This window comes from Salvelinus namaycush, chromosome 35 (assembly GCF_016432855.1).
Source record: "Salvelinus namaycush isolate Seneca chromosome 35, SaNama_1.0, whole genome shotgun sequence".
NCBI lineage: Eukaryota > Metazoa > Chordata > Actinopteri > Salmoniformes > Salmonidae > Salvelinus > Salvelinus namaycush.
The window spans coordinates 34,323,727-34,467,905 of record NC_052341.1 but is presented as its reverse complement, the minus strand read 5'-3'; the positions used below and the strand labels follow the sequence as shown (position 1 = coordinate 34,467,905).

General features: G+C 41.1%; 2 protein-coding genes across 4 annotated transcripts in view; both read right to left on the bottom strand.

The window, feature by feature from the left end:
* LOC120029513 (ATP-citrate synthase-like) overlaps window positions 1-64,051 on the bottom strand; it is a 111,002-nt gene extending 46,951 nt beyond the window's left edge. Inside the window, exons 1-17 of one of the 2 annotated variants that reach the window (XM_038974768.1) lie at window positions 63,904-64,051; window positions 59,856-60,035; window positions 51,145-51,267; window positions 48,579-48,641; window positions 47,023-47,213; window positions 44,987-45,066; window positions 42,734-42,864; window positions 41,032-41,150; window positions 34,647-34,783; window positions 34,058-34,119; window positions 31,954-32,071; window positions 24,073-24,227; window positions 22,258-22,351; window positions 12,582-12,723; window positions 2,876-3,044; window positions 2,307-2,411; window positions 1,939-2,135 (exon numbers count right to left, since the gene is read on the bottom strand). In XM_038974768.1, coding sequence (XP_038830696.1) covers window positions 1,939-2,135; window positions 2,307-2,411; window positions 2,876-3,044; window positions 12,582-12,723; window positions 22,258-22,351; window positions 24,073-24,227; window positions 31,954-32,071; window positions 34,058-34,119; window positions 34,647-34,783; window positions 41,032-41,150; window positions 42,734-42,864; window positions 44,987-45,066; window positions 47,023-47,213; window positions 48,579-48,641; window positions 51,145-51,267; window positions 59,856-60,014 — 2,045 coding nt within the window. In that variant the 5' untranslated portion in view covers window positions 60,015-60,035; window positions 63,904-64,051. Of the gene's footprint in view, window positions 1-1,938; window positions 2,136-2,306; window positions 2,412-2,875; window positions 3,045-12,581; window positions 12,724-22,257; window positions 22,352-24,072; window positions 24,228-31,953; window positions 32,072-34,057; window positions 34,120-34,646; window positions 34,784-41,031; window positions 41,151-42,733; window positions 42,865-44,986; window positions 45,067-47,022; window positions 47,214-48,578; window positions 48,642-51,144; window positions 51,268-59,855; window positions 60,036-63,569; window positions 63,785-63,903 lie in introns of those variants that run through there. The other variant, XM_038974769.1, reaches the window with a different exon arrangement.
* A 5,993-nt stretch (window positions 64,052-70,044) lies between these two features.
* Window positions 70,045-131,360, bottom strand: LOC120029311 (dnaJ homolog subfamily C member 7-like). 2 transcript variants are annotated; one of them, XM_038974531.1, is made up of 14 exons: window positions 131,257-131,360; window positions 117,135-117,223; window positions 116,716-116,840; window positions 113,961-114,074; window positions 95,702-95,776; window positions 95,474-95,592; window positions 93,540-93,693; window positions 92,132-92,296; window positions 87,718-87,809; window positions 87,255-87,328; window positions 86,870-87,016; window positions 81,555-81,707; window positions 75,915-75,989; window positions 70,045-70,982 (listed from the first exon to the last, which is right to left on the bottom strand). In XM_038974531.1, exons 1-14 carry the CDS (start codon window positions 131,325-131,327, stop codon window positions 70,945-70,947), a joined length of 1,491 nt encoding a protein of 496 aa, XP_038830459.1. In that variant the 5' UTR covers window positions 131,328-131,360; the 3' UTR covers window positions 70,045-70,944. The 2 variants fall into 2 exon arrangements, with proteins under 2 accessions (XP_038830459.1, XP_038830460.1); XM_038974532.1 differs by lacking the exon at window positions 81,555-81,707.
* Between the last annotated feature and the right edge of the window lie 12,819 nt (window positions 131,361-144,179).

Sequence of the window (144,179 nt, the reverse complement as noted above, 5' to 3'; positions counted from 1 at the left end):
GCCCAGACGGCATCCCCAGCCGCGTCCTCAGAGCATGCGCAGACCAGCTGGCTGGTGTGTTTACGGACATATTCAATCATTCCTTATCCCAATCTGCTGTTCCCAAATGCTTCAAGAGGGCCACCATTGTTTCTGTTCCCAAGAAAGCTAAGGTAACTGAGCTAAACAACTTCCGTCCCGTAGCACTCACTTCCGTCATCATGAAGCGCTTTGAGAGACTAGTCAAGGACCATATCACCTCCACCCTACCTAACACCCTAGACCCACTCCAATTTGCTTACCGCTCCAATAGGTCCACAGACGATGCAATCGCAACCACACAGCCCTAACCCATCTGGACAAGAGGAATACCTATGTGAGAATGCTGTTCATCGACTACAGCTCAGCATTTAACACCATAGTACCCTCCAAACTCGTCATCAAGCTCGAGACCCTGGGTCTCGACCCCGCCCTGTGCAACTGGGTACTGGACTTCCTGACGGGCCGCCCCCAGGTGGTGAGGGTAGGTAACAACATGGGTGCGTTCTGAGCCCTCTCCTGTACTCCCTGTTCACCCACGACTGCGTGGCCATGCACGCCTCCAACTCAATCATCAAGTTTGCAGACGACACTACAGTGGTAGGCTTGATTACCAACAACGACGAGACGGCCTACAGGGAGGAGGTGAGGGCCCTCGGAGTGTGGTGTCAGGAAAATAACCTCACACTCAATGACAACAAAACAAAGGAGATGATTGTGGACTTCAGGAAACAGCAGAGGGAGTACCCCCCTATCCACATCGACGGGACAGTAGTTTAGAGGGTAGTAAGTTTTAAGTTCCTCGGCGTACACATCACGGACAAACTGAATTGGTCCACCCACACAGACAGCGTTGTGAAGAAGGAGCAGCAGCGCCTCTTCAACCTCAGGAGGCTGAAGAAATTCGGCTTGTCACCAAAAGCACTCAAGCTTCTGCAGATGCACAATCAAGAGCATCCTGTCGGGCTGTATCACCGCCTGGTACGGCAACTGCTCCGCCCACAACCGTTAGGCTCTTCTGATGGTAGTGAGGTCTGCACAACGCATCACCGGGGACAAACTACCCGCCCTCCAGGACACGTACACCACCCGATGTCACAGGAAGGCCATAAAGATCATCAAGGACAACAACCACCTGAGCCACTGCCTGTTCACCCCGCTATCATCCAGAAGGCGAGGTCAGTACAGGTGCAGTACAGGGACCGAGAGACTGAAAAACAGCTTCTATCTCAAGGCCATCGGACTGTTAAACAGCCACCACTAACATTGAGTGGCTGCTGCCAACATACTGACTCAACTCTAGCCACTTTAATAATGTAAAACATGTATCACTAGCCACTTTAAACAATGCCACTTAATATAATGTTTACATACCCTACATTACTCATCTCATATGTGTATACTGTACTCGATACCATCTACTGCATCTTGCCTATGCCGTTCTGTACCATCACTCATTCATATATTTTTATGTACATATTCTTCATTCCTTTATACTTGTGTGTATAAGGTAGCTGTTGTGAAATTGTTAGGTTAGAATACTCGTTGGTTATTACTGCATTGTCAGAACTAGAAGCACAAGCATTTCACTACACTCGCATTAACATCTGCTAATCATGTGTATGTGACAAATACAATTTGATTACATAACCACCTTACTATTATAGTAAAAACTTTGGCTTCTATTGACAAAGCTTCTCAGAGTAGGAGTGCTGATCTAGGATCAGGTCCCACCTAAATCATTATCATTTTAAAGGCAAAACCTATCGTAGATCAGTACTCCTGCTCTGAGATGCTTTGAGAATACATGCCCTGAATGATAGCTCCAGTGAAATAAAGTGGATCCCTTCATCCCTATTGGACTGGATTCTCTAGTTCGCCATTTGCCCTCTGACCTCTCCTCTTCCTAATCTTCCTCACCGGTCACCTCCGATGGCCACGCCCTCGTAGACGCCATCTGTAGTGTGGGAGACGATGTTGTTGAGCTCGTTGGACATGCCTCCTGAGCGAGACACGTAGGCCACGCTGCCTGGCCGGTACAGATTGGAGGCCAAGATGTTGTCCAGCATTCCGCCCGTGTTCCCGATCTTGAAGCAGCCGGGTTTGATGCCTCCCACCTGGTTAGAACACATAGAGGAGTGATGAGGTTAGGCATGGGTTGTTATGCTCTCTTCAGGGACCAGCGATGTCAGTGAGACACAATGACAAACACACATGTTAATGCTCACAAACAGTAAAATGCAGCCATATTCTGTTTCAATATCGCATGTTATTAGTGAAGTGCTTACCGTGGCTGGGCCGATGATTGTGACGCCGTTCTCATCTGCCCTCTTGATCAGCTTCCTTGTCTGGGCTTCAGGGATGCCCTCAGCTATGATGGCAATGGTGTGGATCTGGAGTAACAAAAGTAAATTCATTATTAAGATCATTCGAACAAGTAAGGTCAACATGTCCTTGAATGATAAGGGACATAACTGCTTGGTCTAAGACATTGGCCATAAACAGCTTTCTATTTTGCTAATAGTATTTATGCACCTTTTACGTCAAATTAGTGTTGTTAATATTAACCTTACTCACCACCAGCAAATCTACGTTAACAGTCAGTACCAATAAACTAGAAAACCTCAGCTATTATGGTTGAAGATTGACAGTTACTTCCTGTGTCAGAGTAGGTGATATAACTCTGCAAGGCTACGTTAGCTTCTACAAGAACCATCGATACACATGTATATCCTTGGATGTGGAGTTTGACTATATTTTTCATTATAAGGCTACCCCCCAGCCTATCGCCGACAAGGGAAGCCATAACTTGAGAAAAAGCTTAATAAATAGAAACATTGAACAAAATAAGCCGTACCTGTGAGTACTGCATGGTTTCCATGGTGCTGTCAAAGGCGGAGCGTAGCGAGGCAAAGCTTATAAGCACGTCCACTTCGGGGTGCTTTTTCATGGCGTCGGCCATGTTCTTATAAACAGGAATCAGGATCTCCTTGTGGCCCCAGTAGAACTTCTGCTTGTGATCCCCGCTGAGAACAGTCACACATAGCTACATTAATAAACACACCAATTATTACCAGTCTGATCACAAACATTATTATTCAAATTACTTCAACTGGATTAACAATTAGTATTCTAAGGATATATTCTTTCAGTTCATTAGAGTCCATTTTGGATTTGGAAACAAAGATGGATTACCAAGTGCATTAGTAATTAGTCTGGTTGATGCGGGAGATGTGACAAGAATACACGTAGGAACTCCTTCAAAACGGTTGGAAAAGCATTCCAGCTGAAGCTGTTTGAGAGAACGCCAAGCTGTCATAAAAGGCAAAGGGTGACTACATTTTTACATTTACATTTTTAGTCATTTAGCAGATGCTCTTATCCAGAGCGACTTACAGTAGAGTGCATACATTTTATTACATTTTTTACATACTGAGACAAGGATATCCCTACCGGCCAATCCCTCCCTAACCCCTAACCCAGACGACGCTATGCCAATTGTGCGTCGCCCCACGGACCTCCCGGTTGCGGCCGGCTGCGACAGAGACTGGGCGTGAACCCAGAGACTCTGGTGGCGCAGATAGCACTGCGATGCAGTGCCCTAGACCACTGCGCCACCCGGGAGACTACTTTGATGAATCTCAAATATATTTTGATTTAACACTTTTTTGGTTACTACATGATTCCATGTGTGTTATTCCATAGTTTATGTCTTCACTATTATTCTACAATGTAGAAAATAGAAATAAAGAAAAACCCTGCAATGAGTAGGTGTGTGTCAACTTTTGACTGGTACTATGTATTAACGTATCATGATAAAAAATTGTATTAAAGCCACGAGACGTGAATGGCCAACATTTCACTCAAACATAGGATTAGATTCTCTCTTGCTTCAGCTCAAAAATAGCGGCCATACTTTGGAATAGCATGACCATTATCTCCACTCTGATTGGAGGATTCCTACAAATTGCACACTAGGTGGCGCTGCCGATCAAGTTTCCCCAGATAATAAAGGCCATGACAATTTTTGGGGGGTGATATTGCCACACAATGTTGCCAGCCCAGCAGTGGTTACTGCAACTATTTGATATTGAAAATGAGCAGCTTTTTATTATCTGGGGAATCCCGATCGGCAGTGCCACCTAGTGGGCAATTTTTAGGAATCCTCCAATCAGAGCGCAGAAACATGCCGACCGTTTTTGAGCTAATTGAGAGAAAATCAACACCTATGTTGGAGTGAAATGTTGCCCATCTCATATGTGGCTTCACTATAATATTTTATCATTATATGTTACACACACACATACACACATACCTACCATTACATACAGTGTTCAGTTTGTAATGTTCAACTGCCGAAAATATCCACAGTGGTGCGCATGCTAATCGATTAGCTTGCTACCTGAAAGCCATGCTAAGTCAATGGGACAAACAGGCTAATTCACAAGCTAGCTATATCCCTTTTGTGTTTTAGTTCGTTTTTTTGTACGTTTAACTAGCTGGCTAGCTTGATGAATACCGTTTGCTAAATCTATTCATCCTTGGCTCTAATTTGTATAAACCTTGCTGTCTCTCTGACATTTGCAACATTGTTTCAATAGGGCTTGGGAGTCGGAACCAGACAGGCAGGCAGCGTTTCTCAGCCGGTCAAAATCTGGCATAATTTGTATGGATATATACAAAGAAAAGTCAAACGAATTCAACTGCAGCTAGATTGCATACTTTTTCCCCCTTTTATCTTTGACCATCATTCTCTCTCTGACACAGCAACTCCACTCCCACTTGTCTCCAATTCCACATACCAACCCTCAGCCCATCCCATCCATCTCTGCTGGCCACCCACTTCGGATTTCTACGCAACTTTCTATCTTTCAACTATGCGACGTACAATTTCTAATCTAATCGAATAGAATCCACAGATTGCGAGTTGAAGATAAATACTTTTAATAAGAGTATTAGTAATTGACTGACCTGGTCTCTCCAGATCTCCTAACAGTACTATTTCTATGGTCAATTTTAGATCAATGCTATACATTTTCAGCCATTCCTGAACCTGAGACCAGAAACAGGCTACCTGAGGGCAATACCAAAATAAATGGTCTATTGATTCTGTATCCTCACAACAAAATCTGCAGAGCTTCGATGATTTCATGCCTCAAATATTCAAAATTTTGTTGGTTGCAAGAAATCTATATAACAATTTTAGCTGAGAAGCACGAAATCTTGGTGCACGATATCTAAGGAAGTCTCAAGGTTTTGGTAGCCTGAGGTAGAGTATCTCATGATAAGCTGAAGACCACACTATTTACGAAGAGAGTTTCCATCTATATTCTTCGAAGCTGTCTATTTACCACCACAAACCGATGCTGGCACTAAGACCGCACTCAATGAGCTACATTCCGCCATAAGCAAACAGGAAAACGCTCATCCAGAGGCGGCTCTCGTAGAGGCCGGGGACTTTAATGTACGGAAACTTAAATCCGTTTCACCAAATTTCTACCAGCATGTTAAATGTGCAACCAGAGGGGGGAGGAGAAAAAAATAATAAAAAAAATAAAAAAAACTCTAGACCACCTTTACTCCACACACACAGACGCATACAAAGCTTTCCCTCGCCCTCCATTTGGCAAATCTGACCACAATTCTCTCCTCCTGATTCCTGCTTACAATCAAAAACTAAATCAAGAAATCACCAGTGACTCAGTCAATAAAACAGTGGTTAGATGAAGCAGATACTAAGCTACAGGACTGTTTTGTAAGCACAGACTGGAATATATTCAGTGATTCTTCCGATGGCATTGAGGAGTACACCACATCGGTCACTGGCTTCATCAATAAGTGCATCGATGACGTCATCCACACAGTGACTGTACGTACATACCCCAACCAGAAGCCATGGATTACAGGCAACATCAGCACAAAGCTAAAGGGTAGAGCTGCCTCTCTTTCAAGGAGCGGGACTCATAAGAAATCCCGCTATGCCCTCCGACGAACCATCAAACAGACAAAGTGTCAATACAGGACGAAATCATACTACACTGGCTCCGACACTCGTCGGATGTGGCAGGGCTTGCAAACTATTACAGACTACAATGGGAAGCACAGTCACGAGCTGCCCAGTGACACGAGCCAACCAGACAAGCTAAATTACTTCTATGCTTGCTTCGAGGCAAGTAACACTGAAACATGCATGAGAGCATCAGCTGTTCCGGATGACTGTGTGAACACGCTCTCCGTAACCGATGTGAGTAAGACCTTTAAACAGGTCAACATTCACAAGGCCGCAGGGCCAGATAGATTACCAGGACGCGTACTCCGAGCATGCGCTGAGCAACATTTTCAACCTCTCCCTGTCGGAGTCTGTAATACCAACATGTTTCAAGCAGACCACCATTGTCCCTGTGCCCAAGAACACGAAGGTAACATGTCTAAATGACTACCGACCCGTATCACTCACGTCTGTAGCCATGAAGTGCTTTGAAAGGCTGGTCATAGCCCACATAAACACCATCAACCCAGAAACCCAAGACCCACTCCAATTTGCATACCACCACAACAGCTCCACCGATGATGTAATCTCTATTGCACTCCACACTGCCCTTTCCTACCTGGACAAAAGGAACACATATATGCTATTCATTGACAACATAGTGCCCTCAAAGCTCATCACTAAGCTAAGGACCGTGGGACTAAACACCTCTGCAACTGGATCCTGGACGTCCTGACGGGCAGCCCCCAGGTGGTAAAGGTAGGTAACGCCACATCCGCCCCTCTGATCCTCAACATGGGGGCCCCTCAGGGGTGCGTGCTCAGTACCCTCCTGTACTGAGCAGGCACGACTCCCCCAACATCATTAAGTTTGCTGATGACAACAGTGGTACAAGCATTTCGCTACACCCACAATAACATCTGCTGAACACGTACGTGTAAGTGACCAATAAATGTTGATTTGATAGGCCTGATCACCGACAACGATGAGACAGCCTATAGGGAGGAGGTCAGAGACCTGGCCGTGTGGTGCCAGGACAACAACCTCTCCCTCAACATGATCAAGACAAAGGAGATGATTGTGGACTACAGGAAAAGGAGGATAGAGCACATCCCCATTCTCATCGGCGAATGGGGGCGAATGAGAGTGGAATGAGTCAGAGGTCTGCCAGCAGCCACAAGCTGCCCATGCTCTGACCATGTGCGTTCACATGAGAGTTTGCTCCCGTTCCATTTGGTTTTCTGAAGACAAAGGAGTTATCCGGTTGGAACATTATTGAAGAATTATGTCAAAAACATCCTAAAGATTGATTCAATACTTCGTTTGTCATGTTTTTACGGACTGTAATATAACTTTTTAAACTTTTCGTCCGTACTTTGATGGACTTGCCCGCGCGTCGTGAGTTTGGAAAGTGTACTGAATGCTAGAACAACAAGGAGGAATTTAGACATAAATGATGGACATTATCGAACAAAACAAACATTTCTTGTGGAACTGGGATTCCTGGAAGTGCATTCTGATGAAGATCATCAAAGGTAAGTGAATGTTTATAATGATATTTCTGACTTCTGTTGACTGAAAAATATGGCGGATATATTTGTGTCTTGATTGGGCTCTGAGCGCCGACTCAGATTATTGCATGGTTTGCTTTTTCCGTAAAGCTTTTTTGAAATCTGACACAGCGGTTGCATTAACCTCTCTTGGGTACGTGAGACGTTAGCGTCCCACCTCTTCAACAGCCAGTGAAACTGCTGGGCACCAAATTCAAATACAGAAATACTCATTATAAAAATTCAGAAAACAAAACATATTTTACATAGGTTTAAAGATGAACTTCTTGTGAATCCAACCACGGTGTCAGATTTAAAAAATGCTTTACGGCGAAAGCATACCTTACGATTATTTGAGAACATAGCCCAGAGGACATATCAATACAAACAGTAACCAGCCAAGTAGAACAGTTACACAAGTCAGAAATAGAGATAAAATTAATCCCTTACCTTTGATGATCTTCATATGGTTGCACTCAGCAGACATTCATTTACTCAATAAATGTTCCTTTTGTTCGATAAAGTCTCTTTATATCCAAAAACCTCCATTTTTTTGCGCGTTTTCTTCAGTAATCCACAGGCTCAAACGCAGTCAAAGCAGGCAGACAAAAAAATCCTAATTGTATCCGCAAAGTTCATAGAAACATGTTTAACGATGTTTATATTCAATCCTCCGGTTGTTTTTAGCCTAAATAATCGATAATATTTCAACCGGACAATAACGTTGTCAATATAAAATGTAAACAAGAAAGGCACTCTCTCGGTCTCGCGCATGAAAAAGCTCTGTGACACTTTAGGGTCCACTCATTCAGACTGCTCTTACTTCCTAATTTTTCATAATACAAGCCTGAAGCAATTTCTAAAGACTGTTGACATCTAGTGGAAGGCATAGGAACTGCAAGTTGAGTCCTAAGTCAATGGATACTGTAATGGCATTGAATAGAAAACTACAAAACCACAAACAAAAACTACTTTCCGAATTGATTTTTCTCAAATCAGTTCTGTTATACTCACAGACACTATTTTAACAGTTTTGGAAACTTTAGAGTGTTTTCTATCCAAATCTACCAGTTATATGCATAACATGCACATCTTCTGGGCCCGAGAAGCAGGCAGTTTAATTTGGGCGTGCTTTTCATCCAAAATTCCAAATGCTACCCCCTACCCTAGAGAAGTTGATAACTTCTTGTCAATAGGGGGAGCACTGTTAGCACTATTTTTTTCTTGGTGTTCCCAAATTAAACTGCCTCGTACTCAATTCTTGCTCGTACAATATGCATATTATTATTAGTATTGGATAGAAAACACTCTAGTTTCTAAAACTGTTTGAATTATGTCTGTAAGTGAAACAGAACTGGACTTAGAGCAATTTCCCTATGTGGAGTTGAGAATGCAGATTTTTCCAAACCTGTTCTCAGACCTGTGTATAACTTTGCCTGTCTTCTATTGGTTGAGATGCACTGCATACGCCTTCCCCTGGGTGTCAGCGAATAGAGGGCCTTGAAATGGAGTCTCTACGCAGTTCAGAAAGTCTATAAATTGATTGGAATCGATGTGTCCTTCCTTTTGATTCTCTGCGCTGACGCACCGAGGACCTTGGAATGTCGTTTTAGAAGCTCCCGTTTTAGCTTCTAGTTATATCCGGCTCTGTTTTTATTCGATATAGGCTTTAAAGACATCATAATCTTGTTATTTTAAACCGATTTATATCAGTTTATGTCAGTATATTGCGATTTTCGGGGCATTTCATTTTCTGCCGTTGTAGGAAGTTGGGTCTCTCTCTCTCGCATGCCATTGTGTACTGCTAATTGCAACGTGGAAGAAAACATTCTCCAACCCAGCAACGATTCTTTTGGACAAAGGACACCTATACCAAGATTCTGTTGGGAGTTCATCAAAAAGTAGGAACTATTTATGCTGATAATTCGTTGTTCTGTTGAAAAAAGTAAAATGCATAAGACACCATTATTTGCAGTGTAGCCTTGCGTTATCGCACCCTGTATTGCACCCTGTATTGCACAGTAACGTTAATTTTAAAAATGTAATTCAGCGATTGCATTAAGAACTAATTTGTCTTTCAATTGCTGTCCAACCTGTATTTTTTTAGTCAAGTTTATGAATAGTTTTCGATAAGAATAGGTGGCTTTCCAAGATGGCGCCGGACAGATTGCTTGAGCTTTTGGCTACTTTTCTCATTGTATAACCACGAATTGTGCCGCTAAATATGCACATTTTCGAACAAACTCTATATGCATTGTGTAATATGATGTTACAGGACTGTCATCTGAAGAATTCTGAGAAGGTTAGTGAAAAAATGTATATATTTTGGTGGTTTACACGTTATCGCTCTTTTTGCCTTGAATCAATGCTGGGGTGATGTTTGCACATGTGGTAAACTAATATAACGCTATATTGTGTTTTCGCTGTAAGACACTTAGAAAATCTGAAATATTGTCTGGATTCACACGATCTGTGTCTTTCATCTGCTGTACGCTGTGTATTTTTAAGAAATGTTTTATGATGAGTAATTAGCTAATACACGATGGTCTCTGTAGTTATTTGGTGAGAGTTGTGATGGGGGCTGCAATAGTAAACTCTGATTTATACCTGAAATATGCACATTTTTCTAACAAAACCTATGCTATACAATAAATATGTTATCAGACTGTCATCTGATGAGGTTGTTTCTTGGTTAGTGGCTATTTATATCTTTATTTGGTCGAATTTGTGATAGCTGCTGATGGAGTATAGAAGTGGTGTCTTTTGCTAACGTGGTTAGCTAATAGATTTACATATTGTGTCTTCCCTGTAAAACATTTTAAAAATCAGAAATGATGGCTTGATTACCAAGATGTGTATCTTTCATCTGGTGTCTTGGACTTGTGATTTAATGATATTTAGATGCTACTATTTACTTGTGACGCTATGCTAGCCTATGCTAGTCAGCTTTTTTACTGGTGGGGGTGCTCCCGGACCCGGGTTTCTGAGGAAGTAGAGGTTAAGGAGAAGAGCATCTAAAATTCCATGCATAACAGTTGTATCTTTTAGCAATGTTTATTATGAGTATTCCTGTAAATTGATGTGGCTCTCTGCAAAATCAAAGGATGTTTTGGAACTTCTGAACGTAAGGCGCCAATGTAAACTCAGATTTTTGGATATAAATATGAACTTTACCGAACAAAACATACATGTATTGTGTAACATGAAGTCCTATGAGTGTCATCTGATGAAGATCAAAGGTTAGTGATTCATTTTATTTCTATTTCTGCTTTTTGTGACTCCTCTCTTTTGCTGGAAAAATGGCTGTCTTTCTGTGACTTGGCTCTGACCTAACATAATCGTTTGGTGTGCTTTCGTGTGGTGACGCTAGCGTCCCACAAACCCTAGAGAAGTTAAAATAAAGTGGTGATCCTAACTGACCTAAGACGGGGGGATTTTTACTAGGATTAAACATCAGGAATTGTGAAAAACCGAGTTTAAATGTATTTGGCCTAGGTGTACGTAAACTTCTGACTTCAACTGTACATGCCCTCTGATTTCTTTATATTTACATTAGTAAATGTTGCATCAGATAGACTTGATAAAATATGATTAATCTCTTTTTTGGTTTTATTGACCATATTTGCTGTAGTCTGATCTTTTTGGGCCACACTATCATCTATTAACCTTTAGGGTACTTCATGTTCATGGATTGCCAGAATTAGGGGGCAGGGAAGAAACTCACCAGAACTCTGCCTAGAAGGCCAGCATCCAGGAGTCACCTCTTCACCGTTGACGTTTTTGCGGGTACTATTTAATGAAGCTGCCAGTGGAGGCGTCTGTTTCTCAAACTAGACACTAATGTACTTGACCTCTTGCTCAGTTGTGCACCGGGGCCTCCCAATCTTTCTATTCTGGTTAGAGACAGTTTGTGCTGTTCTGTGAAGGGAGTAGTACACAGCGTTGTACGAGATCTTCAGTTTCAAGGCAAATTTCTCGCATGGAATAGCCTTCATTTCTCAGAATAAGAATAGACTGACGAGTTTTTAAAGTGCTTTGTTTCTGTCCATTTTGAGCCTGTAAACGAACCCACAAATACTGATGCTCCAGATACTCAGCGAGTATAAAGAAGACCCGTTTTTTTGCTTCTTTAATCAGAACAAGTTTTCAGCTGTGCTAACATAATTGCAAAAGGGTTTTCTAATGATCAATCAGCCTTTTAAAATTTATAAACTTGGATTAGCTAACGCAACGTGCCATTGGAACACAGGAGTGATGGTTGCTGATAATGGGCCTCTGTACGCCTATGTAGACATTCCATTAAAAAAATAGATATACCGTTTCCAGCTACAATAGTCATTTACAACATTAGCAATGTCGACACTGTATTTCTGATCAATTTGATGTTATTTTAAATGGACAAAAAAAAAAGCTTTTCTTTCAAAAACAAGGACATTTCTAAGTGAACTTTTGAATGGTAGTGTGTGTGTAAATATGTGTGTGTATATATATATATATATACACACATATACATGCACACAATTATACTTCATTTTAACATGCTAATTTTATATAACCCCTGAAAATGTCATGTTAATAAAACATTTCTATCTTATATTTTAGTTTCGGTTTTTAAATCGGAGTCCAAACGTGTCATTTTGGTGCCATTTTCGGAAAAGGCCATGGGTGGACTCCGATGTGTGCATTCTCAGGCCACTTTTGACCCAGAATTTGGACACAAAAATGTATATACACATCTCAGCAATGGTGAGACCTACAGACGAAGTGCAGTGTGCTTCTGATAATGTGTTGTATCATTTGGTAAGCTCAGTTTGGCTCTAAAATAAATGTTTATTCCACCCCTCTAAATTTAAAACTTTTTTGTGAATAAGTTCTGTGCCTTTCTCAAATGGTTACTCTGTATTTTTATGGCCATCTACAACAATCAATTATTTTAAAGTCCTTGAGGGGCAGTGAACAAGTGCACACTGAGGAAAGATTTGGAGGAGAATGGAAATTGGGCTCAAGAGTCTTGAGGGACCTACGTGAAGGGATAGACCATGGCCGCCACAGAGGGCTCGTCCCGCGAGCACACGTAGTCAAAGTCGAGCATGCCTTGCACCGCCCGCGTCTGCATGCCCCAGATGATGGCTTTGGTGTTTCTGCTAAACAGCATGGTGGCCTTGGCTGCAGGGAGATGAGAAAAGGAGGGAGGGGATAAGAGGAGTGGAGGAAGAGAAGAGACAGCACACACAGGAGGGGTTATGTAGAGTACAGCAAGGCACTAAGAACAGAGACAAGGGGAGGGGAGCACATGCAAATATCAGAGAGACATGATAGGCTGTTAATTCTGTGAGGATATGTCACAAATGTTACACGGGAAATGTATCAGAGAGAGGGTTCTCTGTTTTTTCTGAAAGCAGACAACACCAGGGGAGGCAAATGGACAAGTGGGATGAAGGAACAATTCATTTTAAACAAGAGGGGGTCATTGTATTTCTTCTCAAACATTTGTTAATGGAAACCTGAGGCAATCTAAGAAATGTTATGAGAACTTCAAAAAATGAGGATGTGTGAATGTTTTTATTTGATACATATATCATTGTGTGCATTCCTCGATTACAGAGAGAAAAAAACTAAGAATCCTTGATTGGGGGAAATTGTTGAAAATAATCTTTCCCATTGCTCACGACTTAGACGAAAAAAGACATACAAGTGAAACGTAAAAATATTTATCTGAAGGTATCGAATGAAGTCAAAGAGTGACTAGTTCATTATTAGTTATATTTGTCAGTAGGACATACATTTCCCTTCCTTGGAGCTAAGGGGTCTCTTTCCTAAGGGGCTCAGACGATATATAACAATGTTTTGGTTTTTCATTGTACTGAAAAGTGTTACTGAAACACCTCCCCCAGAAAATGGAAGAATTAGTAATGAATTATTCCAAAGCAACAACTCTAATGTACCTCACCAAGGTAATAAACATGTTATATTGCTTTGTTATTAAGGGAACACAGGTTCAACAAAAACACACAAGCGCAACACGATTGATTCCAAGACAAGATTGTGTTCAAGATTGCCTACGAGCTGAAACTGTTTTTCTTCTGTTGAAACATGCCATTTTAAGAGGTTGGATAAGTACTGTATAGGCTAACCAATTATTTATTTTACCTTTATTTAACTAGGCAAGTCAGTTAAGAACAAATTCTTATTTTCAATGATGGCCTAGGAACAGTGGGTTAACTGCCTTGTTCAGGGGCAGAACGACAGATTTTGACCTTGTCAGCTCAGGGAATCGATCTTGCAACTTTCCGGTTACTAGTCCAACGCTCTAACCACTAGGCTATCTGCCACCCCATTACGGAAAACATTCCACCTAGCCAACCAAAGGGTAAGGTGCAGCTATTACAACAATTATTTCAGACGTACATGAATTGCCTCTGTCTGCAACCATTTTAAAACAATTCTTGAACACAACCCAAGTGAAAACAGAAAAGGTCAAAGGGCAGAGCAGTTTGGTAGTTCAGGTTCCAGTGGCATGCATTGAAAAACGTGGCATTCTCGTGGCTTTTTTGAGCAAAACTATGAATTAACTGACTTAATTACAAATAATTGTCAGCATTTACCATCACATTAACGTTTGGGACGTTCACTGTATTACAATGAACAATAGCAAGTCTATTTCGCTCCAGCAGCTGGCATATTCTGTCCATTCACAATTCACCTGTGGGAACATGGCTGCTCTCAACACCTGACAACAGAAAGCGTTGGCCACTATCCGAGAGATTGTTTGTAAGGACATTACCTCTGCCCTCAACTTCTCTTGAGTCTTTTGCACGGCTCAGTTTTAAAGTGGATACCTACTCAACTAAAGTTTAAAGACAGTGGCCAATGTGCATGACCTGGAAACAGCACAAACTAAGCTTGAAGAGGAAATCAATCTACAAAAAATTAAACAATCAATTGAAAATCTTTCCCGTAAATTAAACTTAATTTACCATCCATTGAGTAAGACTCAACCATTACTTCCATGGTAATCGACCCAGCACTGGACAACAAGCTACGCAGTAATGATCAATTAGCTGATTTAGCAACTATTAAATCTAAAACTGGAATTACTAAATCAGAACCCAAATTGATCTAGTTACTCCTGCTTCTATAAAGAACTGTACATCTCCGATTGTAAACCCACACCAAGCCAGACTAAGTCCTTTCTAAAAGAAGAAACCTCAAATTATTACAGTCGTTCACAAAGGTTACTTTAGGAGAGATGTGAACATAGCACTAATTGCACTTTTATAAAAACAAAGTTAAGGATGTCACCCAGTGTTCTCACTATCACCCCCCCCCCCCCCCCCCATCATTGATAAACACAGATATTAAACTGTTTTCCAAAATGTTGTCATCCAGTCTCGAGACTTACCCAAATTGGGCCACATGGACCAAAGCCTGTTTGTTACAAGGTGTTTATCCTGGGCCTCCCGAATGGCGCAGTGGTCTAAGGCACTGCATTGCAGTGCTAGCTGTGCCACTAGAGATCCTGGTTCGAGTCCAGGCTCTGTCGCGACCGGGGCAGCGCACAATTGGTCCAAAATCGTCCGGGTTAGGGGAGCGTTTGGTCGGCCGGAATGTCCTTGTCCCATCGCGCTCTAGCGACTCTTGTGGCGGGCCAGGCGCATGCACGTTGACACGGTTGCCAGGTGTACTGTGTTTTCTCCGACACATTGGTGCGGCTGGCTTCCGGGTTAAACATCCATTGTGTCAAGAAGTTTTGGTCGTGTTTTAGAGGACGCACGGCTCTCGACAAATCGCCTCTCCCGAGTCAGTACAGGAGCTGCTGCGATGGGACAAGACTAACTACCAATTGGATACCATGACATTTGGAAGAAAGGGGTAAAAAAATGTAATACATGTTTATCCTTGGATAACCTCTCAACTATTGCATAGGCTTATGAGCCCAAGCCCCAAAAAATAAAATGATAATGTATTTAAATTATGATTATGCATGGCAGACAAACATAAAACAAAATTGATTTAAGACGTCTTTGGTAAATAATTGGTCTAGCCTATACTACAAAATTAAACAAATTAGAGTAAAATTTCTAACTAAGAGATTGGGAGAGCCCTAAGCGATGTTGTTGGTTCATTGATTGTAAAGGGCAGCTTAAAGTTAGCCTACAATTATAGTGAATTTGTATTTTAATTAACCTACTAATAGGGCATGTTTCATATTTTCATAATGAATTGGGTGACATTACCTTTAGCTATACAGAATCTCCCCACCATGCATTACCATCTCCTTTATTCCGTACTCAAGCTCGCAAAGGGGCTGTCAACAATTACCGAACAGATTTCACTTGGTTTCTCAAATTAAGCACTGGGTAGCTGTAGGAACAGGGTTGGAGAGTCCATGGCATACAGAGATTGGGCGGAATATCAACGAGAATATCAAATATCGCACAGCGAGAGCACACGCCTCAAACAGTGTTTAATGCTTGGAGTGAAATAAGTGTTCTTACACTTCTATATATAGAAGTAGATTAGCCGGCATCATTTAAAAACAGACCGGAAAGCGTGCGGCCTTATTTGCTATTCGAGTGCATACAGATTTATTTTTTCCCCTGCCCATTTGATAATGGGCCGTTCTAAATCTAAACTCATTTTAAATACATAGTAAAGACTAGATTAAATTGAGAATAGCCTGATGGGTGAAAATATGATCATTTCATGAGAGAAGAGCAAGTTTTTTTGCGACTTTCTCAAATCATCAATAGCCTATAGTCGCATCATGCAGCCCTTATATGTTGATTTTCTAAGACATTCTAAGGTTTGGATCATTCCCAAATAAAGTTGCCAGGACCTGTTTCAAACGATCACTTTTATGCTCAACATAGCCACTTAATATGCGCACCCACTCCGGAATGGGAAAAACATCCTTTCTATTTTTTTCAGCTAAGTAAAATAATTCTTCTAGATTTGACTTTTTTTCAAATGTAGATATTCCAAAGGAGCGCATTTCAGCAGCTTCTATGCAGCTTGTACGCGTGGAGGCCTGGAGATATATGTTAATCAATGGTAAATTACCGTGAAACCGGTCGTCTTTTGCATGAAAATAGCCGGTTGACAAAATGTCATGACCGCCAGCCACAGCCCTACCTGACCGCCAGCCACAGCCCTACCTGTGGTATGGTAGTAGGTGCCTGGCACCTACTACCATACCCCTTTCAAAGGCACTTAAATATTTTGTCTTGCCCATTCACTCTGAATGGCACATATACACAATCCATGAATAAAGGCATAAAAATATATGTTTTACCCGTCTCCTCCCGTTCATGCACACTGATTGAAGTGGATTAAACAAGTGACATCAACAAGGGATCACAGCTTTCACCTGAATCCACCTGGTCAGTCTATGTCATGGAAAGAGCAGGTGTTGTTCATTTTTATATTCAGTGAATGGCAAAATAAACAATTCAAAATAGAATTAACAAATTTACAAAGAGGGGAAAGACATAGGACTATCCATACCAAACTTTAAATTGTATATCCAGGCACTAGCATTTCACCACATCCTTAATTGGTTTAGACATGACTCTTCTGCCCCCTGGCTGAGTACAGTGAGAAATATGGTGTCTATCACCCTGGAAAAGGTATTCACTGATATATCCATTCAACAATATAAACTACGCTTTGGTCAGATTTTTACTCACACAATTTCCATGTGGCGCAAAATTGAAAAACAATGTGGCATTCCCATTTCCCAATAATGCCTTGTTGCAACCCTTAATATCATGGACAGTAATGGTTTTGTTAAAATTCTAAGATATTAAAGATATATACACAGCAAAAGGAAACACATTTTTCTATACTAACAACATAGATCAGCTATGCTGGCCTATGGAGTCACTTGGGAAACTGAACTACCGAACCATTCAACGATGGGATTTAAGAATAGATGATCTGTGCTCACGAAAGGACTGCTCTCTATAATATATAAACAACTTTTGGAACGCTCATATTCTAAGCTAGCCATAAAAAAAAAAAGCATGGTCCGCAGATCTAATTAAATCGGAACAACCCTTTAACTGGAACAGAATATGGAAAAATATGACCTGGGTTGCAGTCATCTTCGTATGCATTTCTTTGTTTTTGTACCTGTAATCCCCCCTCTGAAAAAAATGTATCTAAATAAAAAGCATATGTTCGCTACTGTCTTACCAGGGCCTCGTTTCATTCCAGATCTTAGTTTCCATCTATGCTTGCCATCTGCTCTGTCATGACTAGAAGGTGGAGTCAATACCTCAGAACCTAGATGACTAAAGGAGCTATTAAATAATAGGCTACACCTATCCAGATCTAATCAGACACAAAAGGGGAGGGAGTGCAAGCGGCTGGTGTAACAGCCTAAGCAACATATGCCCTTTTGAGGCCAGTCTCTGCCCCTACGATCTGTCCCCCTTTACATTTCCCACTGTACTGTCAGAAATAATACAACCCCCCCCCAAAAGTACAATTTTGTTACGTTACAGCCTTATTCTGAAATTGATTTTTCAGAAACAGCAATGGGGTCAAACTACAGACCGCTGTTCCTACATTTGATCATAAAAATTGTTTTATCAAACAAAGCCATGCTACATTTTCTCTCTGGGACCCTCAGGACGACAAATCAGAGCAAGATTACTGAATGTAAGAACTTTATTTACCTTCAGAGGTGAATGTATCAAACCAGTTGCCGTGATATGTTGTGGTGCACTCTCCTCAAACAATAAAATTGTATTTTTACTGTAAATTGGACACTGCAGTTAGATTAACAATTTAAGCTTTGTCCATATGAAGATAATGTCTATGTTCCGGAAAGTTGGCTGTTGTATACTTCATTCTTGTCACATTAGCAACAACCGTCCCCACAGAGATAAAAAAATAACCTGATTTACTAAGTATTCAGACCCTTGCTATGAGACTTGAAATTGAGCTCAGGTGCATCCTGTTTCCATTGAAGTTTCTACAACTTGATTGGAGTCCACCTGTGGTAAATTAAATTGGACATGATTTGGAAAGACACAGACCTGTCTATATAAGATTCCCCAGTTGACAGTGCATGTCAGCTCAAAAACCAAGCCATAAGGTAGAAGGAATTGTCTGTTGAGTTCAGACACAGGATTGTGTCGAGGCACAGATCTGGGGAAGGGTACCACAACATGTCTGCTGCATTGAGGGTCCCCAAGAACACAATGGCCTCAATCATTCTTAAATGGAAGAAGTTTGGAACCACCAGGACTGGCCAAACTGAAAAATCAGGGGAGAAGGGCCTTGGTCAGGGAGGTGACCCAAGATGGTCACTCTGACAGAGCTCTTGAGTGATGGTTGTCCTTCTGGAAGGTTCTCCCATCTCCTAAGCACTCCACCAATCAGGCCTATATGGTAGAGCAGCAAGACAGAAGCCATTTCTCATTTAAAAAAGCATGTGAAAGCACCCAGAATGACACAGTGGTCCAAGGCACTGCATAGCAGTGTTGAGGAGTCACTACAGCCTGGGGTTCGATTAATATTAAGGTAAAAGCACATTACAGCTCACTAGGAGTTTGCCAAAAGGCACCTAAAGGACTCTCAGACCATGAGAAACAAGATTCCCTGGTCTGATGAAACCAAGACAGAACTCCTTGGCCAAAATGCCAAGCTTCACGTCTGGAGGAAACCTGTCACCATCCCTACGGTGAAGCACGATGTGTGGGAATTCTGTGGAAATGTTATCAACGGCAAGGACTGGGAGACGAGTCAGGATCGAGGGAAAGATGAACGGAGCAAAGTACAGAGAGATCCTTGACAAAAACCTGCTCCAGAGTGCTCAAGACCTCAGACCGGGGCAAAGGTCAACAACCCTAAGCACACAGCCAAGACAAAGGAGTGGTCTTAGGATAAGTCACCGAATGTTCTTGAGTGGCTCAGCCAGAGCCCGGACTTGTACCCGATCTAACATCTCTGGAGAGACCTGAAAAAAGCTGTGCAGCGAAGCTCCCCATCCAACCTGACAGAGCTTGAGACGCTCTGCAGAGAAGAATGGAAAAACTCCCCAAATACAGATGAGCCATACATACAGCGTCATACCCACTTGAGTGGATAACAAGCAGTATGCCTGGTGGCATTGTCATGCTGGAGGGTCATGTCAGGATGAGCCTGCAGGAAGGGTATCACATGAGGGAAGAGGATGTCTTCCCTGTAACGCACAGCGTTGATTGCCTGCAATGACAACAAGCTCAGTCTGATGATGCTGTGACACACCGCCCCAGACCATGACGGACCCTCCACCTCCAAATCGATCCCGCTCCAGAGTACAGGCCTCGGTGTAACGCTTATTCCTGTAACGCTCAAACGTAAATCCGACCATCACCCCTGGTGAGACAAGACCGTGAAGAGCACTTTTTGGCAGTCCTGTCTGGTCCAGCGATGGTGGGTTTGTGCCCGTAGGCAACGTTGTTGCCGGTGATGTCTGGTGAGGACCTGCCTTACAACAGGCCTACAAGCCCTCGGCCCAGCCTCTCTCAGCCTATTGCGGACAGTCTGAGCACTGATGGAGGGATTGTGCGTTCCTGGTGTAACTCGGGCAGTTGTTGTTGCAGGTGTTGTTACACGTGGTCTGCCACTGCTAGGACGATCAGCTGTCCGTCCTGTCTCCCTGTAGCGCAGTCTTAGGCGTCTCACAGTACGGACATTGCAATTTATTGCCCTGGCCACATCTGCAGTCCTCATGCTCCCTTGCAGCATGCCTAAAGCACATTCACGCAGATGAGCAGGGACCCTGGGAATAGTTATTTTGGTGTTTTTCAGAGTCAGTGGAAAGGCCTCTTTAGTGTCCTAAGTTTTCATAACTGTGACCTTAATTGCCTACCGTCTGTAAGTTGTTAGTGTCTTAACGACCGTTCCACAGGTGCATGTTCACTAATTGTTTATGGTTAATTGAGCAAGCATGGCAAATAGTGTTTAAACCCTTTACAATGAAGAGCTGTCAAGTTATTTCGATTTTTTAAATTATCTTTGAAAGACAGGGTCCTGAAAAAGGGACGTTTCTTTTTTTGCTGAGTTTGTTTGTGTGTATATATATATATATATATACAAACAAACTCAGCAAAAAAATAAATATATATATATATATATATTTTTTTTTTTAAAGGGGAGCGAGGAAAGAGGAAGTGAGCAACTTTCTGGAATGAAACGCAGTCCGGGACAGCTGCAGACCCATTTGACAAGGTTTGCATCTGATTCTACACCCTCCTCCCAAAGTGTACACTTACACCCGTGCATGGATTTAACAAATGGTGGAAACTCACTCCAGCCAATGCATACATCAATAATATGCTCCAGCCAATGCTTACATCAATAATATGCTTTAAAATCCATGCCGGGAAGCATGCAAGTCAACATTTCAGGAAAAGAGTAGAGAATTGGGACAGTCACCATGAGAAACACCTAACTGGATGGAGGCTGAACAAAGGCATTTCCCACACGCACTACTTAAGAGAAACAGGGATAGAGGTAGGGGAAAGAAGGAGGAAGAGAAAGAGAGGAGAGCCTGGAGGAGGACTGAGTGTCTATCACTCGTCTCTACCTCCACTCCAACCTGACGAAGCCTGTGCTTCTGTGACCAACTGCGCAACACCACAAAGCAGTGACGACAAAATAAGCGACAACGGAAAAAGGTACAAAACAGTTTGAATAAAAGCCCTACTATGTAACCTCATCAATCAACGAATGCATTGGGTGTGTTGTATGGTTGCATGTATGGCTGCATGCCTTGGCCTTCACACTTCATTGCATGGATACCCAATAAGAGAAAGGACCGATATAGAGCTCAATTAACTAAACATCTACTTAAAAAATGGATTAAACACAAACAATACGAAACCCAAGGAACTTACCCATGTAGACCATTCCCTAGGCCTACTCCGTGGGAGTTCTAGAATGCCAATTCAGAACATAGGCGTGAAAGCAACACACACACACACACACACCTCTAAATTGGGGAAGTGTGGGGGGAGGAGAGGGGAGAGGGGGGAGCAGGATGGGCGAGCTAGTCGTGTAGGCTTACACCTGCACTTACCGTAGCAGTCTCCTGTGAATTCCTCCTTCACAGGCCACAGCCATGGACAATGAGGATCGGCTTATAAGATTTGAGCATGAAAAGACAGGCTGATTACACATCGAAATGAGGGGCAAAAGGGAAAAAAACTGAAAACATTTAAAATGTCAAACTGTGCTGGGGAGAGAAAAGGGAAAGTGGGATGGCAGAGGTGAAGAAGCAGACAAAGACAGAGGGTGGTGTGTGTGATAACAGGGTCATTCATATTCATTAGTGCACAATGCACACTGTAGCAAAACATTTTGCAATGTCATTTGTTTACTCCAGGTGCTCTACTACGTGATTTAAATGGTTTTTGTTGCAAAACATCTTGCTACATTTAGCTACAATGTGTCTTAATGAATATGAGGTGTAGGGAGTCTAAACTGTCCCCAAGTTGTCCCTTTTCTTACTGAACCTCTGAGGAGCTAAACATGACATGTTTGTTTTGTTGTAAACTAGCACTTTAAGGATAGGTTTCCCCTGACACAGATTAAGCCTAGTCCTGCACTTAAAAGCATCCTCAATGGAGACTGGGTTTAATCTGTGCCAGGGAAACCAGTGAAAATTGGTAAGGAGGGCAGGGTGGCATGGTTAGCACTCGTTACCTGCTGGTATGCCCGCTTTGGGCTTCTTAGCTGACGTGGCATCGTTGGCTGCTCTGGGCTCAGAGAAGGAGGCTGTCCTGGTAGATGCTGGGGTCTAAAAGAAGAGACAGTGATGAGAGGTAGATGTTGGCTTCCTGAAATCAAATCAAATGTATTTATATAGCCCTTCTTACATCAGCTGATATATCAAAGTGCTGTACAGAAACCCAGCCTAAAACCCCAAACAGCAAGCAATGCAGGTGTAGAAGCACGGTGGCTAGGAAAAACTCCCTAGAAAGGCCAAAACCTAGGAAGAAACCTAGAGAGGAACCAGGCTATGAGGGGTGGTCAGTCCTCTTCTGGCTGTGCCGGGTGGAGATTATAACAGAACATGGCCAAGATGTTCAAATGTTCATAAATGACCAGCATGGTCAAATAATAATAATCACAGTAGTTGTCGAGGGTGCAACAAGTCAGCACCTCAGGAGTAAATGTCAGTTGGCTTTTCATAGCCGATCATTGAGAGTATCTACCGCTCCTGCTGTCTCTAGAGAGTTGAAAACAGCAGGTCTGGGACAGGTAGCATATCCGGTGAACAGGTTAGGGTTCCATAGGCAGAACAGTTGAAACTGGAGCAGCAGCACGGCCAGGTGGACTGGGGACAGCAAGGATTCATCATGCCAGGTAGTCCTGAGGCATGGTCCTAGTACTCATGTCCTCCGAGAGAAATAAATAAAATAAATAATTCTAAATAAATCACAGTGTCACCAGAAAAGCACCCCGACACCACCACCTCACCTACTTCACGGTGGGAACCACATATGCGGAGATCATCCATTCACCTACTCTGCATCTCAAAGACACGGCGGTTGGAACCAAAAATCTCAAATTTGGACATCAGACCAAAGGACAGATTTCCACCGGTCTAATGTCCATTGCTCGTGTTTCTTGGCCCAAGCAAGTCTCTTCTTATTGGTGTCCTTTAGTAGTGGTTTCTTTGCAGCAATTTGACCATGAAGGCCTGATTCACACAGTCTCCTCTGAACAGTTGATGTTGAGATATGTCTGTTACTTGAACTCTGTGAAGCATTTATTTGGGCTGTTATTTCTAAGGCTGGTAACTCCAATGAACTTATCCTCTGCAGCAGAGGTAACTCTGGGTCTTCCTTACCTGTGGCAGACCTCATGAGAGCCAGTTTCATCATAGCGCTTGATGGTTTTTGCAACTTCACTTGAAGAAACTTTCATAGTTCTTAAAATGTTCCAGATTGACTGACCATGTCTTAATTGATTATTTTAGCTACTCTTGCCATAATATGGACTTATATGGCTCTTCTGTATACCACCCCTACCTTGTCACAACAACTGATTAGCTCAAACACAATGAGGAAATAAATTCCACAAATTAACTTTTAGCAAGGCACACCTGTTAATTTAAATGGATTTCAGGTGACTACCCCATGAAAGCTGGTTGCGAGAATGCCAAGAATGTGCAAAGCTGTCTTCAAGGCAAAGTGTGGCTACTTTGAAGAATGTATTTGTTTAACACGTCTTTGGTTACTACATGATTCCATATGCGTTATTTCATAGTGTTGATGTCTTCAGTATTATTCCACAAAGTAGAAAATAGTCAAAATAAAGAAAAACCCTTGATTGATTGTGTGTCCAAACTTTTGATTGGCTGGCTGGTATACATACATACGTGCGTGCATGCATGCATGCATACACTCCACTGCTTGACCCCAAAAAATAATCTTGGTAGACCGAAAAGCTATCGACCAAACAATCGTCCTGTCGACTAATTGGGGTCAGCTCTACATTGAACACAAAACGTACAGCGGCGTTGGTGCTGGAGTTGAGCAGGAAGTTGGCTGTGTGGGCGGCTACTGGAGGCTGGTTGGGGATTGGCTGGTGGCCCAGCGCCATGCCGACAATGGCCGTCATGTGGGTCTCTGTGCCGAAAACATAGATGGGGATACCGGTGGTCTTCCCTGTGGGAAAAGAAAAGTGGACATGGTTAACAAATATTTTGATTATCCTGAACAACTGTACAATAAAAAAGGAAACCTATTGATCAAATCTCCTGGTGTGAATTTCCCAAAAACATAAAAATCATTTTCATTGTCTACCAATGGACTCAAAATTATCTTAGTGCCAAAGATGGTCTTTATATTTTAGTACACCCAGCAAACCTGGAACATTAGGCAAGATTCACATACGTTTTTATTTATTTTTACTATTTTCTACATTGTAGAATAATAGTGAAGACATCAACACTATGAAATAACACATATGGAATCATGTAGTAACCAAAAAAGTGTTAAAACAAATACATTCTTCAAAGTAGCCACCCTTTGCCTTGAAGACAGCTTTGCACACTCTTGGCATTCTTTCAACCAGATTCATGAGCTAGTCACCTGGAATGCATTTCAATTAACAGGTGGGCCTTGTTAAAAGTTCATATTTGGAATTGCTTTCCTTCTTAACCTCTCTGGGGTAGGGGGCAGTATTTTGAAGTTTGGATGACAAACGTGCCCAAAGTAAACTGCCTGTTACTCAGGCCCAGAAGCTAGGATATGCATTTGCGTGGTAGTATTGGATAGAAAACACAAACGTTTCTAAAACTGTTAAAATAATGTCTGTGAGTATAACAGAACTGATATGGCAGGCAAAACCCCGAGGACAGACCATCCCAAAAAATTTAAAAAAAGACAAATTCAGCCTACCACTGTTTCCAATGGCTGTCATGTTTATTATGAGGCGAAATCCTCCCAGATTGCAGTTCCTAGGGCTTCCACTAGATGTCAAAACTCTTCAGAATGAGTTTCAGGCTTGTTTTTTGAAAAAATTGCTAGAATTTGTAGTTTTTCTAAGTGGCTCCCATTTTGTCTGTAGTGTTTTCATGCGCGTGGATGAGAGTGCATTCTTTGTTGTTTATCTCCGGTAAAGACAATAACGATTCTCCATCTTAAATGTTATAGTTTATTTTAGTATTAGGGTAGCTGAGGTTTGATTATAAACGTTGTTTGACTTGTTTGGAGAAGTTTATTGGTAACGTTTGGGATTCATTTTGTATGCATTTTGAAGGAGGGAAACCAGTGGATTATTGACTGAAGCGTGCCAGCTAAACTGAGTTTCTGGGGATATAAAGAAGAACATTATCGAACAAAAAGGACCATTTGTGATGTAGCTGGGACCTTTGAGTGCCAACAGAAGATCTTCAAAGGTAAGGCATTTATTATAACTCTATTTCTGACTTTTGTGGCGCACCTGCCTGGTTGAAATGTGTTTTTCATGCTTTTGTATGCGGGGCGCTGTCCTCAGATAATCGCATGGTGCTTTCGCCATAAAGCCTTTTTGAAATCTGACACAGCGGCTGGATTAACAAGAGGGTAAGCTTTAATTTGATGTATGACACTTGTATTTTCATGAATGTTAAATATTTATATTTCTGTCATTTGAATTTCGCGCTCTGCAATTTCACCGGATGTTGGCCAGGTGGGACGCTACGAGCAATGGACCGGTGGAAATCTGTCCTTTGGTCTCATGTCCAAATGTGAGATTTTTGGTTCCAACCGCCAGGTCTTTGTGAGACGCAGAGTAGGTGAACAGATGATCTCTACATGTGTGGTTCCCACCATGAAGCATGGAGGTGGTGGTGTGACGATGCTTTTCTGGTGACACTGATTTATTTAGAATTCAAGGCACACTTAACCAGTATTGCTACCACAGCATTCTGCAGCAATATGCCATTACATTTACATTTAAGTCATTTAGCAGACGCTCTTATCCAGAGCGACTTACAAGTACATACATTCATACTTTTTTTTTGTACTGTTTTTTTTTTTTGGGATGCCATGCCATTTGGTTTGCACTTAGTCCCACTATCATTTGTTTTTCAACAGGACAATGACCCAACACACCTCCAGGCTGTGTAAGGGCTATTTGACCAAGGAGGATCGTGATGAGTGCTGCATCAGATGACCTGGCGTCCACAATCCCCCGACCTCAACCCAATGAGATGGTTTGGGATGAGTTGGACCGCAGAGTGAAGGAAAAGCAGCCAACGTTTGCTCAGCATATGTGGGAACTTCTTCAGGACTGTTGGAAAAGCATTCCAGGTCATACCTCATGAAGCTGGTTGAGAGAATGCCAAGAGCGTGCAAAGCTGTCATCAAGGCAAAGGGTGGCTACTTTGAAGTATATTTTGATTTGTTTAACACTTTTGGTTACTACATGATTCCATGTGTAATTTCATAGTTCTGATGTCTTCACTATTATTCTACAATGTAGAAAATAGTAAAATTAAAGAAAAACCCTTGAGTGAGTAGGTGTATCCAAACTTTTGACTGGTAATGTTAGCATTCATACATATGACTGTCCTGTGAGGATCAGCATGTGTCAGATCAGCGGTGGATGACAGTAGCCAGGACCTTTCTCACCCACAGAGGGGGGGGGGGGGGGCTGGGTGGATGACAGTTCACACCCTGTTGTAAATTACAGGAGAAGAGGACGCTGTTTTCCCCTCAAGTATTAAAAACCTCTGCAGGATTGGTGCCCCCCCTAACGTAGGCTAATGTGATTGGCATGAGGTTTTAAGTAACATGAACATATCCCAGAACATAGACAGATCTGATATTGGCAGAAAGCTTAAATTCTTCTTCATCTAAGTGTACTGTCCAATTTACAGTAACTATTACAGTGAAAGAATACCATGCTATTGTTTGAGGAGAGTGCACAGTTATGAACTTGAAAAGTTATGAATTAACCAATTAGGCACATTTTGGCAGTCTTGATAGAATATTTTTAACAAATACGCAATGGTTCATTCAAAAACAGTCAAAAACTTCGCACATACACTGCTGCCATCTAGTGGGCAAAATCTAAATTGTACCTGGGCTGGAATAATACATTATGGACTTTCTCTTGCATTTCAAAGATGGTACAAAAAAAAATTGTATTATCTTTTACCAGATCTATTGTCTTATATTCTCCTACATTTATTTCACAAATTTCTAAGTGTTTCCTTTAAAATTGTATCAAGAATATGCATATCCTTGCTTCAGGTCCTGAGCTACAGGCAGTTAGATTTGGGTATGTCATTTTAGGCGAAAATTAAAAAAAAAAAAAAGGGTCAGATCCTTAAGAGGTTTAACCAAAGGAATGTCTTCGTTAACAGACTGTCTTCCCGCCGAAACTAACAGTTTCTAAATTGAATACTGGAACAATATTTCTAAAATAAGAACGTGGGGAATGGTCAAAGATGATGTATGGAAAACTAATGTCATATTGGTTTTTATTTTGTGATGTCATTAAAAAGATTGTAAAGTAAATAGTGTAACTTGGAAAGTATATCCCCTTTATCTGTTAAGTCTCCATCCTTAATGTTGTATATGAGATATGAAAAAGGATTAAAGTATTTTTGTTAACATAGATTATTTTATGGCTCCTAAAAATCACATTCCTATCTCTTATAAATTGTGCATAGTAAGTAGCCAAGCCCCTAGTGAGGTCAGAGAGCGTGTCAGAATTACAGACCCGCCCATTTCGAGAGAGTGTATAAAAGGATTGGTAAAGAATTAACATCAGCCCAGAAAAGTGTGGAGCGTTGCTACACGTTTGAAATGGTTGGAACTTTGAACCTCAACATGAGGTGAAGAAAATAAACTCACTTCCCAGAGTAGATCAGAACATCGCCAGGCTGCAGCGTTGCGTGTAAAGTGGTTCAAACTCTGACTTCCAACACGAGGTGAAGAGAGGAGAAAACTCCCCTCTTGGACAATCACTGGAACGGCTGATTAGCGGTCCTCAGTCAAATGTCTAGAAAATCTCATTTAAGATTGAACAGAAGCACTCACTCCAGTTAAAAAGGGTGCGTTATCAGGGATAGGAGTGTTGAGAAATGATGCACAGCAACGATATCTACCACAAAACCACGATACCAATAACCACCGTGGTCAAAATAACTATGAAGTACGTCGCCAGCGAAACGCCTACTGCAACAATCAATCTGATCGCTACGTTCCTGCACCCAAACCACACAAAGTGCCAGGGCACAAGGGTAACAAAGGGTTCAATGACGATATAATTGTAGACTGATGCTCTATAGAAGCTTTGCTAAGAGAAGTACAAAAGCGCAAAACATTTGAGAAGGAGGAAAAAGATGAGTCACCATGACTAGCTGTGGAATTGCCGGACAACAGGTCCGCCAAATTTAATTCCATTAGAGAGGACGCAAACAATCCAATTACCCCCGCTCTCACTCGAGACCCTGTCCAGGGCCCGCTCGATCAAGAAACAAGCCCACAGGCTTTGACTATAGACTCCGATACAAATGTTGCAACGCACAAGGCAAACATCGCAATGGCCAATTCCACTCAAACTCAGATAAGTCAATATTTTGTAACCATGAACAAAGTGGGACCATCCTACTACTCTTCTCAAATCACCGTAGTACACTATTCTCATCATCCAGTGGGAGCCATCGACACAGCTGGCTTGCCTAGCTATCCAAGGAGAATCTTCCAGAGTGAACAGTAGAAGACAGGAAAGGGGAGACCCCTTTCAGACAATCAGAGCCTTACAAGAATGCCGCTGAAAAGGCCATCCCACATCCTTCCTAAGAAGGCTGGATCCGACAGAGATAAACAGCATTCACACGTAAAAACATTCATGATTTCTTACTCCAAACGGGCGGCGGCTCGTGTGCAAAGTATATAAATAGTTCTTAATTTCTGTGTAACAAGCCGCCATATGCTTTCAGTCCGCTAGGGACCTTATTCTCATGTATTAAGTGTGTAATGTTTGTGATATTATTTAGTTAGTAAATAAATAAACCACTTTGTGTAGTACTGAATCATAAGGTTGGGGTTTTTGCAGATCCAAGAAGGTTATGACTGTTCAGAATGATAAGAAGTAATCATTAATACGTTGACTGTGATATTGATGTGATAGGTAAAGACCTTTAGAGTTTAATCCGGGAGATGGTAACTCTGAACAACCGCTCTCAATCATTGTTACATGATTAATTTAAAAGCGTGTAACAATTAAAACAAAGTTAGTTGATTCTAGTTGACACTTACCACGCTGCGTTTTGGTCCATGCATTACGACAAGAGCCGTGACAACTGTAAGAATTGCTATTCATGTGTCATGCACGCACATACCCTGAAAAATACACATTTTTTTGTTTCTACTCGTCAGTATTATTTACAAAAACTGTTACACTAAGGTTTTTATTCTAATAGAAATGACAATGTTCAATTATATTCCATGATATTCTTAAGATATAAGTGTTGAGTGAATATAAGCAAGTGATGTCTGCTAAATAATCAAGTTAATGGCGCAGTCATATAGCCTCGGCACCTACATAAAGCTGAGTGACTCACTCATTCTTGGCTTTGGATCAAAAATAAATAAGTACCAACATTCTTTCTGATAGTCTTTAAATTCAGACAGAGCCAATAATACAATTCATAATATACAAGGACAATTATCAATGGATCCTGTAGAAATAAACCAAACTTTTGCTTCCTACTCTACCACACTTTCCAACTCTGAATCTTCTGAGAACTTAACTAATCAGACATCATTTTTGGCCGGACACCCGTCAACTAGTGGAATTAAAGCATCAGATTTTGAACATCGAGTGGCCCTGTATGCCAATGATAGCCTCTTATTCCTAACAGATCGAAAGAATTCTATATCTTCCCTCTCCAATTTAATGTATAACTTTGTCCAGGGTTTAAAGTTAATAAAACCAAATCGTCCATCCTTTTCTTCAACAAGCAAGAGAGACAGAATCCAGTTGTATAGCATCCATTTGTGAATACAAAACAAGGTTTCACATATCTTGGTATTAAAATCACAACAGAAATGAACTCCTTGAGTTCAACAAATTATGAACCCATGGCAATCAATATAACATAATCCATCAACAGATGGGTCTATTATTGGTAGAATAAATGTTTTGGTTCTCCAAGAAACCATACTTAATAAAGAAATCATGTGACTAAACTAAATAAAAAGAAAAATAAACTACACTATGAAACAAAGATAAATTACATAAATAATGATAGTAAAAAGCTTTGGGGCACCTTAAATGATATTTTGGGAAAGAAAGCCAACTCGGCTGCTTCATTCATTGAATCAGATGGCTCATTCATCACAAAGCCCACTGATATTGCAAACTACTTTTATGACTTTTTCATTGGCAATATAAGCAAACTTAGGGATGACATGCCAGCAGCAAACACTGACACTACACATCCAAGTATATTGGACGAAATGATGAAAGACAAGAATTGTACTTTTGAATTCCATGAAGTCCGTGTGGAAGAGGTAAAAAAATTATTGTTGTCTATCAACCCGGGGTCTGACAATCTGGATGGAAAATGACTGAGGATAATAACAGATGATTTTGCCACTCCTATTTGCCGCATCTTCAATTTAAGCCTACTAGAGTGTGTGCCCTCAGACCTGGAGGGAAGCTAAAGCAATTCCGCTACCCAAGAACAGTAAAAAAAACTTTACTGGCTCAAATAGCCGGCCAATCAGCCTGCTACCAACCCTTAGTAAATTTCTGGAAAAAATTATTTTTGACCAGATACAATACTATTTTACAGTAAACAAATTGACAAAATAATTTCAGCATGCTTATAGGGAAGGACACTCAACAAGCACAGCACTTACACAAATGATTGATGATTGGCTGAGAGAAATTGATGATAAAATGATCCGTCTTGTTAGACTTTTGAGCAAGTTGAGATGACTAAACTGCTTGGAGTAACCCTAGATTGTAAACTGGTATGGTCAAAACATATTGATGCAGTAGTTGCTAGGATGGGGAGAAGTCTGTCTATAATAAAGCGATGCTCTGCCTTCTTAACAACACTATCAACAAGGCAGGTCCTACAGGCCCTAGTTTTGTCGCACCTTGACTACTGTTCAGTCGTGTGGTCAGGTGCCACAAAAAAGGACAGGAAAATTGCAATTGGTTCAGAACAGGGTAGCACGGCTGGCCCTTGGATGTACACAGAGAGCTAATATTAATAATATGCATGTCAATCTCTCCTGGCTGAAAGTGAAGGAGAGATTGACTTCATCACTACTTTTATTTATGAGAGGTATTGACATGTCGAATGGACCGAGCTGTCTGTCTAAACTACTGGCACACAGCTCTGACACCCATGCATACCCCACAAGACATGACACAAGAGGTCTCTTCACAAGAGGTCTCTTCACACAAGACATGCCACAAGAGGTCTCCAGAACAGAATATGGGAGGCACACAGTACTACATAGAGGCATGACTACATGGAACTCTATTCCATATCAAGTAACTGACGCAAGCAGTAAAATCAGATTTAAAAAACACCTTATGGAACAGCGGGGACTGTGAAGAAAGACAAACATTGGCGCACACACACACAAGATAACATATGCACTATACATACACATGGATTTAGTACTGTAGATATGTGGTAGTGGTGGAGTAGGGCCTGAGGGCACACAGTGTGCACTCGTTCACTCCACATTATGCATTTCAAAGCATTGGATTGATACAAGAATGGCTGGAGGGAGCTACCACCATATTCATTATACCAGTCCATTCCTTTTAAATCCATGAGGGGGAGTGTACAAGTGCACACTTCGGGAAGTAGGGTAGAGAATTGGAATGTAGCCAACTAGTTGAAGTGAATGTGCAGCCTGGACTCACCTACTTCTCCCATCACTCTCAGGCCCTCCTGGTAGTTGGGGCCACCGCGACGCACAAAGATGGTGACTCGGTTATCCTTCAGGGGTCCCTGGTAGTCTTTGATAGCCCTGACGATGCCCTAGTGGTGGACAAAGTAGAGCACAGCATGGTAAAATGTATGGATAGACATGCCTTGTTCAAAGCATGGGATTAACAGCAAGCACAATGGCTAAGGCTGGACAAAATCTGCAGGATGGCTTTTCTAAATCTGTCCTTATTGAATTTATATAATTATATACATAATTTTCATATATGAAACTGCAGCATGTTATATCATGTTTAGTGGCATTATTTGGTTTGATTGAATAGATTCTAAATGTTAGAATTTTGCCAGGAAGACTAGGCATCAGCTCATATGTATCCAAATAGAGAACCACTGTGTCCGAAAATTGATCTTGCCTACAAATTTTTTAAACGTACTGTGTACTAATCATACTATATATGTACTGTTTAGTATAAAAGTATGCATTCAGCAACAAATAAACATACTAGGCTCACCCATACTAAGAAAGCGTCATCTAATGCTCAAACGTGTTGTTTCCCGCCATTCGTTAATTTTGCAACAGCCCATCCTCTTATCACAAATGGGTCTGAAAAGATGCACCTCTTCCTCAATAGAGTATGCAGCAAATACTAGATGAAGTCTAAATGAGTACACTACATGACCAAAAGTACGTGGACACCTGCTCGTCAAACATCTCATTCCAAAATCATGGGCATTAATATGGAGTTGGTCCCCCCTTTGCTGCTAAAACAGCCTCCACTCTTCTGGGAAGGTTTTCTACTGTAAGATGTTCGAACATTGCTGCGTAGACTTGCTTCCATTCAGCCACAAGAGCATTAGTGAGGTCAGGCACTGATGTTGGGCAATTATGCTTGGCTCGCAATCGGTGTTACAATTCATCCCAAAGGTGTTCGATGGGGATGAGTTCAGGGCTCTGTGCAGGCCAATCAAATTCTTCCACACCGATCTCAAAAAAACATTTCTGTATGGACCTCGCTTAGTGCACGGGGGCATTGTCATGCTGAAACAGGAAAGCACCTTCCCCAAACTGTAACCACAAAGTTGGAAACACATAATAGTCTAGAATGTCATTGTATGCTGTACCGTTAAGATTTCCCTTCACTGGAATTAAGGGGCCTAGCCTGAACCATGAAAAACAGCCCCAGACCATTATTCTTCCTCCACCAAACTTTACAGTTGGCACTGTGCATTCGCAGGCAGGTAGCGTTCTTCTGGCATCCGCCAAACCCAGTCTGTCGGACTGCCAGATGGTGAAGCGCGATTCATCAGTCCAGAGAACACGTTTCCACTGCTCCAGAGCCCAATGGTGGCGAGCTTTACACTACTCCAGCCGATGCTTGGTAATCTTAGGCTTGTGTGTGGCTGCTCGGCCATGGAAACCTATTTCATGAAGCTCCCGACGAACAGTTCTTGTGCTGACGTTTCTTCTAGAGGCAATTTGGAACTCAGTAGTGAGTGTTGCAACCGAGGACAGGCAATTTTCAGCACTCGGCGGTTCCGTTCTGTGAGCTGTTCTGTGACCTACCGCTTCGCTGCTGAGCAGTTGTTGCTCCTAGACATTCCCACTTCACAATAACAGCACTTAATTGACCGGGGAAGCTGTAGCAGGGCAGAAATTTGATGACCTGACTTGTTGGAAAGGTGGCATCCTATGATGCCACGTTGAAAGTCACTGAGGTCTTCAGTAAGGCCATTCTACTGCCAATGTTTGTTTATGGAGATTGCATGACTGTGCGCTTTATTTTATACACCTGTCAGCAACAGGTGTGGCTGAAATAGCATAATCCACGAATTTGAAGGGGCGTCCACATACTTTAGTATATATAGAGTATGACATCCTGGCATTTAAAGCACTCTCAATGTTAGACATTTTACAAATTATACTATCTAGAACATGAGTAGAGGTATTTAGACAAGGCTAATGAATATATTTTCCATTACATATTACATTCAAGGGACTCATGCACATTCTGCACTCAGATTATGTCTGGCCCTATCAATGACACAGCAGTAGGGGAAGACCGTGTTTGGGCGCCTTACTTTGAACGTGGCCGCCACGTTTGTGAAGTTAGCGATGCTTCCTCCGATGATCAGCACTTTCCCTGACGAGGCAAAGATAGAAATGTGTTGTTAGTATTAATGCTGAGACTATCTAGTTTGACAATGCGGTAACACACAAAGAATTGAGCATGTGATAGAACTTAGTGCACCACTGAGTTAAATAGTCCTAACCAATGGAATTCGTCTGTGTCCAAAAGTTATTTAAGTGTAACTAGTAAAAAAACATCAACACATATTGCTCCACATTTATTGATGAAAATTAATAAATGAATTAAGAAGATCCAACTCGGATCAAAAAGTTGGAATAGAGGCAGTGTACAGGAGCAATACAGTCTGTGGGACTTTTTGCTTCTACATGCATTGTTTTTTATGATATAGCCCAAATGTAATATGAGCTGACTATGCCAACGTTGATTTCAAAACTATAAGAGGTGCAAGTGGGCAACCTTGGCGAGTTCCCAGGTGTAGGGTGAAGTTGCCACTAGACGTTGATCTTGAGTCAGTTCTGCATTTTCCTACTAATGGTTAAGGTTATAATTGGGGTAGGGGATGCTGAGCAAGTGCCCACCTTCGTGGTGCTTCTCTCTGGTCATAAGTGAGAGGATGGTCTTGGCGTAGTCATAGGTCTGTTGCTCGCTGGGCGCTCCAGAATATTCCCCGTAGTTGGCCAGCTCATCCACTCCACCCAGGTCACAGATGGTGTCACTACGTTCGAGGGGACAGGGGTCAGAGTCAAGGACAAGTGGTTGCCTCACAAATGGCTCCCTATTGCCTTTACAGTACACTAACTTTGACCAGGGCCCATAGAGTAGTGCACTAGACAGGGAAAAGCGTGACATTTGGGACATGGTCAAAGTCATGCCCTGAGCTGCACGGGTTAGAAATGCAATTAGAAAGTCTCTTCAGTGACAAAACCTCCAATGCAGCGCAACTGTTGTATTCAGTAACACTGGGATCGATTCAAACTGAAAACTAAGTGTAGCTGGGATCATAGAATTATAAATAACATTGCACTACAGTAACAAGTCATTTTAATCTTTTCCAAATCCCAGTTGGAGGATTCCCTAAATCAGGAGCGAACAAGCAGGGTGGGAATCCTCCAACCGGCATTTCTGGGAAAAAAACATCTGGATGACAGTATGTTTCTGCTCTCTTGACAACTAAACTCAGCAAAAAAAGAAATGTCCTCTCACTGTCGACTGCGTTTATTTTCAGCAAACTTAACATGTGTAAATATTTGTATGAACATAAGATTCAACAACAGACAAACTGAACAAGTTCCACAGACATCATCAACGGGATTGAGATCCGGGTTCTTCGCTGGCCATGACAGGAAATCACGCACAGAACGAGCAGTATGGTTGGGGCCATTGTCATGCTGGAGGGTCATGTCAGGATGAGCCTGCAGGAAGGGTACCACATGGAGGGAGGAGGATATCTTCCCTGTAACGCACAGCGTTGAGATTGCCTGCAATGACAAGCTCAGTCCGATGACGCTGTGACACATCACCGCAGACCATGACGGACCCTCCACGTCGATCCTGCTCCAGAGTACAGGCCTCGGTGTAACGCTCATTCTTTCGACAATAAACGCAAATCCGACCATCACCCCTGGTGAGACAAAACCGCGACTCGTCAGTGAAGAGCACTTTTTGCCAGTCCTGTCTGGTCCAGCGACGGTGGGTTTGTGCCCATAGGGGACGTTGTTGCTGGTGATGTCTGGTGAGGACCTGCCTTACAACAGGCCTACAAGCCCTCAGTCCAGCCTCTCTCAGCCTATTCCGGACAGTCTGAGCACTGATGGAAGGATTGTGCGTACCTGGTGTAACTCGGGCAGTTGTTGTTACACGTGGTCTGCCACTGCTAGGACGATCAGCTGTCCGTCCTGTCTCCCTGTAGCGCTGTCTTAGGCCTCTCAGTACGGACAGTGCAATATATTGCCCTGGCCACATCTGCAGTCCTCATGCCTCCTTGCAGCATGCCTAAAGCATGTTCACGCAGATGAGCAGGGACCCTGGGCATAGTTCTTTTGGTATTTTTCAAAGTCAGTAGAAAGGCCTCTTTAGTGTCCTAAGTTTTCATAACTGTGACCTTAATTGCCTACCATCTGTAAGCTGTTAGTGTCTTAACGACCGTTCCACAGGTGCATGTTCATTAATTGTTTGTGGTTAATTGAACAAGCATGGGAAACAGTGTTTAAACCCTTTACAATGAAGAGCTGAAGTTATTTGGAGTTTAACAAATTATCTTTGAAAGACAGGGTCCTGAAAAAGGGACTTTTTTTTTTGCTGAGTGTATTTATGGGACAGTTTAGCTCGACAATTAGGTAGTGGGCCGAAGCCGAAAAATGTGAAGTTGAATGAGCTGATTGTTTGTATACATGACAGTGAAAAATTCTTATGATGACTATAAAAGTTTGAGACACCAATTCTTGCACTCATAAAAAGTAGATTTCAATAGTGTCTGCCCAGGTAAATGCGGAACTGCTAAACTTGGAACCAACCAGAACTTCCGTACATACTCCTCATGATGAAGGAAGCAAATGTCCTCCTATCAACGCAAGCTGCTGTCTGATGAAGAGGATCAGATATAGCCAGCTATAAGTAAATATCTGTTTGAGTGCACTTTAGGAGGTAACCATTTAGCCAATATATTGAAAGCTAGCCAATGTTACAGTTTGCCTAGCCAACTACTGTAAATGTCAATTTGTGTTTCATTAGCAATCTGTCAGTGAATAAAAAATGTTAATCATGTTTTGGCATCTCATTTCAAGTAACTAGCAGCAGGCTTGAAAACATTCAATCATATACTTTTCTTATAAACACAAATAAAAGTGTGTGTGTGTCATGGAAGCTAGAATAGTTAAAACAGCTGCATAGGAATACTAGCCACTATATATGGCATAGCCTACATATAAGGCATAATTTGTAATACATATAGATGAGTTCTCAAATAGCAGCTGCCCAATACCATGGTAGGCATGCATAATGTTGGATGCATTGGAATTTAAGATATGGAGAATGTTAGAGTGTGTAGGACTGTAGAAAAAGCAGTTGGGAAAATGTTTGTTCAGTGAATGTGAGTATATTTAGGTGGTTTGAATGATTAGCTTTCCTATTAACCTTCTAAAAGCTGATGTGCCAGAATCTGGCCAATCCATTCATTGTTCTACTAACTATGACACAGTGTGGGGCATGTTTTCCACAATATACGTTTCATGCATATACATTCGAACAAAGTACACCATCACTAATAGTTTACCAGTTATTGAGTACAGAGATAAATAGCAAAGGTGTCTCAGGCAGTTTAAGTATCTAAATACTGTGCATTCAGAAAGTATTCAGACCATTTGACTTCTTCCACATCACAACCTTGCTCTAAAAATGGATGAAACCCCCCCCCCCCCAATACCCCATAATGACAAATCAAAAATATTTATATTTTTTTAAATGCTGAAATATTACATTTAGATAAGTATTTAGACCAATTACTCAGTATTTTATTGAAGCACCTTTGACAGCGATTACAACCGTGTCTTCTTTGGTATGACGCTAAAAGCCTCGCACACCTGTAGTTGAGGAGTTTCTCCTATTCTTCACTGCAGATCCTCTCAAGCTCCATTAGTCTCTCCAGAGATGTTTAATCGGGTTAAAGTGCGGGCTCTGGCAGGGCCACTCAAGGACATTCCGACATGTCCCGAAGCCACTACTGCGTTGTCTTGGCTGCGTGCTTAGGGTCGCTGTCCAGTTGGAAGGTGAACCTTATCCTTGATGAAAACTGGGTCTCTCTTTACTTTATTCCGTTCATCTTTCTCTCGATCTTGACTAGTCTCCTGGTCTCTGCTGCTGAAAAACATCCCCACAGCATGATGTTGCCACTACCATGCTTCACCGTAGGGATGGTGTCAGGTTTCCTCCAAACGTGACACTTGGCATTCAGGCCAAAGAGTTCAATCTTGGTTTTATCAGACCAGAGAATCTTGTTTCCCATGGTCTAAGAGCCCTTTAGGTGCCTTTTGACAAACTTCAAGCGGGCTGTCATGTTCCTTTTACTGAGGAGTGGCATCCGTTTGGCCACTACCATAAAGGCTTCACTGGGGGAGTGCTGCAGAGATGGTTGTCCTTCTGGAAGGTTCTCCTATCTGAACAGCAGAACTCTAGAACTATGTCAGAGTGACCATCGGTTCTTGGTCACCTCCCTGACCAAGGCACTTCTCCCCCGATTGCTCAGTTTGGCAGGGCAGCCAGCTCTAGGAAGAGTCTGGGTGGTTCCAATCTTCTTCCATTAAAGAATGATGGAGGCTACTGTGTTCTTGGGGACCTTCAATGTTGCAGACATTTTTTGGTACCCTCTCCAGATTTGTGCAGCGACATAATCTTGTCTGAGCTCTACGGACAACTCCTTTGACCGCATGGCTTGGTTTTTGTTCTGACATGCAATGTCAACTGTGGTACCTTATGTAGAAGTGAGTGCATTTCCAAATCATGTCCAATCAATTGAAATCACCACAGGTGGACTCCAATCAAGAAACATCAAGGATGATCAACGCAAACAGGATGCACTGGAGCTCAATTTTGAGTCTCATAGCAAAGGTCTGAATACTTATGTAAATAAAGGTATGTTTTTATTTTATTTATACATTTTGCAAAAATGTCTAAAAACCTGTTTTTGCTTTATCATTATGGGGTACTGTGTGTAGATGGATGAGAAAAAAACTATTTTAGAAAAAGCCTGTAACTTAACAAAATGTGGAAAAAGGGAACGGTCTGAATACTTTCTGAATGCCCTATATAGTATAACCTATCAAATGCCGGGGAGGGCACAATCTTACAATGGTGCAGTCCAGAAATGAGAGCTTTAACATCTATGCCCGAAAGCCTGGGCCTCTGATGGAGACTGTAGAACTGTCATCAACGCATGTTTCAGTATTCTCCCTTCTCTCAAGGAGCATGTGTGCCCAGGCCCCATATGCGTTTCGAAAGGATTTGGATAAGAGGGTCTGCTAAATGACTAAAATGTCAAATGAAAGGATCCCACCCAGGTCACCAATGTAGCGGACCGATGTAGACAGACAAGTGCCTCAGCAGAATGCAATCTAAAGCTTGCGTGATTCAGAGATGAGAACTCTACCATCTATGGCAAAAGACTGGGCTCCTGACGGGGACAATACAATTACGGGAATCCTCCAACAGTATGTTACAAATGTAAAATAATATGTTTGTCCCCTGTATGGTAGGAAAATTACAAGATTATGTTTTAATACTGTTAATGCATCGAATAGCTTTGATGGGTACTCTCTCATCTGTGTCAGTGGGACCGAGTTGGGCCTCTGCGCTAGCAATTTATTTATAATGGCTTGGTGATAAAACCTATAGCCTGCATTCCATAGAATGAGTTGGTATTTGTATACTGTGAGGTACCAGGGACAAGATGTCTCTGGTGTGGACGGCTGATTGGAGGAACCTTGTCTTAGGGGCCAAACCCTGATTTCTAAACAAATGGAACAGTCTTCTATCTGCTATCTGGCTGGGGGATACACCTTTCTCACATACAAATCCTAACCTTTTGACCTATTCCACAGACATCTGTTGTTTGTCACGTATTCGGGAGGATGTCTTAACTATAAAATACTGTGGCTCAATTCTGCTCGTTGAGCTCTCGGCATCACACTTCAGAGTGTGGGATCGACCAGCTTAATTATTGAAAAAAAAAATCAATATTAAATAAAGATGATTGTTTGAAATTAAAAAGTCTATCTCCTTTGAATCAGAAATAATACACGACACCTGTTAAACTGATTCTACATTGAATTTAGTCTTCAAAGTGCTCAAAGAAGCACATGTATTTGCAGTTGTTCAACAAAGAAAAGACAGGCAAACGCATATGTGGTCTCAATGTCTAAATAGTGACGCAGGCCTAGCTCAAACAGCAGTAGGATGGTTCTCCTCACAGCCCATGCTTGGTGAATAGCACTTGGTTGATCTCTGAAAGAGACACAGGAGAGCTGAATAGATCATGTGAGACAAACGTGAGAGACGAGAATTAATAAAATAAAATCACTGCAGAGGAAAGTAAGGGCTTGTAAGTAAGCATTTCATAGTAAGGTTGTATTTGGCACACTTGACAAATAAAATTCGATTTGTAGTTTGTGAGCTAGAAAATAAACATCCTGACAGTCTGAGTCAGGGTGCTCTGCCACCAACTATTGACAGGGATAATGAGACATTTCTTATTTGTCAGTATGAATGAAATTAGTGGGTCCTGCCTTGACTGTATTAGATTTACACTACTTGTCCTACAGATTTTTGTCTTAAATTATTACTTGGAATAAACAGAGCTAAAACGGTCCTTGTCCCAGAATGATATGCTAGTGATATTTTCTCCTGCTAGCTAGCAACGGATCTACTTGTTGTAACTCGCTAGGAAACTACCAAGCTAGCTCCAATACTAAGGTTGCTGTGTTTTAAGTTGGGAGTAATTTTACAGCTTGCATTGATTATATCACATTTATATAACTAAATAGTTAGGTTACAAAAAAATAAATAAAATACTTCACCTGATAGCAGTTGGTCAGACGGAGATCTCTTAAGATGTCACCAGCTGTCTACAACCTTAGATATGTTTAACGTGATTTGTAGACGTGATCAGCAGAGATCGTACCATGGATAGTACACAAGTTTTGATCGATTTACAGTTTGGTACTCGGCGGTGTTTGCCTGTCCAGCTAACGAACAAAACTATTTTGAAAAATGTGCACAAATTGAGATGGCCAACAAATGGAAATGAACTCATCCAGCTCATCCCTCAACAGAGATCGATCATTTCGAAAACTAAAGCAGATAGCTTGCTATGGCCCACCACCTAAATGACAGGCAAGGTGTTGGCAGGAACACAAACAGATCTGGGACTAGGCTAGGAACTTCAGGAAAGTTTCTGGAATTTTGCAAGCCTACCTGTAGACTACGGAGGCTCCTCCACCTGCCACCATTGTCCAGATCCTTCCCAGGGGGTTCAGGATGGTGAGCTTCAGACTGGCCCCGCTCTTCGCATCCAAATCCGCGATGTAAGCCTCCTAGAATAGGTAGACAAGGATGTGTCACTAGGGCATATACTCTGTATCTGAGGGTAGCAGAAACATCTTAGTCACAGCTTAATTACCCCACCAATATCTATGCAAGTTGTTAGTTCCATGGATTGCAAGTTCTCATGAAAAGAAAAGGATAAAACTTATTTCAATTGAATGCTGGAGAACCCGAGCCATCGGCCTGGGGAAACAAGCAAAACCATTATCTTAGAGAACTGTCAGTTATTTCTGGTGCCATATGTACAATATCAAGCTTCTCATAGTAGGGGTGGAAATCTAGGATCAGGTCCTCACTGTCCATGTAATCTTATTCATTGTGGTTCAAAAGGCAAAACTGATCCTAAAATCATCACTCCTACCCTGAGACTCTTGATATATACACTAAAGTATGTGGACACCCCTTCAAATTAGTGGAATCGGCTATTTCAGCACTGGGTGTTGTTGAAAGGTGTATAAAATCGAATACACAGCCATGCAATCTCCATAGACAAAGATTGGCAGTAGAATGGCCTTAATGAAGAGCTCAGTGACTTTCAACATGACACTGTCATAGGATGCCACCTTTCCAACAAGTCAGTTCGTCAGATTTCTGCCCTCCTAGAGTTGCCCCAGTCAACTGTAAGTGCTTTTATCATGGCGTAAAAATGTCTGAGCAACAATGGCTCAGCCGCAAAGTGGTAGGCCACACAAGCGCACAGAATGGGACCGCCGAGCACTGAAGCGTGTAACAATTGTCTGTCCTCGGTTGCAACACTCACTACTAAGTTGCAAACTGCCTCTGGAAGCATCGAAAGCACAATAACTGTTCATCGGGAGCTTCATGAAATGGGTTTCCATGGCCGAGCAGCTGCATGGAAAACCACACAAGCCCAAGATCACCATGCGCAAGCGTCGGCTGGAGAAGTGTAAAGCGCGCCGCTATTGGACTCTGGAGCAGTGGCAAAGCTTTCTCTTTAGTGATGAATCATTCTTCACCATCTGGCAGTCCGAGGGACGAATCTAGATTTGGCGGATGCCAGGAGAATGCTACCTGCCCCAATGCGTAGTGCCAACTGTAAAGTTCAGTGGAGGTAGAATAATAATGCTCTGGGGCTGTTCTTCATGGTTCGGGCTTAGCTCTAGTGAAGGGAAATCTTAACACTACAGCATACAATGACATTCTAGACGATTCTGTGATTCCAAATTTGTGGCAACAGTTTGGGGAAGGCCCTTTCCTGAATGACAAAAAAGCGAGGTCCATACAGAAATGGTTTGTCAAGATAGATGGGGTCAAGTTCTACCACACCAAACACCTTTGGGCTGAACTGGAACGCCGACTGCGAGCCAGGCTTACTGCCCAACATCAGTGCCCGACCACACTATTGCTTGTTGCTGAATTGAAGCAAGTCCACGCAGCAATGTTCCAACATCTAGTGGAAAGCCTTCCCGGAAGAGTGGAGGCTGTTATAGCAGCAAAGGGGGGACCAACTCGATATGAACACCCATGATTTTGGAATGAGATGTTCGACGAGTAGGTGTCCATGTACTTTTGGCCATGTAGTGTACATTTGTAGACCCTCGGTCCAACTCACCTCGGGGTAGGCTTCTCTCCCAAAGGGTGGGGGGAACTCCACGTCACCCCACTTCGCCTTGCAGATGTAGTCAGCTGTGGCATCAATTTTGGCTGCCATGTCGAGGACAAACACGCCATCTTGGTTGACCACTGGAGAGAAAAATTAATGCCATGATATATCAATGGAGAGTTAAAGACGACAGCTGATTTACATTGAGGAATTCAAAGTGAGAGGTACTGCTGAGCCATTGCTGTGGGAGCTTGGTTGTAAAAGCCTGGCTTTAAGGCATTTTCACATATTTCAAGCAGGTCCAGATCTCATTTGCATTTCATATACTTTTTAACGCAGAACGGGATACTACAGTAAAAAAATATATATATAGTTACATATCGGGATATTATATGCCAATATATTGTATCGACAATATTGTGTGCTAATTTGCTGTACTTGCACCAAAGCTCCTGTATTTTTCCTAAATACAGTGCCTTCAAAGTATTCATACCCCTTGACGTTCTCCACATTTCGTTGTGTGAATCCATTTTAAATTAAGACTAAATTGAGATTTGTCATCACTGGCCTACACACAATAGCCCATAAGGTCAAAGTGGAATTATGTTTATCAAATTTTTACAAATGAAAAGCTGAAATGTCTTTAGTCAGTAAGTATTCAACCCTTTTGTTATGGAAAGCCAAAGTTAAGGACGAAAATGTGCTTACGGTACTTTATTAGTTGCATGGACAATAGTGTTTAACACGATTTTTTTAATGACTACCTCATCTCTGCACACCACACATACAATTAGCTGTTAAAAAAAAAAAAGACATTGAATATCCCTTTGAGCATGGTGAAGCAATTACACTTTGGATGGTGTATTAATAAACCCAGTCACTACAGCTGTTAAAAAAAAAAAGACATTGAATATCCCTTTGAGCATGGTGAAGCAATTACACTTTGGATGGTGTATTAATAAACCCAGTCACTACAAAGATACAGGCGTCCTTCCTAACTCAAATTGCCAGAGAGGAAGGAAACCGCTCAGGGATTTTACCATGAGGCCAATGGGGACTTAAAAACGGTTGAAGTTTAATGGCTATGAAAAAATGTTGTTGATCCATCCTCAGTTTAAGTACTCCGCAATACCAACGTAATTGACAAGACTGAAAAGAAGGAAGCCTGTACAGAATAAAAGTATTCCAAAACATTCATTCTGTTTTCAACAAGCACTAAAGTAATACTGCAAAAAAAGTTGGCAAAGAAATTAACTATTTGTCCTGAATACAAAGTGCTATTGGATTTGCCCACAACATACAACACATTACTGGGTACCACTCTCCATATTTTCAAGCATAGTGGTGGCTGCATCATGTAATCGTTATGGACTGGGGAGTTGTTCAGAATAAAAAAAATAAACGGAATGGAGCTAAGCACAGGCATAATCCTAGAGGAAAACCTGGTTCAGTCTGCTTTCCACCAGACAGTGGGAGATTAATTCACCTTTCAGCAGGAAAATAACATAAAACAAGGCCAAATATACACTGGAGCTGCTTACCAAGAAGATCATAAATGTTCCTGAGTGGCCGAGCTACAATTGACAAATCTGCTTAAATATTTTGCAAGACCTGAAAATGGTTGTCTAGCAATGATAAACAACCAAATTTGACAGAGCTTGCAGCATTTTGAAAATAATAAAAATGGGCAAATGTTGCACAATCCAGGTGTGGAAAGCTGTTAGAGACGTACCTAGAAAGTGTTTCTACAAAGTATTTACTTATGTAAATGAGATATGTTGGCATTTATTTTTCAACAAATTTGCTTACATTTCTAAAAACATGTTTTCACCGTCATTATTGGGTGAGAGAAATTATTTTTAATCCATTTTGAATTCACACTAACAACAAAATATGGAATAAGTCATGGGGTATGAATACTTTTTGAAGGCACTGTAGCTTGTTCTCCATCTCTTTTTAAATAAGGAGCAACTTTGTTTTCAGCAATTTTATTTCCATGACTGATCAAAACTAATTCTCATGGCTCTCGCTTGTCCTGCTGCAGCAGGCATATGGTGAGCAGTATGTTTGAAACATCGAATTGCAATACATAACTTATGGGCACCTATGCGATAATATTGCGATAATATCGTATCGTGAGGTCTCTGGCAACTCCCAGCCCTAGTACCAAAAGATCCAGGATCCGAACCATACAGGGATATATGATCGCATCCTTAGTTAAACGTCCAAGTAAAATAGCCTTAGTAAAACAAGTTGACTTACCCAGTGGGTTGATCTCCAGGTAAGTGAAGTAAAGGTCCTCATACAGGTTAAAGAGACCCACAACAAAACTGACCAGGACCCTGCATACAACAAACATCAACAGTTTAGATCAGAGGAGAGCCATCTTGGGAAACTGCATATAAGACCACATGGAAAACTGTAGACAAGATGTCTCTTTAAATTGGAGTTTTAAAAAGGGTTTAATAATAAACTAAAATGTTAGTAGGAAATAAAAATGACTCCCCATTACTATGTAATGGTTAGAATGTCTGTGTCCCAAATGGCAGTCTAATCCCTATAAAATCAGGGGTCTTCAAGTCTTACCATACGAGGTCCGGAGCCTGCCGGTTCTATCCTACCTGATAATTAATTGCACCCACCTGGTGTTCCAGGTCTACAGTAAATCAATGCCTGATTAGAGCGGAAAAGTGCACTATATATGGAATATTGTGCCATTTGGTATGCACACAATGAGTTTACAGAATACTAGACAGTCATCACTTAAACTTCGGGAACCCCTCAGGGTGAAACATTGAGCTAGTCCACACATCGAGAAAACAAGCATCTCAAATGGCACCCTATTCCCTACATAGTGCACAACTTTTGACCTGGGCCCCTAGGTCAAAAGTAGTGCACTATATTGTGGACACAGAGCAATAACCTTGGATGAGTCATAAATGGCACTCAATACCCTATATATAGTGCACTACTTAGGGAATAGCGGTGCAGATTGGGACGTATCAAAGTTAATTTCACTGTGTCCACTGTCCAGCCTAATGTGGAGTGCATTGCCTATAAACACTATAAATAACTGAGGTATGTAATTGAGTCAGACTCTTCTTGTCATGGGTGGGAAAGTGGATTAAGAGACCACAGACACAGCAGGAAATGTTAAGTATGGGCTCCCGAGTGGCGCAACGGTCTAAGTCACTGCATCTCAGTGCTTGAGGCGTCACTACAGACACCCTGGTTCGATTCCAAGCTGTATCACAGCCGGCCGTGATTGGGAGTCCCATAGGGCAGCGCACAATTGGCCCAGCGTCGTCCGGGTTTGGCCGGCGTAGGCTGTAATTGTAGATAATAATAATTTCTTCTTAACTGACTTGCCTAGTTAAATAAAGGTTAAATAAAAATAAAAAGTACTCCCACTAGTTCACCACAGAATGTTGAGGGGGACACCATAATACCACAAATCACTAAACCTCAAGTCAGTCAAATCCCAAAGTACCTAGCATTAAGTGAAAAGCAAACGTTAGTGGCATAAAAAAGTCCAGTGCGGGTTTCAAAGAAAAAGCCTTTCATATGTGGGCTAATTAGTAAGTCATTATTAAAATAAACCAATGCGTATCGGTTAACGCTTTCATCAGGGCCTCTCAATACCTAGAATTGTAGTCTGAGTCCTTCATATTCAAGTCCGAGTAGAGTCGCGAGTCCCTTGGTATTGCTAAAAGATGCGGTCCAACAAACTTTGAAACTACATTTCCTAACACAGAAAGTGAAATGGCTTGGTGATGAGCATTGCAGGTTCATCGTTCTACTGAAACATTTTAAAGGGTTTGTGACTAAGGAGGTTTCAGTGTATATATGCCTGCAGCTGAAAGCAAGGGCTGGGCAAAGGACAGACTTTCTCAATGCAAAAATGCAAAATCAACCTCCCTCATTTTTTGTGGCATTGGCAGTTGAGCGTCAGGTATCTGTGAGCGTTAGTGATTGGATATTTCACACCATAAATATTTTGAAGCTTAAAAAATGTGAGCTAAAAAAAAAATAGGACTCAACTCTGTAACCCCTGTATAGCTTTTGCTTTAAAGCAGGGGTGTCAAACTCAAATCCTTGAGGGCTGAGTGTCTGCGGGTTTTCACACCGCACATGTATGTGATTGATCATTTAAGGTAATTGATTTGTTAGAAACTACCCTCACCTGGTTGTCTAGGTTTGAACTGGGCATGAACTAAAAGGAAATAACAAAAACCATCAGACACTGCCCTCCAGTGATTGAGTTTGACACCCCTGAACCGCGGCTCTCGGTCACTTACTCTTTCTTGTCGTCTGGGACATGCATGAAGAGCTGCTCCTTGACAGAGTCCTCGCTCAGCTTGTCGTCCACTCCCACCAGCAGCCTCTGGGCCTTGGCGTCTACGTCCCCCACATCAACGCCTCCCTCGTGGTGGAAGAGCACGTGGTCGCCCTCTCGGGCGGCGTAGATGCATATGTAGAACTCCTCCTCCTGCGGAGCACAAAGGGAGCAGGGGGGTAGTAAGGGAGGGAGTAAAAGTTAGAGGGAGCAGAGGTAGATTGTTTTGACAGTTATATTACAGTGCATTCAGAAACTATTCAGACCCCTTTACTTTTTCCAAATGTTCTTATGTTACAGCCTTATTCTAAAATGGATTAAATAGATTTTTCCCCTCAATCTACACACAATACCCCATAACGAAAAACTAAAACAAATGTATAAACCAAAAAAACTGAAATCTCACATTTACATAAATATTCAGACCCTTTACTCAATACTATGTTGAAGCACCATTGAGGCATGGTTTTTGCTCTATCAGAGTGACCATGGGGTTCTTTGTCAACTCCCTGACCAAGGCCCTTGTCCCCCGATTGCTCAGTTTGGCCAGTTAGCCAGCTCTAGGAAGAGTCTTGGTTGTTCCAAACTTCATCCATTTAAGAATGAAGGCCACTGTTCTTGGGAACCATCAATGCTGAAGAAATGTTTTGGTACCCTTCCCTAGATCTGTGCCTCGACACAATCCTGGCTCGGAGCTCTATGGAGAGTTCCTTCGACCTCATGGCTTGGTTTTTGCTCTGACATGCACTGTCAACTGTGGGATATAAACAGGTGTGTGCCTTTCCAAATCATGTCCAATCAATTGAATTTAACACAGGTGGAAAAAGGGAAGGGGTCTGAATGCTTTCCAAATGCACTTTAAGATTAGGTTACTTTACAGCCTTATTCTAAAATGGATTAAATAAAACATTTTCCTCATCAATATACACACAATACCCCATGATGACAAAGCAAAAAACAGCTTAAGAAATGTTTGCATATTTATTACAAATAAAAACAGAAATACCTTATTCACATAAGTATTCAGACCCTTTGCTTTAAGATTCGAATTTAGCTCAGGTGCATCCTGTTTCAATTGATCATCCTTGAGATGTTTCTAAAACTTGATTGGAGTCCACCTGTGTTAAATTCAATTGATTGGACATGATTCAGAACCCTCAACCTTTTCCTAATTTTGTTACGTTAAAGCCTTATTCTAAAATGGAAGCAAAGGGTCTGAATAAATAATGCATGTTTGTTTTTTATTTTGAATAAACTTTCAAATGTTTCTAAAAACCTGTTTTCGTTTGTCATTATGGGGTATTGAGTGTAGATTTGAGGATTTTTTTATTTATTTCATCCATTTTAGAATAAGGCTGTAAAGTAACAAAATCTGGAAAAAGTCAAGGGGTCTGAAAACTTTGTATATGGATATGGGCATGTGAACGCACACACACAACTGTTAGCATGGTTACTTGCCTACTATACACCTACCTCACCTCATAGGTAGGATATTTAAGACAACCTCACACAAATTACCTGTGTATGTGCAACAAACGGTTCAATGAGAAAGTTCTTCAGGATGCCTTTCGCTTTTGCCACCTGGTGAGAAACAGTAAAATAGATTAATTCACCATTTAGTTTAGTACTATTATGTGGCAAAGGGATATAAAGATGTCTGAGGAAATGGTATTTTCACATTATGGAGCACTGTGGAAAAGCAACATAATCAATGGTGGAAAATAATGATTATGCAAAAATGCTCCATTCTGCTGAAAAGCTGGCCCTAGAAAAAAGAAGTGCAGTAAAATGGAAAAGAGCATTGTACCTGTGATAGAAAAATGACATACTTACCTGATTTGTTTGATATTAATAGTAAACGATTATATATTTAATTAAGAGTAAGACTGGCCTGCTAAGGCTGAGTTTTTATGGTGACCACTCTAGCTTCCTGCAGCTAGTCTGGGTGTCAAGGAAATGGGTTTTACTAGAGGGTGATAAAACGTGACAGCCACATTCCATTCTATGATCAGCGGTCCACTGAGGGAGATGTATTCCATGGACAGGATGTGGGGTGTGTGTAACCCGAGAGAGAGACAGCCTGGAAGAGTTTAGAACAATGCCTCATTGTCTCATCTTTCTGGGAAACTTAGCTTGGAGGAGTAAAATAACACCCCATGCACCCCATGCAGATAAACGACTGGATGAACCCAGGGTGGGTTATGGTGCCCAATCTGCATGTTTGCCAGCCATGGTTGAAGCATTTTTAGGTTTGGTATATAAAGACTCGGTATTCTCTGTATGATTCAAGCACTCGGTCCGACAGTCAAGACAGTTGGATTGACGGCGTCATTACTGCAGAAATGACCAAGTCTCTCTCAGTACTGAATTTCCACGACAGACCTAATAAGGTTGTTTTGGCCGTACTAGCCTCCTGACATTGGCATTACATACCCTCTGACTCCTTGCATCAGGGGTTCTAAACATAACTCGGAGCCCTCCGGTCCTGGCAGTGGAGACAGATGGCAACCTAAGCTCCCTGTGTTTGCACGCTGTATGCTCATGAACAAGTACTGCCTGGCACATGGTGAACATGCCGCAGATGACAAACCAGGATCGTATTTATTAGTGCACACCGTAAGACAGGGTTCCCCAACTGGTGGTCCACAGGTGATTGTATTTGGCCCACCCAAGTTTTTTAATTGTTGGACAGACTGTAAAAACACCAGCAAATCAGCTCCAAGTGATTTTAATTTTGGAAATTTGTTCCAAAATATTCCCACGCATAATAGAGAGTTGTGTGATCGTATACAAATGTAAGCGAAATAAAAGAGTATTATGTTTTAGTCAAACATATCCGTTTGGGCTTCTTGGGGTCAATTTGCAGTCTACAAATGATTTGTAATTATGTTCCGGCCCCCTGACCAACAGTTCAAGAAAATAAAAAAAAGTTACCGGGCCGCAGCTGAACCAAGTAGAACATCGCTGCCATAGGAAAACAGTTTAATTCCAAGAGAATACGACTCGGGTCTCTAAAACCTGGTCTCCCAAACTTGCTCCCTCCAAGATAAATCAGTCAGGCTCATTGTAAGGACTTTGAAAGTCTTGTGCCTCTGCTTTCTTCTTTAGGTTAGGAGAGGAAGGCCTGTGGTCTGGACTCTGTGGACAAAGAGTCTGTAGACCACAGTTGACCGCAGTTTGACAATAGGGTAGTCAGGATATGAAGCACACAAGGAACATGGGCAGAGGACAACTAATGAGAGACTGACTAACTGTCTGAAACTACAGTGTATGAGGGCCTCTAACTAGGAGGCATATTTCATAACTTGTGGTTGAGCTGTGATGAGCAGTGTGTTGTGGATTAGCAGCCCCTGAGATGGGCACCTGTCTGCATGCCACACATTCACTGCATTAACAAGCCCAGAGCTGCACACTGTTGGGGCAGGGGAACCTGCCAATGAGCAGAGGGCATTGTTCCCTCAAGCACCGCCATCTCACTACTACCTCTGATAGACAGCTAGATAAGAAAGGAAGGCCTAGTTCCATTCCTGTTTGGAGATCTGAACGAACAGGAAGGAAACAAAATGGAGATGATGGCTCCATGCCAGGTCTCCCTGTTAGGACTTCCTGGAAAACAGTGGCAAGTGTTATTGAGTAGCCCATCCTGGCTAAATATAAAGACAGGCTACACTAAGCACTACAATGGCTAGGCCTATAGATTGAAGTCAAATTGCTTTTGAAAAATCTGGAAACATCAAAGCTGTACACTAGGTGTACAAAAACTCCTCAGCTGTAACTTTCTAACTCCTGCAGCAAGCACCCACTTCCACCAGTGTCAAATTGGCTGCAGCTAATTGGATTCAGGACAAGGAAAAAAAGAGGGAACATGGCAGCAGAGTTTCTGTTTATGAAGTTGAGGGAGGAGTAGGATGAAGTTGCTCTTACATGCTAATCCGGGGTCAGTTTGGTTAAGGTTAGGATTGAGGAAGGGAAGCTGATCCTAGCTCTAACTAGGGGAAACTTCACACTGGATCATGAACGCAGGCACACAGAAAGAGAAAGAGCAAGAAGAGAGAAAAACACAGTGAGCTGCCAATCAACTCACGGTGGTCTCCCTCATGAGGCGGGGCTTGAGCCACTCCTGCACGCCCACCAGGTCCAGGTCAACACCCACCAGGCCCAGCTTCCCTCTGCACTTGATCAGCTGGTCTGGCTTCACAACCAATCGCTGTAGGGGGAATGGACAACACCAACGTTAGCATGACAACAGCACACAGGTGAATCGTTTCACTGTATTGCGCCTGGACTTGTCTACCATTAACCCGGTGATTGTAAAAATATTGGTTGTGTAATAGGGTTGTCATGAAACCATTATCGGAATGCTCAAAAGTATAATGGCAAGCAAACAAAACTAAGCCAAAATCATTTGAGGAAAACAGCACTCGATAGTTGAAGATGCCCTGTTTCTAGCCAATTTCGCAGGATTTTTTCTTCCTTACACTATTTGCGCAGAACATTTCTTGTACCTACAGCCTAGAATAACTTTGGGATATTAGATTGGCATTCACTCACCAGAAATTCAACTTCCCTGACCTGGATCCTTTGTTTGAACTTTGAGGCAGTTCTATTCATCCCGGGGGCTGCACCAAAACGCTAATGCACGAGAAGAGTTAAAAGTGGGGCCCTAGTCAGACTCAGATGGCGTGCATACCATCCACCGCTTCAGAGTATATTGCTCACTAACGTTCAGTCCCTTCACAATAATGTAGACGAGCTCAGGGCGAGGACCTCCTTCCAGAGAGACATCAGGGACTGTAATATAATCAGTTTTACGGAATCAACGCTCTCTCCGGATATATTGCCCCAGTCCATCGCGGGACAGGAAAGACATTTCCAGGAAAAAGAAAAGCTGAAGGGTTTTTTGTTTCATGACAAATAACACATTGTGCTATTGTTGTAACGTACAGGCACTCAAGTCACTTTGGTCTCCCAATCTGGATTACCTGCATTACCTCACAAGACAATGTTCTTCGGTCATCGTCACTGCCATGTATATTCTGAGGAAATCTGAAGGAAAACACTACCGAATTTCTATCAACATCTGAACCACTGCATTTACCCATGGGGCCCTAGTCAGACGGACGTGTACAAACAGACCAGCTAGGACCAGTCTCAAAGTCAACAGTGAAGAGGCGACTCTGGGATGCTGGCCTTCTGGGCAGAGTTGCAAAGAAAAAGCCATATCTCAGACTGGCCAATAAAAAGAAAAGATTAAGATGGGCAAAAGAACATAGACACTGGACAGAGGAACTCTGCCTAGAAGGCCAGCATCCCGGAGTCGCCTCTTCACTGTTGACGTTGAGACTGGTGTTTTGCGGGTACTATTTAATGAAGCTGCCAGTTGAGGACTTAAGACATCCGTTTCTCAAACTAGACACTAAATGTACTTGTCCTCTTGCTCAGTTGTGCACCGCGGCCTCCCACTCCTCTTTCTATTCTGGTTAGAGCCAGAATCCATTAACGCCAAGATAACGGAATTCATTGCCCTTGACAATCAACCGTTCTCTGTCGTGGGTGATGTTGGCTTTCACAGTTGGTCAAGCACCGGTACACACTAACGTTACAAAGTGCGCTATTGCTCAGATGTTGCCCTACCGGAGTTACACAGTAATAGCGACACTGCTATTAGCTTCACGACATACTACGGAAAGCCGTTTGGGTCTTTGGGTGTCAAAAAAGATGCACGTCAAATAACACTATTTGACGCATTAAATAACATAGTTCTATTATAGAATGTTGTGTGTTCTGAATTTGCACGTGCAAGCCAAGCGCCACCACTATCAGTAGCACTGTCAAAGCTGTAAAAAAAAAAAGAAGCCGATACCGATTAATCAGCCGATTTTTATAAATGTATTTATTTGTAATAGTGACAATTACAACAATACTGAATGAACACTTATTTTAACTTAATATAATACATCACTAAAATCAATTTAGCCTCAAAAAATATGAAACATGTTCAATTTGGTTTAAATAATGCAAAAACAAAGTGTTGGAGAAGAAAGTAAAAGTACAATGTGTGCCATGTAAAAAAGCTAACGTTTAAGTTCCTTGCTCAGAACATGAGAACATATGAAAGCTGGTGGTTCCTTTTAACATGAGTCTTCAATATTGCCAGGTAAGAAGTTTTAGGTTGAGGTTATTTTAGGACTATTTCTCTCTATACCATTTGTATTTCATATACCTTTCTTACAGGCACTTTAGTATTGCCAGTGTAACAGTATAGCTTCCGTCCCTCTCCTCGCTCCTACCTGGGCTCGAACCAGGAACACATCGACAACAGCCACACTCGAAGCATCGTTAACCATCGCTCCACAAAAGCTTGCAGAGCAACTACTCCAAGTCTCAGAGCGAGTGACGTTTGAAACGCTATTAGCGCGCACCCCGCTAACTAGCTAGCCATGTCACATCGGTTACACCAGCCTAATCTCGGGAGTTGATAGGCTTGAAGTCATAAACAGCTCAATGCTTGAAGCATTGCGAAGAGCTGCTGGCAAACGCACGAAAGTGCTATTTGAATGAATGCTTACGAGCCTGCTGCTGCCTAACACCGCTCAGTTAGACTGCTCTATCAAATATCAAATCATAGACTTAATTATAACATACTAACACACAGAAATACGAGCCTTAGGTCATTAATATGGTCAAATCTGGAAACTATCATTTCGAAAATAAAACGTTTATTCTTTCAGTGAAATACGGAACCCTTCCGTATTTTATCTAACGGGTGGCATCCATAAGTCTAAATATTCCTGTTACATTGCACAACCTTCAATATTATGTCAAATTCTGGCAAATTAGTTCCCAACGAGCCAGGCGGCCCAAACTGTTGCATATACCCTGACTCTGCATGCAATGAACGCAAGTGACACAATTTCCCTAGTTTAATATTGCCTGCTAACATGAATTTCTTTTAACTAAATATGCAGGTTTAAAAATTATATACTTCTGTGTATTGATTTTAAGAAAGGCATTGATGTTTATTGTTAGGTACATTCGTGCAACGATTATGCTTTTTTGGCAAATGCGCTTTTGTTAAATCATCCCCCGTTTGGCAAAGTTGGCTGTCTTTGTTAGGAAGAAATAGTCTTCACACAGTTCGCAACGAGCCAGGCAGCCCAAACGGCTGCATATACCCTGACTCTGTTGCACAGAACACAAGAGAAGTGACAATTTCCCTAGTTAACGGGACTGCAGCCATAAGAAGTTAACGGGATCGATATGACAACAGCCAGTCGAAGTGCAGGGCGCCAAATTCAAAAAACAGAAATCTCATAATTAAAACTCCTCAGACATTCATGCGTCTTATATCATTTTAAAGGTAATCTTGTTGTTAATCCCACCAAAGTGTCCGATTTCAAATAGGCTTTTCAGCAAAACCACTACAAACGATTATGTTAGGTCACCACAAAACCACAATAACCACAGCCATTTTTTCCAGCTAAAGATAGCTTTCACAAAATCCAGAATAGAGATAAAATGAATCACTCACCTTCGATTATTTTCATCAGATGACACTCATAGGACTTCATGTTACACAATACATGCATGTTTTGTTTGATTAAGTTCATATTTATATAAAAAAATCTGAGTTTACATTGAGGCGTTAGATTCACTAGTTGCAAAAACATCAAGTGACTTTGCATAGCCACATCGTTTCAACAGAAATACTCAACATAAATATAAATGATAATACAAGTAATACACATAGAATTATAGATATACCTCTCCTTAATGCAACCGCTGTGTCAGATTTCAAAAAAACTTTACGGAAATATAAACCATGCAATAATCTGAGACGGAGCTCAGATGATTAGCCAAATTAGCCACCATGTTGGACTCAACAGAAACCAGAAAATACATGATAAATGTTTCCTTACCTTTGATGAATTCATCAGAATGCAGTCCTAGGAATCCCAGGTCCACAATAAATGCTTGATTTGTTCGTTCATGTCCGTTATTTATGTCAAATTAGCTACTTTCAAATTGTTTACCAAATACCCTAACCAGTCTCAAAGCGCGACCACTATAACGTGACGAAATGTCCAAACGTTCCGTTACAGTCAGTAGAAACATGTCAAACGATGTACTGAATCAATCTTTAGAATGTTGTTAACATACATCTTGAATAACGTTCCAACCGGAGAATTAAATCGACTTCAATTGAGAGAAGTAACGGAGCTCACTCTCACGTGAACGCGCCAGTTCAATGCGTGGGCACCTCATGGAAGTGATTACTCATTCCTGTCTCCTTCGAATCCCCTTCAAATTAGAGTCATCAGACTAAGTTCTATTGACTGTTGACATCTAGTGGCAGCCGTAGGAAGTGATAACCCATCCATATCTCTCTTTATATTCAATAAGACCTTGGTTGAAAATATGGCACCCCCAGAAAAAATCCAAACAGCAAGTGGAACTTCTCAGGTTTTTGCCTGCCATATGAGTTCTGTTAATCTCACAGAAAAAGTTTTAGAAACTTTTTCTATCCAATACTAATAATAATATGCATATATTAGCAACTGAGACTGAGGAGCTGGCCGTTTACAATGGGCACCTTTCATCCAAGCTACTCAATACTGCCCCTTCAGCCATAAGCAGTTAAAAGACATTCATGTTAGCAGGCAATATTAACTAAATATGCAGGTTTAAAAATATATACTTGTGTAATGATTTTAAGAAAGGCATTGATGTTTATGGTTAGGTACACATTGATGCAAAAACAGTTCTTGTTCACGAATGCGCTTGTTAAATCACCCGTTTGGCAAAGTAGGCTATGATTCAATGATAAATGAACAGGCACCACATTGATTATATGCAACGCAGGACAAGCTAGATAAACTAGTAATATCAACCATGTGTAGTTAACTTGTGATTATGTTAAGATTGATAGTTTTTTATAAGATACGTTTAATGCTAGCTAGCACCTTACCGTGGTTCCTTGCTGCACTCACATAAAAGGTAGTCAGCCTGCCACGCAGTCTCCTCGTGGAGTGCAATGTAATCGGCCATTCCGATTAATCGGTCGACCTCTCGTAAAAACTGCAGTCATTTTCACTTTTCTTAGCAATGATTTAGGAATCCTTGTAAGTATTGTTGTTCGCCTATTGAAATTGAACTTCAGTTCATGAAAATAAATAGCTAGCCAGCTACTTAACCCTGTTGCCCAAAGCTAACGTTATAAGCATCCAGCTAGCTTTATCTGGCTAGTGAAGCTAGACCTGACCAGGCTGTGTGTTGTGAAGCTAGCCACAATAAGGATTAGACAAAAGTGGAATTTGCAATCTCCCTTCAAAATAAAAGTACCTATTTGAAAGTGATGCAGAAGGTTACAATTGGTGGAATCATGCCAGATTTAGACTAGATAATATTAACTTCTTGTCAATAGGGGGAGCTGTTAGCACTATTTTTTTCTTGATGTTCCCAAATTAAACTGCCTCGTACTCAATTATTGCTCGTACAATATGCATATTAGTATTACTATTGGATAGAAAACACTCTCTAGTTTCTAAAACCGTTTGAATTATGTCTGTAAGTGAAACAGAACTGGACTTAGAGCAATTTCCCTATGTGGAGTTGAGAATGCAGATTTTTCCAACCTGTTCTCAGACCTGTGTATAACTTTGCCTGTCTTCTATTGGTTGAGATGCACTGCATACGCCTTCCCCTGGGTGTCAGCGAATAGAGGGCCTTGAAATGGAGTCTCTACGCAGATCAGAAAGTCTATAAATTGATTGGAATCGATGTGTCCCTCCTTTTGCTTCTTCGCGCTGACGCACTGAGGACCTTGGCATGTCGTTTTAGAAGCTCCCGTTTTAGCTTCTAGTTATATCCGGCTCTGTTTTTATTCGATATAGGCTTTAAAGACATCATAATCTTGTTATTTTGAACCGAATTATATCATTTTATGTCAGTATATTGCGATTTTCGGGTATTTATTTTCTTGGCGCTGTAGGAAGTTGGGTATCTCTGGCCCACATGGCTAATGTTTACTGCTAATTGCAACGTGGAAGACGACATTCTACAACCTAGCAACGATTCTTTTGGACAAAGGACACCTATCCCAAGATTCTGATGGGAAGTCATCAAAAAGTAAGAACTATTTATGCTGATAATTCATTGTTCTGTTGAAAAATGTCAAATGCATAAGACGCCATTACTTGCAGTGTAGCCTTGCTTTATCGCACCCTGTATTGCGCAGTAACGTTAATTTAAAAAATGTAATTCAGCGATTGCATTAAGAACTAATTTGTCTTTCAATTGCTGTCCAACCTGTATTTTTTTAGTCAAGTTTATGAATAGTTTTCGATAAGAATAGGTGCCTTTCCAAGATGGCGCCGGACAGATTGCTTGAGTATTTGGACACTATTCTCAATGTATAAGCACGATTTGTGCCGCTAAATATGCACATTTTCGAACAAACTCTATATGCATTGTGTAATATGATGTTACAGGACTGTCATCTGACGAATTCTGAGAAGGTTAGTGAAAAAATTAATATATTTTGGTGGTTTATACGTTATCGCTCTTTTTGCCTTGAATCAATGCTGGGGTGATGTTTGCTATTGTGGTAAGCTAAAATAACGCTATATTGTGTTTTCGCTGTAAAACACTTAGAAAATCTGAAATATTGTCTGGATTCACACGATCTGTGTCTTCCATCTGCTGTACGCTGTGTATTTTTAAGAAATGTTTTATGATGAGTAATTAGCTAATACACGATGGTCTCTGTAGTTATTCTAGTCACTTTGGTGAGAGTTGTGATGGGGGCTGCAATGGTAAACTCTGATTTATACCTGAAATATGCACATTTTTCTAACAAAACCTATGCTATACAATAAATATGTTATCAGACTGTCATCTGATGAGGTTGTTTCTTGGTTAATGGCTATTTATATCTTTATTTGGTCGAATTTGTGATAGCTGCTGATGGAGTAAAAAAAATGGTGGAGTATAGAAGTGGTGTCTTTTGCTAACGTGGTTAGCTAATAGATTTACATAGTGTCTTCCCTGTAAAACATTTTAAAAATCAGAAATGATGGCTTGATTACCAAGATGTGTATCTTTCATCTGGTGTCTTGGACTTGTGATTTAATGATATTTAGATGCTACTATTTACTTGTGACGCTATGCTAGCCTATGCTAGTCAGCTTTTTTACTGGTGGGGGTGCTCCCGGACCCGGGTTTCTGAGGAAGTAGAGGTTAAACAAGGTTGGAATGTGAAGCAATGAAATGGGGTAACAGTATACTCAATACATAATCTATTTTTTCCCAGCGTCCTCAGTTATCAGACTCCAAAACATCCACGCAGTATTGTTATTTTATCGGGAATAGTGTTCAATACACATAGGTTGACAATACATGTGCTTCAAATCACAGTTGTTTCAGAGTCACGCAATAAGAGCTACGATGCTAATGTTCTCTGGGTGTCACTGAGTAGACCGATACCCCATGTCATTGATCCACAATACATAGGTAAGGATGTACAGTGAAATAAATATGCCCCCAATGTAATTCTAAAGTCTAATACATTACATTCAGTGTGATTAACAGATTTGACAAATTATCAAGTGATTGTCTTTTGTTGATTTTATATAACATTCCAACCTCGTTTAGCATGATTTATTAAATTATGGCATAGTTCTACTATTTGTATTCAATTGCATCACCATTAATGACATACTCTTATTTTGAAGGCTAACCGCATAGTCCACTGTTGTGGCTAATCCTTATTGTCGCTAGCGTCACATAGATGGGTCCGCATAGATGGGTCCGACCACCATTAATAAAATAAGAACTGTCTTATAAATTAGGGTTATTTTAGATGACACCTAGCTATATAGTTAGCTAGCTAGCTAACTATAGCTACTGAAACAGATGTCGTTTTGCTATGTTTTTGGGGAAGAACATTGTTTGCAAACATGAGCTAGCTAGCTTTTTTTGACCAGCACTGTAGGTGAGCGAGACAACTTTACCAGCATCATTACATACGCATTGATAGATCGTTGTGACATATGAAATACGAGTGTTAGTGTAATCAATGTGTAATAACTACGTAAAAAATGTATGAACGCTTTAAAATATTGTGTGACGTGCAGTCATATTCAGGTCCTGATTGGTCAACAAGCTTAATTGACGTGTATCTTTTTTGACATGCAAAGACCCAAACGACGTTCCATAGAAATCCTGGTTCAGAATGAAACGACTGAACAACGAAACAACACAGCAAGTAAGTGAAAGAAATAGGTTTTGATTATGTTTTACTGGTAATGGGGACATACGTAAATGCCAACAAAATAACTTTTTTGTCAGTGTGGTGTGTGTGTGTGTATAACCTTTATTTAACTAGACAAGTCAGTTAATAACAAATTCTTATTTACAATGACGGCCTACCCCGGCCAAACCCGGACGATGCTGGGCCAATTATGCGACACACTATGGAACTCCCAATCACGGCCAGATGTGATATAGCCTGGATTCGAACCACAGACTGTAGTGACGCCTCTTGCACCGAGATGCAGTGCCTTAGACCGCTGCGTCCATGTGTGTGTTTTAACTATTTAACTGTACTATAATGCTTAAAAGGCAGCTAAAAAAAATTATATTGGTATCGTTTTTTTGGGCAAGGAAAATATTGGACATCGGTATCGGCCAAAAATGTCATATAAGTGCATCACTACCTAGCACTGTGATTATTTGTCCATGTACAAGAAGGTGAGAAGAATGTCCTTGCTGGAGGACAATACTATTTTATTGTACCTCAGTGAGCAGCCATGGGTGGTCCTGCGTCAAGTGGTCCCAGTCCGTCTCCGAGGTGACATTGGCATAGCGGAAGCGGTTCTGCACGGCCGCCGAGGTGCAGATGTACTTGTAGAGGAACTCCTTCCCCGTCTGCTCTGAGATGGCTTTGGCCGACATGGCGAATCACTGGCTCACTATCTAGTAGAGGGAAGAGGAGAAGTCAGAAGAGTTTCAGGGGCAGTTAGTAGGCTAAGAGTAGTAGGCTAAATTATTATAGGATGCAGAGAGACTACCATTTTGTTTCTTAATCTAATAAATGTGTTCATCTGAACCTCATCTGACCACAAGTGAAAACACTCCATTTGAATTTAAAGATAGAGCTGTATGAGGATGAGAGTGTGTCATGAGAATAGTGAACAGCCTGCGGAATATACAATCCAATATATTGTACTGTTCAATTTCTCCTGATCCTGACCGCAAAGGGATTTCTGTACTAATGACAATTAATGCCAAGAAAGTTTTATCATTATGTTTTTTCCTTTTAGGTCTACTGGTAAATAACACACGTAAACCTTTTTGCTAAATCTGCCCCAGTTGTGTTTCAATCAAAGGAAAAACAGACAACCAGCTGGACTGTGACCCTTTAGGACAGGTTTGATGTTCTTCTGTCTTATGTATTATGATGTAACCACCCAACTGGTCTGTTTGGAATCTTGATTGGTTTAATTAAGTTGATGGCATGTTAAACCAGGGTGTTTGGGCTGGCTTTGGGACAAAAGATTAGCTTGCAGAGACGACAGCTCTTCAGGAACATGGAGTCCTAAAATACAACTATGTCAAACCCACTAATCAATGTGTGGGAACGGCACACTCCAAGGACACCACAGGTTGCCTTCAGGAAATAGGCAAAACCACCAAACACTTGAAAACTGCCAAAATGCCACTACACTGAAGGGTTGATAGCTGACAATACTAGTTTCTGGTAGGTCTGGTCAGTCCGAGGCTTTGCAGAACCTGAGAATCAATGGCTTGGTAATTTAGCCTACGTTGTTCAATTCTGATTGTTATCAACACATTAGTCTGGGATAACAGAATGCGTACCATGTCCATGTTTATAGGGACAGAATAGATTTGGAGCAGCTTCTAGTCTCTGCACTTACTGATTTGTTCATTAGAAATGGATGTTGGATGTCTGAACGGACGTTAGTATTCGATTGAGTGAGTGTTCATTTTTGTAAAAAGATGTATTGTATGCCTATTTTGACAATGAAAAATCTTAGTTATAAATTAAATTACACTGAACAAAAATATACACTGCTCAAAAAAATAAATGGAACACTTAAACAACACAATGTAACTCCAAGTCAATCACACTTCTGTGAAATCAAACTGTCCACTTAGGAAGCAACACTGATTGACAATAAATTTCACATGCTGTTGTGCAAATGGAATAGACAAAAGGTGGAAATTATAGGCAATTAGCAAGACACCCCCAAAAAAGGAGTGATTCTGCAGGTGGTGACCACAGACCACTTCTCAGTTCCTATGCTTCCTGGCTGATGTTTTGGTCACTTTTGAATGCTAGCGGTGCTCTCACTCTAGTGGTAGCATGAGACGGAGTCTACAACCCACACAAGTGGCTCAGGTAGTGCAGTTCATCCAGGATGGCACATCAATGCGAGCTGTGGCAAAAAGGTTTGCTGTGTCTGTCAGCGTAGTGTCCAGAGCATGGAGGCACTACCAGGAGACAGGCCAGTACATCAGGAGACGTGGAGGAGGCCGTAGGAGGGCAACAACCCAGCAGCAGAACCGCTACCTCCGCCTTTGTGCAAGGAGGTGCACTGCCAGAGCCCTGCAAAATGACCTCCAGCAGGCCACAAATGTGCATGTGTCTGCTCAAACGGTCAGAAACAGACTCCATGAGGGTGGTATGAGGGCCCGACGTCCACAGGTGGGGGTTGTGCTTACAGCCCAACACCGTGCAGGACGTTTGGCATTTGCCAGAGAACACCAAGATTGGCAAATTCGCCACTGGCGCCCTGTGCTCTTCACAGATGAAAGCAGGTTCACACTGAGCACATGAGCACATGTGACAGACGTGACAGAGTCTGGAGACGCCGTGGAGAACGTTCTGCTGCCTGCAACATCCTCCAGCATGACCGGTTTGGCGATGGGTCAGTCATGGTGTGGGGTGGCATTTCTTTGTGGGGCCGCACAGCCCTCCATGTGCTCGCCAGAGGTAGCCTGACTGGCATTAGGTACCGAGATGAGATCCTCAGACCCCTTGTGAGACCATATGCTGACACATGCACATTTGTGGCCTGCTGGAGGTCATTTTGCAGGGCTCTGGCAGTGCACCTCCTTGCACAAAGGCGGAGGTAGCGGTTCTGCTGCTGGGTTGTTGCCCTCCTACGGCCTCCTCCACGTCTCCTGATGTACTGGCCTGTCTCCTGGTAGTGCCTCCATGCTCTGGACACTACGCTGACAGACACAGCAAACCTTTTTGCCACAGCTCGCATTGATGTGCCATCCTGGATGAACTGCACTACCTGAGCCACTTGTGTGGGTTGTAGACTCCGTCTCATGCTACCACTAGAGTGAGAGCACCGCCAGTATTCAAAAGTGACCAAAACATCAGCCAGGAAGCATAGGAACTGAGAAGTGGTCTGTGGTCACCACCTGCAGAATCACTCCTTTTTTGGGGGTGTCTTGCTAATTGCCTATAATTTCCACCTTTTGTCTATTCCATTTGCACAACAGCATGTGAAATGTATTGTCAATCAGTGTTGCTTCCTAAGTGGACAGTTTGATTTCACAGAAGTGTGATTGACTTGGAGTTACATTGTGTTGTTTAAGTGTTCCCTTTATTTTTTTGAGCAGTGTATATTTTTTTAAAACATTCAAAAGATTTTACTGAGTTACAGTTCAGGAAATCAGTCAATTGAAATAATTTAAATCAGGCCCTAATCTATGGAATGTGAATCACAATTTTTTGGGGCGTACCTCCGACAGCATTGTGCGTACCCCAGTTTGGGAATACCTGTTTAGTGTACATCATGAAACCTATTTTTAAAAACTCTTATAAAGTTGGTTTTGTAGCATCAACCTTGACTGATATTTAACTGTCTGTTTCATATCTGCAAAATAGTTAAAACGCTGTCAGTTCACCTTTAATATATCAAATAATTGTAATTGTACTGCTAAATTTATTTGTGCGCATATATTCTTCAACTGGGGCGCAAACGTGCTCCTTGTACAAAACTTCGGTGTAGAGCCCTGCTTTATTTCATACTGTAAACAGAAAGCTTTTATCACTCACTGTCTGATTTATTAAGCAGCTAGCCAGCTAACTAACTAGGTAACAAAGAACAAACAAAAGTTAGCTACAAAGACGCACAACACTTCAACTCTTCACAACACTTAATTCCACACCCTCTTGTCTTGGACAAATTAAATACATGATAGTGTTTAGCAGTAGCTAACAGCATTGAGCCCGGAACATCCTCCTGGGTTGATGATTAAGTGCAGATTACAAAACTACCTCCAGTAGAAATGATAGAAAAATATTTAGTATCACATGCTAGCTTGTAGCTAGATACCTAGCCAGTGAGCTACTCAGTCCTGGTTTGGGGTGGGTAAACGCTTTAGCTAAACAGGCACGGTAAAGATGAATTTGCTGGTTGCTTGCTAGCTAGCTAACGGTAACGTTAGAGTCCTGCAGGACAAACTCACCAGCACGTTGTTTACAATTTAGTCGCTGCTGAACTAACTCCAGCTAGCTACAGTAGTTAGCTAACTTGGAAGTAGGAAAAGACAGATTTGACACCGCCAGATGGTTTCCACTAGCTTCTATATACACAAAGTCAGAGTCGAATGCCACAAAGTCAAAATTACTAATTTAATGTTAGGCTTAAAGTTAAAGTTGTGGTTAGGTTTAAAATAAAATATGAGGATTGTAGAAATGGGCGGGGTTTATGACTTTGTAGTGACGACCCCGCCAGACGTTCCTAGCATCATGCGCGCATGTCGCTAGACATGAAGAAAGTCAGAAATGATAGAATCATACCTTATGCGAATGCTACGTCCTAGGGATGTATAAATGATGTCCTGTTTGCTACGAGCTCGTTTAAAGGGCTGCGCAATCTACGACAAATACAGCCGTCTTCTCTTGCTACCTTACTCTCGTTTTTGTCGCCCCATAATCTGCCGATACGATTACGACCTCTTCGGCTGTTCCATTGGCTCAACCATAACCACGTGGTGATATTCCTCCTAACCTTCACACTACCATTGGGCAAGGTTTCTTATTCTTTAAGTTTTATTGGCGAATCGCAACCAACAGACATCTGCATACACCGCTACCTACTGTACTGGAGTGTGAGGCCGGTCACAACCTATCTACACCACTATATTCTCTTACTTAACCCTGAATTTCTAATAAAATAAAACAATTCCCCACAAACCTAGACTGTAAACTCTCCTTCCAGACTCACATCAAACATCTCCAATCCAAAGTTAAATCTAGAATTGGCTTCCTATTCCGCAACAAAGCATCTTTCACTCATGCTGCCAAACATACCCTTGTAAAACTGACCATCCTACCAATCCTCGACTTCGGTGATGACATTTACAAAATAGCCTCCAATACTCTACTCAATAAATTGGATGCAGTCTATCACAGTGCCATCCGTTTTGTCACCAAAGCCCCATATGCTACCCACCACTGCGACCTGTACGCTCTCGTTGGCTGGCTTTCGTTTCATACTCGTCGCCAAACCCACTGGCTCCAGGTCATCTACAAGACCCTGCTAGGTAAAGTCCCCCCTTATCTCAGCTCGCTGGTCACCATAGCAGCACCCACCTGTAGCACGCGCTCCAGCAGGTATATCTCTCTGGTCACCCCCAAAACCAATTCTTCCTTTGGCCTCCTCTCCTTCCAGTTCTCTGCTGCCAATGACTGGAACGAACTACAAAAATAGCTCAGCTCATAGATTACTGCACCTGTACATAGCCCATCTATAATTTAGCCCAAACAACTACCTCTTTCCCTACTTTATTTATTTATTTAGCTCCTTTGCACCCCATTATTTCTATCTCTACTTTGCACATTCTTCCACTGCAAATCAACTGTTCCAGTGTTTTACTTGCTATATTGTATTTACTTCGCCACCATGGCCTTTCTTTTGCCTTCATCTCCCTAATCTCACCTCACTTGCTCACATTGTATATAGACTTATTTTTTCTACTGTATTATTGACGGTATGTTTGTTTTACTCCATGTGTAACTCTGTGTTGTTGTATGTGTCGAACTGCTTTGCTTTATCTTGGCCAGGTCGCAATTGTAAATGAGAACGTGTTCTCAACTTGCCTACCTGGTTAAATAAAGGGGGCAAAAAAAAACAAAAAAAAACTCACTACTCCCATCAATCAATATTTTTTATTTCCCCTCTACCCAACTGCATCTGTATATCCACAATATTTGTTTTCACTGCTCTTTTTGCTTTAATATCTACTATATACTTTCCATGAACATGTGGAAGAGCCTGAATCGAACAGGACTGAATTTCAAAACCTATTTGTTACCCCAACAACAGCATCATTATTTCTAACCATAAATCCTCACGTTCTGACTTTCCAGATCTTAAACTACACAAAACTGATGCAGAGTCTGAACATATTACTACTGTTTTTAGTTGCACCTCCTCTATCCATTGCAATCCAACAAATTATTCGCAACAATTTCTGTTGAATATACAGATACATTTTTTAGTCTCTTGCATAGATGAACATCGAACTCAGGAATAAATACACCTGCTCCTGTCCTCCCATACATGGGATCCTTTCATGGGATCTGTATACACTGCAAGACAATAATAAAACTGATTACTAATATACTGATCCACCATTGTTCTTTCAATATATTCTTCACACCACTGTTTATTTTTTTCCATCAGGCTAAGATCAACATGTGGTCTTGTATAAAACCACGGTGGTACATTTCCTATTGACACACATAGCCCTATGACAATATCTGAGTCAACAGTAACCAACCCTTTTTCCAATCTCTGCACCAAAACCCCTCTTTTGATATTGTTCATATTCACAGCAGTCTTCCAATAGTGTCGGTGTAGGATGATCTACCGTACTACCCTTCAGTCTTGCCCAGTATGCCAGGGCTATCTTAACTCTTCTTAGGGATAGTGGCGTTTCCCCAGTATCTATTTGTAAAGCCTCAACCAGTGTTGTTTTAAATGCACCATCGCACATCCTGAGTGCCCTCGCTTGCATCTTATCAAGGCACAACAGCGATGTAAAAGCCGCAGAACCATATACAAAGCACCCATAATCTATGGACGATCTCATCAAAGTACAATACATATTCAGTAAAGATTGCCTATCTGCCTCTAATCATGCCCAACTATCATCCTCATTAGATTAAACGTAAGAAAGTATTCAGTCTCAATTTTATTTATTTAACTAGACAAGTCAGTTAAGAACAAATTCTTATTTTCAATGACAGTTTAGGAACAGTGGGTTAACTGCCTTGTTCAGGGGCAGAACAGAACAGAACATATTTTTACCTTGTCAGCTCAGGGATTAGATCTTGCAACCTTTCGGTAACTAGTCTAACGCTCTAACCACTAGGCTACCTGCCGCCCCTCAATACATTTAATGATGTCTTCATGTAAGCTTTTCATCAAACCATAGCCCCAAATACTTAAATCCTGTTACCATTTCCATTTGTTCATATAATCTTTTTGTTAGCGAACAACATATGGCAAGATTTAGATACAGTGACTTGAAACCTCATGATAAGGACCATTCCACTACTGCTACAAAAGCACCTTGCATTTTCTCTATTACATAAGGAATATTCCTTCCCCTTTTCCAACAGGCACCATCATCTGCATATAACACTGCCCCTATACCCTGTCCGATATCACCAAAGATATCATCAATCATCAACATGAATAAGATGGGACAAATAGCACTACCCTGAAAAGTTTCATTTTCCACCTCCTTCTCTTGATAACTCCAATCCCACCCTGACCTGGAAGGTTCGGTCAAAGAAATCCTTAATCCAGTTATACATTCTCCCACTAATACGCATTTCATTCAATTTAATCAGTAGACTTTCCCACCACATTGTATCATAATATGATAAGCATATTATGCTTTTTCAATATCAAATACACTATTGACATCACTTCATTGACAAATCTTTGGTCACCTAAGTATTAACTTTAACTAATGCATCAAGAGTAGTTCTTCCCTTTCTGAATCCACTATGATATGGACTTAATTGACCCCTATGTTTCAGATAATACATCAATCTACCAACAATCAACTTTTCCATTAATTTACAGAGATTTGATGTACTGTAAATGCAATAAGTCTATAACTAGCAGGACAGGATGGATCTTTATCAGGCTTCACAAAAGGCAAAACCACAGCACATTTCCATCCTGATGGTGTCACTCCTGTACTCCATAAACTCATCTTTCCCAAAACTTCTGTAGGCAGATGTTTAAACATTATATAGCATAATTGATCCTCACCTGGAGCAGCGCAACCACACCCCTCGTTATTTCAAACATGTTGAATTCAGCATCCAGCTATTCTCCAGAATCACACTTCTTACGGTATACATTTTCATGCTTTTCTTCCTTATGTATTTTACATTCATCACTTAGATTGTCAACTTTAGGCACTGCTGCAAAAACTCTTCTTAGAGCGTCTGCTTTTTAGGCAAGGTTTCTATCAGAAAAATTACATTTATACTGAACAAAAATATAAACATGTAAAGTGTTGGTCCCATTTTACATCCCTGTTAGGGAGCATTTCTCCTTTGCCAAGATAATTCATCCAACTGACAGGTGTGGCATATCGGGAAGCCGATTAAACAGCATGATCATTACACAGGTGCACCCTGTGCTGGGGACAATAAAAGGCCACTCTAAAATGTGCAGTTTTGTCACACAACACAATCTCTCAAGTATTGAGGGAGCGTGCAATTGTCATGCTGACTGCAGGAATGTCTACCAAAGCTATTGCCAGGGAATTGAACGTTCACTTCTCGACCATAAGCTGCCTCAAACATTTTAGAGAATTTGGCAGTATGTCCAACCGGCCTCACAACCACGTGTAACCATTTCAGCACCTCCACATCCGGCTTCACCTGCGGAATCTTCTGAAGGGGGGTGCTGAGGACCATTTCTGTCTGTAATAAAGCCCTTGTGTGAAAAAACTCATTCTGACTGGCTGGGCCTGGCTCCCAAGTGGGTGGGTATATGCCCTCCCAGGCCCACCATGGCTGCACGCTTGTCCAGTCATGTAAAAACCATAGATTACAGCCTAATTAATGTATTTCAATTGACTGATTTCCTTATATGAACTGTACCTCAGTAAAATCTTTGAAACTGTTGCATGTTGAGTTTATATTTTTGTTCTGTATACATTTAGTTGAAAATCCTAGCCTTATAATTTATGGGGAAAATACATTTTTTTGCCGTAATTTGACAAAGCCGTTTGTGTCAGTGTTGTAATGTTGACAAAAAATACTAGCTTCCTGAAACTGTACTTGTAGGATCAGAGATAGTGGAAGCAATATCTCCACTCAAATGTAAAACAAAGAGGACAAAGAGATAATGGGAAAAGATTAATCTTTATTTCCTTCAACCAAAACATTGTACAGAGGCATATTCTTTAAAAATAAAATGGTACACAGGTACTAGGATCATGAAAATGTACAGTGTTTCTGTTCACGTTTTCAACCTACCACCTGGCTGCTTCACAGATTGAGGGGACATACTGACCAAACGTTCATGACAGATACAAGGCATGATGACAATCCCCAAAAGCAGAATAAAAGCCTCTCAATGAGAGCTGATTCTAGGTGCAAAAAAAGGGATCCGTTTTTTGTCAAGTATCTTCTTTCAAGATCCCATTGCCAAGACTGGCCAAACTGAGAATGTTGTTTTTCTGGAACCGAACGCAAAACCAATTCCAGCAAGTCAATTCTCGTCTTGTATCGTACAAGGCTGCGAAACCACTTTTCTTTTTAAATTTAAACATCTTCAAAGTAAAATGCCAATTAAAATGTGACTTTGCTTAGCACCCAAGAGTTTCTCAACCTTTGTGTTAAAGCAATGTCAGTCTGTAGGGTTCGCCTAACATTTAGTGCAACATATATGTACACACATACATGTTATTCAATAATTTCATCCAAACAGCTTGTGCGTGTCAACGAGCATCTGAGTAGTCAGGCGCTAAAATAGAAGATGGTTCTATGTTTCACTCGTGACGCGCTGCAAGTCCCACCTCTCTAATCTCCTCATTAGTTTTCAGGAGAATACACCCACATGGGTGATTGAAGGATGAACTGAGGTTCCCACTCCAGTCCAGTTGGTGGTGGTAATGCATCTTAAAGTTGGTTGCCAACTGCCATATAAAGTCCACATAAGAAAAAGACTGAAGGAGGAGAGATTACTAGAAACCACCTAGGTTTCCTCTAAATGTGGATTGAGAGAAGAGAACAAACTTGTGTTAAAATGGGCCATAATTCTACAAAGATCCAGAAAAAAAAAGGACCTAATGTTTATATCCCAGGACAAATGAGCTAGCTAGCTAGGACCTCTCCCCAAATTAATATAGTTAGTTCAGAGTTCATTTTGATATTTCAACCTGCGTGTCCTGATCATGTCTGGTGTAGACCGGGGCGGCAGGTAGCCTAGTGGTTAGAGCTTCGGGCCAGTAATCGAAAGGTTGCTAGATCAAATCCCAGAGCTGACAAGGTTCAAATCTGTCATTCTGCCCCTGAACAAGAATTTGTTCTTAACTGACTTGCCTAGTTAAATAAAAGGTTCAATAAAAAGATGGACAAAATGAACATTTGCACGCAAGCCAACATCTAAGGCAACACTTATGTGAGGGACTGACTAGCTCTGGTCCATCCACTACACCTCTACTAGTTTGTAGAGGAACATGTACTTAGCCTGGACCAGAGTTAGAAACTGGCTGCTGAAGTTTCAAATGTTTACTTGGGAGTTGAAACCGGATGTATCGTATTATGGGGGCAAAGCAATGCTAGAAAACCACATGGAGAAAATTAGATCTATTAAGGTCAAAACTTTACATACATTGATTTTGGACCCAGAAATAACAGAAGACTCGTTTTAAGTCCCAAGGAGGACGTGGGTCAAGGATATGTTGTTTTTTTACATCCTATTTAATAGAAAACATTAGAAATCAAGAGATGGATACAGTTTGAATATACAATAAATAAATACATTTAAGAGAACTGAACAAAATCTCAAATCAAATTAGGAGCACAATAGACTTAAAACATGCCAGTAAAATGCACAATACATTAATGAGTAAAATGGAGACTAACATGAAACTGTAGTTTGAGTCTGCAGGAAAATCCAACAAATGAAAACCATGTCTCATTCTACATGGGACTGAAGTAGTTCCTAGGCTCTGCCCTAAGGTCAGTTTCTGCTTTACCGCCAAATGATTCCCATGCCAACTTTGTGTTTCGGGGCGACCTCTATGTGGTGTGAATGAAAAACTAATGCGACCTACTAAAACTAACAACAGAGTTGCACTCCCATGTGTTCATTTACAAAGCTCTACTTGCTCCAGGTACAGGAAACATTTTCCATTCAAGCAATGAAATGTATATTTTGGCAACAGGACTCCTATTTCACGCCTTCAAAACATGCTTTGCGACAAATACTCACAAAAGAGAATCAAGCCAATTTCCTGAGGATTCAAGTTTTTCCAAAACCCCCTTCTCAAATAACCTTTAAACTATTTAATTTGTTACGTTCTTAGTTACTAAACCTACCAAAAGTCGCCCTGTCAGTTTAAATTTGAAGAGGATATTGTCAACTGTGGTGGCAACAGCCAAAAATATTTTAGGAAGATGCCAAGCATGTTGAGCCCCATCTCTCTCGCTCAGAAAACAACACCGAGTGTCTTTTTAGCATGTGAAAGCAACATTTTGCAAAAAACATTGGGAGCATAAAAATCAGGTTGTGAGGGTGCATCCAACTTAATATTGTCCACCACAGGGCTACAGCATTCCCAATGGCATTCTTCATTTCTAGCCAAACTGGAAAAACACATTTCCAGGTGCTTGGTCTAGAGGGTGGAAAAAAAGAAATGTGTTACTTTGCTGTGTTGAAATCCATGACAAAGTGTATGATTACAGTACATTTGGAAAGTTTACAGACCCCTTGAGTTTTTCCACATTTTGTTACGTTACAGCCTTATTCTAAACTGGATTAAATAAAAACTGTTCCTCATCAATTTACATACAATACCCCATAATAACAATGCAAAAACAGAATATTTTGAATATTAAAGTGGACGGAAGGGAGATTTGGCTCATTAATCTATATGGTCCAAATCAGGATGATCCACACTTCATCGAAAACATTTATACCAATTTATTCAACTTACAGGCAACAAATGATCTAATCATTATGGTAGGAGACTATAAAACAGTGTTAAGTACCTCAATGGACCGTAAACTTAATCACTCTACAAACTATCATCACTGTGCCGCCCTTAAGGAAATCACAAATATTATGGACACATTAGAAATAGTGGATATTTGGAGACTAAAAAAGCCCGACCTAGTGAGATATACACGGAGGAGACTTAAGCTAGTCGGCTTGACTACATTCTTATCTCTTTCATCAAAGGTTAAAAAAGTTTTAATAGGAGACAGAATGCGATCGGATCATCTAATTGGCATTCACATAACTCAGATTTTCCACGTGGACGGGGATATTGGAAATTTTATTCAAGTTTACTGGAGGACAACTTATTTTTAACTAAGACGAAATCATTTATAACTGAATTTTTCCAGTATAATATAGTTTATAGCAAATCCCCTTATTGTTTGGGATACCTTTAAAATGTACCTTCAGGGGTCATTCAATTCAATATTAATCAACAATAAAAAAAGCAGTTTCTGGCTAAAGAGACAAGACTAAGAAGGGAAATCCATGAACAAATAGTACAGGTAGATAGCAATAAAAACAATGCTACAGAGATACAAAATAAGTCAGAGGAAAAACAAAAAGAACTTGAGGAACTTCTTCAAGAACGATCTAATGAAATCTATTACAAAAACAAAGCAAACTGGATGGAATATGGAGAAAAATTCACAAAATTCTTCCTGAATCTCCAATACAGGAACTCAAATAAAAAGATTTTGCAGAAACTCGTTACTGAAGTCATCTATGATTCTCCGAATGATATTTTAAAAAGAGTAAGCTAATTATTTTAGGCAGATCTTCTCTTTTCCATCTCATCCTTTCCCACTGAATGAAGATTATGATAAGGAATCCTTTCCAAATAATATAATTTTTTTTTAAATGAACTAAATGTACAGAAAGGTCAGTGCGTAGGCCAAATTACAGAGTAAGAACTTTGAGGCTATTAAATCCTTTGTCTGGAAAAACCCCAGGGCTTGATGGCATACCGGTAGAGGTATATCAAGTATTTTTTGATATACTAAAAGCTCCATTGTTAGATTGCTTTAACTACTCCTATAGAAATGGTAGTCTGTCATGTACTCAGCAGGAAGGTCTGATTTCTCTATTATTAAAACAAGACCCAGATGGCAAATATAAAGACCCAGTCTATCTAAAAAAACTGGAGGCCCCTTACACTTCAATGTTGTGATGCAAAAATATTAGCAAAATGCATAGCACTCAGAAGTAAAAAGGTTTTACCAGGTATTGTTCCTGATCAGACAGGTTTTTTATATGAACGATACATTGGAGATAATATACGACAACTACTAGAAATAATAGAACATCATGAAACATTTAAGACAGGAATGGTATTTATAGCAGATTTTGAAAAGGCATTTGATAAGGACTGGATTTAATTTAAAAACGCCTGGATTTTTTCAATTTCGGTAATTCTCTTATAAAAAAAAAAAATGGGTAAAAATAATGTATAGCAACCCCAGGTGTAAAATAGTAAATAATGGCTCAGAGAGTTTTGAATTGTCAAGAGGAGTTAAACAAGGGTGTCCGCTGTCACCATATCTATTCGCTATGGCCATCATAATGCTAGCTATTAAAATCAGATCCAATAACAACATTAGAGGATTAGAAATCCAAGGCTTAAAAACAAAGGTGTCCATGTATGCCAATGACTCAAGTTTTATATTAAGTCCGCAAGCTAGATCCCTGCAATATCTCATTGAAGATCTAGATAACTTTTCTGTACTCTATGGACTAAAACCTAATTATGATAAGTGTAAATTATTACGTATCGGATCCTTAAAAAATACAACTTTTACATTACCCTGCAGTTTACCTATAAAATGGGCTGATGGTGAAGTAGACACTCGGTATTCATATCACAAAAGATATAAATAAGCTCTCCACACTGAATTTTGATAGAAAACTTGTAAAAATAGACAAGATCCTGCAACCATGGAGGTAAATACCTGTCTATTTATGGAAAAATTGCCCTGATTAACTCCTTAGTCATATCTCAGTTTACTCACATATGGCGCTGCCTACTCCTGATAATTCGTTTTTCAAATCATATGAGCAAAAAATATTTCGCTGTATCTGGGACGCTAAACCAGACAAAATAAAACGTGCCTATCTATATAAAGAATATGAATTGGGTGGGTTGAGATTATTAAATATAAAAGCACTAAACCTCTCTAAAAGCTTCACTCATTCAAAAGTTTTATTTGAATCCTAAATGATTCTCAAGTAGATTACTAAGAAAATCACATCCATTGTTTAAAAATTGCCTTTTTGCCTTTGTGCAGATTGCCATGTCTCGTTTGATTAATTGAAAATGATACTTTGAAAAAACTATTTTTCAAACAAGCATTGCAGAGCTGGCTACAATTTCATCCCCCTGAAAAGATAGAACAAATATTATGGCTGAACTCAAATGTGCTGGTTGATAAAATACCTGTATTTAATACCTGTACTCTTGCTCAATCCAAGAGTACAACCAATTGATTACAGCATTGCCCCAAAAATAGAGGCGGGTGGCAGCGGGAGGAGGTAGGGAACTGGTCTGTCTGCCCAATATAAAGGATCAAAACTGGCAGAGGAATAAAAATAGCATAAATAGGAAATTATACCAGTTTCATTTGAGGACCAGGATGGTGAACCCTGTGCCATACAGATTGAAAAATAGTTGAAGAGATTTTTGATGTACAGATTCCGTGGTACAGGGTGTATGAGTTGATATATAAAACAATGCAAGATTCAAGACTTCGTGCTTTTCAGCTAAAATTATTATTTTGATGTCTTGCCACCAATAAAATGTTGATGTCTCAAATGGTTGAGGGACAGCTATTGGGGAACTGTGGGGGGGGATCTTGGAGGGTTCGGGTTCACGGTTTTTGGCCTGGTGGTAGATCGGTCAACATGCCCTTGAGCAGGGCATTGACCCTTAATGGGAATCTGTTGGAAGACTGGCATGATGTAGTAGTTGAGCGGCTTCACTGCAAGTATATTGTATGTTTAGAATATTCTATTATAAAAGAAAAACAAAAAAAGCAAAAACAAGTTTTACGAAATATTGGCAAATTTCGGTCGACAAAAGGTGCTCTTTGGTAAAAGCGGTAAATTGGTCATCAAAAAGAAAGGAGGACCAAGGCACTCTTCATTTACATAAGTATTCAGACCCTTTAATATGAGACTTGAAATTGAGCTCAGGTGCATCCTGTTTCCTTTGATTACCCTTGAGATGTTTCTACAATTTGAATGGAGTCCACCTGTTGTAAATTTAATTCATTGTACATGTTTTGGAAAGGCAAACACACCTGTGTATATAAGGTCCCACAGTTCACATAACAAAAACAAAGCCATAACATCAAAGGAATTTCCCATAGAGCTCCGAGACAGGATTGTGTCGAGGCACAGATCTGGGGAAGGGTACCAAAACATTTCTGCAGCATTGAAGGTCCACAAGAACACAGTGGCCTCCATCATTCTTAAATGGAAGAAGTTTGGAACCACCAAGACTCTTCCTAGACATGACTGCCCAGCCGAACTGAGCAATCGGGGTAGAAGGGCATTGGTCAGGGAGGTGACCAAGAACCCGATGGTCACTCTGACCGAGCTTCAGAGTTCCTCTGTGGAGAAAAGAGAACCTTCCAACAACACTCCACCAAATCAGGCCTTTATGGTATAGTGGCCAGACAGACGCCACTCCTCAGCAAAAGGAACATGACAGCCCAATTGGAGTTTGCAAAAAGGCACCTAAAGGAATCTCAGACCATGAGAAACAAGATTCTCTGGTCTGATGAAACTAAGATTGAACTCTTTGGCCTGAATGCCAAGCGTCACGTCTGGAGGAAACCTCCCACCAACCCTATGGTAAAGCATGGTGGTGGCAGCATCATGCTGTGGGGATGTTTCTCAGTGGCAGGGACTGGCAGACTAGTCAGGATCGAGGGAAAGATGAAAGGAGCAAAGTACAGAGAGATCCTTGATAAAAAAAAACAGCTCCAGAGCGCTTAGGACCTCAGACTGGGGCGAAGGTTCACCTGCCAACAGGACAATGACCCTAAGCACACAGCCAAGAAAAGGCAGGAGTGGCTTCTGGACAAGTCTCTGAATGTAGCCCAGCCAGAGCCCAGACCTGAACCCGATCGAGAATCTCTGGAGAGATCTGAAAATAGCTGTCCAGCGACGCTCCCCATCCAACCTGACAGAGCTTGAGAGGATCTGCAGAGAACGGGAGAAACTCCCCAAATACAGGTGTGACAAGCTTGTAGCATCATACCAAATACTCGAGGTTGTAATCGCTGCCAAAGGTGCTTCAACAAAGTACTAAGTAAAGGGTCTGAATACTTATGCATGTGATATTTCCGTATGTTATTTTGAATACATTTGCAAAAATTTATAGAAACCTGTTTTTGGTTTATCATTGAGGTATTTAATACATTTTAGAATAAGGCTGTAACGTAACAAAATGTATTTTTTTTTTTTTTTTAAATCAAGGGGTCTGAATAACCTGTGTAAAAATTAAAAGGTAAAAAAGTGTCATTGTCACAGCAGTGTTACTACATACTTTGATTGGATTCAAAACTGAATCCTCCTGCTGGGCCTCCAAAGAAAGTCTTGAAGATGTTGTTGGCATTGAAATCTGCAGAGAAACAACAGCAATGAGTCAAATAGTGTCAACGTGCGATATTAATTCTCCCCCCCAATTCAGTTACATCCACACATCAAAACAAACCTTTTTTGTATTAAAGGCTGCACTGGGAATAGACGTTTAAAATTGGCAACTCTGTTTCTCGCACAATTCGATCACATTTGTATATTTTTCAGAGATATGCCATTCTCCTAGAATTACATTTTTACTCTTGACCGTGAGCGAGTGAGGAAGCCGACGCTGATCAATGGCCAGTGTTGCATTTGTCCCCTCAGTGGTTATGGTTAGGACCCAGGGTAAGGTAATCTGACCCTAGACATGTGGTTAGGTGTAGTGAAGGGGTAATGGTTTAATGCTAATGTTATGTTTCAGACTAGCATTGAGGGTAAGGTAATCTTAAACTACACTACTGGTCAAATATTTTAGAACACCTACTCATTCAAGGGTATTTCTTTATTTAGACTATTTTCTACATTGTAGAATAATAGTGACGACATCCAAACTTGGAAATAACACATATGGAATCATGTAGTAACCAAAATAAGTGTTAAACAAATCAAAACATATTTTATGTTTGAGATTCTTCAAATAGCCACCCTTTGCTTTGATGACAGCTTTGCACAGTCTTGGCATTCTCTCAACCAGCTTCACCTGGAATGCTTTTCCAACAGTCTTGAAGGAGTTCCCACATATGCTGAGCACTTGTTGGCTGCTTTTCCTTCACTCTGCGGTCCAACTCATTCCAAACCATCTCAATTTGGTTGAGGTCGGGGGATTATGGAGGCCAGGTCATCTGATGTAGCACTCCATCACTCTCCTTCTTGGTCAAATAGCCCTTACACAGCCTGGAGGTGTGTTGGGCCATTGTCCTGTTGAAAAACAGATGATAGTGGGACTAAGCGCAAACCAGATGGGATGGCATATCACTGCAGAATGCTGTGGTAGCCATGCTGGTTAAGTGCGTCTTGAATTCTAAATAAATCACAGACAATGTCAACAGCAAAGCACCCCCACACCATAACACAACCTCCTCCATGCTTTACGGTGGGAAATACACATTCAGAGATCATCCGTTCACCCGGTTGGAAACAAAAATCTCCAGTTTGGACTCCAGACCAAAGGACAAATATCCACCAGTCTAATGTCCGTTGCTTGTGTTTTTTGGCCCAAGCAAGTCTATTCTTCTCATTGGTGTCCTTTAGTAGTGGTTTCTTTGCAGCAATTTGATCATGAAGGCCTGATACACAGTCTGCTCTGAACAGGTCGCAATTGTAAATGAGAACTTGTTCAACTTGCCGACCTGGTTAAATAAAGGTGAAATAAAATGTTAAAAAAAAAAAAGTTGATGTTGAGATGTGCCTGTTACTTGAACTCTGCAATTTCTGAAGCTGGCAACTTTAATTAACTTATCCTCTGCAGCAGAGGTAACTCTGGGTCTTCCTTTCCTGTGGCGGTCCTCATGAGAGCCAGTTTCATCATAGCGCTTGATGGTTTTTGCAGCTGAAATTGTCCGTATTGACTTACCTTCATGTCTTAAAGTAATGGACTGTCTTTGCTTATTTGAGCTGTTCTTGCCGTAATATGGACTTGGTCTTTCACCAAAAAGGGCTATCTTTTGTATACCTCCCATACCTTGTCACAACACAACTGATTGGCTCAAACGCATTAAGGAAAGAAATTAACTTCTAACAATGCACCGCTGTGAATTTAAACACATTCCAGGTGACTACTTCATGAAGCTGGTTGAGAGAATGCCAAGAGTGTGCAAAGTTGTCATCAAGGCAAAGGGTGGCTATTTTGAAGAATCCCAAATATAAAATATATTTTGATTTGTTTAACACTTTTTTGGTTACTACATGATTCCATGTGTTATTTCATAGTTTTGAAAAAGAAAATAGTAAAAATAAAGAAAAACCCTTGAATGAGTATGTGTTCTAAAACTTTTGACCCATAGTGGAGATCTTTGGGTTGGGGAAGTGTTTGGGTAGTGTTTAATGTGAGGTTTGAGGGGGATGTAACCTCGTCCCCAGGCTCAAATGATACCGCATTTAGAGCCAGGAAACGGCCTCCTGAGTGGCGGTCTAAAGTACTGCATCGCAATGCTAGAGGCGTGTCACTACAGACCCGGGTTCGATCCCAGGCTGTGTCGCAGTCAGCCGTGACTGGGAGACGCATGAAGTGGTGCACAATTGGCCCAGCATCGTCCGGGTTAGGGGAGGGTTTGGCCAGCCGGGATGTCCTTGTCCCATCGTGCTCTAGCTACGCATTGTGAAGGCCCGGGCGCATGCACGCTGACTTCGTTCGCCAGTTGTACGGTGTTTCCTCCAACACATTGGTGAGGCTGGCTTTCGGGTTAAGCGAGTAGTGTGTCAATAAGCAGTGCGGCTTGGCAGGGTAGGAGGACGCATGGCTCTCGACCTTCGCCCCTCCAGAGTCCGTACGGGAGTTGCAGCGATGGGACAAGACTAACTACCAAATGGATGTCACGAAATTGGGGAAAAAGGTGTTAAAAAACAAAAAAAAATCAATAGAGCCAAGAAACACCATGCAACAAAGTGGGACTTGAAAGGGGCGTGGGATAAGATCAAGTCGGCTACAGCTGTATTAGACGGGATTTTTTTAAAGGCAGAAATTCACCAATAAAAATAAATGTTCAATCACAGCGACCATATTGTTTTTAGGAAGCCCAATTGATTGTGAGTTTGGGCATATAAAGTTTATATGTGAAAACTAGTTCAGATATGCATACTTTCCGAACTCACTTCCTTGTTTAGCCTAAACCACTTGCACTGCTAGCGCTTTGAAAAACACAATGTAGAGGGGAGGTTCTAAAGTTTATGCTAGATGGTGATGGATTAAGAGATCCAGTGGCATTTTTTCACATTCCTGCCATAGGCTCCATTCAAGTCCCTTTCTGAAGTGCTGTGAAACCAGACGGGTCAAAAGAGATAGAGCCGGTTGGTAGACGAGGTTAAGGGGGATGAGATCTGATCCCAGACCTGTCGCTAGGAAAAGCGAAATGGTTAGGGCTAGGATTTGGGGTAAAGAAATATAATCCTAAATCAGTGGTTATGGGGTAGTGTTTAAGGCTAGGATAATGCAATCTGATTCTAAACTCAGCAAAAGAAACGTCCCTTTTTCAGGACCCTGTCTTTCAAACAAACTCGTAAAAATCCAAATAACTTTACAGATCTTCATTGTAAAGGGTTTAACCTCTCTTGGGCACGTGAGACGGTAGAGTCCCATCTCTTCAACAGCCAGTGAAACTGCTGGGCGCCAAATTCAAATACAGAAATACTCATATAAATTCAGAAAACAAATCATATTTTACATAGGTTTAAAGATTAACTTCTTGTGAATCCAACCACGGTGTCAGATTTAAAAAATGCTTTACGGCGAAAGCATACCTTACCTTTGAGAACATAGCCCAAGTCATTACAAACAGTAACCAGCCAAGTAGAACAGTTACACAAGTAAAATTAATCCCTTACCTTTGATGATCTTCATATGGTTGCACTCAGCAGACATTCATTTACTCAATGAATGTTCCTTTTGTTCGATAAAGTCTCTTTATATCCAAAAACCTCCGTTTTGTTTGCGCGTTTTCTTCAGTAATCCACGGGCTCAAACGCAGTCAAAGCAGGCAGACAAAAAAAATCAGAATTGTATCTGTAAAGTTCATAGAAACATGTCAAACGATGTTTATATTCAATCCTCCGGTTGTTTTTAGCCTAAATAAATCGATAATATTTCAACCGGACAATAACGTCGTCAATTTAAAAGGTAAACGAGAAAGGCACTCTCGGTCTCGCACATGAAAAAGCTCTGTGACACTTTAGGGTCCACTCATTCCGACTGCTCTTACTTCTTCATTTTTCAGAATACAAGCCTGAAACAATTTCTAAAGACTGTTGACATCTAGTGGAAGGCATAGAAACTGCAATTTGAGTCCTAAGTCAATGGATACTGTAATGGCATTGAATAGAAAACTAAAAAAAAAAAAAAAAAAAAACTACTTCCTGAATGGATTTCTCTCAGGTTTTCGCCTGCCAAATCAGTTCTGTTATACTCACAGACACTATTTCAACAGTTTTGGAAACTTTAGTGTTTTCTATCCAAATCTACCAGTTATATGCATATCATATCTTTTGGGCCCGAGAAGCAGGCAGTTTAATTTGGGCATGCATTTCATCCAAAATTCCAAATGCTGCCCCCTACCCTAGTGAAGTTAAGCACTGTTTCCCATGCTTGTTCAATTAACCAAACAATTAATGAACATGCACCTGTGGAACGTTCGTTAAGACACTAACAGCTTACAGACGGTAGGCAATTATGGTCACAGTTATGAAAATTTAGGACACTAAAGAGGCCTTTCTACTGACTCTGAAAAACACCAAAAGAAAGATGCCCAGGGTCCCTGCTCATCTGCGTGAACGTACCTTAGGCATGCTGCAAGGAGGCATGAGGACTGCAGATGTGGCCAGGGCAATAAATTGCAATGTCTGTACTGTGAGACGCCTAAGACAGCGCTACAGGGAGGCAGGACGGACAGCTGATCGTCCTCGCAGCGGGAGACCACGTGTAACAACACCTGCAACAACTGCCCGAATTACACCAGGAACGAACAATCCCTCCATCAGTGCTCAAACTGTCCACAATAGGCTGAGAGAGGCTGGACTGAGGGCTTGTAGGCCTGTTGTAAGGCAGGTCCTCACCAGACATCACTGACAACAACGTTGCCTATGGGCACAAACCCACCATCGCTGGACCAGATAGGACTGGCAAAAAGTGCTCTTCGCGGTCTTGTCTCACCAGGGGTGATGGTCGGATTCGCGTTTATCGTCGAAGGAATTACACTGAGGCCTGTACTCTGGAGCGGGATCGATTCGGAGGTGGAGGGTCCGTCATGGTCTGGGGCGGTGTGTCACAGCATCATCGGACTAAGCTTGTTGTCATTGCAGGCAATCTCAACGCTGTGCGTTACAGGGAAGACATCCTCCTCCCTCATGTGATACCCTTCCTGCAGGCTCATCCTGACATGACGCTCCAGCATGACAATGCCACCAGCTATACTGCTTGTTCTGTGCGGGATTTCCTGACAGGAATGTCAGTGTTCTGCCATGGCCAGCGAAGAGCCCGGATCTCAATCCCATTGAGCACATCTGGGACCTGTTGGATCAGAGGGTGAGGGCTAGGGCCATTCCCCCCAGAAATGTCTGGGAACTTGTAGGTGCCTTGGTGGAAGAGTTGGTTAACATCTCACAGCAATAACTGGCAAATCTGGTGCAGTCCATGAGGAGGAGACGCACTGCAGTACTTAATGCAGCTGGTGGCCACAGCAGATACTGACTTACTTTTGATTTTGACCCCCCCTTTGTTCAGGGACACATTATTCAATTTCTGTTAGTCACATGTCTGTGGAACTAGTTCAGTTTGTCTCAGTTGTTGAATCTTATGTTCATACAAATATTTACACATGTTAAGTTTGCTGAAAATAAACGCAGTTGACAGTGAGGACGTTTCTTTTTTTGCTGAGTTTAGATTGGTGTTACTGACCCCCCATATTATTGCTGTCCTCCTCCAGGTCATGGCCGCAGTCATAGCGAGTCTTCTTCTTGGGGTCAGAGAGCACAGTGAAGGCCTCGCCCATTTCTTTAAATTTCTTCTCCTCCTCCTTCTGTACCTCTGGCGTGGCCGCACTGTGACGGTCTGACCGGCAAATAGAAAACATTAGTTTGAAAATTAGAACGCTTTACTTGACTGTTGCATTGCAGCTGGTATTCCCCAGAGACACAAAAATGAAAATGGAAAAGGCTGCTCTCTGATCCCTTATATCACCTCCTGCAATTATGCCCTTAAGCAAGGCACAACTGCTCTCCATCCAAGGGCACTGCACTGCAGCTGACCCTGTGCCTCTCAATGCGGGAGTCTATATCCCACAAGGTTCTATACTTGGTCCATTACTGTTCACTCTCTACATAAACACTATCGGTGATGAGATGTGTCAAATTCATTCATATGCTGATGACACTGTCATGTAGTCTATCACTTCAACGGCTGACCAAGCATTATCACTATTGGAGACAGATTTTAAGATATTACAAATATCTTTTATACAGCTGAAACTTGTTTTAAATGTAAAGAAAACACATTTTATGATTTTTAAATTAGGTTAAAAAAGTTGGTTGAAAATACACTTGGATTTACGAGCTTAGATGGTTCTCGAATTAATCAGGTCTCTGCATATAAATACTTAGGGATATGGTTGGATGATAAACTGTCTTTTAAAATGCATATTGATGAACTTTGTAAACGGCTAAAAATCAAGCTAGGCTTCCTCTATAGAAACAGGACATGCTTGTCCTCTACAAATAAAATACAAATTGTGCAAGCTACTTTTATGTCTGTTATAGATTATGGGGATATTATTTACATGCATGCTACGGCATCAACACTTAAATCGCTGGATGCTACTTATCATTGCGCACTTAGGTTTATTACGGGTGTTAGCTACAGAACTCACCACTGTGTTTTATATCATAATGTGGGTTGGACTTCGCTGTCCGTGAGACGAGAACAACATGCTCTCGTGTTTGTCTATAAAGCGCTTCTGAATAAGCTACCTTCTTATTTATCATCACTCATCAACATTAGAATTAGAATTCCTAAAACCAGGTCTCAAGCATGGATTACACCCATGCAATTTCCACAGAGTTGGGTATGGCTGCCTTTTCCTGTTACGCTCCTTGCCTGTGGAATAGCCTGCAGATTAAACTTGACTCGTCCCCCTTGCTCATTTTAAATATTTATTGGAGCATTTTTACCAGTCTATGTTACCAGTCTATGTCTGTTACCAGTCTATGTCTGGTAACAGTAATGTTAATGAATTACCGTCATGTGTTTTGAAGGACTCTGTTGCTATACATGACAAAACTGAAACGCTGAATTGTTTCAATGAGCACTTTGTATCATCTGGTAGGCTGTTTGATTCAGTGTCCTCTGTCTCTGTACAACCCTGTGTGGATGAACCAGTGAGAGCTGGTCAAACTTTTAGCTTTTTGCCATTCTCAGTGCAGGTGGTACATAAAGCCCTGAAATCCTTCGATCAAAGAAAGCCTGCAGGTCCTGATCTTTTGGATCCCTGCTTTTTAAATCTGGCAGCTGATTTCATAGCTGAACCACTTACATATCTGTTCAATCTAACCCTGGAATGTAATGAAATTCCAAAGATCTGAAAATCAGTATTTTTCCTACCACTTTTAAAGGGGGAGATCCAACTCATTTAAATAATTATAGGCCAATCTCAAAGCTGTCACCCCTGGTGAAAATACTTGAAACCCTTGTAAGTGAACAGCTAAAATAGTTTTTATTTACTAACTCTATTTTATCAATGTACCAATCGGGCTTCAGGAAGAAGCATAGCACAATTACAGCAGCCATGAAGGTTTTAAATGATATCACTGAAGCCCTTGACAAAAAACAGCACTGTGTCTCACTTTTTATTCATCTCTCTAAGGCTTTTGATACAGTTGATCATGCTATACTAAGGCAGAGATTGTTGAGTGTAGGTGTTTCGGAGCATGCAGTTGCATGGTTTGCTAACTATCTGTCTGATAGAACTCAGTGCACTCAATGTGATGGGCTTATGTCTGTTAAATTGTCTGTCCTTAATGGTGTGCCCCAAGGCTCTGTACTTGGTCCTCTTATTCACTATTTATATAAATGATTTAGACAAATGTCCAAAATGCACACCTTCATTTTTATGCTGATGATACTGTTATTTACTGTTGTGCCTCATCTCTTACAAAAGCTTTCCAGAACTTGCTTTTTATACTGCTTTTTATACTGTTCAACATACCTTGTGTCAATTGAAGCTTATCCTCAATACTGACAAAGAAAACACCATTAGTTTAGTTAATGCAAGAAATAGACCTCTGAACCTTTCACCTATTACTACCTGTCAGGGCAAGGAGATTGAGGTTGTAACCTCATAAATATCTTGGAATTCTAATTGATGACGGCCTCTTTTAAATTGTATATTCAACAACTTACAAAAAAATTTAAGCTGAAATTGGGATTTTATTTTCGAGAATAAGGCCTGTTTTTCTTTTGAAGCCAGAAGGAGGCTAGTATCAGCTACATTTATGCCTTTACTAGACTATGGGGATATTTTATATATGAATGCTTCCGCTCAGTGTTTGAGATCAATTGACACTCTTTACCATGGCACTTTGAGATTTATTTTAAACTGCAAAACCCTTACGCACCACTGCACTTTGTATAACAGGGTTGGCTAGCCTTCTCTAGTCACTCGTAGGCTCAGTCACTGGTATACTTTTATTTACAAAGCCATTTTGAGTTTACTACCTTTTTATTTGGGCATTTTTATTGTTCAGAAATGTGGTGGGTACTCTCTTCGTTCGCTGGACTTTATCCTGCTAACTGTTCCAAATGTCCGAACTGAATTTGGTAAAAGGGCTTTTATGTACTCTGCGCCATCGTCTTGGAACACCTTACAAAATACTTTTAAACTGGAAGAACTTGTCCCGATTGGTGTTTTTAAATCACTGATGAACGATTTTGAGGCTGATTCCCTGACCTGTCAATGTTTTTAATTTGCTGTTTTTGATTTTGTTATACTCTTGTGAATTCAATGGTTTGGTGAATGGTGGTGAATTCAATGTAGTTTTTCACTTCTGTTTCATATCTGTCTGTAATTTTTGTAATGACTTGGTGCTGCCTATCTTGGCCAGGACGCTCTTGAAAAAGAGATTTTAAATCTCAATGAGCCCTTCCTGGTTAAGGTTAAATAAATAAATAAAATTATTTTAGTATTGCTTGCAACAGTTTCGGGTAATGCAAGTTCTTGTGCTGTTAGTAGAATAACCTGTGTAAATGAAATCTGTTGAATTTATTTATTTTTTATATACTCTGCTCAAAAAAATAAAGGGAACCCTTAAACAACACAATGTAACTCCAAGTCAATCACACTTCTGTGAAATCAAACTGTCCACTTAGGAAGCAACACTGATTGACAATAAATTTCACATGCTGTTGTGCAAATGGAATAGACAACAGGTGGAAATTATAGGCAATTAGCAAGACACCCCCAATAAAGGAGTGGTTCTGCAGGTGGTGACCACAGACCACTTCTCAGTTCCTATGCTTCCTGGCTGATGTTTTGGTCACTTTTGAATGCTGGCGGTGCTTTCACTCTAGTGGTAGCATGAGACGGAGTCTACAACCCACACAAGTGGCTCAGGTAGTGCAGCTCATCCAGGATGGCACATCAATGCGAGCTGTGGCAAGAAGGTTTGCTGTGTCTGTCAGCGTAGTGTCCAGAGCATGGAGGCGCTACCAGGAGACAGGCCAGTACATCAGGAGACGTGGAGGAGGCCGTAGGAGGGCAACAACCCAGCAGCAGGACCGCTACCTCCGCCTTTGTGCAAGGAGGAGCAGGTGGAGCACTGACAGAGCCCTGCAAAATGACCTCCAACAGGCCACAAATGTGCATGTGTCTGCTCAAACGGTCAGAAACAGACTCCATGAGGGTGGTATGAGGGCCCCACGTCCACAGGTGGGGGTTGTTGTGCTTACAGCCCAACACCGTGCAGGACGTTTGGCATTGCCAGAGAACACCAAGATTGGCAAACTCGCCACTGGCGCCCTGTGCTTTTCACAGATGAAAGCAGGTTCACACTGAGCACGTGACAGACGTGACAGAGTCTGGAGACGCTGTGGAGAACGTTCTGCTGCCTGCAACATCCTCCAGCATGACCGGTTTGGCGGTGGGTCAGTCATGGTGTGGGGTGGCATTTCTTTGGGGGGCCGCACAGCCCTCCATGTGCTCGCCAGAGGTAGCCTGACTGCCATTAGGTACCGAGATGAGATCCTCAGACCCCTCGTGAGACCATATGCTGGTGCGGTTGGCCCTGGGTTCCTCCTAATGCAAGACAATGCTAGACCTCATGTGGCTGGAGTGTGTCAGCGGTTCCTGCAAGAGGAAGGCATTGATGCTATGGACTGGCCCGCCCGTTCCCTAGACCTGAATCCAATTGAGCACATCTGAGACATCATGTCTCGCTCCATCCACCAACGCCACGTTGCACCACAGACTGTCCAGGAGTTGGCGGATGCTTTAGTCCAGGTCTGGGAGGAGATCCCTCAGGAGACCATCCGCCACCTCATTAGGAGCATGCCCAGGCGTTGTAGGGAGGTCATACAGGCACGTGGAGGCCACACACACTACTGAGCCTCATTTTGACTTGTTTTAAGGACATTACATCAAAGTTGGATCAGCCTGTAGTGTGGTTTTCCACTTTAATTTTGAGTGTGACTCCAAATCCAGACCTCCATGGGTTGATAAATTTGATTTCCATTGATCATTTTTGTGTGATTTTGTTGTCAGCACATTCAACTATGTAAAGAAAAAAGTATTTAATAAGAATATTTCATTCATTCAGATCTAGGATGTGTTATTTTAGTGTTCCCTTTCTTTTTTTGAGCAGTGTATATTTTTGTATTATCTGTGATCTTTTTGTTTAGTTTTTTTAATCATTGTACCTAAACTGTATGTGTAAACATGTATACGCAGGGCCCAGCTGTAAAAGAGACCTTGGTCTCAGTCTGTGTTCCTTGTTGAAATAAAGGTATAATAATAATAATAATAAATGGGGGTGTTAGGAAAGGGAAAAGACAAATTTCCATTCTAACCAATTGACAATAAAGTATCTATTCTATAGTGTTGGTTTCTTTCAAAAACTTTGATGTTTGATTGAGCCTGCCTGGAGTACTGGAAAGAATATAAATATTATTTGAAATCAGGTCAGAGTCTTACTCCTCAATTGTGTTGCCTGTGTGTGTTGGTGTACCTGGGTGGTGCATGAGGGCCCGTTTCCGATAGGCCTTCTTAATCTCATCTTCTGTGGCATTCTTTCCCACCCCCAGAACCTTGTAGTAATCTTTCCGCTTGCTCTTCTTCAGTTCCAACTGAGCCGTCTTCAAGAGATGCTTGTGTTCTATACAGAGGGAAAGGGAAATAGAGAGAGGGAAAGACAGAAGAGAGAATGTTAACAAAAGTGAGCAATTTCACCCGAATTAACAAAATGCAATAATGTAATCAACCATCACCATCAAGAACATTTGAAGAAATGAGTGAAAAACTTCACAGGAAAGAAATGGAGTACTGTTCAACCTCTGCCATTATTTTTTCCACTGGTGATTATGAAGTAAACTATGGTTGCAATATCAACATACCTTTTGTCTTCTCCGTCTGGTAGACCTTTTCATAGTCCCGTACAGCTTCTTCATACTGTTCGATGTCCATATAACTGCAGAAAACACAAGCAGAGTTAAGTGTCTCACTGTCTCAGAGTCAAGAGGCAAAGAGTCTCTCGGAAGCGATATTCAGCAGCCTAGCTACCAGCAACCAGTCATTTTCAATGGAAGAGGGAAACAAGAGGAGAGACACAGCGACTTAACGGTCGGAAAAGAGAGAGCTAGCGACCCGAATTGAAATGTCTCAATATTAAGCAAATTTCGGTGACGCAACCACGCCACAGAGAGGGTAGTTCTTGCTAGCAAGCCTTGGCTATCAACAAAACTGCCGTTATCTAAGGTGTTTGCATGAAACACCCACCATGGGAGATCTCAATGACTTGATCGCTGATTATCGCTCCAAGTCTGAGCCACTTGTTATGAGTACTTCTTCATAGCTTACCACTGGGCTCGTCTCAAATAGGCCTTGATATACGTGTCGTCCAACTTTATTGCACTTGTGCAATCTTCGATTGCTTGATCAGGTTTATTCAGCTGAAGGAGAGGAAGTAAAGATAAAAAATGAACAGATGGCATGCGTTTCAAACAATTAGGAACTCAACTTCCAGAATCTAGCTTGGATTGCTAACATACGTAAAGTACTATCAAACGTACTTTTAACTAACCCCAAGATGGGCCTTTTACAAAATGGGAGTTTGGAGACACATTGGGCAGAACAAGCAAGGCTGAGCCAAGCACGAGCTGGTGCGATCCAATTGGCGCATTTTAGCATGTATTTGCATATTTATGTTAGGGAAGGCCTATTCTCTTGAGTACGTGTGAGCAAGACAAACTTGAATTTGTCATGCACTCCTAAACAATGCCATTCTTTACAACTTGGCAAAAGTGAAATTCTAAGAAACGTGCGCTCTGTTCGTGTGATGATGCGGACTCAGCCGCTCTCGTCATGAACGCACATTTAATTCCCCTTATAAATGGTTTGACGCATTCATGTTTTCCCTTATATCGCATAATGAATTTATCCTAAATGTATATATTGTTGTACTTTAACTCTTTCGTCAGTATCATGAGTATTAAAGTACTTTGGCTTCTTTGAGATGTCTATTTGGACGGAAAATGTAAAAGTGGCTATAATGAAGATGCCTGTTAATAGGGATGCAATGATTCACAGATAAACATTTGAATCGGGGACCGATGTGTAAGATACAGTGGCTTCATCCCCCTTGGCATTTTCCCTATTTTCTTGCCTTACAATCTGGAATGAAAATAGATTTTTGGGGGGTTTGTATCATTTGATTTACACAACATGCTTTGAAGGTGCAAAATACTTTTTATATTGTGAAACAAACAAGAAATACGTTTTAAAAACAGAAAACTTGAGTGCATAACTATTCCCCCCCAAAGTCAATACTTTGTAGAGCCACCTTTTGCAGCAATTACAGCTGCAAGTCTCTTGGGGTAAGTCTCTATAAGCTTGGCACATCTAGCCTTTATGTTAGAGTGGCCAGACGGAAGCCACTTCAGTAAAAAGCACGACAGCCTGCTTGGAATTTGCCAAAATGCACCTAAAGGACTCTCAGACCATGAGAAACAAGATTCTCTGCTGTGATGAATGCCAAGCAATGCCAAGCAGTCTTGACGACTGGAGGGAACCTGGTACCATCCCTACGGTGAAGCATGGTGGTGGCAGCCTCATGCTGTGGGATGTTTTTTAGCGGCAGGTACTGGGAGACTAGTCAAGGGAAAGATGAACAAAGCACAGAGAGATCACTTGATGAAAACCTGCTCCAGAGCGCTCAGGACCTCAGACTGGGGCGAAGGTTCACCTCCCAACAGGACAAAGACCCCAAGCACACAGCCAAGACAATGCAGGAGTGGCTTCGTGACAAGTCTCTGAATGTCCTTGAGTGGCCCAGCCAGAGCCCAGATTTGAACCCATCGAACATCTCTGGAGAGACCTGAAAATAGGTTGGATGGGGAACGTCGTGGCACAGCTGACAGAGCTTGAGAGGATCTGCAGAGAATGGAGAAACTCCCCAAATACAGGTGTGCCAAGCTTGTAGCATCATACCCAAGAAGACTTGAGGCTGTAATAGGCGCTTAAAGTACTGAGTACAGGGTCTGAATACTTATGTAAATGCGATTTTTTTTAAATCAATTTTTTATACATTTGAAAAATTGAGTTTTTTTTGCTTTGTCATTCTGGGATATTGCGTGCAGATTGATGATTAATTAAAACAAAATCAATTTTAGAATAAGGCTGTAACGTAACAAAATGTGGAAAAAGTCAAGGGGTCTGAACCTTACGAATGGACTGTATATTCCTTGACTATGTCATAGCTACACTGAACAAAACAAACTTACACAACATGCAACAATTTTTAAGATTTACTGAGTTTATATTAAGGAAATCAGTCAATTAAAATAAATAAATTAGGCCCTACTCTATGGATTTCACATGACTGGGCAGGGGCGCAGACATGGGTGAGCCTGAGACAGCATAGGCCCACCCACTTGAGAGCCAGAACCAGCCAATCAGAATGAGTTTCTCCCCCCAAAGGCCTTTAGTAGAGACAGAAATAAGCTTCAGTTTCATCAGCTGTTCGAGTGGCTGGTCTCAGATGATCCCGCAAGTGAAGAACCGGATGTGGAAGTCCTGGGCTGGTGTTGTTACAGATGGTCTGCGGTTGTGAGGCCAGTTGGACGTACTGCCAAATGATCTTTACGACGTTGGAGGCGGCTTATGGTAGAGAAATTAACATTCCATTCTCTGGCAACAGTGGGTCTGTGGTCCAAAGGGTCTCTTCCAACAGCCATGCTGTCAATCCAGCATGACTTCTGCCACGTTCAAAACAACTAGAAACTCGGAACTGGGAAATCTCAGAGTTCAATGAGTTCAAGACAACTGGGAACTGTGATAAAAACTAGCTGTGAACTCTGGCCTCTTTCTAGAGCTCCAACCAGCAGATCACTGGGAACAAAGTCGAATCATGGCGGCATGATTCAACTTTGTTCCCAGTTGTCTTGAAAGCCAGACTTTGATGACAATTTGCACACAAGTCAGCCATATCAGCTATGTTTTTTTTTTAAAGGAGTAAATGAGGCTGAATGAACTGTTTCGCTGCCAGACAAGGCTCCGCTGATAACCAGGTGTATTAGTGGTAAGGATTCACTCAATGGTGCTGAAAAGAAAGCTCTTGTTGGGACAGCGTTATGTAGGCCCTAACAGTTTGTGGGCACCATTTGTCACCGGTATAGTGCAATTAATGTATTGTTTCGTTTTGTGTAGTGGCTTTGCTGGCAAACATCATTTAAAAAAATGTGTTGGTCCCACCAAGATTTACATGCTAAACTCCCCACTGACACAGACAATAGAGAAGTCAGCTCAGACAAATCCAACTTAGAGGCCCAGGTCATGAGCTCCATCAGCAGCAGATCTTATTTTAAAATGGAAAATTAATGTGTTTAAGCAACATGTTAATGCATTGAATCGTATCAATTTGTTCTCTAATGAAACTGAATTCCAACATATCTAAAACGTAAAACATATCATTCCTGTATTATATCTTCTTGGGTAGGACGCTACAAGCTTGGCGCACCTGTATTTGGGGAGTTTCTAACATTCCTCTGTGCAGACACCATGCTTCACCGTAGGGATGGTGTCAGGTTTCCTCCAGATGTGTCTTTCTGGAACTCTGTCAGAGTGACCATTGGATTCCTGGTCACCTCCCTGACCAAGGCACTTCTCCCCCGATTGCTCAGTTTGGCCGGGCAGCCAGCTCTAGGAAGAGGCTTGGTGGTTCTAAACTTCTTCCATTTAAGAATGATGGAGGCCACAGTGTTCTTGGGGACCTTCAATGCTGCAGAAATATTTAGGTACCCTTCCCCAGATCTGTGCCTCAACAAAATCCTGTCTCGGAGATCTACGGACAATTCCTTCGACCTCATGGCTTGGTTTTTGCTCTGACATAAACTGGACCTTATATAGACAGTTGTGTGCCTTTTCAAATCATGTCCAATCAATTGAATTTACCACAGGTGAACTCCAATCAAGTTGTAGAAACATCAAGGATGATCAATGGACACGGATGCACCTGACCTCAATTTCGAGTCTCATAGCAAAGGGTCTGAATACTTAAATAAGGTATCTGTTTTTTATATTTAATTAATGTGCACAAATTTCAAAAAACTGTTTTCACTTTATCATTATGGGGTATTGTGTGTAAATTGCTGAGGATTTTTTATTTCATCCATTTCAGATTAAGACTGACTAAAACAAAATGTAGAAAAATTCAAGGGGTCTGAATACTTACCGAAGACACTGAATGTAAATATTCTGCCATATTATATCTTCACATGGAACCACCTTTTAACTGTGAATAAACTGGACACAATTTTACACTGATACCGCTGCTTCCTGTTTCTTACTGCCCTTAGGCTGCTCCAACTACAGTTTGTAACAGATTCTAGTTTTGGGAACAGAAAACTTAATTGATATTGGATGTTTCTCTCAGAAAATTAGCAGAATGTCGGCCCAGTTTAATCTCGCTCCGTCTTCTCCCTCATCCTGGCCACTGCACTTCCTCTCTGGTGGTGCTTCAGATTTTTACCCCATGTGACACATCTGGGTTCCTTTTTCATTTGTAGTATTATTTAAGGTCTGGCCATTATGTACATTCCGGATTTTTACAAAAGTACTTTCCCAGTCCTGTCTAGGATTTAATAAATTGGGAGAACACTTTTGAGATGAGGTAGTACCTGAAATTGCCCAATATGAGCACTTAATTATGCAATGTTTTTGCGCATTTGTTCCTGAACTCTACCTTGTTCTAGAGCATTCCAGTTGAGGTTCTCACCTTAGCCCCGACGGTGCCTCTGTTGCAGTAGAGCTTGGCGTTGGTTTTGATGTTGTTGGGGTCTATCGCCAGGGCCTCCGAGTAGAGCCGGTAGGCTGCCTCAAAGTTGCTGTCCTTGAACAATTTGTTTCCCTCCTCCTTCTTGGATTTCAAAGCTTTGGCATTCTGATTTTAGACAGATATCAACCACATTGAATCAGTACGTCAGATGCAGTAGAACTCAATTTGCGGGCTACAGTACTGATGTGTAACCTTTATTTAACTAGGCAAGTCAGTTAACAACAAATTCTTATTTACAATGACGACCAACCCCGGCCAAACCTGGACGACGCTGGGCCAATTGCGCACCGCCCTATGGGACTCCCAATCACGGCCGGATGTGATGCAGCCTGGATTCGAACCAGGGACTGTAGTGACGCCTCTTACACTGAAATGCAGTTCCTTAAACCACTGTGCCACCCACAATTGATCAAGTAGTGTTGTCACAATACCAACATTTTACTCACAATACTAGGCCAAATGGTAACATGATACCACGGGGGTGAAAATCAGAGTGGCTTAGCGTTCCTAATTTTTTATTAAGATCTATAGTTTAGGCTTACATTAGGCCTATATGAATCCTATCTTTGAAGCACATCTCTCTCAGTAGCTAACCTTTTTCCTTTCTTCCTGTGCCATCCAAATATGCGCCTATAGCCTAGGTCTGCTGGTCAAGTTAACAGGTTGTTAGCTTGACCAGCAGAGTAAGTAACATGACTGAAGTAAGTAACATGACTGAACAAGGCTGTTATCAAAACAATAATTAGCAGCCTAGGATTACTTTAAAACGTCCCACAACATGCACGCTAATGCACGACAGAAAGAAAAGGGTTGCTCCGGTAATATGGGTCATAACTTTTGAATGGTTTGGGCTAGAGACAAGCCCATTTCTTAATTTTTGTGCTCAGACTCGCCTGTGCTCTTGGCTCTAACAGGCTAAATGAAATTACAAAATGTAACTGAATTTATAAACAACTTCAGAAAACAATTAAAACAGGCACCAGTGGGTTCTTTGGATCAGTATAAGTATCACAACGTTTTGGTACTGGTATACTATGATCAAGTTAAAGCAATCAATAGATCTTCGAAAGCTGTAGGTATAAATACTAACATCTGATGTTGGCCAAAATATATTGTAGAGAAACAGTGTTTATTGTGAAGAATACTGATGCTTTTTAGTATTGGTGCTATTAAAAATGGTTGTTTGTGACTTGGATTTATTAAGCTAAAAACTAAAATATAGCCAGTAAGAGGTAGGCCTAGCTACCGACCTCTCCCTGTACACTATCCAATGACATAAAACTACCCTACACGAGTAAATAATTTCAACATTTTAAAAATAAGCACAGGCGCAAGTTGAGTGACTCACTCTGCAAGCTAGCCGAGACTTCTCGTGGTCTGGGGCCATGCGCAGTGCTTGCACGAAGAACTTCACAGCTTTGTCGATGCAGTCCTCGTAGTACAGACACAGGCCTCGCACGTACAGAGCGTCTCCGTTAGTCGAGTCCATCCTCAATATATCGCTGGGAGAGAAAAGACAAGATTCATAAGACAAAGAATCTGACTTTGATATTCCCCTAACTGGAGCAAACATAAAAACAAGGGCAAAAGAAGCCTCGTCAAAATGGCAATGTTTCTGGGGTTTTGTAATTTCATTTTAACTCATGTTAGTCACCAATAGTTGTAAAAAAAAATATTTTAAAAAAAGGGCTGAAGTGAAATTCGACAGTTGAAAAGTTTATAACCCATGAAAAATTACAAACATCCTATTACAGCTGAAAACAAAATATACTACATGACCAAAAGTATTCAGCCCACTTGACTTTTTCCACATTTTGTTACTTTACAGACATATTCTAAAATTGCATAAATAGTTTCCCCCCCTCTTCAATCTACATAATACCCCATAATACCAAAACAGCTTATCAATTTCACCAAATTTATATATAAAAAAAAAAAAACTGAAATATCACATTTACATAAGTATTCAGACCCTTCACTCGGTACTTTGTTGAAGTACCTTTGGCAGTGATTACAGCCTCAAATCTTCTTGGGTATGACACTACAAGCTTTGTTCTTAACTGACTTGCCTAGTTAAAGGTTAAATAAAAAAAATAAAAAGCTTGGCACACCTGTATTTGGGGAGCTTCTCCCATTCTTCTCTGCCACCCAGTAAAACTGAGCAATCAGAGAAGGTCCTTGGTCAGGGAGGTGACCAAGAACACGATGGTCACTCTGACAGAGCTCTAGAGTTCCTCTGTGGAGACGGGAGAACCTTCCAGAAAGACAGCCATCTCTGCAGCACTCCACCAATTAGACCTTTGTGGTAGAGTGGCCAGACGGAAGCCACTTCAGTAAAATGCACATGACAGCCCGCTATGAGTTTGCCAAAAGGCACCTAAGACTCTCCGAATGCACTGTACGTACATACACCATATATACAAAAGAAGGATTCGGCCATTACAAATGAGTGGATTCGGCCATTTCAGCCACACCCATTGCTAACAGGTATAAAAAAACAAGCACACAGCTTTGCAGCTCCTTCAGGGTTCTCTTTGGTCTGTTGCTTTTCTGATTAATGCCCTCTTTGCCTTGTCAGTGAGTTTTGGTGGGCAGACCTCTTGGCAGGTTTGTTGTGGTGCCATATTCTTTCCATTTTAAATAATGGATTTAATGGTGCTCTGTGGGATGTTCAACGTTTCGTTTTTTTTTTTTTTTTATATAACCCAACCCTGATCTGTACTTCACCACAACCTTGTGCTTGACCTGTTTGGAGAGCTCCTTGGTCTTCATGGTGCCGCTTGCTTAGTGGTGCTGCAGATTCTGGGGCCTTTCAGAACAGGTGTATATATACTGAGATCATGTGACACAGATTGCATACAAGTGGACTTTATTTACCCAACTATGTGACTTCTGAAGGTAATTGGTTGCACCAGATTTTATTTAGGGGCTTCATAGCAAAGGGGTTGAATACATATGCACTTCCGTTAGTTTTTTTAAAATAATTTTTTGAAACAAGTAATTTTTTTTCATTTCACTTCACCAATTTGGACAATTTTGTGTATGTCCATTAGAAGAAATCCAAATAAAAATATATTTACATTTCAGGTTGTAATGCAACAAAATAGGAAAAAGGCCAAGGGGGGATGAATACTTTTGCAAGGCACTGTACTGTATATAGCACCACATATATAAAACCTGCCTTTCAAATATGAAACAAATGTCCTGGTAAAGAGCTTGGTTGGATAAACCTCCTAACTTCCACTCCTTCCTGACCCACTTTAGTGCCTGATTGGTTTGTACCTGGCCACAGACTGGGCTTCTAGGTAGCGACCCAGTAGTGCCAAACACTCAGCCTTGAGGATTTTGAAGCGATGGCAGGTGGACGCCAATCCCAGGGCCTTGTCCATAGAATACACCACCTGCAGCAGATAAGACAACAGCTACCATCTCACAACTGGGTTGACTGCCAAAGTCTGTGTGTCAATAGGTGTGTGTGTGTGTATAGGGGGGTTGAATGGGATAACATGCCTTTCTGAAATCCTTCTTTTCGAAGTCAAGTTCTGCCATTCGTTCGTACTCCAGTACTGCTGTGGCATTTTTGTGCTGCAAGGCACAAAGAAAAAAGAAAGCACATCAAAATCACACTGATAGAAATTTCTACACAGAGTATGATAAGCATAGGAGGCTGAATAATTAAGAAAACCACGCACAACGTCTCGCACAGCTCTCATTGACATGATTTACATGCAAGTCAGAGTTGTGCAATGCGTAACCAAAAAGATCTGAAAGATGGCGAATACAACAATCAAAAGATAACGCACTTGCAGAAATGAAACTTTATAGGTCCAACGCAGCAGTTCTTATCTCAAAATCAAATCATTTTTGGGTAACAATTAAGTATAGGGGTCATGTTAGAGTTCAGGAATTTGGATTTTTAAAACAAACAAAAAATCTGCATTTGAAATTGAAAGTCAGTGTATTTTTTGCTTCAATAGAGCGGCGTGCAACTAGTTTTCCTTGACAGAAAATACATTAGTGCAACACATGCGGCAGAAAAAAAGCTCAATTTTGATCAGATGACAATAGAAGTGCAAGGCTTTTTGGCTAGCAGCCACAGAAATAAACGAGCTTACAAAGAAAAAGCAAGGTCTTTTTTGCAAAAAAAACGATGCATGGCATTCATATGTCTAATGTTTATCATAGAAAGAATGTAGCCAGCTACACTTCCTAATGTTATGCTTGAAGTTAATCTTACATTTACCGGAGAAAAGCAGGCTACACCGAGAAAAGTATTTTCATCAGTGGAGAAGTGCAATTGAAGCAAACTGTCTGATGACGAGCATAAATTACAATAAGAAACATTTTAGATCTGCTTTTACAAAACGCAACAAGATATTTCTAATGTGTTTTATTTTGGGGGGGTGTGAAACTCAATTCTGCTATAACGCGACCATAAAAGTACCTTAATGTGATTGTTTTCAATTAAAATCGTAAAAAAATAGACAAATACTTCTTAGCAAAGAGCAATTTCTCAATCAAGATTTTTGCTAGGACTGTCTGGGAGTGGTCTGAGAAAACTAGCTGTTATTGGAAGAGGTTTGGTACTCTTGAATAGGGCTGGCACAAACACCCTATTACATTTATGGATAAAGACAGTCATGAAAATAAAATAACCTGAAGATGTATTTATATACACTGCTCAAAAAAATAAAGGGAACAGTTAAACAACACAATGTAACTCCAAGTCAATCACACTTCTGTGAAATCAAACTGTCCACTTAGGAAGCAACACTGATTGACAATAAATTTCACATAATGTTGTGCAAATGGAATAGACAAAAGGTGGAAATTATAGGCAATTAGCAAGACACCCCCAATATAGGCCACAAATGTGCATGTCAGCATATGGTCTCACAAGGGGTCTGAGGATCTCATCTCGGTACCTAATGGCAGTCAGGCTACCTCTGGCGAGCACATGGAGGGCTGTGCGGCCCCCAAAGAAATGCCACCCCACACCATGACTGACCCACCGCCAAACCGGTCATGGTGGAGGATGTTGCAGGCAGCAGAACATTCTCCACGGCGTCTCCAGACTGTCACGTCTGTCACATGTGCTCAGTGTGAACCTGCTTTCATCTGTGAAGAGCACAGGGCGCCAGTGGCGAATTTGCCAATCTTGGTGTTCTCTGGCAAATGCCAAACGTCCTGCACGGTGTTGGGCTGTAAGCACAACCCCCACCTGTGGACGTCGGGCCCTCATACCACCCTCATGGAGTCTGTTTCTGACCGTTTGAGCAGACATGCACATTTGTGGCCTGCTGGAGGTCATTTTGCAGGGCTCTGGCAGTGCTCCTCCTTGCACAAATGCGGAGGTAGCGGTCCTGCTGCTGGGTTTCTGCCCTCCTACGGCCTCCTCCACGTCTCCTGATGTACTGGCCTGTCTCCTGGTAGTGCCTCCATGGTCTGGACACTACGCTGACAGACACAGCAAACCTTCTTGCCACAGCTCGCATTGATGTGCCATCCTGGATGAGCTGCACTACCTGAGCCACTTGTGTGGGTTGTAGACTCCGTCTCATGCTACCACTAGAGTGAAAGCACCGCCAGCATTCAAAAGTGACCAAAACATCAGCCAGGAAGCATAGAAACTGAGAAGTGGTCTGTGGTCACCACCTGCAGAACCACTCCTTTTTTGGGGGTGTCTTGCTAATTGCCTATAATTTCCACCTTTTGTCTATTCCATTTGCATAACAGCATGTGAAATTTATTGTCAATCAGTGTTGCTTCCTAAGTGGACAGTTTGATTTCACAGAAGTGTGATTGACTTGGAGTTACATTGTGTTGTTTAAGTGTTCCCTTTATTTTTTTGAGCAGTGTATATAAATAATCACACACACACACGCTATATAGAATATACAGTACCAGTCAAAAGTGTGGACACATCTACTCATTCAAGTGTTTTTCTTCCATTGTAGTATGTTCTACATTTTAGAATAATAGTTAAGACATCAAAACTATGAAATAACACATGGAATCATGTAGTAACCAAAAAAAAAGTGTTAAACAAATCAAAATATATAGATTCTTCAAAGTAGCCACCCTTTGCCTTGACAGCTTTGCACACTCTTGGCATTCTCTCAACAAGCTTCACCTGGAATGCTTTTCCAACAGTCTTGAAGGAGTTCCCACATATGCTGAGCACTTGTTGGCTGCTTTTCCTTCACTCTGCGGTCCAACTCATCCCAAACCATCTCAATTGGGTTGAAGTTGGGCGATTGTGGAAGCCAGGTCCTCTGATGCAGCACTCCATCACTCTCCTTGGTCAAATAGCCCTTACACAGCCTGGAGATGTGTTGGGTCATTGTGCTGTTGAAAAACAAATGATAGTGGGACTTAGCGCAAACCAGATGGGATGGCGTATTGCTGTTGTAGCCATGCTGGTTCAGTGTGCCTTGAATTCTAAATAAATCAGACTGGGTCAACAGCAAAGCACCCCCACACCATCTCCTCCATGCTTCACGGTGGGAACTACACATGTGGAGATCATCCGTTCACATACTCTGCGTCTCACAAAAGGCACGGTAGTAAATTTGTACTCATCAGACCAAAGAACATATTTCCACCAGTCTAATGTCCATTGCTCATGTTTCTTGATGTTGAGATGTCTGTTACTTGAACTCTGAAGGACTTATTTGGGCTGCAATTTCTGAGGGTGGTAACTCAAATGAAAGTATCCTCTGCAGCAGAGGTAACTCTGGGTCTTCCTTTCCTGTGGCGATCGTCAAGAGAGCCTGTTTCATCATAGCGCTTGATGGTTTTTGCAACTGCACTTGAAGAAACCTTAAAAGTTCTATACATATTTCGGATTGACTGACCTTCATGTCTTAAAGTAATGATGGACAGTCATTTCTCTTTGCTTATTTGAGCTGTTCTTGCCATAATATGGACTTGGTCTTTTACCAAACAGGGCCAGCTTCTGTAAACCACCCCACCGTGTCACGACTGAATAGATCAAACGCAGTGAGGATATAGGTCCACCGATTAAATCGGAATGGCCGATTAATTATTTCAAGATTTCATAACAATCGGTAATCTACATTTTTTGACACCGATCATAGCCGATTACATTGCACTCCACGAGGAGACTGCGTGGCAGGCTGACTACCTTTTATGTGAGTGCAGCAAGGAGCCACTGTAAGGTGCTAGCTAGCATTAAACGTATCTTATAAAAAACTATCAATCTTAACATAATCACAAGTTAACTACACATGGTTGATATTACTAGTTTATCTAGCTTGTCCTGCGTTGCATATAATCGATGCGGTGCCTGTTCATTTATCATTGAATCACAGGCTACTTCGCCAAACGGGTGAATTAACAAGCGCATTCGCGAAGAAAGCACTGTCGTTGCATCAATGTGTACCTAACCATAAACATCAACGCCTTTCTTAAAATCAATACACAAGTATATATTTTTAAACGTGCATATTTAGTTAATATTGCCTGCTAACATGAATTTCTTTTAACTTGAGAAATTGTGTCACTTCTTTTGCGCGCAGATTCAGGGTATATGCAACAGTTTGGGCCGCCTGGCTCGTTGCGAACTAATTTGCCAGAACTTTACGTAATTATGACAAAACATTGAAGGTTGTGCAATGTAATTTAGACTTATGGATGCCACCCATAAGATAAAATTTCCGTATTTCACTGAAAGAATAAAAAAAAAAAATCGAAATGATAGTTTCCGGATTTGACCGTATTAATGACCTAAGGCTCGTATTTCTGTGTGTTATTATATTATAATTAAGTCTATGATTTGATATTTGATAGAGCAGTCTGAGCGGTGGTAGGCAGCAGCAGGCTCGTAAGCATTAATTCAAACAGCACTTTACTGCATTTGCCAGCAGCTCTTCACAATGCGTAAAAGCATTGCGCTGTTTACTTCAAGCCTATCAACTCCCGAGATTAGGCTGGCAATACTAAAGTACCTATTAGAACATCCAATAGGCAAAGGTATATGAAATACAAATGCTAGAGAGAAATAGCCCTATAACCCTATAATAACTGCAACCTAAAACTTCTTACCTGGGAATATTGAAGACTCATGTTAAAAGGAACCACCAGCTTTTATATGTTCTCATGTTCTAAGCAAGGAACTTAAACATTAGCTTTTTACATGGCACATATTGCACTTTTACTTTCTTCTCCAACACTTTGTTTTTGCATTATTTAAACCAAATTGAACATGTTCCATTATTTATTTGAGACTAAATTGATTTTAGTGATGTATTATATTAAGTGAAATAAAGGTGTTCATTGTTCATTCAGTATTGTTGTAATTGTCATTATTACAAATATATATATATATATATATATATATATATATATATATATATATATAAATCGGCATCAGCTTTTTTTGGTCCTCCAATATTCGGTATCGGTGTTGAAAAATCATAATCGGTCGACCAAAAATTGAGGAAAGAAATTCCACAAATTAACTTAAGGCACACCTGTTAAAACCTCTGGGATATGTGGGACGCTCGCCAGTGAAATTGCAGGGTGCCAAATTCAAAACAGAAATCCCATAATTAAAATTTCTCAAACATACAAGTATTATACACCATTTTAAAGATAAAATTCTTGTAAATCCAGCCACAGTGTCCGATTTCAAATAGGCTTTATGGCGAAAGCACACCAAACGATTATGTTAGGTCAGCACCTAGTCACAGAAAACCATACAGCCATTTTCCAGCCAAGGAGAGGGCTCACAAATGTCAGAAATAGCGATTAAATTAACCACTAACCTTTGATGATCTTCATCAGATGGCACTCACAGGACTTCATGTTACACAATAAATGTGTGTTTTGTTTGATAAAGTTCATCTTTATGTCCAAAAACCTCATTTCAAATTTGTGTTTTTGTTCAGAAATGCATTGTCTCAAACATACATCTGGTGAAAGTGCAGAGAGCCAGCCACATCAAATTACAGAAATACTCATAATAAACCATGTCAAGTCACAGAAAAACATAGCCATTTTCTAAAGAAGGAGAGGTGTCACAAAACTCAGAAATAGCATTATAAATATTCACTTACCTTTGATGATGTTCATCGGAATGCACTCCCAGGAATCCAAGTTCGACAATAAATGTTTGTTTTGTTCGATAAAGTTCATCATTTATGTCCAAATACCTCCTTTTTGTTTGCACGATTTTTTCTCAGGTTTTTGCCTTCCATATGAGTTATGTTATACTCACAGACATCATTCAAACAGTTTTAGAAATGTCAGTGTTCTCTATCCAAATCGACTAATTGTATGCATATTCTAGCTTTTGGGCCTGAGTAGCAGGCAGTTTACTCTGGGCACCTTATTATCCAAGCTACTCAATACTGCCCCCTAGTCTGAAAGAAGTTAATTGTAATGCATTCCAAGTGACTACCTCATGAAGCTGGTTGAGAGAATGCCAAGAGTGTGCAAAGCTGTCCTCAAAGCAAAGGGTGGCGACTTTGAAGAATCTCAAATGTAAAATATATTTTAGATCTATTTAAACCTTTTGTCAATATGGGGGCGCTGTTTTCACTTTGTAAAAAATCGTTCCCAAATTAAACTGCCTCGTACTCAATTCTTGCTCGTACAATATGCATATTATTATTACTATCGGATAGAAAACACTCTAGTTTCTAAAACCGTTTGAATTATATCTGTGAGTAAAACAGAACTCATTTTGCAGCAAACTTCCTGTCAGGAAGTGAGAAATCTGAAATCAAGGGCTCTGTTCCAGGGTCAGTTTATAAATTTGCATGGAATCTATGGGTCTACATGCACTGCATACGCCTTCCCCTAGATGTCAGTAGGCAGTGAGAATTGGAATGTGGTGTCTAGCTAGATCTGAGGCCGAACAAGAGCTCTTGGAACCGTGGGTGTAGTCTTTTCACCGTTCGTCTTGGCGCGAGACAGACCTGAGGATTGCTTTCTGAAAAGCTGTCGTTATAGGCCTTAGATATATCCGGCTCTGATTTTATTCGATATGTGTTAAAAACATCATAAACTAGTTATATTAAACCGACTTATAGCAGTTTATATCAGTTGATTGCGATTTTCTGGAATTTCTTTGTCTTGCGTTATGGTGCGTTGGACACTGCTGCGCCACATGGCTAGCTTTGGCTGCTAATTCTACAGATGAAGAGGGCATTCTACAACCAAACAACGATTATTACAACTTGTACAAGATTCTGATGGAAGCTCATCAAATAGTAGGAACCATTTATGATATTATTTCGTATTTCTGTCGAAAAATGTTTAGACTATATTCTGCCCAGATTTCGGGCGCTGTTTCGCTGTAACGTAAGCTGTATGTCGTATTAAGGTTATTTTTAAAAATCTTCTTGTCAATATGGGGGCGCTGTTTTCACTTTGTAAAAATTAGTTCCCAAATTAAACTGCCTCACTCAATTCTTGCTCGTACAATATGCATATTATTATTACTATTGGATAGAAAACACTCTAGTTTCTAAAACCGTTTGAATTTTGTCTGAGTAAAACAGAACTCCTTTTGCAGCAAACTTCCTGACAGGAAGTGGAAAGTCTGAAAATTATGCTCTGTTCAAGGGCCTGCCTATAAATGGGCATGATACGTATGAGTATACATGCACGTCATACACCTTCCACTAGATGTCAAGAGGAAGTGAGAGAAGAAATGAAGTGTTTATCTTGGTCTGAGGTGGAATATATCCTCTTGGCACGACGAGTCATCCATTTCCTGTTTTCTGGAAAGCGCGCAGATGGACCTGGAATTGCCTTCTGAAAAGCCGTTGTTATAGGCGACTAGTATCTCCGGCTTTGATTTTATTTGATACATGTCACAATATCATCGTAAAGTTTTTTCAATATAGTTTAATTAGATTTTTGAAATTTATTCGGGACGTTAGGCGTGTTGCGTTGTGTGCCTTTGTTCAGAAAGGAGAGCTTTGCGCCACTTGGCCAGTGTGCTTGCTAATTCAAGAGGGAAAAACGATGTTCTAAATCCAAACAACGACTGTTCTGGACAAAGGACCCCTTGTCCAACATTCTGATGGAAAATCACCAAAAGTAAGAAACATTTTATGATGCTATTTCATATATCTGTCGAACTGTATACTACTAGTTTTGCGCCCAGGTTTTGGCCACTCTCTCGCTATAACATAAGCCTTATGTCGTAATGAAGATATTTTTAGAATTCTAACACTGCGATTGCATTAAGAACTAATGGATCTATCATTTCCTATACAACATGTACTTTTTTGTAATGTTTATGAATAGCTATTTGGTCAGAATAGGTGAGAGTCTAATAGAAATATCCGCACATTCTGGGAAAAAGAAGCTACGTTAGCATAATGTATAACCACTGATTTCAGCTCTAAATATGCACATTTTCGAACAAAACATAAGTGTATGTATAACCTGATGTTATAGGACTGTCATCTGAGGAAGGTTTATGAAGGTTAGTGAAAATTAATATCTTTTGCTGGTTTATTTGCTAACGCTAACGTGCCTATTGCTATCGCTAACGTGCCTTGATGAATGAATGCGGTTGTGTGGTAGGCTATTGTAGTAAGCTAATATAATGCTATATTGTGTTTGCTGTAAAACACTTAAAAAATCTGAAATATTGGCTGGATTCACAAGATGCTTGTCTTTCATTTGCTGTACACGATGCATTTTCAGAAATGTTTTATGATGAGTATTTAGGTATTCCACGTTGGTCTCTATAATTACTCTGGCTGCTTCGGTGCTATTTTTGACGGTAGCTGTGATTGTAGCTGCAATGTAAAACTGATTTATAGCTCAAATATGAAAATTTTTCGAACAAAACAGATTTATTGTGTAACATGTTATAAGACTCATCTGATGAAGTTGTTTCTTGGTTAGTTAGGTTGGCTTTGTGCATGCTACCTGTGCTGTGAAAAATGTCTGTCCTTTGTATTTGGTGGTGAGCTAACATAAATATACGTGGTGTTTTCGCTGTAAAACATTTTTTTTTAAATCGGACATGTTGACTGGATTCACAAGATGTGTATCTTTCATTTGCTGTATTGGACTTGTTAATGTGTGAAAGTTAAATATTTCTAAAAAATATTTTTTGAATTTCGCGCTCTGCCTTTTCAGTGGAATGTGGGAGGAGTTCCGCTAGCGGAACGCCTGGGCCAGACAGGTTAATTTGCATGTATTCTATTGGTCGACATGCACTGCATACGCCTTCCCCTAGATGTCAGCAAGCAGTGAGAATTGGAATGGAGTTGCTAGGCAGATCTGAGGCCATATAAAGGGTCTTGGTACGTGGGGTGCACTCTTTTCAATGTTCGCCATGACGCGAGACAGACCTCAGGATGGCATTCTGGAAAGCTCTCGTTATAGGCCTTAGATATATCCGGCTCTGATTTTATTCGATATAGGTGTTAAAAACGTCATAATGTAGTTATTTTACACCGAGTTATATCATTTTATATCAGTATATTGCGATTTTCAGAATTTTCTTTGTGCTGCGTATTGAAGAGTTGGACACGTCTGGGCCACATAGCTAATGTTTGCTGCTAATTCCTAAGCTGAAGACTACATTCTACAGCCGGAGCAACGATTATTCTGGACAAAGGACAACTTGCCCAACATTCTGATGGAAGCTCATCAAAAATAACTATTTATGATGTTAATTCGTTGTTCTGTTGAAAAATGTAAAACTACTATTCCGCCATTAATTTCGGTGCGGTCTCGCTTTAACGCACGCTGTATGTCGTAGTAACGTTAATTTTAAAAATCTAACACAGCGGTTGCATTAAGAACTAATGTATCTTTCATTTGCTGTCCAACCTGTATTTTTTAGTCAAGTTTAAATTTAGTTACTGATTAGATTAGGTGCCTCTCCCAAGATTTCTCCCGACATTTTCTTTGCAGCTTGGCTACTATTCTCATTGTATAACCACGATTTGTGCCGCTAAATATGCACATTTTCGAACAAACAATATATGTATTGTGTAATATGATGTTATAGGACTGTCATCTGATGAAGTTTTGAGAAGGTTAGTGAAAAATGTAATATCTTTTGCTGGTTTATTCGCTATCGCTAACGTGCATGAATCAATGCTGCTGTGTGGTTGGCTATTGTAGTAAGCTAATATAATGCTAAATTGTGTTTGCTGTAAAACACTTAAAAAATCTAAAATATTGACTGGATTCACAAGATCTTTGTCTTTCATTTGCTGTACGCTGTGTATTTTTCATAAATGTTTTATGATGAGTATTTAGGTAATTCACGTTGCTCTCTGTAGTTATTCTAGTTGCTTTGGTGAGAGTTGTGATGGGGGCTGCAATGGTAAACTATGATTTATACCTGAAATATGCACATTTTTCCAACAAAACATATGCTATACAATAAATATGTTATCAGACTGTCATCTGATGAAGTTGTTTCTTGGTTAGTGACTATTTATATCTTTATTTGGTCGAAATTGTGATAGCTACCTATGCAGTAAAAAAAATGGTGGAAATATGCGGTTGGGTATTTTGCTATCGTGGTTAGCTAATAGAAATACATAGTGTTTTCCCTGTAAAACATTTTAAAAATCGGAAATGATGGCTGGATTCACAAGATGTGTATCTTTCATCTGGTGTCTTGGACTTGTGATTTCATGATATTTAGATGCTAGTATTTACTTGTGGCGCTTTGCTAGGCTAGTCAGCTTTTTTACTGATGAGGGTGCTCCCGGATCCGGGATGGTGACTCGTGAGAAGTTAACACTTTTTTGGTTACTACATGATTCCACATTTGTTATTTCATAGTTCTTACGTCTTTACTATTATTCTACAATGTAGAAAATAGTAAAAATAAAAACCCTTGAATAAGTAAGTGTGTCCAAACTTTTTACTGGTACGGTGTATTTTAATTCTGAGGGGGGGGGGGGGGGACAAACAGCTGACTGAAGAGGAGATGGCACGGCATTCGTGTGGCAATTTGACTGGTAAACTCATGGATACACCCGCAATGGCTGCCTGGTATTATGATGCAATAACTTCCATAGGAATGTAGACTGTTCATTCTAATGATGTTTAACTGATGTGGTTCATGCAATGGAATGTCTTTTTTTGTAATGACAGTTAAGTTGAATTAACAAATTACAGCACATATTGGTACTAGTGATGCTTATCGGTCTATAGGTAAAATGTGCATAACTTAGTGGAATTAAATTGCCGAGTGTGTATTTTTTTTGGTCGTCATTTATCTTATTTTTTTACCACACTCTCACAGCATACAGAGCCTAGTTTATAAAGTGGAATGGCCTATCACCTGTCACACAGCGCGAGAGCAGTATTGACACTAGAGTGAAATGTGTGCTTTTAAAAGCCCAGTCATCGGGCAACAAATAACAATTCTAAAATGCAATAACGCATTAAAACTTTGATGGCCACGATAAAAAAAGGCTACTATTATTTCTCAATCTCAACTTGTAATTAAAGTGGACATCCCATTTGCAATTTGAGTGCATAGGCTATAGATCAACGTTAGGCAGGCTATCAGCACATTACAATGTAAGCTTAAGGAAATATAATTGTCTGAAACATGAACGTTTTGCTTTACTTTAAATAATGAGGAATGCATTAGCTTGCATCAAAGTAGTCTAGCCATAATCCAACCATAGAAATGTCGAGGCAATATTTTTATAGACTTCCTCGTGCCATTAATCAGCATTTCTCTCTTGTTCTATTGGTTTTCATATCAACATTTTTTCGTTGTCCAAAAGCACAATCCTAGTCATATTAGCAATCCATCCTAGTTCTTGCTATTAGATTCCCCCTCTTTCTAATAGATGTTCATCTCCGTCACATATGGAACTGCTCACATTAGGTGCACTATTTAGAACAATGTTTCCCCCTCGACTTTCATTTTAGCAAATGTTTGAAAATTGTTTTTATTAGCTGCTTCATTACATCAATTGCATGTTCAATAATAGGCTATATAGCCTTTTGACTGATGGGTACTGGCTTCTATGACATATCCTTATTCATGTTATCATATTAGAACTGAGGGTATGGAAATGTACTGAGTGAGAAAGGGGAACGCAGAAAGTTTACATTCTGTCAGAACACGTTATAGTTAGATATGAGGTATCCTATGGAAATGAGAAGGGCCACAGTCTGGTTCAAGTCAACAGGACAGCCATGAGTTGGGGAGGAATGAGGAATTTGGGCCGAGGTCAGGTCAGATGAAGTGAGAAAGAACAGGCATCACTAAAGTCCTCTCTAGCAACATAGATGTATTGGCTGTCCAGATGTGTAAGGAGACTCAGCATAGGAAGGTATAAATGTGTTTGTTTAAATATGTATTTGTCTTATACAGCTGTGTGACCCAGTGAGTGAGTAAACTTGGTTTGAGCTTCACTAACCGTCTTAGTTTTACTCTGTCAGTTGGCGTTGTTGGCAGGATTCACCACGATTTTTAGTCAAACTGTGGAGACTGAATCAGTGGAGCAGGAGCCGGCACATAAACACAAGGCAGGCACAGTTCCTACACCGGTTACCACTCATTTTGACATCAAGGAGATGAGAATCGAAGGCTGAACAATGATAGGATATGGACCTAACAAGCCTGAGCTTATTCAGTAGTCCCATTGTATTACGATCAGTCGTAAATGCATGGTATATGGTAAGTCCCGGAAGGTAAGCCTGAGCAGGGTAGTCTCTGCAGAGGGTAAGTTGTAGGGGGTAAATCCTGAGTGGATTGGTTCCTTCGAGTACCATAATGAATAGGGTAAGGCCCGGAAGGTAAGGCCGAGCAAGCTAGTCCCTGCAGAGGGTAAATCCTAGGGGGTAATTCCTGACTGGGGTTGGTTCCCTGCTAAACCCGTAACAGGGGGCTGAAAGCCCAGCCGCGGTGGCTGTGAGGCCGCTTGGTGTGTGAGCGTATGAATGTTTGAACATGACTCGTCTGTAGTGACATTAGAGGTTTTTATATTCTTGATCCTAATGATATAGGTCTAGGTGTAAAACAGCCGAGGTGATAGAGCAACGAACCTGGAATAAAAAACAAAATGTGTAATCAAATCAAACTTTATTTGCCACATGCGCCGAATACAACAAGGGTAGACTTTACCGTGCAATGCTTCCTTACAAGCCCATAACCAACAGTGCAGTTCAAGAAGAAGAAAATATTTACCAAGTAGTCTAAAATACAACATTTTTTATAAAAAGTAACACAATAAGAATAATGAGGCTGTATACAGGGGTCACCGGTACCGAGTCAGTGTGCAGGGGTACAGGCTGGGTGGAGAGAGGGTTGGTTTTACAGGTTTACTCGCTCTGGATTGTCAGTACTGCATGTATTCTTGGCTATCGTGTCATGGCTGTGTCAGAGTCAATTGTAAGTTAAACTTGGGTATTCCTTTATGGGCAGTGTGATGCCCAAGACGACTCTTTAGCGACCGTTAGAATCTATGTTCCTTTTTCCTTCTTCCTTTTTTTGTCAAAATACAACAGGATATAATGAGGACTACATGAAATATGTCTTGCATGTAATGCAATATATTTATGTTTTTCTCTCCATTTTTTCAAAATGTTTCGAACAATTGAATCCAATGAACTGAGCAGGCTGGGCTGACATGCTTATAGCCTTGCTAGGACTTTTTAAATATGAGCATGCATTTATAAGATTGTGCTGTTATTATTTCTCTGAATATTATTTATTATTGTTACTATTTATTTTTTTGACTGCTTTCCATGTTATTTGGTTAGTTCTCTTAATAGATATTTATGTTATCATGGGACTGCCCATATTTCCCTCTGGCCAACGCCAATTGGCGACCAAGGGTTTGCGTCATGCAAAGGTGTGTCATGAGTCAGGGAGGTGGTCTGATGGTCTTCGTGACAACAAACCTAGATATGGGGGGAGGTTTAGTGGGTGGAATATTATGACAATTGGAGGTTTACAAAGTTGCAGATACAATATGCTTAACAGTGCAAATCATTATGGTACAGCTATACGGACACTTAATCATCTTGGTGCTTTTTAATGGTAAGTTTACAAACATTGGATGTGGTAAGCATAATTGAAACTTGGATATCATTATGGTCAGTGGGGAAATAAGTACAGCCAGATATAATTGTAATGGCTTAGCAGATCATAAAAAAATATTTTTACATGGCTAAAAGAGAAAGAATATAATATTTATTGTTTACAGGAAACTCATTCTACAAATATAGATGAAGTTAGTTGGAAAAAGGACTGGGAGGGATAAATATATTTTTGTCATGGGCAAAGAAACTCAAGGGGCGATTATACTAATTAATACATTTTTTTGTGCAAACGGATCCGCAAGGAATATGGATTATTTTAAATATGCTATTGGACCAAAAGAAGATCTGGCTAATTAATATATATGGGCCAAATAATGATGATCCACACTTCTTCGAAAATATATATAATAATCTATTGAGCTAACAATCCACAAATGAATATATTATTATGGTGGGAGATTATAATATGGTTTTAAGTATCTATCTCAATGGATCGTAAAGGAAATCACTCTACAAACTATCACCCTCAAGCACTAAAGGAGATCAAAGATGCATTACATTAGAACTAGTGGATATATTGAGGTTGAAAAACCCTGACCTAGTGAGATATACATGGCTTAATCAAGCTAGCAGTCTTGATTACTTCCTAGTCTCATTCTTGCTGGCATCAAAAGTTTTTTTTAAAGTATTAATAGGAGGCCGTATGCGATCGGACCACCATCTAATTGGCCTCCATATAACTCATACAGAATTTCCATAGTTGGGGATGTACGTCATCGGGAATAGTGTTGTCCTCCTCCGGTAATATTTGTCCCGGATAACATGTAACCAAGGTCGCGTGTGTTCATACTGGGCGCACATCTCTATGATTACCTGGATCATGCTGATCTACTATTCAGTCCGGGACTACTATAACCGGAATCGTAATGTGCCTCTCTCGCAACCCATATCGCTTTTAATCCCTCTTTAAGAGAGGGGTATAATGGTGGCCTACCAGATGTCACCTCCTCTACACTAATTTTGATACTGTTGAAGCGCAACCTTAAGTTGTTTAATTTGTTCTTGTCTATCCTCAAGGGCTTCCTCTAATTCCTGGTTTAGGTTTAGACTTGTGTAGCACAAAAGCCAATTCCTGCTTCTGTTCATATAATCTATGCGCATGCCATTTGGATATGTCTAGTTTTCTTATTCGTCGCCTCATTCTTGTCTACTGCCTGATCCATTTTAAGGATGCTGCTGATAAAATGCCGTGGTTAGGATGCCTGCGTAATGTGATCTGGACCGTTCTCTGATTTCAGTGTTCCACACTAAGGTTGCATCCATAAACTTTTGGCTGGTTTTAAACTGTCAATCTACTGCATAATGTGTACCAGTTTTGTCCAGTTGGGCTAATTTTACTCACTATTTATTTGCTTCTTGGTGCTGGTCATATGCCTTTTTTAGTGCTTCTAATGCTTTGGGAACATTTTCCCCTTCTACCCCTCCCACTACGAGAGTCTCCCGGCTTCCAGAAGCCATATCCATTATCACTGACTCGGCGTCACCCCCCCAACGGCATTAAGTAGTAATAGCTTAGGCTATTAATAATTTCACTTTTGGTGCTGGACGACACTGTCGTGTGTGTCAATTCACCACAGGCAATTGTGGATGACTAGTGTAGCATGGGAGGGGGGGGGTTCTAGTCCTATTTATCAACATTAAATACCACTGCTCACAACAATCCTCATTACCAAAATTACTGACAGTTGTCCTAGTTCCACCTAAGCTGTCACGGTTCTCCGCCCCCATAGGGCATGGATCAACCTTTTTTTTCTTTAAAAAAATGTGTTTTTATTTTTTATTAACCCCTCCACCAACTTCTTTAATAAGTTGTATTTTTTATTAACCACTCCACCTTTTCCTCCTCTTCAGGAGAAATATATATATTTTTTACAGCATGTTTTCTTTTCAGTCTCCTCCATTTCCACTGAATGATGTTAACTGTAAGGATTTCTTTCCTAATAATAATAATAATAATAATGTACAATTAACACATTTACAGAAAGACCCGTGTGAAGGCCAACTTACAGAAGAGGAACTTTGAGGCAATAAAATATTTTCAGTCTGGAAAATCCAGGGCTTGATGGTATACCAGTAGAGGTATATCAGACCTTTTTTGATGTCCTCAAAGATCCATTATTAGTTTGAATGACTCTTATACAAATGGTAGACTTTCAGGTACTCTAGAAGGTCTGATTTCATTACTACTAAAACAGGACCCAGGTGGTAAGTATAAAGATCCAGTCCAGGCCTCTTACACTTCAATGTTGTGATGCGAAAATCTTAGCGAAATGCATAGCACAGAATAAAAAAAAGGTTTTACCAGATATTGTTCATCCTGATCCTGAGGTCTTTTACATGGATGATATAGTGGAGATAATATACAACAATTACTTTACCCAATTGAACATTATGAAACATCGAAGATAACAGGCCTGGTCTTCTGACCGTTGTCTCCATATCTATTTATTATGGCCACTGAAATGCTAGCTATTAGATTCAACAAGACCATCAAGGGGTTAGAAATTCAGGGGATAAAAACGTAAGTGTCGATGTATGCCGATGACTCTAGTTTTTTTTCTTAAGTCCGCAATCTGGATCCCTGCACAGTCTCATTGAAGATCTTGATCACTTATCTAGCCTCTCTGGATTAAAACCTAATTTTAACAAGTGTACCATTTTACGCATTGAATCATTAAAAACAAATACTGTTTACACTACCTTGTAATTTACCAATAAAATGGGCGGATGGTGAAGTAGACATAATTGGTATTCAACATCTCAAAAAATATAAATGAACATCCAATTCATTTCAATAGAAAGTTAGCAAAAATATATAAGATTCTGCAACCATGGAGGTAAATACTTGTCTATTTATGGAAAAAAATCATATTGATTTAACTCTTTGGTCCCATCACAGTTTACTTACTAATGGCACTGCCAACTCCAGATGACTTGTTTTTTAAACCACATAAGCAAAAAATTATTTTATTTGGATTGTAAAGCCAGACAAAATTAAACGTGCCTATTTATATAAAGAATATGAGTTTGGGGGGCTAAAATTATTAAATATGTAAACCACTCACTAAAAGCTTCATTCATTCATAAGTTAAACTTAAACCCAAAATGGTTCTCCAGTAGATTATTAACTTCTTATGGCTGGGGGCAGTATTGAGTAGCTTGGATGAATAAGGTGCCCAGAGTAAACTGCCTGCTACTCAGTCCCAGAAGCTAGATTTGGATAGAAAACACTGAAGTTTAAAACTGTTTGAATGATGTCTGTAAGTATAACAGAACTCATATGGCAGGCAAAAACCTGAGAAAAAAAATCCAACCAGGAAGTGGGAAATCTGAGGTTTGTAGTTCTTCAAGTCATTGCCTATCGAATATACAGTGTCTATGGGGTCATATTGCACTTCCTAAGGCTTCCACTAGATGTCAACAGTCTTTAGAACCTTGTTTGATGCTTCTACTGTGAAGGATGAGGGAATAAGAGCTGATTGAGTCAGGGGTCTGGCAGAGTGCCACGAGCTCAGTCTCGCGCTCTCCCATCAGAGTTAACTGCGTTCCATTGCATTTCTACAGACAAAGGAATTCTCCGGTTGAAACATTATTATGTTTCAATCATAAACAGATTTATGATAAAAACATCCGAAAGATTGATTCTATACTTCGTTTGACATGTTTCTACAAACTGTAATATGACTGTCTGAACTTTCGCCTGGACTTGCCCTCGCCTCGTGAGTTTGGATTGTGTACTAAACGCGCAAACAAAAAGGAGGTATTGGGACAAATTATGGACTTTATCAAACAAACATTTATTGTGGAACTGGGATTCCTGGGAGTGCATTCTGATGAAGATCATAAAAGGTAAATTAATATTTATAATGCTATTTCTGACTTCTGTTGACTCCACAACATGGCGGATATCTGTATGGCTTGTTTTTGTGTCTGAGCACCGTACTCAGATTATTGCATGGTGTGCTTTTTCCTAAAAGTTTTTTTGAAATCTGACACATCGGTTGCATTAAGGAGAAGTAGATCTAAAATTCCATGCATAACACTTGTATCTTTTAGCAATGTTTATTATGAGTATTTCTGTAAATTGATGTGGCTCTCTGCAAAATCACCAGATGTTGGAGGCAAAACATTACTGAACATAACGCGCCAATGTAAACAGATGTTTTGATATAAATATGAACTTTATCAAACAAAACATACATGTATAGTGTAACATGAAATCCTATGAGTGTCATTTGATGAATATCAAAGGTTAGTGATTAATTTTCTCTCTATTTCTGCTTTTTGTAAGTCCTCTCTTTGGCTGGAAAAATGGCTGTGTTTTTCTGTGACTAGGTGCTGACCTAACATAATCGTTTGGTGTGCTTTCGCCATAAAGCCTATTTGAAATCGGACACTGTGGCTGGATTTACAACAAGTTTATCTTCAAAATGGTGTAAAATACTTGTATGTTTGAGGAATTTTAATTATGGCATTACTGTTATAATTTTGCGCCCTGCAATTTCACTGGCTGTTGTTGTGGGACGCTAGCATCCCGAATATCCCAGAGATGTTAACAATTATATATTTTTTTTAAGTAGGTCAAGTGAAGGTAAATGTTCAATGGGAAAACAAGAGGGAAGATCTAGGTATGCATGTATAAGTAGTTGTCTAATAATCCTAGGTCATTTAAACTTGGACCCACCTCCTGCTGTGCCTGGCTGTTGCTGGGCTCCAGTTCCAGGACCTTCTGAAAGCAGCGGCTGGCTGCCATGGCATTGCCAAGAGACAGGTGACACTTGCCCTCTCGCAGATGGCCCTGTGGTGCAGTGGGTGGAAAGATACTTCCTGGTTAAAGCTGCTGGAGGACTACAAAGGGTTGGTGTGCTCCACATAGGGTTCTCACGATACCAGTATCGTGATTAGAGCCCAACCGATATTGGATTTCTGGATCCAATACCAGTTGAGGTAAAAAAAAAAGCCAATTAACGACATAACTGCCCAAAAAAATGTTTCAATATTTTGCTGGAATGAAAAGTATAGTTTGTGCAAAAAACTCCAAATGACAACTTTAAATTAATTCTGAAATTTTAGCAACAACTCTTTTAAATTAACATTTAAGAGCATTATACATTTCATAGTTTGCATGAAGAATGACTAGAAATCTGCAACTTCTTAAACATAAAAAAGGCGTGAACAATTATATACAATTTCTAAAGGCCTATGCCAAACTGAAGATATCCTCAAGGAATGCAAAGCCAAATACAAAGCACGCATAAAAAAGCCAGGGGAGGGAACATCATAAAATAACACTCACACTTGACTTGCCCACCCCCCTACTAGCACTGACTGTGCTGAGATACTTTGAGGAAAAATGTACTTACTATGACTGAGATATAGGATTTTCCCACATAGCTATCTTAAGATGAATGAACTAGCTGTAAGTTGCTCTGGATCATCTGCTAAATGTAATTAGAATATTATAAAAATGTGAATACTTTAATAGGATCTCTATGGGAGGGACAATATGCGGTGTACAGTAAGTAGGTAGATGCCCTGGCTGAATTAATAAACGTAGATATGTAAATATGTAAATATGAAATTGCACTTGTAATGTTGTACTGCCGCTTTAAGAACAGGCAGCGAGATGACGATTATCTGGTAATGATTCGGATATAACATCGCTCTTCTCGAAAGTCTAAGATATCATCTAAACTTTAAAGCATTTGTACTGATCTTTAACCAAAGCCTAACTCTCAAATCATTACAGCACTTTAGTGTTCACAAGCAATGTTGTTCAATACAAAATGTATTGGCTAGATATTTCAAATCTGTATGGTCCGCGATACAATGTTTATTTTTTATTTTTTTATTTCACCTTTATTTAACCAGGTAGGCAAGTTGAGAACAAGTTCTCATTTACAATTGCGACCTGGCCAAGATAAAGCAAAGCAGTTCGACACATACAACAACACAGAGTTACACATGGAGTAAAACAAACATACAGTCAATAATACAGTAGAAAAAATAAGTCTATATACACAATGTGAGCAAGTGAGGTGAGATAAGGGAGATGAAGGTAAAAAAAAGGCCATGGTAGCGAAGTAAATACAATATAGCAAGTAAAACACTGGAATGGTAGATTTGCATTGGAAGAATGTGCAAAGTAGAGATAGAAATAATGGGGTGCAAAGGAGCAAAATAAATAAATAAATACAGTAGGGGAAGAGGAAGTTGTTTGGGCTAAATTATAGATGGGCTATGTACAGGTGCAGTAATCTGTGAGCTGCTCTGACAGCTGGTGCTTAAAGCTAGTGAGGGAGATAAGTGTTTCCAGTTTCAGAGATTTTTGTAGTTCGTTCCAGTCATTGGCAGCAGAGAACTGGAAGGGGAGGCGGCCAAAGGAAGAATTGGTTTTGGGGGTAACCAGAGAGATATACCTGCTGGAGCGCGTGCTACAGGTGGGTGCTGCGATGGTCACCAGCGAGCTGAGATAAGGGGAGACTTTACCTAGCAGTTTCTTGTAGATGACCTGGAGCCAGTGGGTTTGGCGACGAGTATGAAGCGAGGGCCAGCCAACGAGAGCGTAATGCAGAACGCCATAGGATGTTTTTGTGGTGGTTAAGGGCAGTCAGGTCTGGAGAGAACCAAGGGCTATATCGTTTATGCTTGCAGCACTCATTTGAGTCACAACTCGTTCTAGCTAGTAACAATCTAATCACAATATCAGCACATGGCCTGAATGACAGGCACAGACAATAACTTCAACCAGTGTTATTGTATAACTTTCGCCACCAGTCCAGTCATTAGCAGCACAGACTGCCAGGCATGCTAGCTAAAAATACTTTGCTAGCTCGCTAATGTTAGCAAAGTGAGAACTTTGCATCAGTGAAATGTACATAGCCAGTTTGATTTACTTTGATTAATTAATTTTTCAAATGCGGTTGCATCGTCAAACCAGCATGCCTACTACTGTTCACAATAAACCCTTTGCGATCTGCTGGCTACTGAATGATGTTCAGTGAGAGGCTTATGTAAGATATGTATTATAGTAATATCTCAGATTAGTGGATTTATTTGTTAATTCATGTATAAATAATATTGTCGTTTTAAAGACAGAAGACTGATACAAATATATTTGTGAAAAGACAATATCGGCCAATAATATCGGCAAACGGATTTATCGGTAGGGCTCTAATTGTGATACTCATAAGTATCATGTCAAGGAAACAAAACATGACTGTCTCCATTTCTTGAGGAAAACAGTCCTAATTGGAAACAGTCAAAATTATGTTTATTTTCCAATATACAGCACATAATATTTTATATTAAGTAGGTTCTTTAAGGACTCAAGAGTTTGAAAATGTAGTATTGTAATACTGGTATCGCGACAACCCTATGCTCGACTCCCAATTCTACAATGACGTCACGCCGCTGAAGCAAGCAGGCTGAACTCTGACCTTCATGAAACAGTCGTCCAGCCGCACGGCCCGCTGGGAGTCCACCAGGGCCTCTCGGAAGCGGCACAGCATCATGAGGGTGGCCGCCCGGTTTCCATAGTAACTGGCGTTTTTAGGACATGCATCTGACAAAAACAAAAAGGGAACCATATTCTCAAGAGTCACGCCTGTAATCAATCACCTTGAAACAACAGTCTATAATTCCAGAGAAACATATCAGCATGTCTGGATACTGAAATAAAATAGTATTCGCTGAATTTTCAAACTGGTTGTCAATGAGAATTGGCTCTAACGATCCAGTTAAATATGAAATATATAATTTGAGAATCCTTTAAAAAAATTCTCTACACAGTTGCTCTACGCTATGGCCTAGCATGTTGTTACTAAACTAGTGTACAAAGCTAGTGTTGCATTCTCACCAATGGCCTTTGTGTAGTAGTTAAATGCCTCAGAATAATCCTTCTTGACGTAGAAAGCATTTCCTTGATCTTTGAAGCCCTCAGCCTCCCTGAGAGGAAAAAACACCAGACAGTTGAAATGTGTAGGCTAAAGAGAAACAAATGGAGCATTAAGGCTATCTACCAAAAAAATGCTGTAATACCCTTATTAATATGTTACCTACAATTCAGCAGTAATTTATATAAAATTACGCTTAACAAGCCAGTTAAGCAGGGGAAAATCCATTGACAAATCCTCTTTACTTGCTCGTTGGTATTTTGATTACGTCAGCAAAAATATTCAGAGGGAATCTATTTGTGCATAGCAGCCAGGGGATCTGGTCTTTGTAACAAACACATTTTGACCTATGATAATGAATTGGCTCAGTATACCAAATGGGAAAGCACACTTGGCATGTTTACCTGATTGGAACAAACAGAACAGTACCAACTGGCCCAGTGTGAGGACACTGGAGCAAAACCAATCAAGGAGGGGGATTAAATAAAGCTATCATTAAGACGTAGGCCTACTACTAGGGGATGTGTAGTCTACTCGATTGGCTATAGCGGCAATTTAGCAAATGTCCCAATTCAAAGTTGTGTCCCTGAGTTTATGGACAAGCAATCCATGCTCTGGTTTAGTTTGCCTGGCACTGTTTCCAAATGCTAACATTTTAGAATTTGTGGCACAAATCCCATTCAATTTGTGTGTGACACAAATGCAACCGTGCCAGCCACTGCAAGGGAAACTAAACCAAAGCACGGATTGCTGCTATACCTTGTCCATAGACTGTAAACAGAGTAAGAAAACCAATGAGAGCGTTCTATTAACCGGGGCCGTGGTGCACCCATCTATGGCCCGTGACGTGAAAGGACAAAAGCGGTGAGGGAGGAGCATCCTTCTCAAATCGAACAGTAATATCCACCGCTCGGTCAAGTTGTCAACAAGGCAGCATGTTGCATCATCCAGAAACGTACATCTCTTTACATAGAAAATACATTTGGACTAGTTTCCATTGGGAAGGCAGATAAAAAGCATTTTCACAAAAATGTCTTTTGTATGTCAAATCACAATCCTACTCAGCTAAATGTCTGTGTGTGTTTCATTAGTCATCGCTCTGTCAGTGAATACAATTGAATCATGTTTTGGCATGATTACATGTCTCATTTCAAGTAACTAGCTGCAGGCTTAAATAAATACTCAATCATATACTTTGCATAGAAAACCAAATAAAAGCATGGAGATAGAAAGGCGTGTCAAATATGCTAGAATGGATGTTTCAAAACGACAGCTGCATATGCATATTAGCTAATACATATGGCATAGCCTAGACATATCGCATAACTTGCGATACGATCTTCTCCAAAAACAGTTGTACAATGCGCTTGTGCAATAAGAACCTGCTACGAACTGGCTCGTACCCCGTAACAAAGAGACGACTAAGAAAGAAGTCACTTTATTTAATAAATATATTTTTGTAAGATACAAGTAACAATGGTGTTTAGTCAGTAGTGTGAGTGGATGCGTGCATTGATGGTGATGAGGGGTGTTGAGAGGTGCCAAAATAAATAAACAAAGAAGCCCCAAAACACCCTAACAAAAACTTTGTGTCTGCGCGGAGAGTCTCCTCTAGGTATGTGGGGAAAGTATTTATCGCCAGGACACACCTGAGCCAAGGTGTGTCCCATCTCGCAGACGACCCTCCCAGCTCCACCCACCAACATTCTATTAGGGAAAACAAGAGCAGAGAGAAATAATTTATCAGAGAGAGTGAGAACCCCCCCGGGGACCACATCACCCAAAAGATATTTTGAAATACTTAAAAAACATATTGCCTTGGTTAAAGCTACCCCACTGCCCCAGCCAACCTCGTCCTCCCCAGACCTCAGCAATCTTTAAGAGGAAAGAAAAAACGAGGACAGCAGGGAACAGATGACAGGAGCGACAAGACAACATAAAATAAACAGTTTCCCGGTTACATGGACAAAAAGCATACTTCACAACACTTAGGGACTACACGCATGAGAAAGCACATGTCCACTGATCAATATGTCCTCCACTCCACTCCTATTCCCCAGGCGCTATTTTGATGACTTATGTAACCGTAATAGCCTTGGTTTCATGCATGTTAACATTAGAAGCCTCCTCCCTAAGTTTGTTTAATTCACTGCTTTAGCACACTCTGCCAACCCGGATGTTCTAGCCATCTAGCCAATCCTGGCTTAGGAAGACCACCAAAAATTATGACATTTTCATTCCTAACTACAACATTTTAAGAAAAGATAGAACGGCCAAAGGGGGCGGTGTTGCAATCTACTGCAAAGACAGCCGGCAGAGTTCTGTCCTACTATCCAGGTCTGTACCCAAACAATTTGAACTTCTACTTTTAAAAATCCATCTCTCTAAAAACAAGTCTCTCACCGTTGCCGCCTGCTATAGACCACCCTCTGCCCCCAGCTGTGCTCTGGACACCATATGTGAACTGATTGCCCCCCATCTATCTTCAGAGCTCGTGCTGCTAGGCAACCTAAACTGGAACATGCTTAACACACTAACCATCCTACAATCTAAGCTTGATGTCCTCAATCTCACACAAATTATCAATGAACCTACCAGGTACCACCCCAAAGCCGTAAACACGGGCACCCTCATAGATATTATCCTAACCAACTTGCCCTTTAAATACACCTCTGCTGTTTTCAACCAAGATCACAGCGATCACTGCCTCATTGCCTGCATCCGTAATGGGTCAGCGGTCAAACGACCTCCACTCATCACTGTCAAACGCTCTCTGAAACAATTCAGCAAGCAGGCCTTTCTAATCGACCTGGCCGGGGTATCCTGGAAGGATGTTGATCTCATCCCGTCAGTAGAGGATGCCTGGTTATTTTTTAAGAATGCCTTCCTCACCATCTTAAATTAGCATGCCCCATTCAAGACATTTAGAACCAGGAACAGATATAGCCCTTGGTTCTCTCCAGACCTGACTGCCCTTAACAAACATCAGAAGAAAAAAAAATTACTGGAAAACTCAGAATAAGACCGACCAACTCGTCTTGCCAATCAGCAGGTAGATGAGCGGGAAGGCTATCCAAAACACCCAGTGACTCAACATTTTTCAATCTACCCTGCAGTACGCAATCATCGGGACATCCTCCTCACCATGCACGTACAAAGCATGACAAAAAGAACCCAGCGATGTAACAGCACCAGCAAAAATGGACCTTGGCTTGAAAAGGAGAACCAACAAGAGCAATAACCTGGTCACCTGGACTAAAGTGACAAGGCTCAGCTCGCCTATCAAATATTCCTTTTATTCTCCCCTGTGAAGATGACAGCTTCTCTTTAGCCATCTCAACAGCGGTGTACAGGCGTCGCTGGAAATCACACATAGAAGACAAAAGGAACTGAGATGTAAATGACACTGTAAATGACATCTTAGCGGAAACCACTAGAGATGTAGACAAGACAGGCCATATACGCTCACCAGCCAAGTTAACCTTTTGTCAATATGGGGGCGCTGTTTTCACTTTGTAAAAAATCGTTCCCAAATTAAACTGCCTCGTACTCAATTCTTGCTCGTACAATATGCATATTATTATTACTATCGGATAGAAAACACTAGTTTCTAAAACCGTTTGAATTATATCTGTGAGTAAAACAGAACTCATTTTGCAGCAAACTTCCTGTCAGGAAGTGAGAAATCTGAAATCGAGGGCTCTGTTCCAGGGTCAGTTTATTAATTTCCATGGAATCTATGGGTCTACATGCACTGCATACGCCTTCCCCTAGATGTCAGTAGGCAGTGAGAATTGGAATGGGGTGTCTAGCTAGATCTGAGGCCGAACAAGAGCTCTTGGAACCGTGGGTGTAGTCTTTTCACCGTTCGTCTTGGCGCGAGACAGACCTGAGGATTGCTTTCTGAAAAGCTGTCGTTATAGGCCTTAGATATATCCGGCTCTGATTTTATTCGATATATGTGTTAAAAACATCATAAACTAGTTATATTAAACCGACTTATAGCAGTTTATATCAGTTGATTGCGATTTTCTGGAATTTCTTTGTCTTGTGTTATGGTGCGTTGGACACTGCTGCGCCACATGGCTAGCTTTGGCTGCTAATTCTACAGATGAAGAGGGCATTCTACAACCAAACAACGATTATTACAACTTGTACAAGATTCTGATGGAAGCTCATCAAATAGTAGGAACCATTTATGATATTATTTCGTATTTCTGTCGAAAAATGTTTAGACTATATTCTGCCCAGATTTCGGGCGCTGTTTCGCTGTAACGTAAGCTGTATGTCGTAATAAGGTTATTTTTAAAAATCTAACACAACGGTTGCATTAAGAACTAGTGTATCCTTCATTTGCTGTCCAACCTGTATTTTTTAGTAAAGTATATGATTAGTTATTTGATTAGATGATGTGAGTGTCAGAAATATATCCAGATTATTTTGGGCAGTTTGGCTAGTATTCACATTGTTCAACCAAGAATTGTCCCGCTAAATATGCACATTTTCAAACAAACCATATGTGTTGTGTAATATGATGTTATAGGACTGTCATCTGATGAAGTTTGAGAAGGTTAGTGAAAAAATGTATATATTTTGCTGGTTTATTCGCTATCGCTAACGTGTCTTGAATGAATGCTGCTGTGTGGTAGGCTATTGTAGTAAGCTAATATAATGCTATATTGTGTTTTCGCTGTAAAAAACTTAATTTTTTATTTTTTATATTTTTTTATTTTATGACGAGTATTTAGGTAATTCACGTTGCTCTCTGTAGTTATTCTAGTTGCTTTGGTGAGAGTTGTGATGGGGGCTGCAATGGTAAACTATGATTTATACCTGAAATATGCACATTTTTCGAACAAAACATATGCTATACAATAAATATGTTATCAGACTGTCATCTGATGAAGTTGTTTCTTGGTTAGTGACTATTTATATCTTTATTTGGTCAAATTTGTAGCTATCACCTATGCAGTAAAAAAAATGGTGGAAATATGCGGTTGGGTCTTTTGCTATCGTGGTTAGCTAATAGAAATGCATAGTGTTTTCCCTGTAAAACATTTTAAAAATCGGACATGATGGCTGGATTCACAAGATGTTATCTTTCATCTGGTGTCTTGGACTTGTGATTTCATGATATTTAGATGCTAGTATTTACTTGTGGCGCTATGCTAGGCTATGCTAGTCAGCTTTTTTACTGATGAGGGTGCTCCCGGATGGTGAATCGTGAGAAGTTAATCGAAAGGACAACGATACCCTCAACAGGCAACGAAGGCGGCACCCCGACAACAACCTCACCTTTATTTTTTTATTAACCTTGAATCTAGGCAAGTCAGTTAAGAACAAAATCTTATTTTACCCCGGCCAAACCCGGACCAATTGTGCGCCGTCCTATGGGACTCCCAATCACGGCTGGATGTGACGCAGCCTGGAATCGAACACCTCTTGCACTGCGATGCAGTGCCTTAGACCGCTGCGCCACTCGGGAGCCTTTCACCAGTTCAGAATCCAACATCAGTTTACGCAATGGAAATGACAGTGTGCAACCCGATTCCCCTAATTGAAACACGATTCCCGAATCAGTCTCAGCAAAGAAAGGTAACAGACTAACACAAACAACTCAGAGGCACCTGTGTCCCTCAGGATCTACACTGGCACGTTACTTCCTAACAGACACACAAAACCCTACGTAATGAAAGGTAAATAATCTGGGTCAATTGGGACTTTAACATGCGCCTGGGCATAAGACGAAGTGACAGGAGCGAACAGATGTGAGACTGGAGCTTCCATCGCCGTAGGCTTAGGTTTAACGTTAGCTCCAGTACTGAATTTACCCTTAGAGAGAACAGGACATTTGTTTTTTCAATAACCTGAACCCTGACAGTAGTGACACTTGACTGAAGTCAGCTTTACCAAGGGAGCCAGGCTCAACTCTAGATGAATGAAGCTCTGCCCGTGAACCAGTGTCTCGTTGGTCGAGGCCCAAATCTCTCCAAACGCCCCCACTCAATCCGAATACAGGGCTCTGGCACACCTACTCATTCAAGGGTTTTTCTTTATTTTTACCATTTTAAAAATTGTAGAATACTGAAGACGTCAAAACTATGAAATAACACATATGGAATCATGGTGTAACCAAAAGAAGTGTTAAATCGAAATATATTTCATATTAAGTTTTCAAAGTAGCCACCCTTTGCCTTGACAGCTTTGCACACTCTTGGCATGCTCTCAACCAGCTTCATGGTGTAGTCACTTGGAATGCATTTCAATTAACAGAGGTGTCTTGTTAAAAGTTCATTTGTGGAATTTCTTAACCTTCTTAACACATTTGAGCAAATCAGTTGTGTTGTGACAAGGTAAAGGTGGTATACAGAAGATTGCCCTATTTGGTAAAAGACCAAGTCCATATTATGGCAAGAACAGCTCAAATAAGCAAAGAAACAGTCCATTACTTTAAAGAACTTTAAAAGTATCTTCAAGTGCAGTCGCAAAAACCACCAAGCGCTATGATGAAACTGGCCCTCGTGATTTTGTTTGGGATGAGTCGGACCGCAGAGTTTAGAAAACGCAGCCAACAAGTGCTCAGCATATGTGGGAACTCCTTCAAGACTGTTGGAAAAGCATTCCAGGTGAAGCTTGTTGAGAGAATGCCAAGAATGTGCAAAGCTGTCATCAAAGCAAAGGGTAAAAATATATTTTGATTTTGTTTAACACTTTTTTGGTTACTGCATGATTCCATGTGTTATTTCATAGTTGTGATGTCTTCACTATTATTCTACAATGTAGAAAATAGTACAAATAAAAACCCTTGACTGAGTAGGTGTGTCCAAACTTTTGACTGGTATTGTACACGGTGCTTCGCCAAATCCTACAACAGCTCAACCTTAGTTTTCGTGCGGATTCGCGGTGGGTAATTACGCACTGTAGCCCGCTAGAAAGGGGGGGGGCAGCAAAATGCCCCCCCCCCCCGAGCAACGGATGTGACCCCGAGACAACTGATCGGTCCACGGACCCCACACAAAAATAACTAACTATGCCCAACGTATTCCAAATAGAAACTCGTCACCAAAAGACTAACAGGGCTATAAGGCTATAGCTCCGGGTAGCAAATGGCACTTATCCTATCCAAATCTCCTACTGAGGTACACAGCAGAATGTACTCACCTCCTCAGACCAATGTCCCAACAGCAAGTAGAGCAAGAGTTTCCAGCCTGGGCAAGGGACTGGAAACTAACCAACGCAGCACACAACCAATTATACACTGCAGTGGCAAGTCTACCAAACAAACAAACAAAGGCAGCCAACACTGGGCCTACCAAACGCAAGACAGCTGTATCAAAACATGAACAGAGTTTATCAAAACACAAATTGTTTTCTCCTAAACAAAATACAATTACCAGTTAACTTAACGACACTAGTATTAGGCCTACTGGTATATTTTCCAGGCAACACACCTGTTTGACAAGCAAAAACCCTGATACGTCTCTAAGGCACTATGCCGAACACTTATAAGACTACGCAGTGAATACCAACCAAAGCGCATCCCAATTAGCATTAACCCATCATAATGCATAAAATAAAAATATATATTTATTAGATAAAGTAACCTATATACAAGTAACAATGGTGTGTGTGTAATCAGTAGTGTAAGCGAGTGGATGAGTGCATAGATGGTGATAATGAGGGGTATTGAGAGGTGCCAAAATAAACGAACAAAGCCCCAAAATGGCACAAAAAAACAAACAGCATGTCTGCGTGGTCTCCTCGCAGACATGCTGGGGGGGGGGGGGTATTTATCCCCGGGACACACCTGAGCCCAGGTGTGTCCCATCTCGCTGACAACCCTCCCAGCTCCGCCCACCAACAATCCTGTTAAGGATAACAAGAGCAGAGAGAAAGAATTCGGCAGACAAACTGTAGTTCAATTTCTAAACGAGATCTCAAATAGCAGCTTCTCAATACCATGCATTCAAATAGCAGCTTCTCAATACCATGCATAATGTAGGATGCATTGGAACATAAGGTATGGAGAATAATAGAGCCTGTAGGATTATAGTTCGAAATGTGAGTTTTAAATACTAAATGTTCAGTGTGAGTATATTTATGTGGTTTAAATTATTAACCTTTAAAAGTTGTCAAAATATTGTCAATCCATTCATTATTCTACTACTAACTATGACTGAGTACGAGACATGCTTTCCATTATCTAAATATAGTGTAACCTACCAATCAATGTCTATTTAGTGCCATGGAGGGCACAATCTTACAGTCCAGAAATGAAAAGCTTTTACCATGTCTGCCAAAAGCCTGGGCCTCTGATAGAGACTGTAGAAGAGTCATCAACGCATTCTTCAATTTTCCCCCACCTCTCTAGGAGCATGTGTGCGCCCAGGCCATATAGGCGTATCGAAAGGATCCCACCCTTGTCACCAATGTAGCGGACCGATGTAGACAGACAAGTGCCTTAGCGGAATGCAATCTAAAGCTTGTCTTGTGTGGTCCAGAGATGAGAACTCTACCATCTATGGCAAAACCCTGGGTTCCTGACAGGGACAATTGAATTCTCCCCAATGCATGTTACACATTGAATTGAGTCTGAGATGTTCTAACAGGCACATATCTGTAGATGGTGTTCTTCAACTCTAAAACCCCAAAAAGAAAAGAGAACAGGCAAATGCATATATGGTCCCAATGTCTAAATAGTTGACAGCAGGGCTAGTTCAAACTGCAGTAGGAAGGTTCTTCTTACATCCTATGCTTGGTGAATAGCACTTGGTTGATCTCTGAGAGAGGTTCACAGGAGAGCTGAATAGATCATGTGAGACAAAAGTGAGAGACCTGAATGAATAATAGAAATCACAGCAAAGGTAGTTTGTGAGCTAGAAAATGTACATCCTGACAGTCATCCTACTTCAACTATTGACAGAGGCATTTCTTATTTGTCAGTATAAATGAAATTAGTGGGTCCTGCCTTAGACTGTATTAGATTTATACTACTTGTCCTACAGATCAAATTATTACTTGGAATAAACTGATAGCTAAAACGCTCAACGTCCCAGAATTACATGCTAGCTAGTGAAAACTACACTACATGACCAAAAGTATGTGGACATCTGCTCGTCAAACATCTAATTCCAAATCATGGGCATTAATATGGACTTGCCCGCCCCCCCCCCCTTTTGCTACTATAACAGCCAGCCTCCACTCTTCTGGTTAGGCTTTCCACTAGATGTTGGAACATTCCTGCAGGAACTTGCTTACATTCAGCCACAAGAGCATTACTGAGGTCAGGCACTGATGTCGGGCAATTAGGCCTGGCTCGCAGTCGGTGTTACAATTCATCCCAAAGGTGTTCGATGGGGTTGAGGTCAGGGCTCTGTGCCAATCAAGTTATTCCACACTGATCTCGACAAACCATTTCTGTATGGACCTTGCTTTGGGCACGGGGACATTGTGCGGCAGGTAGCCTAGTGGTTAGAGCGTTGGACTAGAACCAGAAGGTTGTTAGTGTAACGGATGTGAAATGGCTAGCTAGTTAGCGGTGGTCCGCGCTAATAGCGTTTCAAGCGGTTACGTCACTCGCTTTGAGACCCTGAAGTAGTGGTTCCCCTTGCTCTGCAAGGGCCGCGGCTTTTGTGGAGCGATGGGTAACGACGCTTCGTGGGTGACTGTTGTTGATGTGTGCAGAGGGTCCCTGGTTCGCGCCCGTGTCGGGGCGAGGGGACGGTCTAAAGTTAAACTGTTACATTGATGCTGTTGACCCGGATCACTGGTTGCTGCAGAAAAGGAGGAGGTCGAAAGGGGGGTGAGTGTAACGGATGTGAAATGGCTAGCTAGTTAGCGGTGGTCCGCGCTAATAGCGTTTCAAGCGGTTACGTCACTCGCTTTGAGACCCTGAAGTAGTGGTTCCCCTTGCTCTGCAAGGGCCGCGGCTTTTGTGGAGCGATGGGTAACGACGCTTCGTGGGTGACTGTTGTTGATGTGTGCAGAGGGTCCCTGGTTCGCGCCCGTGTCGGGGCGAGGGGACGGTCTAAAGTTAAACTGTTACATTGATGCTGTTGACCCGGATCACTGGTTGCTGCAGAAAAGGAGGAGGTCGAAAGGGGGGTGAGTGTAACGGATGTGAAATGGCTAGCTAGTTAGCGGTGGTCCGCGCTAATAGCGTTTCAAGCGGTTACGTCACTCGCTTTGAGACCCTGAAGTAGTGGTTCCCCTTGCTCTGCAAGGGCCGCGGCTTTTGTGGAGCGATGGGTAACGACGCTTCGTGGGTGTCAGTTGTTGATGTGTGCAGAGGGTCCCTGGTTCACGCCCGGGCCGGGGCGAGGGGACGGTCTAAAGTTATACTGTTACACTAGATCGAATCCCCGAGCTGACAAGGTAAAAATCTGTTGTTCTGCCCCTGAACAAGGCAGTTCCTAGATCGGCGTTGAAAATAAGAATTTGTTCTTAACTGACTTGCCTAGTTAAAGGTTAAACACAACAAAAAAAATGTAGGTCGCGCTAAAACAGGAAAGAGCCTTCCCCAAATTGTTGCCACAAAGTTGGAAGCACAGAATCGTCTAGAATGTCATTGTATGCTGTAGTGTTAAGATTTCCCTTCCCTGGAACTAAGAGGCCAAGGCGGAACCATGAAGAACAGCCCCAGAGCATTATTATTCTACCTCCACTTAACTTTACAGTTGGCACTACGCATTCGGTTAGGTAGCATTCTCCTGGCATCCGCCAAACCCAAATTAGTCCATAGGACTGCCAGATGGTGAAGAGTGATTCATCACGCCAGAGAACCCGTTTCCACTGCTCCAGAGTCCAATGGGGGCGAGCTTTACATCACTCCAGCCGACACTTGGCATTGTGCATGGTGATCTTAGGCTTGTGTGTGGCTGCTCGGCTATGGAAACCAATTTCGTGAGGCTCCCGGCAAACAGTTATTGTGCTGACGTTGCTTCCAGGGGCAGTTTGGAACTTGGTAGTGAGTGTTGCAACCAAGGACAGACAATTGTTACTCACTACGAAGGCACTCAGCAGCCCCATTCTGTGAGCTTGTGTAGCCTACCACTTTGTGGCTGAGCTGTTGTTGCTCCTAGACGTTACCACTTCACAATAACAGCACTTACAGTTGACCGGAGAAGCTCTAGCAGGGCAGAAATTTGACAAAATGACTTGTTGGAAAAGTGGCATCAAAGGTTTTTATAACTATACCAAGATAGACCACAGCCTGTTGTTTCCAATGGGAATTTATGAGGCATAGTGGGCAGAACAAGCAAGGAGGAGGGCAAAGGCAAGCACGAGCTAGCGAGATCCTATTGGCGCGTTCTAGCGTGCATCTGCATATTTCCGTTAGGGAACACCTACTCTGAAGTATGCGTGTGCATTAACTCAATTCTCCTTTACACTCCTAAACAACACAATTTTGAAACACTTTGCAAAGAGTGAAGTCTATAAAACTTAATCCAATCTGTTAATAAGATTATAGTTTTGGGAACAGAAAACTATATTGAGATCAAACATTTCATAGATGACAAAATGTGCAGAATGCAAACCGGATGCCTCATTTATACATCTGGTGAAATATCTGTCCCATTATTCTATCTATGGTGGCATCCTACGAAGGTGCCACGTTGAAAGTCACTGAGCTCTTCAGTAAGGCCATTCTACTGGCAAACTCTATGGAGATTGCGTGACTGTGTGCTCGATTTTATACACCTGTAAGCAATGGATGTTGCCGAAATTGCCAAATACACTAATTTGAAGGGGTGTCCACATACTTTTGTATATATAGTGTACTTACTCCGGCTAGCTAGCAACATATCTACTTGTTCTATCTAGCTAACATTACTATGGTTGCTGTGTTGTATGTTGGGAGTAATTTTACAGCTTGCGTTGATGCATCACGTTTCTATGGCTAAATAGCTAAATTACAAATACATTTAAAATACTTTACCTGATAGCAGTTTGTCGGAAGGAGAACTCTCGATGTCACCAGCTTTCTACTACCTTAGATACGGATAACGTGATCAGCAGCGATAGTACACAAGTTTATATTGGTTTACAGTTTAGTATTTGGCGGCGTTTTCCTGTCCAGCTAGCGAGCATAAGTCATTATTTTGACAAACGGAATGTGTTCAGAATTATTTAACACATTGTTAAAACCAGCTCCTCCCTCGACAGAGATCAATCATCTCGAAAACGAATGCAACTAGCTTGCTAAGGCTTACCACCTATAGTTAGCTAACGCACTTTTGCGCTATAAACGTACAACTGAGCTTATTTTAACACCCAAAAAACATAATACTTCCAGGTCAACTGTAATATGAACACCATTGTAAAGCACAATATCTTTCCAGCAAAATCAACGACAATACCGTCATGCTGCCCGTCTCTGCATGATTGAAAAAGGCAATGAGCGCCATTGGGTCTTTTTAAAAATGGCGGGTGAAGAAACGAAACCTACTGCGTGATGGGGAAAGCGTGAGATAAGCAGTGTGGGGAAACAGATTTTTTCACCTGATCTGTCCAACTTATCACCTCTGAAATGTAAATAAAACACTTAACCGGTGTCTGTATATAGCCTTGCTACTCTTATTTTCAAATGTCTTTTTACTGTTTTATTTCTTTCTTTACCTTCTTACACACACATTTTCTTCACACTATTGGTTCTAGAGCCTGTAAAGTAAGCATTTCACTGTAAGGTCTACCTACACCTGTTGTATTCGGCACACATGACAAATCAACTTTGATTTGATTTAAAACACAATAAAAGTTTATATAATGTGTCATTACATACCTTTTTGAAGTTTGTCAAGTTCGAGTCGGGTTTTTAGGGCGGCACAAAAGTTATCTTCAGAAGTAAACAGCTGCTGTCGGGGCTTTTGAGAGTCATGGTGGCTTGCAACGATTATGCAAAAAGATTTATGCATTCAGTTGTACAACTGACTAGGTATCCATCCCCCTTACCCTGTCCCTTTCATGTTTGTAAACTGCGAGAGAAGCGCTACATCTGGTGGAGAGAGGCTGTACGACACAGAACGAGTTGCATAATGCGTGCGTACGCTACGTCATGACACGTCACAATTTAACATAGCGTCAGAGGGGTCCGTTTGTTCAACTTTTCTCCAATACTATCGGGCCATTACCATGTCAATAGAAACGTAGTTCACAACCCAGATTTTGATGCCAACACAGTCCTATTAGTTTTCATTGCAGTCTCGTTTCAATGCCGCGGTTGCGCAAATTTGTACGGAATGGGATAAGTCAACAGTAATTGTGTCATTTTGTTTGGGTAAACTGTCCACATCCGCTTTCTTCCATTAGGCCCATCCATGTAAACTACCTGCAATTTATGCAGGTTTAACAGCGTGATATTCTGCCACCACATCAAGTGCACACTTCGTTTCTTTTGAAAACCAAACTTAAATGCTAAGAGTTGCTAACTAGCGTGCACAAAGATAATTGATAACTGGATCTCGACGCTAAGTAGGCAAAACAAGGCCACATCCGTTCATTTGAAAAATGTAATGAGCAGACCGATATGCATACACACAGTTCAGTTATTGACACTTGTGTGGCAAGTAGCTACTATGATGGCATTATCATCGTGACAGAGAAATGGGTCATTCCATCTGGCCTCAGCATGGTTTTATTCTCTAGTCAGATGTGGTGGCCACTTTTGGCTTCCTAGGATAATCCATAGGCAACCTAACATGAGTGGCAAAAATGCAGTGACAATAGATACACATAGCACACAGTCCACGGTGGTTTGCAGATTTAGTCAATTGACGTTAGCTAGATAATTGAGTAGAACCTCAAACCCATTTTGTCATTGTAAATTGTAAAGTAACGTTAATTGCCAATACGAAGGAACAAATGGCATAGTTAACTAATACTAGCTAGTTAGTTGTAGCTAACGTTACCTAACCCTTGTTAGTTGGTGAAAGACAGTTAACGTTAGCGAGCTACTGTTAGTTAGCTAGCTAGCCAGGTAGGCCCCGCTAAGTAGAAATGACGATTATGCTAGGATTTCGATCAAATAACAAAAAGTACTTTCTTCACAACCCGTACACATTCATGAAAAATTGCATATTTAGCTACCTCTCCATGTCGGCGTCAATAATTATTTGTGGCTCTAGTTCCATCTGCATGTCGATGCCAACAGCTGCCATTTTTTCCTGAAAGGAACCCGTCTTTTTTCCCCAAACGAGTTTAGCCAAAGCCACGCCTATGGGGCGTATTTCAGCCTACATACGTCCGCGTCATTGGTCAACAGCATGCGAACGGTGATTGGATAGATTTTGAGAGCCTCAGCCAGGCGTATGGGAAGTGATTCAGGTCAGAATTCCGACAGGTGAAGCTACTGGTACCTCTCAATTTAAGGTCTTTATTGGAATGGGAAACATATGTTTACATTGCCAAAGCAAGTGAAATAAACAAAAAATAAATAAACAAAAGTGAAATAAACAAAAAATGAACAGTAAACATTACACTTACTAAAGTTCCAAAATAATAAAGACATTTCTCATATTATGTCCAAATTAGATTTTTCAAATTCTTTGTGTGTCTGTGTAATCTGAGGGAAATATGTGTCTCTAATATGGTCATACATTTGGCAGGAGGTTAGGAAGTCCAACTCAGTTTGCACCTCATTTTGTGGGCTGTTTGTGAACAGAGACCCAGGACCAGCTTGCTTAGGGGGCTCTTCTCCAGGTTCATTTCTCTGTAGGTGATGGCTTTGTTTTGTAAGGTTTGGGTATTGTTCCTTTTAGGTGGTTGTAGAATTTAACGTCTATTTTCTGGATTTTGATCATTAGCGGGTATCGGCCTAATTTTGCTCTGCATGCATTATTTTGTGTTTTACATTGGACATGGAGAAGTCCACAGACCCACTCCAAAAGGCTTTCGGAGCCATCATCGACTCAGTGGGTTTTGTCCAACATGTCTCTGGACCTACTCACTGCCACAGTCATACTCTGGACCTAGTTTTGTCCCATGGAATAAATGTTGTAGATCTTAATGTTTTTCCTCATAATCCTGGACTATCGGACCACCATTTTATTACGTTTGCAATCGCAACAAATAATCTGCTCAGACCCCAACCAAGGAGCATCAAAAGTCGTGCTATAAATTCTCAGACAACACAAAAATTCCTTGATGCCCTTCCAGACTCCTTCTGCCTACCCAAGGACGTCAGAGGACAAAAATCAGTTAACCACCTAACTGAGGAACTCAATTTAACCTTGCGCAATACCCTAGATGCAGTTGCACCCCTAAAAACGAAAAACATTTGTCATAAGAAACTAGCTCCCTGGTATACAGAAAATACCCGAGCTCTGAAGCAAGCTTCCAGAAAATTGGAACGGAAATGGCGCCACACCAAACTGGAAGTCTTCCGACTAGCCTGGAAAGACAGTACCGTGCAGTATCGAAGAGCCCTCACTGCTGCTCGATCATCCTACTTTTCCAACTTAATTGAGGAAATAAGAACAATCCAAAAATTATTTTTGATACTGTTGCAAAGCTAACTAAAAAGCAGCATTCCCCAAGAGAGGATGGCTTTCACTTCAGCAGTAATAAATTCATGAACTTCTTTGAGGAAAAGATCATGATCATTAGAAAGCAAATTACGGACTCCTCTTTAAATCTGCATATTCCTCCAGGGCTTAGCTGTCCTGGATCTGCACAGCTCTGCCAGGGCCTGGGATCGGGAGAGACACTTAAGTGTTTTAGTACTATATCTCTTGACACAATGATGAAAATAATCATGGCCTCTAAACCTTCAAGCTGCATACTGGATCCTATTCCAACTAAACTACTGAAAGAGCTGCTTCATGTGCTTGGCCCTCCTATGTTGAACATAATAAACAGCTCTCTATCCACCGGATGTGTACCAAACTCACTAAAAGTGGCAGTAATAAAGCCTCTCTTGAAAAAGCCAAACCTTGACCCGGAAAATATAAAAAACTATCGGCCTATATCGAATCTTCCATTCCTCTCAAAAATTTTAGAAAAAGCTGTTGCGCAGCAACTCACTGCCTTCCTGAAGACAAACAATGTATACGAAATGCTTCAGTCTGGTTTTAGACCCCATCATAGCACTGAGACTGCACTTGTGAAGGTGGTAAATGACCTTTTAATGGCGTCAGACCGAGGCTCTGCATCTGTCCTCGTGCTACTAGACCTTAGTGCTGCCTTTGACACCATCGATCACCACATTCTTTTGGAGAGACTGGAAACCCAAATTGGTCTACACGGACAAGTTCTGGCCTGGTTTAGATCTTATCTGTCGGAAAGATATCAGTTTGTCTCTGTGAATGGTTTGTCCTCTGACAAATCAACTGTACATTTCGGTGTTCCTCAAGGTTCCGTTTTAGGACCACTATTGTTTTCACTATATATTTTACCTCTTGGGGATGTTATTCGAAAACATAATGTTAACTTTCACTGCTATGCGGATGACACACAGCTGTACATTTCAATGAAACATGGTGAAGCCCCAAAATTGCCCTCGCTAGAAGCCTGTGTTTCAGACATAAGGAAGTGGATGGCTGAAAACGTTCTACTTTTAAACTCGGACAAAACAGAGATGCTTGTTCTAGGTCCCAAGAAACAAAGAGATCTTCTGTTAAATCTGACAATTAATCTTGATGGTTGTAAAGTCGTCTCAAATAAAACTGTGAAGGACCTCGGCGTTACTCTTGACCCTGATCTCTCTTTTGACGAACATATCAAGACTGTTTCAAGGACAGCTTTTTTCCATCTACCTAACATTGCAAAAATCAGAAATTTTCTGTCCAAACATTATGCAGAAAAATTTATCCATGCATTTGTTACTTCTAGGTTAGACTACTGCAATGCTCTACTTTCCGGCTACCCGGATAAAGCACTAAATAAACTTCAGTTAGTGCTAAATACGGCTGCTAGAATCCTGACTAGAACCAAGAAATTTGATCATATTACTCCAGGTGCTAGCTTCCCTACACTGGCTTCCTGTTAAGGCAAGGGCTGATTTCAAGGTTTTACTGTTAACCTATAAAGCGTTACATGGGCTTGCTCCTACCTATCTTTCCGAGTTGGTCCTGCCGTACATACCTACACGTACGCTACGGTCACAAGACGCAGGCCTCCTAATTGTCCCTAGAATTTCTAAGCAAACAGCTGGAGGCAGGGCTTTCTCCTATAGATCTCCATTTTTATGGAACGGTCTGCCAACCCATGTGAGAGACGCAGACTCGGTCTCAACCTTTAAGTCTTTACTGAAGACTTATCTCTTCAGTAGGTCATATGATTGAGTGTAGTCTGGCCCAGGAGTGTGAAGGTGAACGGAAAGGCTCTGGAGCAACGAACCGCCCTTGCTGTCTCTGCCTGGCCGGTTCCCCTCTCTCCACTGGGATTCTCTGCCTCTAACCCTATTACAGGGGCTGAGTCACTGGCTTACTGGTGCTCTTTCATGCCGTCCCTAGGAGGGGTGCGTCACTTGAGTGGGTTGAGTTACTGACGTGATCTTCCTGTCTGGGTTGGCGCCCCCCCTTGGTTTGTGCTGTGGTGGAGATCTTTGTGGGCTATACTCGGCCTTGTCTCAGGATTGTAAGTTGGTGGTTGAAGATATCCCTCTAGTGGTGCGGGGGCTGTGCTTTGGCAAAGTGGGTGGGGTTATATCCTTCCTGTTTGGCCCTGTCCGGGAGTATCATCGGATGGGGCCACAGTGTCTCCTGACCCCTCCTGTCTCAGCCTCCAGTATTTATGCTGCAGTAGTTTATGTGTCGGGGGGCTAGGGTCAGTTGGTTATATCTGGAGTACTTCTCCTGTCTTATCCAGTGTCCTGTGTGAATTTAAGTATGCTCTCTCTAATTCTCTCCTTCTCTCTTTCTTTCTCTCTCTCGGAGAACCTGAGCCCTAGGACCATACGTCAGGACTACCGGGCATGATGACTCCTTGCTGTCCCCAGTCCACCTGGCCTTGCTGCTGTTCCAGTTTCAACTGTTCTGCCTGCGGTTATGGAACCCCTACCTGTCCCAGACCTGCTGCTTTCAACTCTTAATGATCGGCTATGAAAAGCCAACTGACATTTATTCCTGATTATTATTTGACCATGCTTGTCATTTATGAACATTTTGAAAATCTTGGCTCTCTCTAATTCTCTCCTTCTCTCTTTCTTTCTCTCTCTCGGAGGACCTGAGCCCTAGGACCATACGTCAGGACTACTGGGCATGATGACTCCTTTCTGTCCCCAGTCCACCTGGCCTTGCTGCTATTCCAGTTTCAACTGTTCTGCCTGCGGTTATGGAACCCCTACCTGTCCCAGACCTGCTGTTTTCAACTCTTAATGATCGGCTATGAAAAGCCAACTGACATTTATTCCTGATTATTATTTGACCATGCTTGTCACTTATGAACATTTTGAACATCTTGGCCATGTTCTGTTATAATCTCCACCCGGCACAGCCAGAAGAGGACTGGCCACCCCTCATAGCCTGGTTCCTCTCTAGGTTTCTTCCTAGGTTTTGGCCTTTCTAGGGAGTTTTTCCTAGCCCCCGTGCTTCTACACCTGCATTGCTTGCTGTTTGGAGTTTTAGGCTGGGTTTCTGTACAGCACTTCGAGATATTAGCTGATGTACGAAGGGCTATATAAAATAAACTTGATTTGATTTGACACAGAGGATCTCTAAGAAGAGACGTTTCCATGGAAGTCCTGGGTTCACTGACGCCAAGAAAGGTGAGAAGACAGATGAAAACGTGAATCAACTAAATGAATGTTACTGTGTGAATTAAATTGTCATGTTTGGATTGTTCAAGAGTTCATGAAGAGCTATGAATTTTCATATATTTTGTTCTGCAAGTGCTATGGATTTATTAAAGGAAAATTGTTATTTTGTTTGTTGGAGGGAGAGAGCAACACAAGGGTGCACTCCTATCATTTAAATTGAGTTGATTAGATTCTGGCCGTGTTTTCCTGTCTTTTGTATTCACTAGTAAAGTGCAAATAAATGCTAACTCAGGTGAGCATGAGTTTCTGCTTGAATTTGGTTAAAAGACAGTGAATTTGTTCATACTTTGAGAACTTGCTACCAAGCTGCTGTGTGTATCTGACACACATATTTTTTTCTTTTAGAGATTATTTTGAACTGAAGACACGTGTTACCACGTTGTTTTAACCTAATGGTGATAGTTATATAGGCTACTCTGTGTTATTCTGTAATGTATCACACATTTCATGTACACTAATTGTTTCTGTAAATTCTTTCATGACTAATACATCCTATTAGTTGAATGGAGTAACTGCATTCCTCATTTTACAGAGTTATTTGATTAACTAAACACTTATAATTTAGGTATATTGGTAGTTATTTACACTATACACATAGCATATTCCTGGGTTCCACCTTGACATCTCTGATCTGTTTACCTCAATACATTAATACTAGAACACTGGTCGCCAGGATTAGCTATTTGTATCTAGTCTCTGAATAATTGCATAAAAATGCAAGTTTGACACATGTTCATTATACTGTAGTCATACTGAGTCATTGATGCAATGATTCACTATCTTGCTAGATCCTCCAGAGATGCACATGGCCTGTTATATCCCCACCAGTAAATGTGAACCGTTAATGCTGTTTTTTTATAATCTACAATGTTGATTTATGGTAATTTATGTTAATGAAATTCAAACTGCTACACTTGATCAAGTTTTGTTTTATTTCATAACATTTACAACTTTTGTCAATTTCTTCGTTTTGTACATTTCTTGATTGCCTTGAGCATGTATTTTTTTGTCAGTCCTGTCAATATTGAGTGATCACACATGCCTCAGCACGCATACAGTAGAAGGCTACTTTACCTGCTTGCAAATATGTGCTAAAAGTCGAGCTGTTTCATAGTATTTCTGTTACTTATTTATTTTTACAGAAAACCACAGAACCACCACTGCAATATAGGCCTACATTCAGGAAAATAAGGTGCTATCTAGAACCTAAAAGGATTCTTCTGCTGTCCCCATAGAACCCTGTTTGGTTCCACGTAGAACCCTTTCTGTGTCTAGGTAGAACCATTTTGGCTTCCATTCCACAGAGGGTTCTATTTGGAACCCAACAGGGTTCTTCCTGGAACCAAAAATGGGTTCTCCTTTGGTGACACCATTTCATTATGTACTCAAACTTCTACCTGGTATTCAAGATAACACGCAACATAACATCACCAACTTTGAATGTTTTTGTCAACCTCTGCTCAGACTTAAATAGCAGTGTTCCAAGAACCTCCACCAGGAGAGAATGTAGCATCCTCAAAGGGACAAAAATGAGACACGAGGGCACCCCACACTCATTATAGATCCCAAGGGGTCTTCATTTTCATATGCTCTCACTCACAATCTCCTTTGCCATCTTCCATTTATGGCATTTCAACATTGATACTTAAGGGCACATCACACATGTCTTTTCTTGGAACTCCATACGCACGCACACACTACTGTAGCATCTTGTTTACATTTCTCTCATTCTAGCTGTCCAGCTGAGGCCTTGGGATGGATCATGTTGCACTGAGATAGGCACAGGAGTATGTAAGTACAGTCCTTTTCAGTGTGGCGGCAAATGTGTTGAACAGGAGAAGAGGATGTGGTTGCTTGTGGAGGGAGAGCAGTGGGTGTGGTGGGGTGAACAGCTGCAGTGAAGTTAATTGAAGGTTAAATCAAAATAAATTAATACAAATAACATCTTGACAAAAACAAAGATCGATTTAGAAATTAGTTAGACATTGCCATAGTTCAACAGCTGAAAAGCCTTGAAGAACATGCTCCAAGAGATGGCAAGACATCCAGTACTTACCGAAAGAAGTAGCCTACCCATCCCCATTTACAATTTCATTCATCAATAAAATAAATTATACTAAAGCACATTCAATTATCACTATTGTAGACTATAGGCTACTCCTGTATCTACCTGGTACAATACCGTAATCATTGAATGAAGTATCGTACCCATCCACATTTAAATTGTATTTATCAATTAGATAAATAATACTAACACATAGTTACTGTTACGTAGAAGTCCGTCACTGGCCGCGGGCAGCATTTGGTACTTTAACGCACGCACACATTCATCACTCCTCCCTGCTCCGTTATCAGATAAGTTAACAATGTGGGTCGACACACAAGTTAACTTCTCTATCTTAGTACATACATTTCACACTTACTTCAGTAACCGGTTATGGGATAAAGAAATAAACAGACAAGTGTTCATATTTAATATAAGTAATATTTATTATACTTATCGATGTTATTGATGAGCGCGTTGTTTGTTTGTTCTGTTCCTCTCTCTCGCCATCTCTGTAGCTTCCGGGTATGCTGGATAAGGACCCGAGCTAAGGGAAAGGGCTGACTTTGTAGTGCCTGTCCCGAATGGCTCATTAATGTAAATGGGCATATTGAAAGACACTGTCAGTAGTGATGTAATTTTGTAAATGTTATGTTGTGATATTGTTTCATAAACGTGTTGCAATGTATATACTTTAGTATGTTTAGTTAAATGGAAGATGTATGTAATTGCTCAATTAATTAGGTTTAATTGTTCTGAGGGGAGGGGCTAGCCATACAAAAGGAGCCTCTCTTTCAGTTCATAGCAAGTAAAACACTGGAATGGTAGATTTGCAGTGGAAGAATGTGCAAAGTAGAGATAGAAATAATGGGGTGCAAAGGAGCAAAATAAATAAATACAGTAGGGAAAGAGGTAGTTGTTTGGGCTAAATTATAGATGGGCTATGTACAGGTGCAGTAATACAGTGGGGCAAGAAAGTATTTAGTCAGCCACCAATTGTGCATGTTCTCCCACTTAAAAAGATGAGAGAGGCCTGTAATTTTCATGGTCACCAGCGAGCTGAGATAAGGGGGGACTTTACCGAGCAGGGTCTTGTAGATAACCTGGAGCCAGTGGGTTTGGCGACGATTATGAAGCGAGGGCCAGCCAACGAGAGCGTACAGGTCGCAGTGGTGGGTAGTATATGGGGCTTTGGTGACAAAAAAACAGATGGCACTGTGATAGACTGCATCCAATTTATTGAGTAGGGTATTGGAGGCTATTTTGTAAATGACATCACCGAAGTCGAGGATTGGTAGGATGGTCAGTTTTACAAGGGTATGTTTGGCAGCATGAGTGACTTATAACTCACTGTATCACAATTCCAATAGGTCAGAAGTTTGCATACACTAAGTTGACTGTGCCTTTAAACAGCTTGGAAAATTCCAGAAAAGGATGCCCTGGCTTTAGAAGCTTCAGATAGGCTAATTGACATCATTTGAATCAATTGGGGGTGTACCTGTGGATGTATTTCAAGGCCTAACTTCAAACTCAGTGCATCTTTGCTTGACATCATGGGAAAATTAAAAGAAATCAGCCAAGACCTCAGAAAAAAATTGTAGACCTCCACAAGTCTGGTTCATCCATGGGAGCAATTTCTAAACACCTGAAGGTACCACGTTCATCTGTACAAACAATAGTATGCAAGTATAAACACCATGGGACCACACAGCCGTCATACCGCTCAGGAAGGAGACGCTGTCTCCTAGAGATGAACGTACTTTGGTGCGAAAAGTGCAAATCAATCCCAGAACCACAGCAAAGGACCTTGTGAAAATGCTGGAGGAAACAGGTACAAAAGTATCTATATCCACAGTAAAACAAGTCCTATAATCGACATAACCTGAAAGGCCACTCAGCAAGGAAGAAGCCACTGCTCCAAAACCGCCATAAAAAAAAGCCAGACTACGGTTTTTAACTGCATATGGGGACAAAGTTCATACTTTTTGGAGAAGTGTCCTCTGGTCTGATGAAACAAAAATAGAACGGTTTGTCAATAATGACCATCGTTATGTTTGGAGGAAAAAGGTGGATGCTTGCAAGCCGAAGAACACCATCCCAACCATGAGGCACGGGGGTAGCAGCATCATCATGTTGTGGGGGTGCTTTGCTGCATTAGGGACTGGTGCACTTCACAAAATAGATGGCATCATGAGGTAGGAGAATTATGTGGATATATTGAAGAAACATCTCAAGACATCAGTCAGGAAGTTAAAGCTTGGTCGCAAATGGGTCTTCAAAATGGAAAATGACCACAAGCATACTTCCAAAGTTGTGGCAAAATGGCTTAAGGACAACAAAGTCAAGGTATTGGAGTGGCCATCACAAAGCCCTGACCTCAATCCCATTGAAAATGTGTGGGCAGAACTGAAAAAGCATGTGCAACCCAGGAGGCCTACAAACCTGACTCAGTTACACCAGCTCTGTCATGAGGAATGGGAGATAATTCACCCAGCTTATTGTGGGAAGTTTGTGGAAGGCCACCCAAAACATTTGACCCAAGTTAAACATTTTAAAGGCAATGCTACCAAATACTAATTGAGTGCATGTAAACTTCTGACCGACTGGGAATGTGATGAAAGAAATAAAAGCTGAAATAAATCACTCTAACCTTATGACATTTCAGATTCTTAAAATAAAGTGGTGATCCTAACTGACCTAAGACAGGGAATTTTTACTATGATTAAATGTCAGGAATTGTGAAAAACTGAGTTAATGTATTTTGCTAAGGTGTATGTAAACGTCCGACTTCATGTAACATTTCCAATGGTGGACATGAAAGAGTCAGGTGCAGAGAGCAGGGTAATCTCAATCGAGTGGATTTATTATTTCACCCAGAAATAATCACATAAACGGCGACGCCACACAAACAACGGGCGCGTCAAAATACTGTCCAATAAAAGTAGGACTGAAATCCACTATACGAAACACCACCAACACAAACAGAAAAACAAGCCCGCACAAAAGTCGGCGGGCCAACTGGGTTTAAATAACCCCTAACCTAAACACAAAACAGGTGATACAAATTAGACAAACTCAAAAGAAAACAGAAAAGGGGATCGGTGGCAGCTAGTAGACCGGAGACGACGACCGCCGAGCGCCGCCCGAACGGGAAGAGGCACCATCCTCGGCGGGATTCGTAACACTTCAACTGTACATTCCTCCTACACATAACCATTAACTTCTGGTGTAGCAAGTATTTCAAATTTACAAGCCAACAACTGAAATCAGACTGTGGCCCTTCTCTCCATAGAACACCTAATATCTAACAGTAACATATTCTGACAGAATGTAAACTCTGCATTCTCCTCTCTCCCTCTATAAAATGAATAAGGATACCAGCTGTCAGAGCAGCTCACAGATCACTGCACCTGTACATAGCCCATCTGTAAATATCCCATCCAACTACCCTCATCCCCATACTGTATTAATCTATTTTGCTCCTTTGCACCCCAGTATCTCTACTTGCACATTCATATTTTGCACATCTGTCACTCGTGTTTAATTGCTATATTGTAATTACTTCACCACCATGGCCTATTTATTGCCTTACCTCCCTTATCTTACCTCATTTGCACACACTGTATATAGACCTTTTCTATTGTATTATTGACTGCATGTTTTTTTATTCCATGTGTAACTCTGTGTTGTTGTATGTGTCGAACTGCTTTGCTTCATCTTGGCCAGGTCACAGTTGTAAATGAGAACTTGTTCTCAACTAGCCTACCTGGTTAAATAAAGGTGAAATAAATAAATAAAAATATTTCAAGTTTAGAAGTCAGAACATTAACTCCATATTGTTCAACATTATATAAACTTGGAAATGACTTATAATTGAACAAAAAAATACAATGAACAAAAAGAACATTCACAGTTGATTATTAGGTTTACACTTCCGAAACTTATGGCCTCTGATCTATTATTACACTATGCACACTCTTATTCCACCTCTCGTCTGACACCCGAAAATTACATTTCAGTTGGAGCTTTTGACTTCCTCCATTTTCTCCTTCTGGTTCCTAAGAGAGTGATAGCACAAGACTTGAAAAGCAAAGAGAAACACAAAACATATGTATTAATAATGTGTTAAGCGATACATAATTACATATGCAAAGAAAAAACTGTTTGATAACATGATGATTCCCACTCCCCTGATTCTATGCCGTCGGGATACTTTTTCTGCTGGGTTCCACAATAATGAAGGCCCTAAAAAACGTTCTCATGCTTTCATCCAGTCTTTCCCCGTCCGGCCACAGGTTCCAAAAGGTGTTCCCAAGCCATGTCATTTTCACTTCACTCCCCATCTCCTATTGCCTTCATGGTTTACTGATAGATCTAGGACTGAACCTTTCCTACCTGTCTCCCAACTCATACCCGGTTCCCTAACCCTCAACATCTCCAATGGCATCCTAATGTTCTGCTACAGTCAGAACCTGTGGATAATAGTTTCCTGTGCTCAGTTTAGGTACAACACCATCTCTGCTACTCCCACCATGATCTGGGAATGTGTGACGTTCAATATAACTTCATAGTACTCTACGAGGAATATTAAACTACCAACAGGATATTAAAAACAGTAATATCTTATGCTTCACGGGGTCGTGGCTAAACGACGACACTATCAACATACAGCTGGCTGGTTATACGCTGTATCGGCAGGATAGGACAGCGGCGTCTGGTAAGACAAGGGGTGGTGGACAATGCATATATGTAAACAACAGCTGGTGCACGATATCTAAGGAAGTCTCAAGGTTTTGCTCGCCTGAGGTAGAGTATCTCATGATAAGCTGTAGACCACACTATCTACCTAGAGAGCTTCTGTATTTTTCGTAGCTGTCTACATACCACCAGAGACCGATGCTGGCACTAAGACTGCACTCAATGGGCTGTATTCCGCCACAAGCAAACAGGAAAACGCTCAACCAGAGGCGGCGCTCCTAGTAGCTGGGGACTTTAACGCAGGGAAACTTAAATACGTTTTACCAAATTTCTAATCAGCATGTTAAATGTGCAACCAGAGCGGGAGAAAAACAAACTCTGGACCACCTTAACTCCACACACAGAGACGCGTACAAAGCTCTCCCTCGCTGTCACGATCGTTGTATGGTGGAAGAGAGGAGGACCAAGGCGTGGCGTGATAACAATACATCTTCTTTTAATTATAACGAAGACGAAACGAAGGACACTGACAAACTATACAAAACAACAAACGAAAGTGCAGACTCAACCAACTAACGTATAGACATAGACAATCACCCACAAACTACCTAATGAATATGGCTGCCTAAATATGGTTCCCAATCAGAGACAACGATAGACACCTGTCTCTAATTGAGAACCAATCTAGGCAACCATAGACATACACTGCTCAAAAAAATAAAGGGAACACTTAAACAACACAATGTAACTCCAAGTCAATCACACTTCTGTGAAATCAAACTGTCCACTTAGGAAGCAACACTGATTGACAATAAACTTCACATGCTGTTGTGCAAATGGAATAGACAAAAGGTGGAAATTATAGGCAATTAGCAAGACACCCCCAATAAAGGAGTGATTCTGCAGGTGGTGACCACAGACCACTTCTCAGTTCCTATGCTTCCTGGCTGATGTTTTGGTCACTTTTGAATGCTGGCGGTGCTCTCACTCTAGTGGTAGCATGAGACGGAGTCTACAACCCACACAAGTGGCTCAGGTAGTGCAGCTCATCCAGGATGGCACATCAATGCGAGCTGTGGCAAGAAGGTTTGCTGTGTCTGTCAGCGTAGTGTCCAGAGCATGGAGGCGCTACCAGGAGACAGGCCAGTACATCAGGAGACGTGGAGGAGGCCGTAGGAGGGCAATAACCCAGCAGCAGGACCGCTACCTCCGCCTTTGTGCAAGGAGTAGCACTGCCAGAGCCCTGCAAAATGACCTCCAGCAGGCCAAGGGGTAGGGTGAGCGATTTGGGAACATCCACTGATTACATCTCCATTCTCCAGCTTCCTTTTGTAGACACCATTGAGTTATCATAACTCAACCAGACCTCACTACATTGTCGTCTATGACCAACAGGTAGTGGACAAAAAAATGCATAAATTGGGGACAGTAAATATGCCAGCAAGAATTAATCAAAAAGCTGATTGATTTTGTCGTGGCAATTTCCTGTATTACCAAATGAGGGGAGTTATA

What these genes read in the sequence shown, in the direction of transcription:
- LOC120029311 (XM_038974531.1), bottom strand. Translation starts at nt 131,327, where the DNA reads ATGGCAGCTGTTGGCATCGACATGCAGATGGAACTAGAGCCACAAATA. An exon ending in AGTCTCGGCTAGCTTGCAGA is followed by an intron (nt 92,297 to 93,539) that starts GTGAGTCACTCA and finishes GTCTAAAATCAG; the next exon opens with AATGCCAAAGCTTTGAAATC. An exon ending in TATTTGAGACGAGCCCAGTG is followed by an intron (nt 87,329 to 87,717) that starts GTAAGCTATGAA and finishes TGTTTTCTGCAG; the next exon opens with TTATATGGACATCGAACAGT.